The 124,894-nt window shown below is 36.5% G+C and overlaps 2 protein-coding genes across 2 annotated transcripts; both read left to right on the top strand.

Annotated features, from left to right (window-relative positions):
• The first annotated feature begins 27,547 nt into the window (after window positions 1-27,547).
• On the top strand, window positions 27,548-95,388 carry LOC131159442 (citrate synthase, mitochondrial). Its single transcript, XM_058114354.1, has 20 exons — window positions 27,548-28,033; window positions 32,697-32,763; window positions 32,932-32,994; window positions 35,416-35,457; window positions 39,580-39,645; window positions 39,806-39,871; window positions 39,984-40,097; window positions 51,198-51,261; window positions 51,661-51,743; window positions 66,003-66,052; window positions 66,134-66,211; window positions 66,618-66,746; window positions 66,900-66,942; window positions 67,118-67,204; window positions 68,216-68,317; window positions 94,104-94,211; window positions 94,309-94,359; window positions 94,768-94,841; window positions 94,924-94,975; window positions 95,062-95,388. The coding sequence occupies exons 2-20, from the start codon at window positions 32,713-32,715 to the stop codon at window positions 95,152-95,154; spliced, it is 1,416 nt and encodes a 471-aa protein (XP_057970337.1). The 5' UTR covers window positions 27,548-28,033; window positions 32,697-32,712; the 3' UTR covers window positions 95,155-95,388.
• Window positions 54,278-61,650, top strand: LOC131159441 (uncharacterized). The gene is made up of 5 exons (XM_058114353.1): window positions 54,278-59,068; window positions 59,167-59,846; window positions 59,949-60,085; window positions 60,204-60,279; window positions 60,398-61,650. Exons 1-5 carry the CDS (start codon window positions 58,053-58,055, stop codon window positions 60,958-60,960), a joined length of 2,472 nt encoding a protein of 823 aa, XP_057970336.1. The 5' UTR covers window positions 54,278-58,052; the 3' UTR covers window positions 60,961-61,650.
• Window positions 95,389-124,894: the final 29,506 nt, after the last annotated feature.

Raw genomic sequence — 124,894 nt, 5'->3', positions numbered from 1 at the left:
CTTCCCTTTAAAGGTTTCAACACTTCATCGTGTTTCCTTCCTTTTTTTTTTCTTTTTTTTTTTTGGGAGAATAATTGAGCAGCTTGTGCCGAACCGTTTATGTCGAGCTGTTTTGTCTAAGCTGTTTGTGCCGAGTTCTATGGGGAAAGACTCGTGCCGAGCTGTTTGTGCCAAGCTGTTTGAAGAAAGACTCGTGCCGAGCTGTTTGTGCCGAGCTCATTGTGCCGAGCTGTTTTGTCCAAGCTCTTCGAAGAAAGACTCGTACCGAGCTGTTTGTGCCAAGCTATTTCGTCCGAGCTCTACGAAGAAAGACTCATGCCGAGCTATTCGTGCCGATCTCTTTGTGCCGAGCTATTTGAAGAAAGACTCGTGCCGAACTGTTTGCGCCGAGCTGTTTCTTCCGAGTTTTTTGAAGACTCAGGCCGAATTGTTTGATTCCTTAGGGGAATTAGTCCGAACTGTCCCATGGAGGGAAATTGGCTAAGCTATCCGACCTATTCGGTTGTGTGGCACTGCAAATAATGCTCGTTATTTGGGCCTTTCGCCTGATGAGTCGTGCTCATCTGTTGGGTTGTTCTGACCTTACGAGTCGTACTCGTCAGTTTGGGCCATCCGCCTGATGAGTCGTGCTTATCTGTTGGGTTGTTCTGGCCTCGCGAGTCATGTTCGTCAGTTTGGGCCATCCGCCTGATAAGTCGTGCTCATCTATTGGGTTGTTCTAGCCTCGCGAGTCGTGCTCGTCAGTTTGTGCCACCCTCCTGATGAGTCGTGCTCATCTGTTGGGTTGATCTAGCCTCACGAGTCGTGCTCGTCAGTTAGGGTCATCCGCCTGATGAGTCGTGCTCATCTGTTGGGTTGATCTGGCCTCACGAGTCGTGCTCGTCAATTTGGCCTTCGCGTCTGTTTCACCTTCTCGAGGCGTCGTGGCACTCTTCTGTCCTGCGAGAGATACATAAAAGCAGGTTTTAAATGCGTTCTACCTTGGAAAGTGGGTTGGAGGAAAGCATTCGTCTAACGTTGTGTCCGAGGCGACTTGGTGTTTCCGAGGTGACGTTTGTCCTTGGGAAGCCGCGTCTGTGCATTTGTCAGAGACTTTCTGCATATTTTTCCTCCCTCGAGATGCAATCCTTCTCGTAAATGAAAATTCTTGAGATTCCCACCACAGGGATTCGCGCCCTCCTCTCTTTATAAAGGCTAGTGGGCTCTTTCATTCCACACTCGTCTTCATTCCAAGAGAACTGCTTCCTTCTCTACTCTTCTTCATTCCATAAGTCCCCCATTTGGTGCTAGGTATGCTTTCCCTCTCTATAGCATTTTTGTTCTGTTGTTCTTCATGTTCTTCGTTGTTCTTGCGTTAGTTTTGTATGTTTGATCTTTTCTTTTAAGATTGCCTAGCTGTTTGTGTGTGAAATTTTACTGTCTTGATCTGTCTTGGCACCTTTTCTTCTTTGTCTTTGCTGTTGCTTGCTCGTTTGATCCTTAGGTGTAGGTACTGCTTCCTTCAGGCTTTATATATATATGGAGACCTCCTCACAGCCTTTAAGGGTTCCTACTACAGTTCGGAGCGCTCGTTGTGAGCTTTCCTCCTCCGACCTGTAGAATGCTCGTTATTTTTTTGCCATACCATCGAATATCACTGTTAGGTTGCCCTCCGCTACCGAGTCAGCTCTTGACCAAAAATCCGAGGAGCTCTGCCTCTATACCGATTATCTAGATTTGGGTCTTAGGCTCCTTTTTCCCCCTTTTGTTTCTAACGTATTACGTTTTTACCGCATAGCACCATCTCAACTTGTTCCAAACTCTTATCTTTCGCTCACCTGTTTTGCCGTGCTTCTGCTCCACTTGGGTCATGGCCTACCATCCCACTTTTCAGAAGTTGCTTCCAAATGTGATCTCATTCTGCAGAGAAGGAACTATATTATTTCAACTCTCTACCAGGTTATAAACTCTTCTCACCAGGCAATTCTTCCATCCATAACTAGAAAACCCGTTACTTCTTTGCCTCAGGAGAGTTGAACTGCACGGGCTCCTTTGTCTGGTCTTCTCCTCTTGATGGTAACGTTGTTATCTTTGTCCACCCTCTTTTTCAGGGCTTACAAGTAGGTTATCCGTCTAACCCATCTTTTCTCCTTTCACCCCCTTTTTCCTTTGTAGTACTGGTGCGCCATCTCCTCCCCATACTTTCCCCCGAAGAGCAGGCCATCCTGAAGGAACTTCGTGTCCTCGGTGAACAGGGTATTATCCCTCATGAGGAGCTTCTCTAAGAGCATGTCCTCGTGCAATGGGGGATCAGCCCCGTTTCCTCAAGTCATTCTCTCCCCTCATTATGAATATGAGTATGTTCGAGTGTTATCTTTACTGTGGGTGTTCTTACTCCCTCTTTCTTTTATCCTTGCAGATATGGACTTCACCAGGTATGAATCTCTCATGGGAGAAGCTAGAAAGCAAAGGGTGAGTAGGAGTAGGAAGAAGAGAAGGGAGATCGAAGGAGAATCCTCTCACAGGGATGCACCGGTAGTAGGTGATTCCGGCCCCCTCACCGATGAGGCCCATGCTGCTGCTCCTCCTACGAACCCGCAGGCTCAAGTTGAAGCCATCTTTCACGAGCCGACCCATTCTACTTCTGCTCTCCGTCGAGCTGTGCATGCTGAGGATTTTGTGCAGGCCCAGTGCACCCTTCCTGACGCTCTCTCGACGAAAATCCGCCATACTTCGTACCAGGTGTCTACTTAACTGGTTTTATACTTCTGGACTTATGCCTGGTCTTGCTAACTATTCCATACTTTGTATTCTTCTGCAGCTAGCGACGATGGCTCTAGCCCAGGAGGAGAAGGTTGCGGAGATGTATCGCCAGACACTCGATGCCCGGGAAAAATATGTTCTTGCTCAGAACGAACTGCACGAAGCCGAGCTCCGCGAGCGGGCTCTGCAAGCAGAGATCGATCGCCTTCGTAGGGAGGAACTTCCTGTGAGAGAAGCTGCTACTGTTGCTTCTGCCTCCCAAACTGCAGTGAAGAATTATAAAGATTCCAACCAATTTGTTATCGACACTTCCAAAGCTTTTCGAGTTGGATTCAGGAGGTGCTGGGATCAAGTAAGGACTAAACATCCTGAGATTCCTCTTAATGGTGTAAGCTCTCGTGGTTATGGCGATGAGAGCCCCGAGTCTGCGGAGGACCTGGAGGAGGATGAAGAAGGGGACGAGGAGGAAGTTGGAGAGGGGAGCAAAGCGAACTAGTTTGTAGGAACTGAACATGTATTTTGAATTTTTCAACCTTTATTGATGTAGTGCCACTTTTGTAATAGACACTTTTATTACAGCGCTGCAAGAAGCGGTTCTTAAGAATAGTATTTCTTTAACATTTCAGAATTCCATGTGTTCTTAACTTCTTTCCCCCCTACATCTTCTAACTTGTATGTCCCGGGTTTTATCTCTACTGTGACCTTGTATGGCCCCTCCCAGTTAGGCTTTAACTTGTGCGACCTCGGCTCGGACGGGTTGTTTTGCCTCTTCCTCAGGACTAAGTCTCCTGGCTGGAAATTCCATACTTTGACGCGGTTGTTGTAGTACTTTGCTACCCTCTGCTGGTACACTGCAACTTTTAAACTCGCCTGATCCTGTCTCTCTTCCAGTAGGTCTATTTCTGACCTGAGCTCCTCACTGTTGGTCTGCTCGTTAAAGTACTGCCTTCGCCAAGAGGGTATCCCTACCTCTGCAGGGATGACTACTTCTGCGCCGAAGACAAGCATGAATGGGGTTTCCCCTGTTGCTGCTCTCTTGGTGGTGTGGTACGCCCATATAAGGGAAGGGAGTTCCTCTGTCCATCTACCTTGCATGGATTCGAGTCGCGTCCTCAGTCCGTGCAAAATCGTCCGATTCATGTTTTCTACTTGTCCATTGCTCTGGGGGTGCGCCACTGACGCGAAGAGAAGCTTAATACATAGGTCCGAACAGAACTTTTTGAAGCGCTCGTTGTCGAACTGCTTCACGTGGTCTGTAACTATAGCCCAAGGGATGCCATAACAGCAAACCAGTGAGGTCCACACGAAGCGTGTAATGTTCCGCTCTGTTATGGTGGCTAGAGGTTTGGCCTCTACCCATTTAGTGAAATAATCTATTGCTACCAACAATAATTTTTTCTGGCCAGTCGTCTATGGGAGAGGTCCGAGGATGTCTATCCCCCACTGAGCGAAAGGGCAGGGACTCGTTAGAGGAGAGAGTAGACTAGAGGGTGCGTGTGGTACCACTGCGCACCTTTGGCATCTGTCACATCTTTTGACGAGCTCGACCGCGTCCTTCTTCATTGTGGGCCAGTAAAATCCCTATCACATAGCTTTGTGAGCTAGAGCCCTACTGGCAAGGTGGTTTCCGCATACTCCTTCGTGGATTTCCCATAGTATGTATTCCCCTTTGTCGTAGCTTAAACATCGAAGGTAGGGCAATGTCAGGGATCGCCTGTAGAGCTCCCGGCCTATCAATGTATATCTTGCAGCTTTCCTCCTCACCTTTTGGGCCTCCTTATTATCTTCTGGTAAGGATCCGTCCTGGAGGTATAGGAATAAGGACGCTCTCCAATCGTCCTTGCTGAACTTAGACGCCACTGAGTTAATTCTGGCTTCCTCGTACGATGGTTTCCCTATGCGTTCGAGATAGATAGTGTTTTTCCATTCCGAACTGGTTGTCGAAGCTAACTTCGCGAGTGCGTCCGCCTTTTTGTTCTCTGCTCTTGGTACGTGTTCTATGTCGAACTGGACGAATGCCTCTATGTATTCTCTTGCCTTGGAGAGATATTTCTTCATTCTTGGATCCCTAGCCTCGAATTCTCCTTTAAGCTGCTCTACCACCAGCTGGGAATCACTCAATACTTTGATTTGTGCCACCCCTAATGCTTCTATCAGGCGCAGGCCAGATAACAGAGCTTCGTACTCCGCCTCGTTGTTGGTTGCTACGAACTTCAGCTTTATTGCGAAGAGAGTTTCATTGCCCTCTAGGTCAGAAAGGATGAATTCGGCTCCCCCTCCAACAGCATTAGAGGATCCATCAACGTGTAACGTCCACTCCTCCAACTTGGTGGATGACTCGGGGAACCTTTCTACTATAAAATCCGTGAGTACCTGAGCTTTGACTGTGGGTCTCGGTTGATACTGTATGTCGAATTCACTTAATTCTATCGACCACCTCGTCATCCTTCCCAAACTCTCCGGTCGTTGTAGAATTTGTCTCATTGGCAGGTTTGTTAACACGACAACCTTATGGGCTTGAAAATAGGGCCTTAATTTTCGCGCTGCACAGATGATGGAGAAGGCAGCTTTTTCCACCATACAATAGTTCTTTTCGGCGCCACTTAACAACTTACTTGTGTAATATATAGGTTGATGCTTCCTACTTTCTTCCCGGACCAGGACCGAGCTGACTGCATTTTCCGTGGAAGCTATATATAGATAGAGGTCTTCCCCATTCTTTGCTTTTGTCAAGAGAGGAGGGGATTCGAGGTATTGCTTAAACTGCTCGAAGGCTTCATCCTATTCCTCCCCCCATTTGAATCCTCCCTTCTTCCGTAGTGCTCTAAAGAAGGGTAAGCCTTTGTCCCCTGAGCAGGAGATAAACCTGCTGAGGGAGGCTATCCTCCCCGTCAGAACTTGGATCTCCTTTTTAGTCCTTGGAGCTTCCATCTCCAGCAGCGCTCGTATTTTATCCGGATTTGCTTCTATACCTCTATGAGTCACCATAAAACCCAGGAATTTTCCTGCAGAAACGCCGAACACGCACTTCGAGGGGTTCAACCTCATGTGGTACCGGCAAAGGAGCTCGAACGTTTCCCTCAAATCTTTACAATGTTGCCCTGCTTCCATGCTTTTCACCAACATATCGTCCACGTACGCTTCCATTGTATTTCCGAGCTGTTCTTTAAAAATCTTGTTCACTAACCTCTGATATGTGGCCCTCGCATTTTTTAAGCCGAAAGGCATCACCTGGTAACAATATAAACCCCTTCGGTAACAAAAGAAGTTTTTTCCTCGTCAGCTCGACTCATAGGGATTTGGTTGTACACTAAGTAAGCATCCATGAAGCTGAGGAGCTCGTGCCCTGAGGTCGAATCCACTAGCTGATCAATTTGAGGGAGAGGGAAGCTATCCTTCGGGCATGCTTTATTCAAGTCCGTGAAGTCTATGCAGGTGCGCCATTTTTCGTTGGGCTTCCTTACCAGGACCACATTGCTCAGCCATTCGGGGTAGTCTAATTCTCGGATGAAGTTGGCCTGCAACAGTTTCGTCACCTCCTCGTCGATTATTTTGATCCGCTCCATCGCGAAGCTCCTTTTTTCTGTTTCACAGGTCGGTGGTTGGGGTTGACCTACAATCTGTGCTCTATCACAGCAGGGTTGATCTCGGGCATGTCTGCGGCCGACCATGTGAACAAATTAGAGAATTCGTCCAAGAGTTCAGTCAACTCCGCTTTCAAGGTGTCGGGCAAGTGATTCCCGATCTGTATACTTCTCTCCTGGTGGCCTCGCAGTGGTATGTGTTTGATATCTTCGTGTAACGTACTGATCTGGGGATACTCTCCTCTGACTTCTAGATCTTCGACCGTTAGAGCTTCTTTAGCCTCCACCTTCCCTTTCAAGGCCATTACATAGCAACTCCGAGCATCGGCCTGATCTCCCTTGGCAGATCCTATCCCTTGTGGTGTAGGGAATTTAACTCTGAGGTGGTATGTTGACGTTACCGCCCGAACTGCGTTAAGGAAAGGGCGACCCAAGATGACATTGTGTACCGAAGGTCGGTCAACCACTAGGAATTCTGTCAACGTCGTTACCTGCTGCGGGGTCGTCCCTATTGTTACCGGTAACATGATTGTTCCCAAGGGGTGAACGGTGTCTCCTCCAAATCCTTCCAAGGGGGTCGAGACGGGCTTCAGTCGCTCCTTGCCGATTTTCATCCCGACCAAGACCGACCAGAACATGATGTTGGCCGAGCTCCCGTTGTCTATCAGTATGCGTCTGACCATGTAGTTGGCCATGAGCAGGGAGAGCACTAGTGCATCATCATGCGGTTGCTGCACTCCTTGTTCGTCTCCGCTGTCAAAGGTTATGACATCATCTCCCCTATTTCGTTTGCTACTGGTTTCCCCCTTTTCCATCGTCAGCACTTGTTTAGCATATCTTTTGCGTGCACTCCCGCTGTCTCTTCCACTGGCGGATTCTATGAAGATCACCGCAATCTCCCCAATGACCTGCTCTTCCTTCTCTTTTGCGCCATGCCTTCTTTGCTCGAGTGGTTCCCTTTCTGGATTTTCTTTCTTGATAAACTTTGACAGATGCCCCCTCCTTATTAGGACCTCGATTTCTTTCTTCAGCTGAATGCATTCTTCTGTGTCGTGGCCGTGATCCCTATGGAATGCGCAAAACTTGGACATGTTCCGCTTATATAGAGGCGTTCGCATAGGTTCAGGCCACGAGACATAGTCCTTCTTTTTTATCTGCATCAGTAACTCTGAGCGCGGTACATTTAGGGGTGTGTAGGTGGAGAACTTGTCGTGCTGTCCTCTCATCTTTGACCCTTTTGCAGCGCACTAGTTTCATGCCTTTTTACAGATCTATAGGTGTCTCCAGATTCTCTGTTATTGTTTCCCCTTTTCTACTCTATGCGATTTCCTCTCGTATCCATCATCTCCTCTAGGTTTATGTATTTCTCTGCTTGGATCATTAACTCCCCTATGTCCACCGGTGGTTTTTTCCCTAGGGAGTATAAGAAGCTTCCGGGTTGGAGAGCCATTGTCAAGACGGCCAAAGCTACCCCCATATCCAAGTTGCAGATTTCTAGGGTTGCTGTGTTGAACCGGTGCATGAAGTTCTTTAGAGTTTCCCGATCCCCTTGCACCATACTCATTAAATGGCCTATTGTTTTAGCCACTCTCCGGCTACTAAGGAAGTGACCGGTGAACATTTGCTCCATCTCTTGGAAGGAACCAACAGATCCTGGTTAAAGAGTTCGATACCAGTCTCTGGCGGTACCCTTAAGGGTGGTAGCAAACGCTCGGCACATGATGGCGTCAGGAGCCCCTTGCAACTGCATTAACATTTTGAAATTATCTAGGTGATCAATGGGGTCAGATAAACCTTCGTATCTCTCAAAGGTAGGCATCTTGAATCTACTGGGCAATGGAGCTTCCATGATCTCTTTGCTGAATGGAGGCTCCGAAGACTTTAGGGATGTTTCCCCATAGTAGGGCCTAGTTCTGCCCTCCTTTATCATCTTCTCTATGTAATCAATCTTCTTTATTATTTCCTCGAGCTCGGTGGATCTTTGTTGGTTGACATCCACGCTATTTGCATCTTCTACCTTCTTATTGAGGTGAGTTTTCTCTTCTTTCTCCATTGGTTCATTAGCTTGCTTGTCTGCACTGGGATTCCCTTGCGGTTGGGGTAGGACGTGCCCTTCTTGACTCTTCTGTTGTAAGAGTTGGTTGAGCATGTCCTTCATTTCCTTCTGGAAAGCAAGGAACTCCTCCCTACTGACACCAGATGAGTCGGCAGAGGTCCATTGGATGGATTGAGATGTTTCTTTTGTATCAGGGAAGGAGGTAGAATTGCGTGAGGTCGGCATTGCTGGAATGTTGAAAGTCGAGAGCAAGATAATATCGCCTCCTAAAAGTAACTTCCCACAGACGGCGCCAACTGTTGCGGGGTAAAAAGTAGTCGGGATGCTCCTTCGACTCTCGTTGACCTGAAAAAGGAAGAGAAGAAAGGCTTGGAGGACCCGGGGTGTACTCCGGGGGATCTCTCCGATGCCTAAGTAAGAGGAAGGCTTTTAGGGAGGCTAAATACAACAGTAGAGTAGTGTTGTATCACTTACATTTGCCTGTAATCCAAATCCCTTCTTATAGGGGCTTGAGTTGACCGCCGGTTGAATTGGATTTATTGCACGGGGGCGTGAATCGCTCTCTTGCCATAAGTACGTGCACCTATTACTGGTTATTATGGGTGTTGGCGTGGATCTCTCCTCCTCTTTATTAGATCGGAGCTAATCACTCGTCAGAAAGTCAGACCTGGAGAAAGTGAGAGACAGGCGTTGACCTGCCCTTATTAGTGTGATTTGTTATGGGCATATCAGGTTATCAAGAAAAATGAGAAATAAAAAAAAAAAAAAGTACGTCTGATTTTATACATTATTAATATTTAATTTTTTAAAATTATAGTAAATAAAATTTTATTTTTCATAGTATTTAATAGAGGAGAAAAATATAAGAAAAAAAGGAAAATGAAAAAATTTCCTCCTTATTTTCCTTTACTTTTCTTTTTTCACCTAAAATCCTTGATGGGAACAGACCCAGAGAACTCACAAATTTAGTAGGTAGGGCAGGCATGGAACTTCTTGCAGTAGCTCCTTGTGGTGCAAGAAATCCGTACAATAGAAGTCCCTACTCCACAAAGGCATTGAATGACAAGCATTGGCGAATATCTAGTGGTCTTTCTCTTCGCAATAGAAGCATGGCTGTCTTGGAGTTGGGGTGATGTTTGGTTGTGGGGAAAGGGACTATAGGAGCTCACACTATCCTGGTAGTTCTTCTTGGCTATAGCTAGAGATTGAAGATAGGAGTATAAAACCCCACTTGCCAATGCCTATACATATTCATTGTGAAGCAAAGGACTGTCAACCTCCTTGTGTGGAAGAACTTCCTTGCATTTTCCTTATTGCGCTGAGACGACATCGCCGATGCCCCCTCATTACTAAACCCCTGCCCCTGTGGTGGCATCAACTGTGGCACAGTTAAATCAATTGCATATCTGAGGCTACCAATAATGCTATTATATTCCTCTTGATTAACCACTTCATTTCCATTCTTAACAGGAAATAAGTGATTACTTGGATCAAAAGGAGCAGTAACATGCATGCAATTATTATAGTCATATTTATTCAAAATTTTGTCAATATAATGTGACTGATAAAAAAATATACCATCGTATGATCTTGTAATTTTGATGCCTAAAATAATATTAGCTTCACTTAAATCTTTCATTTGAAAATATTATTTTTTAGCATAGTTTTTGGTTCCTCACAAAGGAGTGCACACGTTGAACCAAGATTTATGATAACAGACATGCCCATTAGCACCTAAGTCTGCCCACCACCCCTCAATATTGTGGACCATATTTATATCAATAAACATTGCCACAAATTGTTCCTCAATAATATTAGATTGAGGAATAGGTCCACGTTTTCAAAATTTCCAAATTCAAGCAATATGCCCACTTTTGCCACAAACATTACAAACATTGTTGTTTTGCTTATAAGGGCGTCCTTGGTTTAAATTCTTTTGATTAGGGTTGCCCCTATTCATTTTGTGAGGTCTATTGTTATTTTTCATATTTCTCCTCTTAGGCTTTAATTGAGGGTTTTTAGGAAAAAGACCTTTGGGCAAAGTATTATGTTTGGAAGCAATAAAATTTATCTTCATGGTATTACCGTTATTAGGATTACTATTTTCTTGCAGAATTACATCTTACTTTTTTCCTTCTTGGTGTCATACTTATTATGTAAAACCTTTTTGTCTTTCCTTCTTTTGAAGTGGGCTCCTCTAAGCCGAAAAGGCTTGTTGCGATCTCTAACATTTTCACTCGGTTTTTCAAGGACTGTAGGCTTCATACTTTGAATCTTCTTAAAATTGTTAGAAATATTAATAATATAAAATGATAAATTTACAAATAAAAAAAATAAATAAATAAATCATGATTCACAAATAGGCTGAGGCACGGATATCTCGCTCTCTTTAAGGAGATTCAAGCCTTGTGCGGTTATTTGGTTTATCCCACGAACCGATGCAATAGAACTTCTCAAGACTTGTCACCCCCAAGATACAACAGCCCGATTTGAATCGTACGACTCACTCTAATTCTGCACAAACTGAGGAGTCCAAAGCTCCACTAAAAACATCTTTCTTTGCTTGCCAAACTCTCTAAACTCAGGATAAGAATTATATGATGAGAATGAAGAGAAGGAATTGGCGTATTGTGCTAATACTTCAAGTGTCTATTTATAGGCACAAAACAACATTTCATTTTCCACGTACTTAATAAATAAGTTATGTATATATTAAGTAGACACAACCCTAAATTCAAGGTATAGTCATCTAATTAACCTTGTGCATTTAAGAAATATATGATTAAATGACCATAACCCAATCCAAGATACATCTTCATTTTTCCAAGATAAAATAATAATATACATCTTCTTTTCCAAGATAAAATAATATTATTATTATAATATTAAAATACACTAACAAATAATATTCAATTAATTTATGAATTTTATTTATATTAATCGAATATGTTCAATACCCATACTATATACGTTCAACAAACATATTGTATTAGATGCTTTACTACTAACTTCCATCATTTTTTCAAACTAAAATTAAAATTGACATCCAAATCCAAATTTCTATAGAAATTTTTATACTTCCAAAGATCCAAAATTTTAGTTGATGGTAACAAATTGAGGTTGAAAAGATGGCAAGGAGGTGGTGACAAAAATTCTGCATTTCATGATTATTTTTTTATTGACTTCTATATTAGTCAATTTTGTTTGAAGTATCTACAATTTTTCAACCAACCGTTTGATTAAAAAAAAAATCAAACATCTTTTAAGAAATGGTGATGATTAAATTGATATGGGTGAAATGGATTCGTTATGCTAGTCTTTGTAAGTGTAAGGATTGTTTCCTATTGCATAATAGCTTGTGGAATAAAGGGTTTCGATAGAATCGTAGAATTAATAGAAATTGTAGGAGGGGGAGAAGAAACGACTTAAATTAGAAGAGGGAGGAAATAAGAGATAAGAAGGGATAGATCAAAGATAGAAATAGAAAAAGAGATAAAGAGAAAAGAGGATAAAAGGCACTACGACTTGTTTTAGCACTTGACTATTGCATTATGTGTTTTGAATTGATTTTAAGATATCTTACAAGATAGTTTGTACTCCTATTTATACTCATTTGAGGTCAAACCAACATCGATTCTAAGGTTACAAATCATAAAAATAACAAAAGAATAAAAAAGTAAACAAACAAAACTGCAACTTCAAAAATCAAACTAATGGGCTATGCCAATCCTGTTGAACATAAAAAAAGTCCACTCCTTTGACATACTCAAAATCGACACTCCACAAACAAGGCCAAGTATTTTTATTTTTATTTTTTTTCCCCTAAACCATCAAGAAAATCAACTTCTTCTCTAAGAAGATACATGCATTACATTCCAAACATAACCCCACAAAATTGTGAAAGAACCATAGTTCCATAATGCAACTTTGTCCTTTCCAATGATTTAAAAGGTGAAGACGTAACATGAGACTTTTTAACCCTTAAGAGGCAGGGATAAGTCTTAAGGTATTGGTTGTAAGCCTTTTGAGAATTTTATTTTTGGATAAAAATGTGTAAATAAATTAGAAATATTTTATAAACGGAGAAAAATTAAGAAAATCACAAAATGTAATGTAAAAAACATCAAATATAATTTGCAAACTACTTGTTAGCCATTCAAAAATTGCTAACTTGAATTCATTACATAATTCATTACAAAGTTCAAAATTTCTTTTCAAGATATACAACTCTCAATCATTTTGGAAACGTTTAGGTTCAAGGATTTTAGAACTCAACTCATAGTATAACAACCATTTTACATATACATGTGTGCCTTCATAAAAATGCATAAGCCTTGGTGTATAATGTATTAGATTTTTTGGGATTTGAGCCTTAGGTGTTTTATACATGCCTTGCCTTGAGGTGAGTGCAATGGCGAGCCTCAATTGAGTCTTTTAAAACACTAATCCTTTCTTCTTCCAAAACGTATGAATAGAGTAGCCAAAAATTCCTACACAAATTTTGGACAAACCCAACTAAACTAACCCCCTAAAACCCAGACAATTTATTTGTTACTCTCTAAGAAAAATCACAATATCGAAATAGATTATCACAAATGATTTACAAGAAAATGACCCCAAATGATCAAATGACCAACAACGAACATCCATTTAAAAAAAAAAAATGACAATTATTCAACAAACTCAATAAAACTTAATCAAAAAAAGAAACTATTTTTGTAATTGTCAACAAAAATCTTACCCATTTGAATAAGCAACACAAAATTGTTGTATTCATTTCATATAGTTGAATACAACGTCAAACCTTTCTCAAATTGTTGTAGTAGGAATTGAAGAACCATAGGAGTATGCAAGAGAAGCTTCTTCATCATATGAAAATGCGACAGGCTGTTGTTCTTCCTATGGTTCAAGAGGTAAGATAAATCTTACAACTCTAAATGGGTACCCGATAGATGTAAGGTGGAACAATATTTAAAGAAAAATAACCTAATCCATTAAAGAATCAAAGACCATTCTTGATTAATGGTTGAATATCTTGAATTTATTATGGCACGATTCAAAGGTTTAGGTGTGTAGGAGGTACTAGTACGCTCCCCTCACATAACTAAACTTTCAAACATGACTATAAAATGAAGACCATATAAAATTGGTTTTGGACTTTAGCGTTAGCTAATGACCAGTTAATTAATAGTAATTAGGTGGGCTTAACCACACCTAGGCAAAAAAGTTAGTGGCAATTCCATTGACATATAAAGTGCAAGATAAGGAGATTTTAGATGGCAACTCCTATCGAGGCATTGGTTCTCAGTCCGCATGTGTTGACACGTGCTTTGAGGTTTTATAAACTAGATGGAATTTCCTTTAGCATTATGCATAGTTATTCACTTCTTGTTTTAACAAATTATAAGGGAAACCTCGGTCTTTCTATAACACCTCTAGGGTGGTCCATTGAATTTTATAAACCTTGAAAGGGGTTTGCGTGTTTTTTTTCAAACTTTAATCAAGGTTGGTCAAATCTTTTAAACCTCACAAGAATTCATGACATTCATGTTGTTAAAAGTCGTAACCCGGGAGTATATACATGTGCCTCACAGCGGATATACAATGTAGAGTCAGAGGGGGGTGAATGGTTATTTTCGCTTATTAAAAATTTCTCTCTACAAAAAAATAGTCTTGACAAGATGGCAAGCAATTATATCACAATGTACAAAATAAATCATGCACGGGTCAAATAATAAAGAGTGTAGGGAGAGAAAAGCTTAACACCGGGTTTTAACGTGGTTTGGCACCAAACTTACGTCCACGCCTTAGCACCAAGCCAAGGATTCCACAATCCACTATAAACGCTCCTTCCTCAGTAAAGCAAGCCTTACAACTTTGGGAACAAATCCCTACACTCGAGAACAAATCCCTGCACACTCACAAAATGCCTTCACCAAGTGGTTCACAAAGAACCTTCCAACAAACCTGTTCACAAAGAACCTCACAACCAAGAAGATGATATACAACAAAATTCTCCTCAAATGAGCTAATATGAAATACAATCAAATCCTCACTATTATCTCTCAAGGAATGACTCACACAAGATCAATGAGTAAAAGAGAATGAGCACTTTTGAATGATTGACTAAGATGCAAAGTGCAAAGTGTTAGGTTTTTGGATTCAAGGATATTTTTCACAAATAAGATCAACAACAATCAAAAACCATGCTAAACAAGTTTAGGAACTTGTATAAATAGCCCAAAAACCCAACTAGTCATTAACAAGCCGTTGGGATCAATCCCCAAACATAAATGGTCGTTTCTGCCCGTTGGGACGCTGGGCTCGAGGCCTCTGGTCGACCATTCACTTTCTATGGTCAACCATTGCCCTGCACTGGTCGACCATTCCCCCAGTGGTTGACCATTGCCCTGCACTAGTTAACCATTCACTTGGTCTGTGAGGAAAAATGGCTACTAGAATTACTAGTCGACCATTCCCCTATAGTGGTCGACCATTCCCCCAGTTTTGGTCGACTGTAACCCCAAATCATAAAAAGTCATCAACATACAAGTTGTGGAATTTTTCTTAACTTTCCATAGACATCAAGATTGTTCTATTTGGACTCTTCTAGCAAAAGTTATGCCCCAAATATCGAAAGGTGTTTAGGACTCGAGGTCGCACTACATTAAACAACAATTGCTAGGTTTTCCCTTGTCAAAAAGCCTTTTGATGACTTAAAACATTCTTAGACAAAAGTATGTGAAATATATTAAGTCTAATAAAGTTTAATACTTGTCCAAATGAGTTTTTTATTGAATATAAGATATCTTGATAATAAAAACACATTTGAAAACTTGTTTTGGTATCTTATATGCTTAATATGTCCTTTATAAAATATTCTTGACTTTCTTAACACTTTACTCATTTTGACACAAATGGGACCAAGTATGAAAATGTTTATAAAATCGAGATGTTTGAAAATTTTCTCCCTTTGAAAACGTATTTGAGTTTAGAATTCATTTGACAAACTCTTAAGTTTAACTTTGAAAACCATGAAAGTTGAGTCTGTGATTTTAGTGCAATCTTATAAACTCATGTATCTTACTATACATGCATTTGCTCAACTCTTGCTCATAAATCATACGAGAAACACACCCGCAAGAGTTACAACATTGACTACCTCAAACACTCCCCAAAAACATATAAGACTACATTAAGCTTCCTTTGGTCATGTTTGGGTCCTTCCGAGTACGTGTTCTTTTGATCTTTCCTATTTGATGTCCACTCGGTCCGATCTTTTCTTTTCATTTGGTACCTCTATGCTAGATAAGATCTGCAAAGATGATAAATACTAGGAATAACAAATAGGTTAATATCATCAAAACATATAAACCAAGATAGTGTAGCTATTAGGGCTAACACATGTATATAACCTTTTGTCAAATCTCTAGAAAGGCTAGTGCTTTTCAACTTTTTTTTAATTTAATATATTTATCTTATGAAAATATAATTTGAACACATGATGAGTTTAGCCATCATGACATCATCTCATATTTGTGTTGGGTTATTTTGCTCCCTTCAATCAAATTTTTAAAGAGATTAAAAAGTGAAAAGATAAAGGGACTAAGGTTTTAAGGAGCAAAAATAGTATAAAAAAAAAGCTGATACAAAGAAAATGTCCTATCATATTCATTGTTCCTTCAGGCTATTTTGAACTTAAAATAAAGGCCAAAATTACTTCAAAGCATTTGATTCGCAACATAAAGAAAATTTGCATGAAATGTTATTTTCAAAAATCTAATTCCTACAAATGGAGTATTTACCTTATAAGAATATTTTTGTCTCGTTGTGCTGTAAGATTCCCAAAAATGTACATAAGATATCCATGTCAATGTTTGGTTTAACATAGATTCCTCTTAGGCATTTCTAGAATATGACTATTTTACCTAGAAGGCAATGCTACTCACATCTCAACAGACAAGTCTTCTAAGAAAGGAAATGTCCATTAGGCATATTTTTTGTTCCCCTTAAAGCTTTTGTGCACATAAAGTAAAACAAAAAACAAAAAAACAAAAAACTTACTTTATTGCGTTTGATTTGTGATATAAAGAATATTTGCATAAAATATTATTTTTGAAAATCTAATTCCTAATAGTAGAATATTTCCCTCATAGGATTTTTTTATTTTCGCTCGTGCTATAAGATTCCAAAGAATGTGCTTAAGATATCCTTGTCAATGTTTGGTTAACCATGGTTTGCGGCGATTATAGTTCCCAAAATCTAAATGGTCCCATTCAAGTTGCTCTGGCTATCACAAAGGTTTGCGGCAATTAGAGTTCCCAAATCCAAGTAGTCACATTCAAGTTGCTATGACTACTTCAGATGTTTGCGATGTTTATAGTTCCCAAAATCTGAGTAGTTTCATTCAAGTTGTTTTGGTCATCTCAGATGTTTGCGGCGATTATAGTTCCCAAAGTCTGAATGGTCCCATTCAAGTTGTTCTAGCTATCTCGGAATTTTGTGGCGATTAGAGTTCCAAAAATTTGAGTAGTCACATTCAAGTTGTTCTGACTGTCTTAGATGTTTGCAGTATTTATAGTTCTCAAAATCTAAGTAGTCACATTCAAGTTGTTCTGGTCATCTCAGATGTTTGCAGCAATTATAGTTCTCAAAGTCTAAATGGTCTCATTCAAGTTACTTTAGCTATCTCAGAGGTTTGCGGCGATTAGAGTTTCCAAATCTGAGTAGTCACATTCAAGTCATAATAACTACTAACACTTCAAGTTGCCCTGACTATTTTTCCAAATAGTCACATTTAAGTTGTACTAACCACTAACATGTTCAAGTTGCTATGAATATCTCATATGTTTGCTCGTTTATAGTTCCCAAAGTCTGAGTAGTCACGCTCAAGTTGCTCTAACTATCTCAGAGGGTTTTGGTGTTTATAGTTCCCAAATCTAAGGGGACCCATCCAAGCTGTTTTGATTGTTTCAGAGGCATGTGACATTAGTTCCCAAATTTGAGCAGTCATTTTTGTCCAAATTTGTGACCTACTCTCGTGGTTCATGGCATGGTTTCCAAACCTATGGTAGTAATCTTTTCCATCGCCTAGGACATTTTACACCTTACTTCGTAAGTCCTACTCTCGTGGTTCATGGCATGGTTTCCAAACCTATGGTAGTAATCTTTTCCATCGCCTAGGACATTTTACACCTTACTTCGTAAGTCTGTGATTTGACCTGGAATTTCATACATCTTTGTAAATCCACATATTTTTCTTTTGTATGAGTTTTGTTATATAAGACCCGATCCAAATTTTGTGTCTTTTATTTTATAGATTTGTTACTAAAATGTGACAAGAGATTGATCTTTTGTCATCTTAAGTAGTCAAGCTACAAAGAGGGGCAATTGTAGACACCCAAAATGGTCTAGACCCTTATATAACAAAAATAAAAAATATATATATTTAATTTATTTCATGAAAAATAAAAATACAAAAAAAATATAGGAAAAATAGAAATACAATGAAATAAATTGTACATAAAATAAAATAAAATAAAACAGAGAAAAAGGAAAGTGGGCCAGCAATCTTGAGTCTTCAATTTGAACTTGAAATAAATAAATAAATAAGACATGTGCAAAATCAGAAATAAAATTGATTGGCATGACTGGTCAAATTATCAAATTGTATTAAGTTTGATTGATTAATTAGAAATTGATTGATCAAATCAAATTTAATCTAGATTGATTTTTCAAGCCTATAAATAGTGGGCTGGGATGAGGGACGAAAGACATAGAAGGCAATTGTGAGGAAAGTTAGAGAGTTCTGGTTTCGATAATTCTAAGTTTGGGTTGAGAGTTTTAATTTGTTGAAGAATTGAGGAATTGAGGATCTACGAGGGGAATTTAGGAAGACTTGAAAGAGTTTCAGGGTTGAGAATCACACGTTCAGAAGCCAACACAGAAAGGGAAACATTGTATCCTGCACTCAATGCGTTATGATTTGATATGGAATGTTTTTGGGTCATGAACATTGTTGCATGTCTTAATATATACTCTCTAATGCGTCTATGGTCTATAGGGACAACTATACTAATCAAGTGACAAATGTAATTGACAAATATTCAGTATAGTTGATTTTAAAGAATTGGATTGATGGCTTATACTACTAGGCATAATGAAATAATTCTCTATCTAGTATAAGCAGCTTATTGTATCTGAGAATGAATTCAAATCGATAGGGGGAGCATCCAAAATTAAATCCTATTCTGTTATGTTCTCCAATATGTTTAGCTTAAATCTTGAATGAATTCATTGTGGCATGTGCTAAAATGTATTGACTTCATTGAAAATCTCAAGATTGAAATCTGTTATTTTGTCACTTTCATTTGTCGTGTCATATGATCTTTCATGTGATTGATAAATTTTTAGGATCTATATAATTGTCATATTCTGGTTATCTTATGAAATTATGCCTAAATGCTAAACCAGAACATTAATGCTTGCTTGTGCCTTATTTTAAAAGATCTTTTTTCAGCAAGGAACCCCCAGTACCGTTTTGCAAATATCATAAAGGAGATATATATTTACTTATATATTTTCCTTTTTGGCAAGAAATTCCTTCAAATAAAAAACTCTTTATCTCTTGCCTTATTATTATTATACATATATATTTTTTTAAATTGCATAACTGGTTCGATAACTTTACATGTAAATGCATGCGAACTTGTTAGATTGTGTTTGTGTTCAAACCAACTATTTGTTATCATATGTCGTGTGCTTTTAACTCAAATTTTCCATGGGTCGTATGACATATTTCAATTACAATGATTTGTGTATATTTGTAGTCTAGCCTTATTTTCATGTCATTTATATCATTTAAATGACCAATTTTATTGTTTGAGTGCTTGATTACTGAGGTTATCTTTGTCATTCATTTTGCATTGTATGACTATATTATCTCTTGAATGATTGAAAGTTATACTTCCATTTTATGTCTTGATTATACAGGACTGTTTGAGTTAGTTATTTTGGATATTTGTAAATTTGAACTCAATCAAGTCATTTCTATACAAACATGTTTTTGGGAAATGCTCTAGTTTCAAACGGCATGCTGCCGAATTTTTTTTAAATTTTTCCAAACCATATCTTGTATATGAATGATATTTTCCTCTTATTTGCCTATATATATTTAAATGTTTATCTAGGCCCTTTTTGCTGTTGCCAAAAGGGGGAGAAGTAGGCAAATATTTGTCATCATAAAAAAGGAAGAGATTGTTGACCCTACGGGTTATACCCTGTTTTGATTATGACAAATGCTCAGGTATTTAATGTCTGCCAAGTTGATGTGTAAGTTTACATTGACTATATCATATGCTGATACTCGGAGACCTGAAGGAAAATGAAGACCATTTATGCTTTGAAGTGTTGTAATTTTTATTCATTTAGGTCTGTAATAAGCATTTATTCAAAGGTCTGTAACAATCATTGCATAGCATGCATGTAGGGATAAGTAAGCTCAAAAAGACCTTAGGTCCCTACACTTTAAATAGCACATGAAATCAAGACCTTTGCCTAAAAACCATGAGGTTTCGGGTGGCTGAACCTGGCAAAGCTTATTTGCCTCGGTTGACCGAACCATGGAAATTCAACATTTTGACTTGACTTCGAGCGACCGAACTGGAATGAGCATATCTTACTTGGTCGACTAAACTCGTTTCTGACTTTTCCCAACGGTTCGGGCACCCTAACCTTCACGTATAAAATACCCTCGGGTGACAGAAGGTTGTTGTTCGGGCTACCGAAAATATGTACAAGCGACCGAACCTCAAGCAATTAGAAAATCGCCTGGTTCAGCCAACTGAACCTTGACTCAAGCACCTGAATTTCGAAAAACAACTTTTCTCATTGAGTTTGTTCGGGTGACCGAACCTCAGGTCAACCACCCGAAACTCTCGGGTTGTTTTATTTTTAACTGAGGTAATTAGGGGTAAAAAGGGGGTTATTTCTTTAAACTCGTTTGAAACAAATTTAAAAATTCCCTTTGAGTCCCCAACAGTCATAATTTGCCCCTTCTTTATATATATGCTTTTATTTGTCAAAATTAGTGGGGATTAGCATTGTGATTAGGGCAAAAACTCTCTAAAATTTTCCAATCCTATTTTGCTCATTCTACTCCCAAATACTCTCCTACTTCATATTCCTTGATTATTCAAGCCTAGAGAGAGTGTTTAAATTATTTGTGCTCCATTTTAAATAGCCCTAAACTCTCATTGTATTATTTGTTAGTTGATTTTGATATTAAGAGTTAAGCATAAGTTTTCCCACTAATATAATCTAATAAATCTTGTGTGGGGAAAATTTAGTGGTTTGTGGGTCTTTGCATTGATATTGCAAGATACCTTAGCCCATATTTTTGTGTGTAAAAATATTCTTACAAGCTTGATTTCAAACAACTCTTGTGCTTACTACATTGAGAGAATATTGTTGAGTTTGTTTGAACATTATTGCTAGCATCTTTGAAACACTAATATGACATTGAGATCTAGTATACGTGGTTTTCAAAGAATAACTTGTTTGAACACTCTTGAGCATATGTGAGATTACATATTATACTGAGTGTTGCTTGCACATATACATCCTTGAGTTTATAGTTCTTACATGATTGGTGTGCACTAATTATTACTCGTGCATATTGTAGTACATATCTGCTTGTGTAGAAGCATATTTTCGTGTATGCAAAATTGTAATTATTTGTTGTATTCTAGTGGTGGCCTAAAGAGGGAGAGTAGCACTGTTGAATAGTCCCGGATTGACTTAGACCCGATTAGGAAAGCTAGGTGCACCATCCTGATAAGGTGCGGTTGTTGGTTAAGGTCAAACCCGTTAATTAACCTAACTGTAACCAGTGGCGCTTCACCCGTTAAGTGAGCATTAGTGAAATCCTAGGGCTTGCGAGCTAGAGGCGAGGACGTAGGCAGTATTGGCCGAACCCCGATAACATATCGTGTGTGCATTTTATTTTTACGTAATTTATTTACCGCACGTGTATGTTATATCATGAATGTTGCTCATGATTTAATTTCCGCACGTTCTATTTATCTGCGCATTTGGAACTGTATAGACAAACCCTAGGTTGTGGATATACTGCTGCTATTTAGGTTAACCTAGAAAGAAAGTTTAAAATTCCAATTCATCCCTTGTTGGGAATACACCAAAGTCAACATATAGAGTTAAAGGGGGGGTGAATGGACTCTTTTTGCATATATAAAATTTTCTCTACAAATTAAAACTCTTGACAAAATACAAGCAATTAAGTCACAATAAATGAAATGTAAATCATGCACATGACATAAATGCACGTGACATAAATAAAAAGAGTGAAGGGAGAGAAAGCTTAACACCAGAGATTTAACGTGGTTCGGCAGCAAGCCTACATCCACGCCTGAGCACTAAGCCAAGGAGTTCACAATCCACTATGAATACTCCTTCATTGGCGAAGCAAGCCTTACAACTCGGGTACCAAACCCTACACTCAGGAACAAATCCCTACCCGTTCACAAAAAGCCTTAAGTTCACTAAGAACCTTCACGAAACGGTTCACAAAGAACCTTTACAACCAAGAAGATAATTACAATGGAATGCTCCTTAAATAAGCTGAAATCAATTACAAACAAATCTTTACACTACTCTCTCAAGAAATGATTATGAGCATGAGAGGATTGAGCACTTGTGATGAATGACTAAAATGCAAAGTGCAAAGTGTTTAGGTTTTGGATAAAATGATATTTTTCACAAATAGGATCAACAATGCTCAAAAGCATTACTAAACAAGTCTAAGAACTTGTATTTATAGCCAAAATCCATTTCTAGTCGTTAACTAGTCGTTAGGAGCAATTCCCAAATGAAACTAGCCGTTTTCTACTCGTTATTACGCTGTTCATGATGTCGCTCGTCCACTAGTGCCCCCACTCGTCCACTAGTCACACTCTGCCGGCAATCGTTAACATTCTACCTGTGACTCGTCAACTAAAGCCTATGACTCGTTGAGTCGTGCCCTGCACTCGTTGACGAGCTCCTTGAATCAGAAAAATCTATCAACATGAAAGTTGTGGCATTTTTTTTTAGCTTTCTAAGTACACCAAGATCGTTCTTTTTGGATTTTTATAGCAAAAGTTATGCCTCAAGTACTGAAAGGTGTTTAGAACTTAAGGCTGCACTACATTAGTTGACAATTGCTTTATTTTTACTTGTCAAAAAGCATTTTAATCACTTAAAACATTATTGGATAGAATTATATGAAATATATTAAGTATAATAAAGATTAAAACTTGTCCAAGTGAGTTTTCCTTTGAATATAAGATATATTGATTAATGAAAACATACTTGAAAGCTCATTTTGTTATTTTACAAGCTAGTATGTTTTTTAATAAAAATATACTTGATTTTCTTGAGATTTTAGGACATAAAACATGTTTTGACATAATTGGGACTAAGTATGAAAATGTTTATAAAACCAAGATGTTTGAAAACTTGTCTCTTTGAAAGCGTATTTTGAGTTTAGGATTCTTTGAGAAACTCTTAAATTTATCTTTGAAATCATGTGAAAGTTGAGTTTGTGAGTTTGGTGAAATCCTATGAACTCATGTGTCATAGTATGCATGTAACGACCCAAAGGATAATGGTATTTAAATAATAAAAGAAAGGGAAATGGAAACCGAAAACAGAAGGAGGTAGTCGACTTCGTCGACGAACGTGCATTTTGGAAAGGATAAATCCCGAGAATTTTTCAACTCCTCGTCGACGAATACAGGAGACTCATCGACGAGGGTACAACAAGAGCTTGTCGACAAGGCTAGGATTCGTCGACCAGAATATACCGAGAGAGGTTTTGAGATGTTTGAATTTCATCGACGAGGAGTGGATTTCGTCGACGAAATTATTAAAGGACTCGTTGACGAGGTGACGTGGCTCGTCAACGAATCTCGCAGTATAAATAGGGTTAAATGTGATTTTTAGTCATTTTTCCTACGCCGAATCCCTCTCTCTCTCACCATACGGTCCCTCCTCCTTCTCTCTTCGATTTCGGGCCGAATTTCCGCTGGTTTGACGATCTAAAACCACCACGACGCTCTTGGGAAAGTTCTCTAAAAGTCTGCCGAAGCGGATTGTCGGTGGGGCTGAAGTGGAAACCATCACAAATCCAAGGTAAAACTTTATACTCAATATTTGGATTTTTGGCAGTTGTAGAAAGTGTTATACGCTTAGAAATACTAAACTTTAGTTCTGAAGAATGTTATTTTCAGGGTGTTGAGTAGGGAATCCTGTGGGTGCGAGACAGATTTTCTTAGGGCCTTTTCAGGAATTAGGTAAAGGGATAAACTAAACCAGTATTTTATGAGAAAATGTATGTATATATAGCATTTGGTTTCAGGAAAGTAAATATGTTCATATATATAATTTATATTTGAGAAAATATTGTTGAAAATGATAGTATGTTGAATATATGAAAAACCTGTTCAATGTGGCATGAGTAGGAATTGTTTTGAAATACTGTTTTCTAGAAATGTGATTATGATACGGATTTTTATAATGGAAAACCGGCGTACGGGCTGAGATTTTTATATGTTTTGCTGGCGTATGGGTCGTGTTATATGTATGATTTGCCAGCGTATGGGCTGAGCTATGGATATATTTTACCGACGTACGGGCTGTGCTATGATATGATTTGTTGGCGTACGGGTCGAGCTATGGATGTGATTTGCTAGTGTACGGGCTGTGCTATGATTTGCCGGCGTACGAGTCGAGCTATGGTAAAATGTGAAATACCAGCCTACGGGCCAATGATTTTCATGATATACATATATATATGCAAAATGATATGATTGATTTGATAATTAATGATATGAAATATCCATGTATTACAGTTTCAGTATATTTTATAAGATATTAGAACCTGGTTGGCTTGGTCTAAGTTAGCACTTGCACGGTACCGTTGCTATGTGTCCATGGTCTTCATGATCATGATATTTGTGTTAATGCCGTTGTACGGAGTGGTGTGAGATTGGATGGTCGATGTGGTTTTTAAGAAGTATGTGAGTGCCCCTGGTGTACGGACCAGGTCTGGCAGACCCATCAGACTTACAGACTGTACTTATGACTTGGCAGTGGTTGGCCAACCATCGTCAGGTCCTGCCTTCGGGCCACACAACCCAATCATGTAGGGGTAATACATGACAACAGCCAACTAACCTACCAGGAATGTTTTTTTGTTATTATTATTATATGAGATGAAATATGTTTATAAAAATACAATATGTTCTGCCATGTTTTGATGATATATATGTTTTCTCAACTTGACAAAACAGTTACTGAATATGTTTTGTATGATATATGTATAATGCAGAATACTCATGTTGTCACATACTAATATTAGTTTATTTCCTTTACTAAGAGGTGTCTCACCCCAAAATTTTATAAATATTTTAGGAGCACCTGATAGGAGAGCGGGTAAAGCCCCACTGATCTAGTACGATAGATCTGCCCTTCTAGAAGGGTAAGTATTTTGATAGGGTCGGTTGTATTTTGTGGAAATGACCCTAAGATATCTTTTTGGGTTGAGTGTTGTGTATTTATATACAGTGATTGTAGTAACTCTGGTATTGTGATGTATGGTATAATGAGGTGTTTATGATTTATGTTTCCTGCTGCATAGGCTTCTGTGATGTGTTTCTAATGTATCCCTAACACCCACGGGTCCATGTGGATTATGAACTGTTGAGATTTGTGATATTGATTTTATTATATTTTGAAAAAAAAATGTGAAAATTAAGTAGGTTGTCACAGTGCATGTGCATTTGCTCAACTCTTGTTCATAAATCGTGCAAGAACCAAACTCGCAAGAGTTACAAAATAGACTACCTCAAATACTTCCTAAATACATATAAGACTATATTTAAACTTCCTTTGGTTGTGCTTGGGTTCTTTCGAGCACGTGTCCATTTGATCTTCCTATTCAAATGTCAACTCGGTCCGATCTTTGCCTAATGACCAATACTTCATGTATTCATCCCGTGAACCTGTACTAAACATAATCTGAAAAAATATGAAATACTAGGAACAATATATAGGTTAATATCATCAAAACATATAAACCATGATTATGTAACCCCCCAAGCTAACAGACCATGTTTAGACCGGCTGAATCGATATGTTTTCCTGAACCATTTTTTTTTTTTTTTTACATTTATATATTTTTATTTTATTTTATTTTTAATTGTTTTTTTTTAATTTTTAGAATTTGGAGAAAAAATCATTAAAAAATTAGAAAAAATAAGAAAAAATATTTTTGAAGTTAGAAATAATATTTGAGTTATTTTGGCTCAAATTTTAAAAAAATGGAAACATAAAAATACCAAAAAAATGAGAAAAAGTCTTTTAAAATCTCATAAAACTTTAAAAGAATGTTGAAAAAATTCAAAAATTTTTTACAAAAATTTTGAAAAATCTGGGGAGGTTTTTAAAGATATGCTTTTATTTAAAATTTGATGATTTTATTTGATTTTTGTGTGTGTGTGTCCCAATGGTTTTAAAAAGGGTAAGGAAGTATTTCAAACCTCACCCCGACGACCCCGTATTAGCTCGGAGTGGAGTTTATCTAACAAGATCTTCTCGTTTGGATGTCTTATTAGATATTCCTATTCGCACTTAGATTTTCATTTTTCTTTTAAAATTTATTTATTTATTTATTTTAAATGGGTTAATTAAAGACCATTAGATTCAATTTAGGGAGTGCTGATACTTTCTTTTCGCATAACTGAACTTCCGATCCCAATTATGGTAAAAGCAGAGTGAGATTAGTGGTTCATTGGCGTAGGATTAGTCTAAAAATCAATCAATAAATATTGATTATATGATCTAACTGCACCTAGGTAAATAATAGGTTAGTGTCGATTCCATCGAATTTCAATATTATTATTCCTTACCATTCCAAACCCTTCTTTGGACGTTGTGACATTTATCACACAATATTTATATGAGAATATGTAAAATCTTAAAATGTAGGACATGCCATAACAAACATATAATGATTAAAATAATAAAGTATTATTCTAAATTTTATATTACACACTATATGATGAGATGTAGATGGACACCTATATATTTGCATCTTCATCTTTTCTTTTTTATTTTGTGAAAAGTCTCAATACTTGACTTCTTTTGTTGTAAATATAAACAATTTGATTGTAGCTTATTTTCTAGAAAACTTAAAGTTGCAGCGTATATTATTTTAATATTTATGAATTAAGCAAAATAAATAAATACATATTACAATGAAGTTTTTTTATTCCTAAAGTATAATAAGAAAAGAGTTGAAATAGTCATATCTATGGTATTTTTTTTTTCACTCTCTCTCTCTTTTTAATTCATTTACTGAACATTTAACATATTTATTAATGTGTACTATACTATTCATGCAATGTAGATATAATTTAGTTTTCTTTTATAGTATTAATTATTAATTCCTCAAAACTTTATCTTTTTATTATTTCCCCACAATTTAATTATTTTTTCCTACGTTCTAACATGTTAATTCATCTATTTTTTTCATCATTTGAGCAAAAAATAATTCATTAGCTTTTTTACCCCTTCATAAACATTTTTGTCACACACTGAGTCAAGTTTATTAATGATAATATTTCTTAAACTTAGAAGGATAATTTTGTCAAAAAAAATTATAATTATTTATGAGACTGTTAAATTTAATATTGTTTATTAATAGAAGGAAATCTTTACTATTTATCTTTAAAAATTTGAGAAGATATTAATAATAAAAAAATATATTATAGAATATATCTTTTTTAAAAAATTTATCCTTTTAACAAATTGAGTTTGGATGGTAGATAGTTAGCGCTCCGTTAAACAAAAAGTCCAAATTCATGCCCTGGGCATATGACCGGGTGGCAAGGACGCATCTGGGGGCCGTTTGTCGGTACCCCGGTTCAATTCCAGTTGATGCCTCATGGAGCCGGCTGTGGATGGTAATACAATTAGTGTGGAGTTAGCTGTGCATGGTAATATGACACGTGTCCTGAGGTTGGGTCGGGAAGGGCCACCTGCGGGTATAATCCTGAATTCGATTTCTGCCACTTAAGTTGCACATCCGTGATTTACATCCTATGTAAGTGGAAGGCATCGTTGGCGTAAGCAGAGTTTGGTGTCACACCGGGGGTCCAAAGGGCTCATTGGTGGCCGAGTGTTTCCTTATATAAAAAATACAAAGTCCAAATTCATAACCCATGACCATTATCCCAGGCGGCAGCTGCCCAGTCAGCACAGTGCCGAGGCTCATTCCTAGTCGTCGCCAAATCAAGTTCAAATTAAAATTATGACTATTCTTTGAGAGAAAAAGCCCACTCTAACCCAGATTTGGAAGAAGAAACCCTAGGGAGAGCTTCACATTTCCGTACGCCGCACGGTTGAGAGGAGGGGTGAGGAGAGCTTCGCTTTGACTATTCGCTGATTGCTGGTAGCTGAGTGCAACCTCGTATCTTCGTCGATCTTCGTCTACGGCACGGCAGGCCCCCATCTACCACCACACGACAGAGCCGGCAGACCGCCAGTCGCCAGTTCGCACGTCCGCAACGGCAGCGGTTATTCCGGTGAAGAGGTGTGTCCTCTCGGCCTATAACATTTGATCTCAACTCATATATTTCGAATTTTTGAATTTCTTTTGAAAATTAATTATTGTTTGTGTCTTTCTGATTTGATTTCTGACAGCAATAATAATACTAATTACAACACTGATCTTTGAAGAATTGAAATGGTGATTTTTACCAATCAAAATACTGATTATGAAACATTAATCAATGAGTTTTGATTTGTAAAAAAATAAACTTGGAATTTTACATGCTAAAAACACTAATTAACGTGCTGATTTTTGAAAATAGTTAAAACACACTAAAAACACTAATTGAAACACTAATTTTTAAAACATTAAAGACTCTACCTGACTAATTTTTAAGCATTAAAATTCTGATTTTCAAACACCTAGGCACCTTAAAACACTGTTGTTGTTACTAATTAAGAAATAAAAAAACTGGTTTCTAAGCACTAAAGTATTAATTTAAACACTATTGTTATATAAAGGCTCTCTCTCCACATATATGCATGCTTTGTTTTAACTGTTCAGATTCTTCAGAATTTGTTTCACATATTTTCTTGCACTGCTTTTTTGCATGGAAGGTTAGGAACAATCTACTCAATTATATTGGAGAAAGCGGCATTTGTCCATGGACAGTGGAGGAATTTTTGGCAATATATTTTTGTTAGGTTTGGTAGGAAGAAGGAAGGAATTGCATTATGGAATTGTGCTTTATTTGTAGTGCCTTTGGATTTGTGGAAGGAATGTAACTTGCATATATTTTCAAGGAAGAAGTTATCATATTTGCTGGTATGGGAAAAGGTTCATTTTATGGCTTGTTTATGGTGTGTGTCAATGGAAACTTCAAGGGGATGTGTTTTTCAGATGTTCAATGTGATTGGCATTCCCTTCTTAGGGCGAGCTGATTTTCTTTTGCCGCCTTTTACATTTTGTGTGTGTGCGAGTGTTTTTTTTTTTTTTTTCCCCGGGGATTCTCAGATTTCGTCAAGGAGATGTCTTCTGTCCTATTGTGCATTCTTTCTCTATCTAATGAATTTCTTTTTCTATGAAAAAACACTGTTTTTTTTTAGAGTTAAAACATTGGCCGTCTTTTAGCACTACAAAACATAGGTTTTAGCACATGATTACAATAACGCTAGAAGCATTCATTATTGACGTTCCAAAATTACCATTCACTAAGAAGTGAGTATTATTTTAAAAATTAGTTCAGGCAATGAAGCTGTCAACCAAATGAATGTAGAACAGTTGGTGAATCTTTGTGTGTGTATATTCATGATGTTCTGTTAAATTTAAGTGTTGTGTTCAGTCTATGACTTCTGTTGAAAATTCTGAACTTCCCTTGGTCTTCTAATTTCTATGATGTTTGCCGTTGGCTAATTTTGGTGATTGTACAATTATACTATTATACACTTGGTTTTTGCTTGATTTCTTTGAGAGTGACATTAAGAACAAGGCTTGTTGTAGTCTTATACAGTTCTTGAGCCCAGATGTATGCATGTTGTGCTGCAAGTCCACTCAGACTAATGCACACTTTTTTTCTCATCGCCGAGTAGCAATGGATCTTTGTTTTTGTTTTTGTTTTTGGGGGTTTTGGAGAAATGTGGGTGGCTCAACAATATTTGTACGATTTCTTATGTGGCTCAACAATATTTGTACGATTTCTTAGTTCTGAAGTATTGGGGTTTTGGGAAGAGTAGAAATGGGAGGATTCAATGCTTTTGTGCAGTGCATGCAATCTAATGGATGCTGTGGCTTGAGAGCAAAGCTAGGATATTAAAAGCTAGTTGATTTCTCCTTCACAACTGTGTCATAGGGTTAATTTTGGAAGATGCTTTGAACCAAATGCCCTTGAAGGTACTCCCTTCTATTTTATTTTCTTGCATAGTTCAATTTGTTGACTTTCTACACACGAGATTAAATTAGGGCAAATATTATTATCTAACCTTTTTTTTATGATAGCAAAAGAAAATCTATTAAGAAAGAATGTACAATCATATTGAGGATACTAAATCCTCAAAAAAGGAGAAAAAGCAAAATAAAACTCGGAAAAAGAAAAAATAAAAGCAAAATAAAAAAAAAGCTAATATCAGCCCATAAATTCCCACTTCAATCCCTTCCCATCATAGTTCATTGAACACGTCAAATTAGCTAGTTCCCTTTGACCTGACCCCTCTTCACCTTTGATTTTCCCTTGTCAAGCCTGACTTCATTACCCCCTTGATCAGACAACTTATGGCCCAATTCATCCATTAAACACTGAGTTTCATTGTCTTTCCTAGAGATTTCTTGGACTAGAGTAGGTAGAATTCTATCATTAACCTTTTGAAATGTGGTTTAAGCTATTTTTCATGATTCTAGGGTCTCGTTGTGAGATTATATTACAATTGATGTGACATATTTTGTTGGTAGTCTTAACATTTAAATGTACTTCGGAAAGTCCATGAATGCTATCTCTTAGATTTATCCTCTTTTCATTCCCCATATTAAATTCCTGGTGGGAAGGAGTAGTAATATTTGCTTTTGGAAAGATCCTTGGTTGGGAAATGTAGTTTTATCTACCACTTTTCTTTGCCTCTTTCGCTTGAGCTAAAGGCAATATGGTTGCGTTTCCTACTTTGTTGTTGATCCAAGTGGTCCTTTATATTCTTAGGATTTTCATTTTCGTAGACCATTGAATGATAGGGAGCTGGTATATCAATCCTCTTTGTTAGCTTTGGTGAATATATTTCATTTTTATTTGAAGGAGGATAGTCGGTCTTGGTCTTTGGATAATTTGGAGGTTTATCCTTGAAAATCTTTTTGTGATTTACTAGTTAGATCTAATTCCTCTTTTCCTCTTTGTAAATCCATTTGGAAGGCCAAAGTCTCCTCTAAAATTAAGGCTTTTGTCAAGTTGGTTGCGTTTTATTGAATTGATACCAATAACTTGCTACAAGTTAGGAGACCTTCGAAGGCTTTCTCTAGATGCCTATGTTCTTTGTTTTAATTGTTTGGAATGTGCATCACATCTGTTTATGCATTGTAATTATGCTTGGAGGGCATGAAATAAGTTATTTGGTTATCTAGGCAAATGTTGGATGAGTTTAGAAGCAATGGAGACTTTTTGGGAAGTTTCTTTTGTTGGTTTTGGCAGTAAAAAAGAAAGTGCCACGCTTTGGAAATGTGCTTTCTTTGCTGTATTTTTGGGGTTGTGGATGGAGCATAATGCGCGTATCTTTCAGGGAATTAGTTGTCACATTTGCTGGTTTGGGAAAAGATCCATTATTTGATTTCTTTTTGGTGTGTGGGGCAGGGGAATTTTAAGGGAGTGAGCTTTTTTGATATTCAGGGTGATTGACATTATGTATCGGATTGTTAGTTTGTGCTGGATGTTTTGGTCTATTTAATTTTTTGGTTTTTTCTTTGTTGTTTCTTTGTTTTTTGTCTGGTTTTTGCAGACTTTGTTAAGGAGATGTCTTATTCTCCTGGTTATCTATTGATGATATTCTTCTTTTGCTGCAGAAAAAGAGATCCAACCAATCACTTGAAGTCATGTTTTAACATTATCTCATAGATTGAGTTTTGGTTTGGGAAAACAATCACTAAAAAGTTAAACACACACGCACAACCCGCCTACATACTAAACATGGGGCATGGGTGCAACATGCATGGTCCTAAGGCTTCAAATTCTTATTTTAGAAGCAGTTATAGAGATAATTTAGAAGGGGATAGAAAAACGATGTAAGTATTGCAAAATGTCTACCTATATGTTCATATTTTGAATGTTTTTTTTATTAAATAATACGTGTGAATTTAGAGAGATTTTTTTTTGAATATGATGAAGGAAAAATGTCAATTGAAAACTGTTTCTTGCGCGCGCGCGTGTGTGTGCATAAACATATAATTTGTCCAACTCATGAAGGGATTAGGGGCGGAGCTATTGTAATTAGCTATTTCATGGAGGATGAATTATCCTCCATCTTCTATTTGTTTGTTTATTTATTAATGGACTTTTGTTGTCTTAAAACGATGATAATCAGTGATGTGGTAATTTGATTGTCGTAAGCAAATTTTGACAATGCAGCTGTGGTGAAGAATAAATAGGAAAAAGGAGAAGCAAAAGACGATGATAATGATGACAACTAGACTAGTAATGGTGACAAATGATGGGAGTCAGCTTTATGGAAGAGGATGAAGATGTTTATGCCGTTATATTTTGAAAATCACAAGGCTTTAGTTTCTGTTTTTGGATTACTGGTTTTGTTTCTTGTAATTACCTATCTCATGGAGATGAATTACCCTCCAACTTCTGTTCTTTTGTTTAGTTATTAATGGATTTTTGTTGTCTTATAAAAAAGATGTTAATCAGCAATGTAGTAATGTGATTGTTGTAAGCAAATTTGACAATGCAACAGTGGAGAGGAATAGAATGAAAAAGGAGGAGAAGAAGAAGGTGATGATGATGACAGTTAGAGTAGGGATATTGACAAATAAGAAACAACTTTGGGGGGGGGGGGGGGGAGGGCGATAGTTAAGGCATTAGATGTTGACAATCTCAAAGATTTAGTTTCTATTTCTGGTTTTGGATTTAAGAATTTTTGACAATGATACAAAACAGCTCCTTAACTTTATATTTATTTATTTTTGAAGCTAGAAGTTTAATTTAAATTACTAAGATGAAATGGTGCAGGGAATAATTGTGATCGATGGTGTTCTTCCGAAGTGTTTCTGTGCTTTCAAAGCTCCGCTCTCATCTTGTAAGTTTAGAATTTGTTGGAAAAAAACCTGCCCTATATTATTGATTGAATAGAGGTTTTTACTTTTTAACACTTTTGTTAAATTGTGTAACTTGTTCATTTGGAATTGGCTGTATGGTATTATTATTATTATTATTATTGGTTTCTAACTCAAAAGGAATATTGCAGGGCCAGAAGCCTAGTCTTTGCACATCTGTTCGATGGCTTCAAATGCAAAGTTCTTCTGATCTTGTAAGTTCTGAATTTGAAAATTGGCCATGTAAGGCTCAAAGAATGGATAACTGCAATTGTCAAATTATTAATTAGAGGAGGCTCTCTCCATGAAGTTCTATAATTTGCCAAAAACAGTTGGTGTTGGGCCAAGTTTATTGGACCTACGGTTTGATGGTTCTTTTTTAGGAGGTATATTTACCCAATTTATTGCCAGTGCTGTCATATTCTATGAAGCATAAATAAAGACATAATTTATTACAAGAGCTGTCAAACCAAAATGGAATGAGTTACTTGTTGCAGACAATAACTTTGTTAGCATACGGTAATCTAAGCACAATTGCATGTTGATATCATGTTTCTTTTGAAACAACACTGGTTCTTTGGTGCTTTTGAGGGTTGTAAATAGCCTGCTTCCAATTAATCATGAAGCTGCTTCTGTAATTTTGCTAACTTTTGAGGGGCCATTCAATATATTGCCCTTTAACAAGGGTTTCAGCTCATGCTCTGCACCTCATCGTGGAGACAAGCTGTACTGGCGAGCAGCATTTGCTACTTTTCACTACTTTTTTGATTATAAGTGAAGCTTAACCTAAGAAACTATAAAGATAAAGAAATATGAAATATGGAATGCTCATATATTAAACAAGAGCAAAAATGCATAGCGATAGAATGCATTTTTGTATCCAAATTAGGTGTAAGAGAAACTTAAAAATCAAGCGAAAAGAATGTACAATATGAAAATATGTAATTTTGTTGATAGAAAAACTAAGTTTTATTTGACTGCTAATTATTAAAGAAATACATACTAAATGTCAAAGAAAATAAATCCAAAAAAGATTTTTTATTTAGAAAATTATTAACTTAAATCAACATAAAAAAATTGAGTTATAAGCTTCAATTAAGGGAAAAAAACTAGTTTGATAATGTAGTGGCGTATAGTGGTCTGTTATGGTTTGTAAAATGATCCATAATGGACTGTATGGCCAATACGGTAATGAATTGGAGGACCTCTAAGGTATTGCCCTTTAACAATCTTGGAACCATTGACACTGTTTAGCAGTGGCTGTAACGGCCATTATGCACAAGACTTTCCATTGTTTCCATTCGGCGAGCCATTCTGCTTAGCTGTGGGAAAGTTTTATCAGGCATAGTTTGTCTAGCGTTGGTGGTTGCCAATGTGATAGGCAAGTTTTGAACTCCTTGTCTAAGAAGTTCAACCCTTGCTCATGGTTTCATACCTTCTAGGGCTCAACCAATTTGCACAGGCTGAATACTCCACATCCTATAATGGGCCATGCGACACTAGTTGTACCACACAAGCTTAACTAGTGACCCAAAAGTAAATTGTAAAACTCACCATATAAACACGTTCTCAATCATCGGATACAAAATAAGCGGTAAGCGGTAAACAAGCATGAAGTAAACATGAGAGTTTAGTGGTAAACAGTAAAGCAACACAATTCATTTTGTTACCCTTCTATAAATGATGTGCATTTAGCAAAGGAGGCAAGTAGACTAAACGCATTTATAATATCAAGTTATACAAAGATTAATGAACACAAACATTCCTCTAAAGAGCTTTCCATGCCATTTCTAGTCTAGTACAAGGAAACATCACGATGACAGAGGAGTCATACTCGCCCATTTTCTCTTAGACATTACTTAAAAAAGAATAAACTTTACACAAGTATTTACATGATGATTACCCACCCAATATGCTCAAGAAAATGGGTCATAGGCAAGCATGATGCCCTGAACAAGCTTAGCTTGTGACACTTGGGACTAAATTGCATAGGTATTGCTTCTTTGCATTAATTTTTTGCTTGAAGGTGTTTCCCAATAGCTAGTTTTATGAGTGTGCAATAGCATGAGGAATTAGTTGTGGTGAATAATATTCTCAACCTGCTACATAGAAATGAAAGACAAACATCATCTATGTGGTTGAATTGAAAATTGTTTGTATAAGGCTTGGGGATGATGATTATTAGCTAGATAAAATTGATCTTCGTTGTCCAACTCGCAGGAATATTATGGCTGATTTGTAATTTTTGGAATGGAAAAAAATTGTACGTATTGGTGCCATGTCAAAATAGGCCACTTTGGAAGTTGATGTTTTTGTGTCTAGAAAAGTAAATGATGGAATGTCATTAGCTTGGTAATTTAGAATGCTGATAGAACACTTTTTTTTTTTCTTTTGTTTGTAAAACTGTTCTATTGATTTTGTATATTTGCTACTTCATGAGCCACATTACATCTGCTGCTGTGCATCTCTGTTCTTTTTATGGTGTATTTAAAGGCTTCATTATAGTAGAGTATCAAATTGTTACATGTTTTGCATGTTTTATTTTTAAGCAGTTTTAGTGGGATTTATAACTTGATGTTAGAGTTGATTACAAATATTCCTTCTTATATGAATAATATATGATCTTTATTGTCTAGGACCTTCATTCACAGTTGAAGGAATTGATTCCAGAACAACAGGTTTGTTTTCCTAGATTTAATAGAGTTCCATTTGCATGAGATTAATTGTTTAGTGTGTTCATGTGCTTTATGCTGAATAGAGTGGATTTTATTATGAAAGCTACTGTTATGTTTGGTTCTTGTTTTTAATCTTATCTCAGTTAAGCATTGGGATGCAATATGCCTTGTGAATGTGTTTTCCTTCTTGTTGTACTCATGGATTGATGAGCTAACCTGGCATCTAGCTTTAATTGTTGGACTTAGGGCGTTCATTAACCTGTTGAGCATGCTAGTGAGTGGACATCTGACGTGGGCTGTGGTTTATTATGTTGTCTTTTGACTTTTTTGGGGTTTCCTTAGTGTGGGGTAATCCTAGAGCGGTGGATTTTTTGAATCCGTTAGTGGAAAGGGTGACGAAGTGATTTGATTGTTGGAAGGGGGCTCTTTTCTCTCTTGGGGGTAGAATCACTTTTATTCAGGTTTACCTGTCTAGTATTCTGTTGTATTTCATGTTTGTTTTTTAAAATTTGAGTGTGGATTGCTAACAAGCTTGAGAGAATTATAAGAGATTTCTTGTGGTCTGGTGCATGGGATTGTATGGGTCACGTAGTGAGTTGGAAAGAGGTTTGTAGGTCTGAAAAGGAGGAAAGGGGCTGGGTCTTGGTAAGTTGGTGTCTAAAATTACCGCTTTTTCAGCTAAATGGTTATGGCGCTTTCCCCTAGAAGATTCTTCCCTCTGGCATAGAGTAAAAGGTAGTGAGTTTGGGTTGAATGAGAATGGCTGTGACTCCTTCGTAGTTTAAGATGTTTTTTGGAGTCTGTGGAGGTCTATTGCTTAGATTTTTCGTTATTCACTCTTCACTAAATTCAAGGTTTGGAGGGGTTCTTGTATTTGTTTTGGAAACCCTTGGTTAGGTATGATGTACTTTTCACATCTTTCCCTCGCCTCTTTAGGTTGAGCTTAGGGTGGAATAGTGTCATCTCTCTTTGTTGGCTATTTGACTTGTCATTTTGTTTCTTGGAATCTCCATTTCAGGAGGCCTTTTAGTTATAGGGAATTGGCGGATTTGTTGTCGCTGTTGTTGATTAATTGTAATCTTTCTTCAGGGAGGGATGTTCCTTCTTGGGATTTGGATCATTTTTGGGTGTACTCTTGCAAATCATTCTTTGAATTCTTGACCCATTCAAATTCTTTATTTCCTTTCTATTCCATTATCTGGAAGGACAAAGCTCCTCCCAAAAATTAAAGCTTTTACTTGGTTGGTTGTGTTTAGTAAAATTAACGCCAATAATTTGTTGTAGATCAGGAGGTCTTTGAAGGCTCTCTCTGCTGATGTTTGTGTGCTCTGTTATAGGAACTCCGAGACAGATTCTCATCTTCTTTTGCTTGGAGGATTTGGGTAAGTTATTTGGTATTTTGGGTGAGAGTTGGGTTTGTCCTATTTAGGTGGGAGACTTGTTAGCTACTTCTTTCCCAGGTTTCGGAAGGAGGGAGGGTAAGGCAGCTTTGTGGAGATGTAGTATATTCTCAGTCTTGTGGGGACTTTGGTTGGAGCGTAACGTATGGATCTTTTCCAGGGAAAAGTTAAACTGGTTACTGGTGTGCGAAAAGATCGAGCATATGGCCTCTTTGTGGCGTGTGAGTTTGGGTTTTTAGGGGTGCTGGCTTTCTAGATTACAAAGAGATTGTTTGATCATGCTGGTTTGTCATTAAATTTTTCTTTGTTTTTAGTTTTTTTTTTTTTTTCCATTTAGTTTGTCCCAGAATTTTTGCAGGAGATGTCTTATTCTCACTCTTGTAAATTGTTGTCTTCTTTTGCTATAAAAAAAATCATTGGACTTAGGGTTGCAATTAAGCCGACCAAACTGAGCTGCAACATGTTTAGACTTGGCTCGTTTAGTGAACAAGCTTTGCAATTGAGCTCAACATGAGCCGAATTCTGTATTTTTCATGTTTGATTCGTTTATTAAATGATCTTAATATGAGCCTAATTGATCCTAAGCGTTCCTATTCTTAACTTGTTCATATCATCATTTATTAAACCTTAAATTGCTCACTAATGTAAATGAACAAACTATTTGGTTCTATTGCAACCTTCGGTCGATTATTTTGACTTATTGTCCAATATTATGAAAAAAAATTAAAAGATAAATAAGGATATATGACTAGTGATGACTTGAGAGACAATGCATTTTAAAATATATACATAGAACAACACATCACTTTAAAATGTGTTCTAAGCTGTGATCATAGATGAGCCTCTTAATGAGACAAATCAAAATTTGAGTTTGTGTGTGTACAAATAAGTTGCATGATGAGTTAAATCATGAGCCTACTAAACAAGTCTATTGCTGAGCTTATAAATGAGTTGACTTGTGAGCTAGTTAAATGAGCTAACTTGTAGCTCACAAATGGCTTGACTCTTTTGCAGCCCCTATGGTTGGTTAGGCCCACAAATACGATTTTTGAATATGATATGTGCTTTTTAAGTCATGGGCTAGAAGTCTATTTTCCCTCTTTAGGTGATGATTCTGTGTAAAGATGCAGCAATTGTGGAGGCACAGTGCGACCTTCGACTGATGCAGTGGTGGCGGCAGATGGTCTAGAAGACATTACTTCATCTCAGGTTTGAGGTATGGAGGGGGCTAAATGTTGGGAGCCCAAGATTAATGGATTGGGCTTAGAGTTGAGTGGGGCAGGGATAATACACATATTTCGAACTTGGTTCAACTGATGGGTGGTATTGGGCTTAAGTCAACTATATTTAAAGGGAAGCCCGTTCCAACTAACTTATCTCCTCTGGAGCAGGCCCAAGACACATCTCAAATTCTCAGGCTTTGCAAGTTTCTTCTGTTAGATATCAGGCCCAAAACCCATTGAAGAAATTAATGAGCAGCCCATGGTTTCAGGTAAACCTCCTCCAAAGCTTGGGTGAGGCTTGTGTGGGGGTGGGTGTTGAAATGGATGGGCACAACAGACTTGGTCTTGGGCAGCAAAGGTGGAAAGGGAAGGGATATTTTGAAGATAGATGAGTTTACTGATGGGGTTCCTATGGAGGTTGGTTGTCGAGAGGTACTTGTGGATATGACTGAATTGGGAATCAAGAATGTGCTAGTTCCAGTAACGACAAGGTGAGGATTGATGGGTAAAAAAGTCATAGATTGCTGAAAATGCAGCTACATCAAAGGTTTACACTTGTGGGAGGTGGTAGAGTAAGGAAATAAGGGGTTGCTCAATTGAGAAGCTTCTCAAGGCAGATGGGAGGCCAGTTAAGTTCATCAAAAAATGCAGTGTTGGTAATTTTTACATCGAGGATTTGAATGGGTTGAAGTCATATTGAAAAAGAAGGTTAAGTGGGGAAATTCTGTTGGAGAAGAAGAAGTGGTGTGATGTTTCAGATGAGGGTTGTTTTGTTAGTGATTTTGATTGTGACAAAGGGCTACTTACAGGTGAAGTTCGTGAACAAATTGGTTATGGATCAGATTATTTTGGTTTATGGGGGCTCACTCCTTGCAGTATTCATCTCAACAGAGGCTTTAGAGGGAGCTCTTGGTTTGAGGGATTTTTGAATTAAAAGAGATAGAAGACAAGATTGAGCAGAATGAGACTGCTACTGATTTTGTGTTTTTTCTTCGACATGTGCTAGGTAAAAAGGTGTGCTGTTAGCTTACTCAAAAGGAAAGGAAGTCCGTCTGCTTGAATGGTGGCAAAATTAAGGCTAGGAAGGGGCAGCTGGACCTGGATAATTTGCAGTATCCAATCAGTTACGATGGGAAAGGACAGAAAAAAAGAGCTTTTCTTAGGCAGTGTTTTGTTCATGCTTAGGTTGGGTTTGGGTGGTGGGTGATGGTGGTTCAAATTGTGGGCAGTGATGGTTTGGATGGTCTTTAGTATTTGTTTTTATATTTTTTGGGGATTCTTTGTCCACTCTTGCTTGCATCTTCTCTCCTTCTTAATATATCCTCTTTTGTCATCTGAAAAAGATGTATCCAATGTCTAAGGCTGTTCATGATTTATCTCAAATTGTTACTGACAAGTTATTCTATTGTTAATATCACAGACATTTAAAGCATCTAACATTTTGGTAATAAGTAATCAGTGGATTGTTAGAACTCTTTTTTCCCTTCTTGTCTTTCTTAAAGGAACGTCTGAAGAAACTGAAGACAGATTACGGAAAGGTTCAACTTGGGAACATTACTGTTGATATGGTAAAAAACTTCCATCAATTTCTTCCAGTGTGTGTTTTTAAACATAAAAAAAAAAATCGAATTGTTCTACTTTTTTTTATTTTTATTTTGCCACCTTGGCAGAATATTTAATTATATTATTTAAATTTTATCAAATTGTTTGCATGCTGCAATTTTGAAGGTACTTGGTGGGATGAGAGGAATGACTGGATTACTGTGGGAAACATCATTACTTGATGCTGATGAAGTACATATCCTTTTACTAAGTGTTCTTTATTTAAAAATGAATTAGGAAAAATTAGTGGATTTCAGGCAAGGTTATTAGTTTTATGTATGGAATGTTGACTATTGTCTTTCAGGGAATTCGTTTTAGGGGTTTGTCTATCCCTGAATGCCAGAAAGTGTTACCAGCTGCAAAGCCAGGGGGTGAGCCTCTGCCCGAGGGTCTTCTATGGCTTCTATTGACTGGAAAGGTATGTTCTCTATGTTTAAGACAATAAGCCCTTTATTTTTATTTTTATTTTTATTTTCAAAATTTAAAATGAAATAGAAGGGACAAGGAGTCGTTATCACTAGATGGATACTTTTTACCCCATGCAAGCCATAGGATATACATATTTAGTTTATTATTTATTAAATAATCAATTTAAATATTTGATTATAATACATTTATACATTCAAATTGCTATGAAGGGGTTGCATTTGGATAGAACAACTTTGCTAACCATCTAATTATACTTAGACATAAGGTTTTACCAACATATTGGGAAATTCCAATTCATTGAAACAACTTTCCAAGATTGTCATCTTTGTTGGTAGCATAGTAGTCAAATGCATGCCTAAGCGCGAAGCGCACTGAATTAATGAGGCTGATGCCTCAGAGGGGTTGAGGCTAGGCGACGTTTAAGAGGCACAATGAGGTGCAGCGAGGCGCGAGGCGTGGCTCACAAATATTCAGATTATACTTTATTTTTTCTTCTCTTCTAATCTCAGCCATCTGTTTGTGGGGAGCTAGGTGTGGCTCACAAATGTTCAGATTATACTTTATTTTTTTCTTCTCTTTTGATCTCAGCCATCTGTTTTCTTTCTTTATTCTTTATTTTTTGCTGTTCTTATGGAATTGCTACCACTTTTTTCCGGACATATATGCTCTGCTGCTCTCTTACTTCTTTCTTCTTTTCTTATTCTTCATCTGGCCCGCTGTGCTGCTCGCAGTCTGTGAACCCTCTTTTTTAATTTTTTTTTGTTTCAATGGCCTTTTTTTTTTTTTTTTCTTTTTTTGAAATTTCTGCTCAGCTGCTGCTCAGTCTTCTTATTCTTCTTCTTCACTGCTCTGCTGCTCTGTGCCACATCATTAATGCTCCTTTTTTTCCCCTTTTTATTTTGCAGTTTTATTTGGAACATAAGCTGTTTTTTTTTTTCCCTGGAAACATTTCTTTTTCCAGCATTTCTGCTTCTGTGGTCTGAAATTTCCGGCATCAGTCAGTGCGGCATTGCTGCTACTTTTGCTGTTTTAAATTTATTATTTATATTTTTTGACTTCCCTGGTGCTGATTGCTGCTTCTATTTTGTGGAAGTTATGGCACGAACATCACATATTATTGAAAATTTGTGTTATAGTTTTCATTTTATGTCCTAATATTGAGTATTTCAATATTTTAAAATTCAAATATTAGTCCTAGTGTGTTTACAATCAAGAATCCATTATCTAGTATTACAGGCAATTTTGTTATATGTGTGCCTCACCTCCATGAGGTGCGCGCACGTGCGCCTCGCACCTCTCACCTAGGCTCCAGGTACCTTTGCACCTCAGTGTGCCTTAGACCTTTGACTAGTATGATTGGTAGGGTAGTCCTCCAAATATTCCTACAAAGCAATGTCGTTTACCCTTTTGATCCCATATTTTCTAAAAAGTCCAAATTCATTTACTTGTTTTTTTATAGAAAAAGAAGATAATTTATTAAAACTGGAAAATGGAGTACATAATATGGAGGACAAGGAGTCCTCTACAACAAGCTAGAAAAGCTATAAAAAACAATACAAAACAAGAAAAACCATTACAAAAGTGCTGCCTTCCAGTCTGTAACGAGGTCAGACAGCAGAAAACTCCTGAAGAAACTCAAGGGGTGCACCCACAAAGAGGCAAGGAAGGCCACTCTATCCCACAAAATTTGTGAGGAAGTTGATCGAATTATGAAAATCCTGGCGTTTCTTTCTATCCGCAAGGTCAAGGATAGAAAAAATGGCCTCACGTCATAGAGCTCTGCAACTACTATTCTTTCTGAAGTCCCTGAAGTTAACTGAAGAAAGTCTCTCATTTTTTGTGGAGCCACCCACTCTTCCCTAGCCAAAGAGAAAAAAGTGATTCCAAAGCTGCGATTCCATCTTGCAATGCATAAAGAGATGTGCATTGGATTCACTATTTTCACACCACATGAAACACATATCAGGACTGAGAGTCATAAAGGGTCTTCTCCTTTGAAGCATATCATGTGTGTTAATCCTTTCAAGAATCACGATCCAAACAAAAGCCTGATTCTTTCCCAACACCTTAACTATCCAAAGACAGTTGTACCAAGGAAAAGGATTAGGGGTATGGGTTTCAGTAGATGCGGAAGAAAAGACTTAGAAGTAAATATATCTGAAGATCCCCCTCCCACACTCTCTCATCCTCACTAGAAGAGGAAATGTGTTGGTTCAACAAGCAAATAAGGGTAGTGCTCATCAATCTCTTTTTCATTGATATTCCTAAAGAAGTGGAAATCCCAAGAAGAATGACACCCCTTAGAAGAAATAAAGGAACTAATAGGAGCATTATGAAGCAAAGAGAGCTTAAAAAGACGAGGAACTTTGAATTCCAACGAAATCTCTCCCCTCCACCCTTGGACACACACACATCTTCCTAGAAGCAAACTTTACTGCTAATACCTAATTTGAATTGAATGAAAGGAAAGAACTAATTGGCTACCTGAGAGACAAGTTTCCAAGGGCATGCATGAGATATGAAGCCACTGCTCCTCGCCTCCTACCCATTCCGTTTGATCCATACTTTCTCTTTATCACCTTATACAAAGGGACTCAGTTTCCAAAGGGAATCTCCAAAGCCATTTACCTATAAGAAAGTTGTTCTTGGATACCACATTCCTAGTGCCCAAACCTCCTTCAGACTTAGGTTTCCTAATCAAGTCCCAGCTAACAAAATGGTCATGTCTACCCTCCCCATAACTTGACCCAAGGAAATCACACATCAAACTCTCTAAACCTTTCTTACTCATCACATTATCTACAAAGCCCTAGTTGATCCTATCGTAGGCTTTCCCAAAGTTCACTTTAAAAAGAATACCCTTTCTGGCTCTCCTTATTCACATCTTCTATCACCTCGATTGTCGCCAACGCTGCATTTGAGATGTCTATTGTGAATAAAGTGGATTGAGGCAAGGTGATAGTTTCCCCGAAGACAACTCTGAGTCTATTAGTGAGGGCTCTAGAGTAGATTTTATAAAGGCTTGTGACCAAGCTAATCGAGCTAAAGTCCCTAACTATTCTAGCTCCCTTTTTTTGAGGGATAAGGGTGATAAAAGTGGAAATAGCACTATTGTTAACAACACCCTTATGATGAAATTCTTCAAAAAATTTAAGGATATCCGCCTCCTACTCACCCTAATTTTCTTGAAAGAAAGCCATCGAAAATCCATCCGGACCTTAGATTTAGTCTCTGCTCATGTCAAAAGTCGTTTTTATAATTTCCTCAACCTCAAATAGTCTTTCCAATCATTAAGCAAAATTCTCCATAATGGGGCTTGATCTTCCACCATTGGCCTGTTTGGATTTTCCTAAGAAAAAAGAAATTTGTAGAAGTTGGTGATCTCGACTCCTATTTGGTCTTTACCTCTCAACACTTGACCTAAGCCGAAAATCAACTCCTTTAGGTAGTTTTTTCTGCTTCTCCCATTTGTAACTTTGTTGAAGTAATTGGAGTTACAATCGTGCTCCTTAACCCATTTAACTTAGATTTTTGAAACCAACTCATGTCTTCTCTCATAAGGAGGACGTCTAACTTATTGCTAGGCTTCACCCTTCTACACCTATCCTCTTCCTCAAGGAGTCCACTCTCTTCCAACTTGTCCAGGGCAGAAATCTTGGAGAGGATCTCATTTTTAGCAACTGCGACATTCCCAAAAGTCTCCATATTCCAAACTTTCATCTTGGATTTTAGGAATTTCAGCTTTTTAAGAATTTAAACCCTCCCTAAACTTTAACCTGACACTCACTCCACCAACTTTTATCATTCTCTTGGAAGGAAGGATGAATTGACCACATGTTCTCAAAATGGAAAGGAGTAGGCCCTTGCTTCATGGGTTTGGATTTTAAAAGGAGGGTAAAGTGATCAAAAGTGGGCCTAGGGAGGATTTGCTGAACAAGATGTGGGGAAGCATTCTCTCATTTAATAGTGAACAAAAATTTGTTAATACGTGAGCAAGCCCTACTATCCCTAGAAGACCCCCTTGGTGAAACAACCATTGTCAATAGGGATATCTCTAACCCCACACTCTCGAATAAAACAGTCAAACTTCCTTATGGTCGAGGAGGTCCTAGAACACCCTAGGATTTCTTTAGAAGTGCGAGCTAACCCCACTCCCATCCCCCCCCTCCAAAAAAAAAAAAAAAAAGAAATTTGAGGACTACACAAACTAAAAATGTCCCTCAACTCCTCAAAGAGCTGGGTCCCTAAAGGGAAAAAGACTCTTCAAGGACATCCTTAATGGACGCTACTCTAGAGTCCCACACAATAATTTGACCCCCCGGTGCCCTTGATGAAGGGAGAGACCCCCAATCTCCATTTCTACTGTCCCAAAGACTTCTAATTAGGAATGAACCCAAATTCATCTTAGTTTCTTGAAGGAATAAAATGTCAAGACTAGGATTAGAGATGAGATCCTTAACCACTCTTCTTTTACCACTACTACTTGGACCTCAAACATTCCAAGAAAGGAGCTTCATTTTGTATGCAAAAAGGCCCTAGCTAGAATCCCACACTTATCATACTTAACGAATGACACCAGCCCCGTTCGCTTATTCCTTAGTTTCTTGGCTTCCTCCTTATACTCCGAATCCCCCTTCCTAAGCCTAATTCTTACCCCCCTTAAATTGACCAAAGCTAGGTCTAATTTATCTAGGAGAACTTGTGAATCTAGATTATGCCTCTCATCATTTAAAAGGTTTGAAGAAAAAGGAAAATCCTCCTCCAACGGATCCCTATACAAAGAGGAGCATTCAAGTTATTTTGAGATACCAATGGAATGGGTGGATTACTCTCGGTTGTAGCAAGCCTATCTTACATGTCCTCTAGAAGATCGTTGCTTAGACCATAAGAGTTCAAATTGGGTTAGGTTTTTGTGAGAGGTTGCATCTTGGTTTGCTGATGGATTTTGGTTTTCAATTGGATGGAAAAGGGGATTTCGATGTTTTTTCAAAGGTATTACACAGTATTGCCTATCTATTAGGTGGACGAAGGTGGGAAAGTTTTGGAGTTAGGTTTGGGGTGGAAGGTAAGAAATTTTTAGTGTATATACCTGGTGGTGGAAAAGGCATGAGGTAATGACACTTTGCGAGCAATTTTTTGAGTTGGCTAAGGAATTTTGAAAATATTTTGGAGGTGTAGCTGCTGATGGTTCTTCTCATTATAGATAGAGTTAGGTGTTGAGGAAAGGTAAAAAACAAGGGTGAGGGGGAGTGGTGAAGGTTGTAAAAGTCTAAGATCTATTTGGAAATTGGGGTAGGGAGGTTGGAAGAGAAGAGTAGTGTTGTAGATGTGGAGGTTCGATACAGAAGAAGAAGTATGGGTTCATGAAGGCATGTTCCAATGCTAACCAATCAAAATTGATTGACTAGAATGTGAAGGAAACTTGGATTCTGATTGGTGCTACTATTTTCTTTAAGGCAGCTAGGGTTGTTTTTGGGAAGGGGATCGTGAAGGGGAGTAGGCCCGGTGGTTTTTTTCTTTTCTTGGACCTGGCTCAAATAGTTGAAAAAGGAGGTGTGTCTCTCTTTTCTAAACTAGGCCAAATATTTGAGCAGGCTCAATGTTTAGATAAGTCTGATGTGGGCAGTAATATGGGGTTTAAGGGAGGACTAAATATTTTGGGCTCCATACTGAAGGAACAAGGTGATTTAGATACTTCCTTGTTGGGACCCAATAATGGGCAGGATCAAAATTCCATTCCTAGTATTTAGGAGTCTATTAGTGGGCAGGAGGACTCTGCCTTTTGATGATAAGCTTCTTACACAGGCTTCAGCTAGACCTAGAAAAACGGATTGGGTTGGATAATCCGTGGCGGATGACAAATAATACATCATTCCCATCCCAAGTATATTTTTTTTACCACCCCATGAACAAGTTATTTCGTAACATAATAACTAAAGTTATTTTAAAAATTGTAATTTGGTTATTAAACATTTAATGACCAATCTTAAAATTATATATATTTTTATTTTTTAAGATCATGAATTTAAGGCTTTTGTTTTGATCACAAGAAATGGGTATTTGGGCTTGAATTTAAGTGAGGATGTGGGATAGACATAGAGGCACATACAGTATTTCTAGTGCGAGAGTTGGGAGTGTAGGGTTGGGTCTTGGCCAATTGGGCGTATACTAATTAGTTGATGCCTAATAAGCATCGACATGTGAAATTATTTACAGATTTGGGCATTAGTTGTTAACGAATTGGTAGATATCCATCGGATAAAACCTGAAATATGCCCACCGACTCAGTTAAGGGCTGATAAACAATTTTAAAACCATATCTTACTCATTTAATGTGTGGATCAGTTATGAGTTGATTCAAGTGGGTTGGATTTGGTTTGGATAAACGGATTTTTATCCATTTCTCGAGGTCTAGCTCCAGCTCTCCAAGATACAAATTGAATTGATCAAGCTTAGGAACATAACTAGAATATAAGCAGGTTTGTTTCGAAACAAGATTGTGTTGTTAAAGGTGAGGCTACTACCAAAGAGGGATTAAAAAGTGGGATGGAAAGGGGTAAAAAATTTGAAGCTGCATGGCTGTGAATTCTGATTTTTTTTTTTTGTCCAAATGGTAATAGATTTGAGGGCAACATGGTTTATGGTTGTTGTAAGGAACAGATCATACGGGTGCGGAGATGAGGAAGGTTTTTGATGATAAGAGACAAAAATATGGTGAGTTAGTGCCAAAGATATAAGTAGAGATTCTAAAAGAGAATCTAGCATAGTGAAAGACTTTATGCCAAGAAGGAGATTGGGGGCAGCAATGGGGTAAGTAGAGGAAAGGAGGTGAAAAAATCGGGGGATTTTTCAGATTCAGGGAGTCACGATATTAGTCAGTTTGACTGTGTTGGGAGGTTGTTGTTGGATAAGATTCGAGAACAATATGGTTATGTTTCTGATTCTTGTGACGATCTAGGGGATCTATCTTATGTTCATCTTCACTTGCTAGAAGATTCGGAGTGAGTGTATTTTTGAAAATCATGGGCTGGTTAATAATTTTCAGCGTAGAGATGGAATTTTGCTTGCCCTGGTTGAGGAGATTCCTAGGGAGGAGGTAGAAACTCAAGTTCTTTTGGATAAAATGGATTTAAAGTTGACTGATTTTAGAGGAAATGAAGTGCGATTGGATGGTGGCTAAAGTCAAAAGATGAGGGGTCAGAGAGAATTGGTGAATTTGAAGAGCTCGATAAATTATGATGGAAAGGGTTTGAAAAGAGGTTTCCTTGGTTAATTTTGCCTAGTTTTATTTTGTGAGCTTAGTTTTCGCTTTTTTTTTTCTTTGATGATTTTTGTTGTTATTTGGTGGACTCCTTTTCCGTGCACGTTGTACCTTCTCTTCTTTCTATCTAATGTAGTTTCTTTTGTTATCTTAAAAAAATCGTGGATGGTATTTGTTTCAGCTGAGGTCTCCAAATTATCAACAAAGAGAATGTTGATTGAGGGAACTCTTGTGCTAAGGTTCTCATGGCTGAGGACCCTGTCTGAACTTGCCCCTTCTCAAAATGGTAACTTGCCAACTTTTTCAGAAGATGGGATCCCTGAATAGTGACTCTCCATTCCTTTGCACCTATCATTATCTCTGATGTCACTGCTCCTGCAGAGACAGTCAATAAGAAGCCGTTCATTGTCTGAAGAAAAAGGCCTGATACCACCTTCTTATTCCTTTGATGCTTCACCCTGTGATGTGGCAATTTGTTTACCCTTATTCTGATCTGAAACCCCCCTCCAAGCTGAGCCCTGACTCTCCTACAGGCAGTCGAAAGTCTTTGTAACACCTCCTTTTTTGATCTTGTACTGGTCAATTGAATGGGAGATTTCCTCCCTTGCTTTTCGGTAATGGAGCAATCTACCTCGAACCAGGGCTTCCTTATAGGAGTAAACATGCGCAGTTTTTTGTGGCTTGAAATCTGTTAATACTTGATTGGAAACTTCCTTTTGTTTGCTCAACATGCCTGTCCCTTGAATATTAACTAAGTTCAGATTTGAGCTTTTCCTTGCAAGCCCTGAACATTTCCCTTGAAAAACTAGCTTTCCCACTTTATGATATCTCTTCATTTGTTTCCTTGGATGCCAACCATATGGTGCTAGTTTAATAAACAAACGAATTTTCTTTCATGGATTCTGGTATGCAGATTGTGCTCAAAATTTCTGTGTGGATTTTCAGCAGCGAAATAAATCTCCTGAAGATGTTCACCCTTAGCCAGAGCAATAGAGTGTACTTGGGGCTATGTGGATTCTCGCCTAAGGGTTTAGTGTTTTGGTAAATAGGAAACGAAAGTGTTCAAGTTCCATCCAGCTGCAATCATATTCAGAAATGGATAAAATGTGTCTTTGTTGTCTAATTTTCTCAACAATGTGCAAGGCTCTACCATTCACCTGTTCTTATGGATGAAGAAGGTGGATTCCATTCGGACCAAAGGAACAAAGTTGAGATGCAGGAATAATGTTCTGAGGAAGACGAAGTGGCGAACAGAAGAATAAAAATAGGGTTTTAGAAGAATATTTTCTGTGTGGGGACGTGATGATGATTTTTTGATGGAGATTGCTGAATTTTGTGGAGATAATGGTTTTAGAAGGAAATACTGAAATTTGGAGAAAAATGCAGGATACAGAAGCATTTGAGACACTGTAGCTTTCCGCGTGAAGACGAGGGAGTGAAAAGAAGTGAATGGGATGAGATGGGAACAATCGTGACACAGAGCCTTATTGTGAGGAAATGAGGGAGAGAAAAGAAGGAACGAGTTTAGATGGAGACTGAGAGAGAGAGAGAGAGAGAGAGAGAGAGTGCGGAGATCAAGGTAGAAGCCATCATAATCGCTCACTAGCTGGGGGGAGAGATGGTGGAAAGAGGTGCCGGACCCTTGTGAGAAAGAGAACGCCATCGCAACCTTGAGAGAGACTACAATCCTCATCAGAAATAAATTCATTTAGTTGTTACAAAGAAGCAAAATATTTTCAATCTAGAAATTATATGAAACGTCCAAACAGATCTTATAATTTCTTGTGAAAGATAAAAAATTCAAGTCAAAAGAGACAGCGGATTGCCTTTATCATTTAGGCTGCCTATTCATTATACTTGTTTTCATTATGGATTTAAGGCAATATGCATGAATTAGACCTTGTGTTTTATAATTTATTTTTTTTAAAAAATGATTAGAGAGGGCAGAATATACAAGAAGAATAAATAAAAATGGGAAACTGGGAGAATAAAATCCTCCTTTTACATCAAAAGTAAATAATTACAAATTTCCCATTCTAGGCCCAAAAACCAAAATCAGTGCTAGAGAGTCAATCAGTCCCACTGCATGCCCTTGTGTTGCATATTTTCTATTATGTAGGATATCCAGAGTTTCTTAAATTCTTCAAAATTGTCTCTAATAGACCCATATCATATTCGGAAACATGTATAAATATTGTATGTCTGCAACTGGAAGTTCCTTCCATTTTTTTATTGCAGGAGTTCCTTCCATTTTTATTGATTTAAAAAAAAATAGACTGCAAGTCTCTACGTGATTTAAAAAAATTGCCATAAACACAATTATAACCTTGATATCCAATAGGATATATCTTTGAAGTGGAAACAGAATGTGGAATACAGGTTACCAGTTATAAGTCCCTTAATAAGGGGGGTATTGTAATCTGGGAATAATGTATCATGTATGATGTATCTCAAGGCACACTAGAATACTAGATGTTTTGTAGGGTTTTTATGCCAATTAAAATATGTTGTGTTGTGTGATACGTCAATTTCTTAATAGAACTATTATATTGCAAGCCGTGTTGTGTTTCATATGTTTTCAATAAGTGCACTAATTATGCTTGCAACTTCTCTTCCGCTTAATTCGCTAAAAATGGAGAATATTCATTCTAAGCATTGTTTCAATTAAGACTTGGTAAGCCAACTGTCAGCCCTTAATCCTTATCTTCTTTTGATGTGCTAAAGAAAACATTATCATTATGTGTAAGGGTGATGTGCCTATATACAAAATCACTTAAAAGACCAGTAGTCCCTAAAAAGTAAACAATATGAGCATCCAAAATATACAAAGTCATCAATTCAACTAGTAAGGAAACTAAGCCATCTCTCTTTAAAGAGTGAGAATCATCTCTCTTTTAAAACAGTGGGAGATGTATCTTTACCTTTGAATGCTCTTCTGTTTCTCTCTCTTCACACAATCCAAAAAAATAGTGAGGGATCATGGATGGGCCTTTTTTCTGTATGCACCTGTATGGATGCCACTCCTGGCCGAGATTACCTTTTCCACAGTTTTGGCTATAGTCCTGTTTAGTCCACAGAAAAATGGATGAAATTGAAAAAATCCTCCTTGCATTTCCTAATCATTTTCATAACCCCTCACTGTATGATTCCCTATTCTCTTTAGGATTTAGGGACCCGCCTCTTTGCTAGTATCATATTTAGCAACAATGCTTGCTTTCAATCATGAAATCTCCAAAACCATTTCCCAAAGAGTGCTTCTTGACGTTCTAGGCTTTTCTCTTGTGGATCATAACTTGTACATATTGGCGGTGACATACATGGTTTAGTTGATCCTTGTAAGCTTGGAGAGAATATACAATTACAGCATATTAATAATTAGACATACTGCAATTAAATAATAATTAAAAGATTATTTCTTTCTTGGATTGTTAATTTAAGTTTGTTTATTTTTTATTTTTTAAAACTGGGCTTAATATTGAGATAGTGGTTTTATTCTATTCTTAGTCAAAATTTTATTGACTTTTGAATATATATTATATTATTAATTCTATAGATAGATGTTTGTTTTGTTGGCAAAATTGTAGTCAGATATAGGATTGGCAGCGCTGTTTTTGTAAACAATTATTTTTGTGTCATGAAGGTTAGGAATCAGGTTGATTTTCTCTAATCATGCTTTGTTTATGTTGTGAGATTATTTAGTGGCTGACAAAAGAAAATCTAGTTATGCTTTAATTTCTCTTTTATTATTATTTTTATGGGGTGGAGTGCTGGGTTTCTTGATTTTGAATTTTCCTGGATTAAGCCTCATTTTCTTCATGAATATTTTAGGTTCCGAGTAAAGAGCAAGTAGATACATTATCTAAGGAACTGCAATGCCGCGCAACTGTTCCAGGTTTTAAATGCCATCTTAAATTGCTTATTGCTCCATTACTATAGGATAATTAAAATAATATATTTTACTCTTCTCATTTGATGAACATGCCCCTAGTGAATTATGTTGTCTTGTTAATATCTTTTGTCAATCTCAATTAAATTTCTTCCATCTCATATTGTTCAACTACTTGTTTCCTTTTTGATTCTTTCCATGATTAAATGACAGCTTGATTTAATTCCATGATCAGTTGGATGCTAGTTTTTTCCTTTCGTTTGAACCTCGCTTCTATAGATTTCTAATGTTCATGTGCATTGACCATTGATTTTGTGTGCTAGAAATAATCTTACTCTTTCATCCATGCTCGTTATTAGCATTGCAACTGTGTTTACCTGTGAAGCTTATTTTTTGTCCTTTCAGATTATGTTTATAAAGCCATTGATACCCTGCCCGTTACTGCTCATCCAATGACTCAGTTTGCAAGTGGTGTTATGGCTCTTCAGGTTGATAAAAGAACTTCTAGAATTATTTTTTCTTTGTAACTTACAGGCAATTATTTTGTTTCTCCATGTGGTTTTTGATGGTTGTCATCAATCTGAGTGAGTGCTGGATGCTACACTCATGGTTTTTGTTATTTTGTGTGCCTATGAATGTGTCTTTCATTGTGCCTAAGTGAGTTGTGTATGATATAGTTGCTAATGATTATTGATTATGTTGTATGGTTGTCCATGGGGTGAAAAGGGTAAAATGGACAAAGCATTGGCCTAACGAATCTCTTAGAACAATCTGTTTTCTGCATAATGATGATGAAAATTTGTTTTTACATGGAGCATGCTTGAAGTATGATTTTGGTATGGTGCTAGTTGCCATCTGAGAACAGTTGAAAGTCATCCAACTTGGGTAAGGGCTGGGGATTATGAGAAAGTTGAGTCAAATGGTGCCTAAATTTGGTCTGGTGGGGTGGGGGGGGGGGGGGGGATCGATACTCAGTGTTATGTTCCCGTGCTTTAGTGTTTATTGTATTTTTCTAGAAACAGGAATGCTATTGTGGGCCTTGACCCTTGAACTTAGAGGTATCTAGTTCTAAATTCTTATATCTACTCTGGATAATTAAGCTAGTAAGGATCCTTTGTCATCTCTTTGGCATAGCGTTTAAAATATTATTCCAAATCAAAGGCTAGGCCTTGAGAATCTTACCTCCAATTGACATACGATCTGGTTATTACCTATTATGTGTGGGGTGAGTTTTGTGTTCATTTTGTGTCTTCATAGGTATGCCTACCCCATCAATCCCCGTTTTTTCTTTCCACATTCCTGGGTTTTGGATGTTTTGAGGAGGATTAATCACAGCACCAAAGTATGCTAACCCCCTAGCAAACCATGAATTGGTACTGCATTCCAAAATGCAGTACATTTATTGTTTTGGAACTTTAAATCTAACGTTCCTAACTCCAAAGTTTTTAATTCAATATTATTTACATAACATATTTTTAATTACTTAAAGTGGAAAATTAATGTGTTATAATTTTATTTTTATTCGCTATAAATCTAGTATACAAATAATTTTTTTTTTTATAGCAATAGAATTTCATTAATAGTGGAAGAAGTTTCAAGGAGGGAGAATAAGAAATCCCTTGGAAAAAGTCTGGTTCAAACTATAAAAAAACTACAACAAAAATCACGCTGACCGGTTCCTCCACTCTATTTAAATCCTGAAAACTAGCCTCCCTGAAAATCCCAAACCTGACATACCATAAAGAAGCTAATACTGAATCTTTTCCCATTCCAATGATGAATTTAACTTCTTCCCATGGACCCCATAAGACTTTAAAATCCCTATCCTTCTTCCAAAGCTAGTGAATGAGACGACTAACAGGCATTCTGCTAAATAGGGGCAAACTCAACTCTCTTCCATAGTACCAAACAGTTTGTTCCATATCCACCATTCAAAATCACAATGCAAAAAATGTGAGAAGTTGTTTCGGAATCCCTATAATAAGGCACACAAATATCTTGAGAGAGAGCTTTTGAATGCCTCCCAATTTTTAGCAAGATATTGGTATTAATTTTGTTAAGCACAGACAACCAAGCAAGCACTTCTTTTTTTGGGGGGAACTTTAACCTTCCAACTAGTAGGATGAAGAGGAAAAGGAGAGTTTGAATAGGTAAAGAATTCTTATTATGATTTACAAGTAGATACACCCAATTGATCCAAATACCAAGGGCGAACATCCCTTCCCAAATATAGGTTAGGTTGCAATTGTTCAATATAGACAACAAGGAAGACAACTCCACCATCTCCCATTCATTTATATGTCTCCTAGGATGGATATTCCAAGAGGCTAGAGAGTTACATTGTCAATGAAAAAAGAAATACTTAGGTCAAAACATAGTCTAAAAAGACGAGGAAAAGAAGTGGAAAAAGAAACATTCTTGAGTCATGGTCTTTGCAGTAATGAATTTGGGAACCCCTCCCCTTCTCAAATTTAGTGCGAGGAGAGGGAAGAGAGTATATATGGGAAATTGACCTCCACAGACTTCCCAAAGAACATCTCAAACTGGCATTAGTATCCCACCCATTCTCATCCAACCCAAACTTCGTATAATTCTATGCCACAGGGTATTATCAAAGGGGGAGCGCCACACCCATTTAGCTAAAATAGTGGTGTTTTTATACATCAAATTACCAAGACCCAACCACCCCCCTCCCCCTCCTCCTTTTTGACCTACAAACCTTTGCTGAGCTCACTAAATGGTCCCTACGACTCCTCACACCAGACCACAAAAAATCTCCCATGATTCTGTCAAGCTTATTAGCCATCCCACTGGAATTTTAAAAACAGCAGAATGCTAGAAAGACAAGCCTGAATAAGCGTAATTTTATCTCCAAGAGAGAAAAGGGCTCCCTTCCAACCATCTAATCTCTTCACTACCCTTTTCACTATTGGATTCTGGAAATCTACTTACCTAGGATTCCTTCCCAATGGAACCCCTGAGTAAGTCAGTGGCCAATCCGATAAGCTACACCTAGGTCTGCAACTTAATCTAGTTCTCTGAATGTGCATTTAAGTATGTTAATCCACTCTTCTCCATATTAATTTTGAGTCTAGAAATCCTCTCAAACACTTGAAGAATACCTAAAATTCTCCTCAATGAAAGGCTGTGGTCATCATGGAAAAATATGGTATAGTTAGCGATGAAAACCCACCACCCCCTCATCCTCCACCCCTAACCTTTTAACCAACCCTCTTTCAACCCCCCTATCCACCATTCTACTTTAGACATCAGCTGCAAGGACGAACATAATGGGAGATAACGGGTCTCCTTGTCTAATGCCCTTTTGAAGCAGTAAACCTAGATTGGTGTTCACCATTTACAATGAAACGAGAAACCATACATTAGAGAAGCAACCCCTAATCCACTTGATTCAACGTTCCCTAAAACCCTTTTTCTTGAAGATCTTACCTAGGAAGCTCCATCTCACTCTATCATAAGCTTTCTCATAATCTTCTTTGAAGATGAATCCCCTCTTCTTGCTCCTACAAATGTCCTCCACCACCTCATTGGCCACCAAAACAGCATTCACTATTTATCTCCCCCCCCCCCCCCCCCAAAAAAAAAAAGCACGTTGGGCGCTTGAAATAGTATCATTGAGCATCACACTCAAACTATTGAAAGAAATCAATGTTAAAGTCGTCCAAACCTGGTTCCTTAGCTCTATCCATCCTAAAAAGCACTCCCCTCACTTCCTCCTCATTAAATGGTCTCTTTAACCAGTTCATCTGATCCTTGGAGATAGTATCCCACCTTAATCACCGGTCTATTATGGATCTCCTCTAAATACAAATTACGAAAGAAATCAGTAATAATGGATGCAACCAGATGCTAATCTTTTGTGAACCTCCTATCCCCCATATTCAGCTCTCTAGCTAATTTTTTACTCTTGTTTCCATTGGCTAACCTGTGGGAAAAAAAGAGGAATTTCAGTCACCATCCTTCACCTATTTGAATTTGGTCGTTTGCCTCCAACCCTCATTTCCTGAAAGAAATCTAGCCTCTGTACTTTTTGACAGAATAACCTCCTCCTTTCTATCAAAATCTGCCAACTCACCTAAAAGATCAGATTTTCTAATTCTATTGTCTCCAAACTCCCCCTTATTCCATGATTTTAATTTCCACTTTAGCCGTTTTAATTTCCTTGTGAATCTAAAGCCTTCCCAGCCTCTCTCCACTTACTCTCACCAAGGATCCCTAACCAAAAGATTAAACGTCGCATGGTTCAACTACATGTTCTCAAACTTGAAAAGATAGGACCCCACGACACCTTACTAGACTCCAACAAAATTGGGTAGTGATTGGAAGTAGTCCTAGGAAGTGCATTTTGGGAAACTCATCCTCCCACTCACCACATAACAAAAGTCTATCCAATCTACTAGCCACCAACAACACCCCCCCCCCCCCCAAAAAAAAAAAAAAAAAAAAAAAAAGACCAAATGAACGAAGCATTGCCCAAAGGGAGATCTCTCAACCTGCAGCCTAGTAAATGAATTAAAGTCATTGCATTAAAATGATCTCCAATGATCCACATAGGGGGAAAAAACCAAAGCTAGAGTATAGCTTTTCCCAAAAAAGAGTTCCTTAAAGTAGGTCTAGATCTAGAAGGTCTATAAACTGAAGAGACCTGTCATTGCCATGGTTTTAAATAACGGCCGTTACGTAACGGAAATCAGAGGGCCCGAAACCGATACGGGCCGATATCGCGGTTCGGAAAAAATTCACGGCCGTAACGGCCGTTACGGAGGCGTAACGGCACGTAACGGCCGATACTCCAACGTTACATGTCGTAACGTCCGTTACGGACCGTTACATGGCCGACAGGTAGCATATTCGCTGACGGGCAGCAGGCAGCAACGCTGCTTTCCCCCTCTCCCCAGTCCCCACACCCATCTGCCATTCAAAGGCTAAAAAGGAAAGTTACAAACTGACCTTGAAAATTTGTTGGCCTTCGGCAATAAGAAGGCTTCGAGGCTACCGAGCAGATCTACTCAGAATTGCAGACTTGCAGTTCCAGGCTTCCAGTTCCAGCAACTTGGCGAGTCACCGGCGACGGAAAAAGGTCTGCAGCAGCTCCGCCAGTCATCGCAGTCGGCACCTTCCTCCGCCAGTCGTCGTAGTCGCACCAGCCAGCCTCTCGATTTCAGCTTCGGAGACTCGGAGCTTGGAGTCATCTCTGGCTCGCTGCTTTTGCTTCGCTCCTTCGATTGTTCGAGGCTCCTCTGAGTTCCCTCGAATCCCTCCTCTCTCTCGGTCTGACTCGACTACAGGCCTCAGCGTATGAGACACTCTAACACCCACAGCACTTTTCATTATGTTTTTTTTGTTTTTTAAATTATATTTTGTTGCACCACAGGCCACAGCCCTTTTCATTCCTTTCATTCTGTTTATTTTTTAAAATTATATTTTGTTGTAAAATAGGTTTGTTAAATTGAATTAAAAAAAAAGTAATTTAATAGAGTAAAAAATTAGAAATCATTAATAATTATGTAAAATAAAATTTTCTTAATTTATAAATATTTTAATTGTATTATATTTTTTAAAAGATAATTATGAAAATTAATTCCATGACATAGCAAGCAATTATTAATATTATATAATTAATATTTTTTAAGGTTAGTAAATAATTAATATTTACCAATAATAATTGAAGCCTTTTTTATAATAATATTTGAATATCAATAATCCACTACTGCATTCACCATCTAAACAAAGCATTAAAATAATGTATGTACACAAGACATCCATGTGATGGCATTTTATATTATCTAGGCTTAATTGAGCTCTATTTTTCACCATTCTTAAAGAATTCCAAGGAATACTCTGCACAATTATTATAATATTTAGTCTTAGGATTTGCCAAACTTATAGAAATAAAATTAATTCATGGCACCAATTGGCTAACATACTATTTATGTCAGCTGGATAAAGTGGTCATTTTGATAAAGAAGATATCATATTCACTCCCATCTATTGAAAAAATATTAAATAATATTCATATTATAAAAGAAAAAAAAATTAAATAACATCTGTCACCCATTTTATGTTACATGTGTATCTACTTGCCATTTCTTGAGTAGGTTGACCCTGTTTATTAATATTTTTTAAGTTTTAAAACATTATTTTGACCTTAAATTTAAAATTAGGTAAAATAAATGTTTACATCTATTTTTTGTTTTTAGTTATCAAATAAAGTAAAAATTAATAACTTAATAAAAAAAAATTAATCTAATAGTTAATACATTAATAAATTTGATTTTTACTAATTACTACTAGAATTTGTAGAAAATTTTAATTTTAATCCATATACTGAGAAAATGTTTAAAAAATTAAATAGTCAATTTGTAATGTATGGATCTCTATTTGTGATGCTATGATGTATATGAAAATAGAGTAAAAATCTTTTTCACCTGTTAATTTCTTATAGTTATAAATGAAAATAAAATCAAGCTATAAAAAATAATGAAAATATCTTTTTAAAGATAAAGGAATATATTTTTTTTGTAATAAAATATCTAATATTTTATAATTTTGTTTATTTAAATATAAAAATAATAAACATTACTTATTATTTTTAATCAAATATTATACTTATTTTTACGTAATAAGTATTTAAAATTAGGACTATTTAGTACTTATTATTTAATATTTACTAAATTACTAATTATATTATTCCTGTCATTGTAGGAAGGTTGTAAGTTGTAACTTTGTATTTTCTTTATATTTTGTGTAGAGATCATCAAATTAAGTCTATCAATATGTCACGTGATAGAGGAAATGAAAACTTACCTAGTGAAGATATTGGATGGCATTTTGGTACTGCGGTAGACGGTAATAGACATGTTATTATGTGTAAATTATGTGGGAAGATAATCAAAGGGGGCATTACACGCTTGAAACAACACTTGGCACATAAAAAGAGTCAAGTAGCTGGATGCTCAAATGTGACCACACAAGTAAGAGAACAAATGATGAAACATCTACAACAGTATGCTGAGAAGAAAAGAGATAAACAAAAAAGGCAAGAAGAAGCAGAAGCCCAAATTAGAGGAGATTTTGAGAATTTGAGCGATGAAGAAGACTTGGAAGAAGAAAGTATGAGATTTGCTCGACAAGAAAGCATGCGATCACAACAACAATGGGAAGATAGACAAAGATTTCGAGCAAGAACAACTGGAAGGGGTAATATTTATGAAGAGGGAGGTGGCTCTGGCAGTGGTGCTACCAGTGGTTTCAATAGAGCAGGAGCTCGATCTTATAGTAGTCGAGAAGTTGGAGGTAGTGGACGACAATGGATCAATCCTGATGCCCCTGAAGCTAGACTAAAGGCAATGGATCCTATTTTAGAAAGAAGCAAGAGTGCGAAACAACCAAAACTCAACACAAAGTTACTGAAAGGTTTAAGAAGTAAATTAGGAAAAGCGGTTGGAAAATTCCTAATTTATAATCGGATTCCAGCGAATGTAGCTGACTCTCCATTTATGCAGCCTATGCTTGATATTGCTGCAGAGGTTGGAAAGGGGGTGAAGGGTCCATCACCCTATGAGATATCTGAAATTTATTTGGAGCAAGAGTATCAAGAAATGAAAAATTATATAGCTTCTTTTGCTGGAATTTGGAAGGAAAGAGGTGTAACACTTATGTGTGATGGTTGGTCAGGACCAACTAGAAAACACATTATAAACTTTTTAGTTTATTGTGATAGAGGCACCGTGTTTCATAAATCAGTTGATGCCTCTGATGTGCCAAGCAGAACAGCTGAATATTATTTCAGGTAATTTTCTAATTTTAATTGTATATACAAATAGTATTATGGACTTGCATGTTTTTAATTAAATAGTAGTAATTATTGAATATATAATTTCATTTCAGATTAATGGATGAGGTGGTTGAAGAAATTGGAGAGGAGAATGTTGTCCAAGTAGTGACTGATAATGAAGCTGCAATGAAGGCAGGAGGAAAATTATTAATGCAGAAGAGGCCCAATCTCTATTGGACAGCATGTGCAGCTCATTGCATAGACCTTATTCTTGAAGATATTGGTAAGAAAAGTAACGTGAAGAAGGTCTTAGAAGATGCAAGAACAATAACCTCATTTATTTACAACCACACATGGACAGTGAATTTCATGAAGAAATTCACAAATAATAGAGAGTTACTTCGCCCTGCCATCACTCGATTTGCCACAAATTTCATTGCTTTGGAGACTATTGTCAGGCATAAACAAGCACTAAGGGAAATGTTTACATCTGATGCTTGGAAAAACTCAAGGTTTGGAATGGCAAAATCAGGCCCAGCATATGATTCAAAGAAAATTATCTTAGGCAAAGAGTTTTGGCAAAAGGCCTCTGATATAATTAAAGTGCAAGAACCCTTGGTGAAAGTTCTTAAATTGGTTGATGGTGATGAAAAACCAACCATGGGCTTCATATACGAGGCAATTGATAGGGCGAAGTTGGCCATTCAAAAAGATTGCCGGTTTTACAAAGACTATTGGAAAATTATTGACAACCGGTGGAGTTTTCAGTTGCACCAAGATTTGCACGCTGCTGGTAAGTGTAAATCAAATACAATTTCTTATTATTTTAACTTTTAAATTATGCATAGTTGCATTAGAAAACTATTGATTAATATGTTTCTAAATTTAATTGTAGGGTATTTTTTGAACCCACAATTTCTTTATGGTGCCCCACCCTCTCCTGAAGTTGCTAGAGAAGTCATGGATGGAGTTAAAAAAGTGATAACCAAGTTGGTACCCGATATAGATACTCAAATTCGGGCTATTAATCAAGTAAGTATTTGTTCCATTAAATTGAATAATGAATTGTTCTAGTATTCTGTAATACTTTCAAGAATAATTATTAATACATCTAATTAATTAATTATATTTCACAATCATCATTTTTTAGTTGTTGCTATATCGAGATAGGCAGGAGACTTTTGGAACCCCGTTGGCTCAAAGGGCAGTGAAACAAACAAATCCTGGTAAATATGGCTATATAGCTAAATAATGGAAAATTACTCTATTTTCTCTCTTTGTGTTCAAATTTGACTTTTGAAATACGCTATACTAACATAAAACTCTTTTTAATTATTCATGCAGCTGAATGGTGGATTCATTATGGCTTGTGTGCTCCTGAGCTCCAAAGAATAGCAATTAGAGTTCTTAGCCAGACCACATCAGCTTCGAACTGTGAGCGTAATTGGAGCACCTTTAGCCTCATCCATACGAAAACAAGAAATAGATTAAAGTATATGAGACTACAAAAACTTGTTTTCGTACATTACAACATGAGGTTAAAGTTAAGACGTACAATGAGAAGAAGCCAACGAGAAATTGAAGAGGGTTTCAATCCTATCAATTTGGACTACATTTTCGAAGAAGATGATCCTTTAAGTCAATGGTTAGAGGAGAGAGAGACACCACTACTCGATGGTCAGGACAATTCAAATTGGTTAAATGAAGAGGTTGGTGGTACTACAGAAGGAGGTGATCAACCACCAATAAACGCGCATGATGATTCAGGTTCAAGCCCTGAACGTACACAAAGTGATGACAATCTTGGTTTGAGCCCACCAAGTGATGATGATGGTAATAGTGGTGCTGGAGCTGGGGTTGGGGGGGGGTGGCAGTGGTGGTGGTGGAGGCGGCGGTGTAGAATATAATTATGGATATGATACAGGGACATCATTTGGAAGGGATATATATCCTTCTGATCCTTATGGATTACATGACATACCTGAAAATTATGACTTGGGTATTCCTCCAGGGAACCAATCTTCACAACCCAGGAGAAGGAGGAGTGCTCGTGGTGACCCTAGCGATTCTACTGAAGATTCATATGGTGTGGTTCGTAGTTTTGGCGACTTTGGTTTAGATGGTTCATCATCACAATCATTTGGATCTCATCCAGCATATCCACATTATGCATCTCGTGACTCACATTTTTATCCCAGTGGATTAGGAATCTCAGGATCTAGTGAGTCTTCTTCTACACACTACCCAGAGCCAGCCCCTGCCCCAACTTATAGACATTATTCAGGAGAATTTTCATCACCAGTACATTTTCAAGAGCAACAACAAAATGATGCAAACTTGGGTTCATTCAACTATGTATTTCCACAAGGATGGGGAGATAATTTCCCATCCCAATCTCAAGATACAGATGCAAATTATGAAGACCCTCCACGTCATTCTTTTTGGTGGTGACATGTGTTATATTATAAATTTGTAATATTGTATTCATGTATTTTCAATTATTTATTGATATTTGATATTAATCACTTTTTAAATTCATGTATGTGTAATGTGTATATTGAGTATTAAGTCTATTGAGTATTGATTCATTTTTAGTAACTTTATGACTTAAATTAATTGATTCTTACATTTCTACATCTTTTTACTCATTAAAGTAATGTAAACTATAAAAAAATATGCTTTTTTTTGTAAACAGCGCACTAAAATTAATATAAAAATCATAATGCCTATTAAAAAGCATTTGTAGGTTGAATGAAAGCCTTCAAAATTCATTAAAAATCATGTATTAATGGATTTCATGCTTATTTTTTAATTTTCGCATGGTTGTGCATGCGTGAAAAAAATTCACGACCGTTACGCCCGCTTCCCGTTACGTAACACCCGCGTCTCCCGCGACCCGCGACACCCGCGACCGTTTCGCGACGTTACCCGCGACCGCGATTTCGAACCATGGTCATTGCCCCCTCCCTCACTTCAAATAAAACTAACAAAGGAAAAAGAACTTGTCAGGAGTATCAACTTTAGAAATAGAGCGTGAATCTTGTAAGACAAGAATACCCCTTGAAGTGCCATGCGAAGGCAAAAATTCCCAATCGCGCAATGCCCACCCCAAATTGTCTTCTCTTCATTCCCATCTATCGATTCCAATTTAGTTTATTGGATAAAAATGATATGAGGGGAATTCTTGTCCAAAAACACCTTTATCAAACTCCTCTACCTCAAGCTACCTAGACCACCTTGATTCCATTTGACTTTCATAATCTAATGCATTTACCACCCTTATCGAAACCTTTTCCATCCCCATAATGAATTGTCGATACCTAATTGTTTTGATCCTCCTAAACTTTCTTTAACCCACCTTACCATGTTCTCAACAGGGTTGAATAATTCCAAACCTATGTCTTCAAAGAGTTCTTGCGGGTCTTGGCAATCTCTCTTATCTCCCTTAGAACTAGAATCACAACGCTCCCCCTAGAAAAGTCATCTCTATGGCAAAAAATTACCAGAAAAGGCACAAGTTGGGTAGGAATGGAAACTGCCTTTACTACTTTTAATTGTGGAAGGTCCCTTATAAGAAAATCAATTTTACTAGAATGATCTGCCTTGATACTACAAAGGAACAACTGACTCAGATACAAGGTAGGCACTAAACCCATGGCCTGGGTCATAAGACAAATATCCCGCATTATTTAAAGCTTTCATCTAGTCATAGTTATGCTTAAAAGAATTTATACTTGCTTGTGCAAGATCTGAGTCCAAGTGAAGGCTTACATTCTCCATTTGTTTCTAAGCTCGATTACGTAATTTCCACCTGTTTTGCCACATACTCTTCTAGATCTCCTTCGAGAACTTTAGGCAACTGATTCAATCCTTCCTTTTCAAAGTCAACTCTCATTTGATCAACTAGAAGCTCCTTCTTTGACCCGCGCATACTACCCATCTCTTCATTTGAATCATATAGTGGATCTTCTTCCATATCCCCTTTTGAAATCAAGTTCATCATCTCTATAGGAGCTGCTGTTGAAGGGCCAGCTTGTTTGTTGTTAACATCAAGGTTTTGCTGATCATGTCTCTTTAACAGTGCATTCTGACACAGGTTCTCCTGGTGTCAGATTGTCTTGTGATCTCAATCCAACCAACACTACCAGTTTCTCTTGTTGTGATTAATAGTCCTCCATCCCAAATGCGGGCCTTGGTCGTTGTAGTTTTGAGTTTGAGTTCTTTAACATTTGAGCCCTTATTTTTAATCACCCATAACTTTTGTCTTGTTTTGTCGAAGTGGCTTGGGCCAAGTTTCTTGCATTGAGTTGGGATGCCCGGTAGGAAGAAATTCTTGTGATTGCGAATTGTTGCCGTTCTTGAATCTGTCCTTGACATTGAACCTTTTCTGATAACATCGACATAAGAGATATTCGACGAAATTCTGTGGAACAAACTTCTCCTCTTGGTTTTTTCCTTTAGCCTAATGTTTAATGATCCATAGTCCGAGCACCTCCATCTACCATTCTTAGATTTAGAAGTCTCAACTATGGTTGACGAGATTTCCAACGAGGTAGCATGAATGGCCCTCCACCCCTTCTTCTGATTACACTAAAGGATATGAACATCAGGAAGAAACTTGTTGTCTTTCTCTAGGCATATAGATCTGCCCCTTCCATTTCTATGAAACTTCAAACATGCATTGTTCCCTGCCTTTCTGAATTTGGCTCCATGGTGACTTGCTACAATCCCTTCATTGGCGTCACACATCACTCCTAGTATCTTTAGGATCCAAATGAGTTCCTCCTCCAAAAGGATGTATGAGATGTGTTTGCTTGCATATTTCATATGCGGTGTGCTGCTGATAGGGGTGGCAAGACGGGTTAACGGGCCAGGTTTGGGTGAGTCATAAATGGGTCGAGATTAAATGGGTCCGAGCCCGGGTTCGGGTTGACCTGTTTATTAACATGTGACTAAGAGGTAAACCCAAACTCGCCCTTTAATAAACGGGTCATAAATGGGTCACCCGTTTAAAAATATAATTTATTTATTTTAAAAATTTTAAACATTTTATTTTAAATGACAATTTTTTTAAAGCACTCCTTTATTTTATTTATTAATATGTAAATAAAAAAACATAAAATGTAGAACAATTGAACAAGAAGGTTGTGGCTGGCCGACTGGGTGCCCTGCCACAGGAGAGCTGGGGGATCTGAGATCCCAAGAAAAAAAATCATCTATCTCAACCCAGTATAAGCAAATTGCTCCAGTGAAGAAGACGAAGCAGCATCACAATTCACAAGTAGGAAAAAATATCGAGAGCCATTCTCAGTCAAAAAAAAAAAGTTCGGCGCAATTTCACTGTCGGAGGCACCATCGATTATCACCACTTCATCTGCTTGGCCATTGCGGCATAGCCATCGCTGTTAGGACTGAATGACCCCAATCTCAACCTCTGCTCAATCTTATTTCAGAATTCAGACAAGGAGATTGGCTCAATCTCTCCCATTTGTAGAGAAAGAGATAGAATTGGGGATTCGGCCTTCAGAACTTGGGAGAATGGAGATTGGCTGACTGGGAAGATGGAGATGGCAGCGGCAGGCAGTGAGGCTGAGGCAGATGGGGATTAGTGATTTAGGGTTTATTTCATTGTATCATGTATATGTAGTAAGTTAAACGGGTTACTCGGCGGGTACCCGACTTGAACTCGCCTAACCCGTTTAATAAACGGGTTGGGTCTGGGTTGACCCATTTATAAACGGGTCAGCTTGTATCAAATCCGAACCCGGTTTAAATAGGCGGGTCACGGGCCACCCGTCGTGTTTCGACCCATTTTGCCTCCATAGTTGCCGAATCCAATTGAACTACAAAAAATCACTTTTTTTTTCAATTTTGAAGGTCTCGCACTCTTCCATCCCTATATTGAGTACTTGTGAGGGGCTATGGCTAGCCAAAAGTCTAGGGGAGAAGGTACTTAGAAATAGTGTCTGAGGGTGATACAGTAAAATAGAACGTGACCTCTCTGGCTATACGAGATGAGTGTTCGAGTTGGGAAATTGATGTAATTGAGATTTCGTGAAGTAGAGAAGTGCTTGCAACTTGTTTGAATGTTGAGGGTGGAGCTCCAAGTGTGGCAAGGGCCTCTCTAATCATTTTCTAGTATCGAGTTTTTCTTGTAGACCGTGAACGAAAATTGAAGGGTTGATAGGTAGGGCTTGGTACTGTGCCAGGGATCATCAATAAGGAGAAGTATCTTTTTGGAAAAGAGGATGATTAGAGGGGGGGGGGGCTGGGATATGAGTTGGGAGAAAGGTTCATGTTGTTCTTCCCTATTGACCACCCTAGTAAGAGAAGAGATTTTGCTATGCTATTTCTCCACTTCTAGAAACATTTCAACATCTTCTAAAAAATATTGAAGTGCAATTACATATTTTTCATTGATATATCTACATTATCTATACTCCTTGTGTTGTGGATTTTAGAGCATGTGCTGTACCGTGATCTTGTTTCCATCCCATGCACTGGAATGTCCAGGGTCTAGGTAGCATTGGATCAACTATATTGGCTCTTAGCTTCCCTCTCTTTTGACTTTGTGGGTGAGGTGTTTAAAGGCTAGACATTTGCTTCTTGATGTTCTTGTAGACCGATTCTAATATGCTTTTCTTTAGTTTTGAAATGCAAATGTCATCCAAGATTGAGTTTTCTGGTTCCACAATCTAGTTGGGTTTTGACTTCGGAAATAGCACTATTGGTAGCATGAACCTGCTAGATTGGTGCTGAATCCAGTTGATCTTGCATTTGATGCTTGATCCTGGGCTGTTTGTTGTAGTTCATTTGATCTGGATAGCAATCAGGCAGTATTATTGGTTTTTCTATGGGAAGTTGTTCCTCTACTTGTGGTGGGTTTTGTAGAGTTTCTTTAGGTTGATTTGAATTTAACAATATTCACTCACTTGTCATGGTCCATCAGGTTCAAAGCAAATTTCAAAAGGCATATGAAAAGGGGATTCCAAAATCGAAGTATGTACTTCAAGCGGTGATGTTGCCACAAATTTTCAATTGGTTGTAAAATAACAGTACTTAATATTTTCTTATTTTCAGGTTTTGGGAGCCAACTTATGAAGACTCTTTAAGTTTGATTGCTCAAGTACCTCTTATTGCTTCTTATGTTTATCGAAGGTATGTGTAGTACAGCTAGTTCATTTGTAATTGAATAATTAGCTGTAGCATATTAATAGTTTTGACCATGATCTGGATTTGAGGGCTATTGAATTAATTTGAGGGTGTTAGGTGAAAGGCTAGGGAAATTTAGTTTATTGTTTCCAAAAGTTTTTAAAGAATCTCTCAAACCAATGAATTTAAGCTGAGATTTTTATTATTTATTTATATATATATATATATTAGTACTCTAGTCACCATTGTTGACTGCTCCATCCCCCCCTCTCCTTGCCTGGTTTATATTTCTCAATCTTTTCATGGTTATACAAGTCCTAGTCTCGGTTATTTGCTTTCACTGCTTCAATATGAGAGGTTGGTGAAAAAAATTGAATTATACACTGAATGATGTTTTCCATATCTTTTGAAGGACATACAAGGGCAGAAATTTTATACCCATGGATGACTCTTTGGACTATGGTGCTAATTTTTCGCATATGTTGGGATTTGATAGCCATGATATGCAAGAGCTTATGAGGCTTTACATCACTATCCATAGGCGAGTTTATGTCACTAATCATCCTACAGATTATTATGCATAGTTTATTGAGGCTGATTTAGATTCTTTGATATTAATTCTTGTCAAAATATTTTCTTCCATGTGTTCATCAATGAGAACATGATTTCACATTATACTTAAAATGTGTTGCAGTGATCATGAAGGTGGGAATGTTAGTGCTCACACGGGCCATTTGGTAAGTGGCTCTAGTTTTGTTTGTTTATAGTCTATCTGAATGTTTTGTTTTATTGCATTTTTTTGGGCGCTAACAATTTAAGGAACAAAACTAGAATGGTACAAGTGTGTATTCTAGTTTGAACATTTTGTGACTCATTCTGTTTGATCTTCATTAACTGATAAGCTCATTTCAGGTTGCTAGTGCTCTTTCAGATCCCTTCCTTTCATTTGCAGCTGCATTGAATGGTCTGGCTGGGCCACTCCATGGTTTGGCTAATCAGGTAGATCTTGCAACATTTTTTCCTGTTTCTTTGGGATGAAAGAGCTGCAGATACTTATAATAATCAGTATAATCATTCTGCATATGCGTTAAGGGCATGGTTGGGTTGTATATGTACATTATATTTTGCTAAAATTCTATAAACTGTTATAAGACTCCTTGGTAATAAACTATGCTTCAAGAACTTTGCCAATTATATATTCTGAATGGTTGAATTAGCCACATCATAGCCATAGATGTTTTGAATTTTAGCAACATATGGGATTCTATGGAGGTGGTTTGGATTTTATCTTTCCCTAGCTGCTTTATTTATTATATGTAAATGACATCGTTCTTTCTGCATAATTAACTTATTGTTTACTCCAGGAGTCAAGTAGTTTTTTTTTTCAGATAAAAAATAAGACATTTTAAGATAGGAGGAATCCAATATTTATGGGTTTTAACATCTTATACTCGGCTTAATTTTTTGGGTTTTGGGTTTTGGCTTTCTAATGCAACATGGATATTTTCTGGAGACAACTTTGGCATTTGTTTATTGTCGGCTTTAATTAGTATTTCTGTTTTGTTTTTAAAATACTTTCCAATTCCTTTTACAATCTTAAGGCAGATATGGAACTAATTGAGCTCATAGATGTGCAGTATTCAGGCTATAGTGTAATGATATGGTACCACGATTAATTTAGTCACCTGTCTGTATCTTCTCATCATTATTTTTTAACGCTTATTCCAATAAGTATGGAAATAAGAGAGTTTTTCTATTTCCTTTGCTCATGTGAGGTGTGGGGGTTGAAGCTTGTGCTGAGCTATTAGATTTAATGTTCTTTTAGGATTTCCACAGTATAAATAATAACCACTTCAGTATTTTTGCCTGGCTTTCAAATTTTTTGTTGCAGGATGAATTTCCTGAATTTTTTTTGCTTTGTTTTGAACCTTCTGATGTGCATTTGATTATAATATTCCTTGCACAATGATTATCATTGCTTTCCTTATTTAAGCAATAATGTGGTTGCAGGAAGTTTTGCTCTGGATCAAATCTGTGGTAGAAGAGTGTGGAGAAAATGCTACTACGGAACAATTGAAAGACTACGTCTGGAAAACGCTGAACAGTGGGAAGGTAATGTGATAAGTTTTGTGTGTTTGGATCAATGCTATGGTTAATCTGGCTAAGTGTGAGAGGATGATCAAAATACATAGACTACTGAAATTTAAAGTTGAGATTTGGGAAATATGTTGATGAATTTCTTAACTTGCATCGTGCCTGTTTCAGCCACATGCTGAGCTGAATACCTATTATCAAGATTAGCTTGTTAAAAAAGGGGGTCTGAGTTTAAGCTTGACAGACTTTTTTGAACTCAGTTCAATTGAAAGATTGAGAAGTTTAAGTCAATAAGATTTTAAAAGTTGTGATCTTGAACTTGAATGGGCTCTGACTAAATAATTCACTATTGATGTATAAAAGGAAAAAAAGATACAAATGAGTGAATAAGCAGCAATATGTCAATGGCAAATATATTATTATTTTTCGAATACGTATTATGCTCCTTTTAGGGGCACTAGCCCGCCTATTTAAAAACTATGGCAATAAGCTAGTAGCAACAGCTGTAACAACAGTAATAATGATGACAACATCGGCAACAGTGGTGAGGCTTGATGACCAAAAAAATCTTGAGCTCTAGATGAGTTTCAATTACTGCAATTCTATTCCTAACTTGTTTATTTGTCTCCAAGTAGGAACTCATTTAGTGCCCTGTATGTTGTATTTCTGTTGGGCATTAGTGTGTAAAGTGGCTTTCTGAGGCTGAAATGGCATCAAAATGTCAGGATGTGACAATCCATTTCTGACTGCCACAAAATGTCCGTTACTGATTGCATGGAAGCTGCAATCTTGGGAAAAGAAATATAAGCCTGCATTAATGCTGTGTTAAACAATCATGCACAGACAGCTTCACCTTTGGCACCTCCCCATGAGCCAGATTAATCTATCCACAATCTCGACACGTAAGCAGGACAGTCTTCTCCTCAACTTCTTTTATTGTTTTTGATAAACCATCCCAAGAAAACCTACCTTCATCCCAAGACGTTGAATTGTTGGACCAAATCCCTTCAACTCCCTCAAAAACTGCAACCAACCTCAAACTTCATTTTTGTTTGGGTAATAAAACTGGAACCTCTTTGCCGTCTGGAAAGATTCAACATTTATACTGCACACTGATATGGTATTCTTTCTAACGACAAGAAATGACCATTGCCATTATGTTTCTTCTTCAAGTATCACCTTTGCCGTGGCTCTATTCTTCCCATTAATTAGTGCCATTCATCCCATCCTTCATCCATTCTAAGCTAATTGATCAAGGGATCTTCATTAATCTTGTAGGATGAGTATATTCATCTTCTTAATATTTGTAATTTGATTCGGGCCCTTATGGTAGGTTGGGAGGTGGTTGTTGTGTCCCATCTTCAGTTTGCTGATGACACTGTTCTTTTTACAAGATATTTTGTGAATTTTTTTTTTTAAAATTTAACCTTAAATTTTTTTTTTATAGATTTTGGGATTGAAGACGAACATTTCTAGGAGTGGGGTGTGGGTATTAATTCTGGAGGGCTATGTTTGAGGTTTTTGCTTTTTATGCTGGTTGTATCTTTTTCCTCTTGATGACAATCTGAACTCTTATACCTTTTGGGGTCCAGGGGTGGAGAGAGTGGGGAGTAGGTTGGAGGGTTGGAAGAGGGCTTCCCTATCCTTAGGAGGACATGTTACTCTCATTCATGTTGCTCCTGTATATTTTGTCTTTGGTTTCCTGTGAGTGTGGCCTCTGCTCTAGAGAAGCTTACCAGATATTTTTTGTGGTCAACTATTTTTTTTTTTTGTTTTTGGGGGGGGGGGAGGGCATCAGGAATGTGATTTCTAAAAATATTTCTTTATTTGGGAGATGGTTATGGATATTTTACCTTGTTGGTTGACTCTTTAGTGGTAGTACATCTCATACAAGCTCTTGGAAATTTATTTTTCTACCGTCTTACCCAGTCTCAAGTTTGAAATTAGAATCTTATTCATTTTTAGGAGGATAATTGGGCGGGTGAGGTTTTGTTGGATCCTTGTTTCCTTGTCTTTTTCAGGTTGTCTACCATTCTTCATGGCTTTATTCAATGCTTTTTATTCTCTGGAGAGGAGGGGAGGCTCTTTCATGGGATTTTCACTTAGAAATTTTAATGTAAGAGAGGTCAATGACCTTATTGTCTTGATGAGTGTTGGATTCTTTTGTTCTTCAAGTGAGGAATGATTCAAGGATTTGGAGTGGGGATGATTTCAATTATTTTTACATGAAATATATTTTTTTTCTTTACTGAAATTCTAGTCATTGGGATGATTAGATGGAGATTATTTTGAAAAGACTACTTGGAGGCAGAAATCTAGAGCCTTCTGGCTCAAGGAGGGAGATCGAAATACCAGACTTTTCTATTGGACCCTGAATGCTCACTGCAGGCTGAACATCTTTTCTGGCATTGAAATTGGGAAGAACACCTTGATAGAAGAGGAGGAAATCAAAAGGGGCATCCGTGACTTCTATAAAGCCCTTTACTTTGAATTCGAAAGTTGGAGGTCTTTAGTGTATGGTACCAATTTTAAATCTCTTAGCCCCTCCACTGCAGAGTGGCTATAGAGATCTTTTGAGAAAGTAGAAACCCTCCAAGTAGACATGGTAATTGGGTGAGTATGGGTCAAGATGAATTGAGTCAAAGTGGGTGGGGTCATTAGTGGCCCATTTACCCATTTATGACCCATTTTTATATAAATATCTTTAACTCATTTATGACCCTATCCATTTACACATGGGTCAACACATTTACCCGTTTAATTTTGTAACATGTAAAACCAATTGAGTTGTAAATAAAAAGAGGAATACAAAAAAGAATTAGGAGCTATAGAAATTCAACAGTCTAGTTCTTTAGGAACTAGATGTTGCTAATCATCTTAGTCTCTCATTTTGTTGTAAAGCATGTCCTTATATAGGCAAATACATTGGCATCCCAAAGGTTAACCACATAATGAATCATTATGTGGGCATACCAAAGGTTGTAACTTATTATCTAGATAGTCATCCACATAAATATACATGTTTTACAATACTTCCCCTTGGATGACTATACACTATAAATATGTCTCGTTAAAACCTTCGCTAAGAAAAACCTTGTGAGACAAAACCTTAACGAAGGAAAAAGAGTACAATATTCATACTTCCCCTAAAAAAATACAATCAATGAAGAAATGTCCTTAAGTTGCCGCATTCCAATGTTATCTACATGCTTCTTGAAATTGAAGTTGACAATGCTTTTGTGAATAGATCTGCTGAGTTGTTACTTGAACGAATTTTGCAAATGTCAACATCTCCTTTCTTCAGAAGTTCACGAGTGTAAAAGAACTTTAGTGAAATATGTTTAGTTCTATCACCTTTTATGTACCCACCTTTGATTTGTGCAATACATGTTGCATTGCCCTCGTACAATATTGTTGGCGTGTCATTCTCCAGTGATAATCCACTTGGCCCTTTAATGTGTTGGATTATAGTTCTTAACCATACACACTCATGACTTGTTTCATGAATTGCCAATATTTCTGAATGATTTGAAGAGGTAGCGGTGATCGTTTGCTTTACAGATCACCATGAGATAACAATATCACCACATGTAAAGATATATCCTGTTTGTGATCGAGCTTTATGAGGATCAGAAAAATATCCAGTATCAGCATATCCTTTCAATTCTGACTTTACTCCCTTTGGGTAAAACAAACCTATATCAAATGTGTCGCAGAGATAACAAAGGGCATGTTTTACTCCATTTCAATGTCTCTGAGTTGGTGTAGAATTAAACCTTGCTAGCAAATTTACGGCAAAAGCTATATCTGGTTTGGTGCAATTTGCAAGATACAAGAGTGCTCCTATTGCACTGAGATAGGGTACTTCAGGACCAAGGATTTTTTCATCTTCTTGAGGAAGAAAAAGATCCTTTTTCACATCAAGTGAACGAACAACCATCGGGGAGCTTAATGGATAAGATTTATCCATATAAAATTGTTTCAAGATATTTTCTATATAAGATGATTGATGAATAAGAATTCCACTTGTTAAATGTTCAACTTGAAAACCAAGGCAAAATTTTGCCTTTCCAAGATCCTTCATCTCAAATTCTTTCATTAAGTAGTTTGCAGTCGTTGAGATCTCTTCTGGAGTTCCTACTATGTTTATGTCATCAACATAAACTGTGACTGTAGCAAATCCACAATTTATCTTCTTAATGAAAACACAAGGACATATAAGATTATTTTCATATCCAATTTTCAACAAATATTCACTTAGACGATTGTACCATATTTGTCCAGATTGCTTCAATCCATACAAGGATCTTTGTAATTTAACAGAATACATTTGCCGTTGTTTTGGATTATATGCTTCAGACATTTTAAATCCTTTAGGGATTTTCATATATATGTCATTATCCAATGAGCCATACAAGTAAGCTCTTACTACGTCCATGAGGCGAATGTCAAGTCCTTCAGAAACCGTTAAAACTAATCAGAAATCTGAAAGTAACTGCATCCATAACAGGGGAATAGGTCTCATTATAATCTATACCAGGCCTTTGGGAGAAACCTTGTGCTACAAGATGTGCCTTGTATCTTACAATTTCCCATTTATACCCAACAGGTTTGACATTCTCAAGTGTTTGGACTACTGGTCCAAATACCTTACGCTTGGCTAATAAGTCTAGCTTAGCCTGTATTGCTTCTTTCCATTTTGGCCAATCATTTCGATATCGATGCTCTTCTACAGTTTGAGGTTCAAGCCCATTATCATTAATAGTTTCTGAAGCAATCGCATATGCAAACACATTGTCAATAACAACTTCATTTCTTTTCTGCATATTTCCAAATTTTAATGAGATCTCATAATTTTTCGATACCGAAACGACTTTTGGTGTTGCTTTTGTGGAAAAATGGGATTGTTGATCTATATTTCTTTTAACATCTTCTTGAGTGTTAATGATCTCTTTTGGAGTGTCACTTTTGTTCATTTCCTTTTCTTTCGAGGAACAATATCTTTTGCACCAATTGGTCTACCATGCTTCTTGCGCACTTTAGATTCATTAGCTGCTATTTCCATTGGGTGTTCTTTAGGAACAATCAATCTGACAGGAATATTTGCAGCTGAAACATGTGATTGAGTGACCCTTTTGGTGTCTGTAAAAACATCTGGCAATTGATTTGCAGCATTCTGCAAATGAATTATTCTTTGAATTTCAAGTTCACATTGATTTGTGCGTGTATCAAGATTAGACAAAGTTGGTGTGTTCCAACAAATTTCTTGTGTTTTTAATCCTTTACCTTTTCCTTCTCGTAATGACGGGAAAACTGATTCATCAAATTGACAATCTAGAAACCTTGCTCTAAAAAGATCACCTGTTAGTGGTTCAAAATATCTAATGATAGAAGGAGAATCAAAGTCAACATAAATACCAAGACGACATTGTGGTCCCATCTTACTTCGTTGTGCAGGTGCAATAGGAACATATACAGCGCAACCAAAAATTTTAAGATGAGATATATTAGGTTGGTGGTTAAACACGAGCTGTGAAGGTGAAAACTTGTGATATGCATTGTGTCTAATTCTAATCAAAGACGCAGGATGCACTATAGTATGACCCCAAGCAGATGCAGGAAGCTTTGATTGCATAAGCATAGGTCTAGCAATAAATTGTAAACGCTTAATGAAGGATTCTGCTAAACCATTTTGTGTATGAACATGTGCAATAAAATGTTCAACACTTATTTCTATTGACATGCAATAGTCATAAAATGCTTTTGAAGAAAATTCACTTGCATTATCTAAACGGATAATCTGAATGGGATGATTAGGAAAACTTGATCTTAACTTTTTTATTTGAGTAAGAAATTTAGCTAAACCAACATTACGAGTTGAAAGTAGAAAACATGTGACCATCGAGTGGAAGCATCAATTAAAACCATGAAATATCGAAATGGTCCGCAAGATGGATGGATTGGGCCACAAATATCTCCTTTGTATTCTTTGTAGAAAAGATGGAGATTCTAGATAATTTAGATGGAGAAGGTCTAACAAGTAGTTTTCCTTGAGCACGAGAAGTATAAAAATAATCACCAGGTAAAAGAATTTTCTAATCCTTTAATAGATGTCCATGTGTATTTTCAATGATTCGTCGCATCATAGTTGAACTAGGATGGTCAAGACGATCATGCCAAAGTATAAAACTTCTAGGCTCGGAGAACTTCCAGTGCATAAAATTTGATTCAACCATCCTTATTTTTGTGAAATATAGGTCAGATGAAAAACTTGAAAATTTTTCTAATATGATCTTCTGGTTTGAAACTGTAGATGTAATAAAAAGATATTCTATATCTCCTTCATTTTTGGTTTTAACATGATATCCATTGCGACGTATATCTTTAAAATTTTGTAGATTTCTTGGGGATCTACTAGAATACAACGCATCATCAATATACAATTTTTTCCCATTTGGAAACATAATATAAACTCGTCCAGATCCCTCTATTACATTTGCAGAGCCACATATTGTATTAATATTAATTTTAGCTAATGTTAATTGTAAGAAATATTTTTTAACACGAAGACTTGTGTGAGTCGAGCCACCGTCCACCAAACACATATTATCCTCCATTTTATCAAGTTTATTTTGTATGATCTAGTAAATGAAAAGTAAAATTTAAGAATTAGGAAAGATAACAAAATATTACCAAGTATATTATATGTAAAACTTTTAAAAAAAAAATTACATAAGTTATTTTTTTTTTTCAAAATAACATAAAGATGAAGATAATTTAATAGTAGACATTTTCTATCCCTAATAAAATGATCAATTTTGCCACTAGGATCCTCAAAAAAATTAGAAACATCAAAATTAACATCCAAAGGAGACTCATACTTAGTATCAATGGGTTCAGACAACTTCACTTCAGCATTTTTTCCTTTTCCTTTTAACGATGCCTTGTAAAGGTCAACAAGGTGTTTAGGAGTGCGACATATTCGAGACCAATGACCTTTTGTTCCGCATTTATAGCAAATATTGTCATTATTTTGCACTTTGTTATTTTGTTTAGAGCTTTCTTTATTCTTTGCCCATTTCCTTTGAGTCTTTTCAACACCTTTGCTTTCAAACTTTGAATGATGATCATCAAGAGTCCAACAATTTTTCCTACCACGACCCCTTTTACCACCACGATCTTGAGAAAAAGCCACATTCAATTCAGGGAATGGTGTTGAGCCAGTTGGACGAGATTAATGATTTTTCAACAAAAGCTCATTATTTTGTTCAGTCGCAAGTAAACAAGAAATTAGCTCAAAATATTTTGTAAATCTACGCTCTCGATATTGCTGCTACAGGAGCACATTCGAGGCATGGAAAGTCGAATGTGTTTTTTCTAACATATCATCATCGGTAATTTTTTCTCCACATAACTTCAATTGAGAGCTAATTTTAAACAAGGCTGAATTATATTCACTTACATTTTTAAAATCTTGCTGTCGCAAGTGTATCCAATCATATTGAGCTTTTGGAAGAATTACCGTTTTTGGGTATTCATATCTCTCCTTCAAGTTGTTCCAAAGGACTAATGAGTCCTTAATACTAAGGTACTCAATTTTCAATTCTTCGTGTAAATGGTGTTGAAGGAAAATCATTGCCTTTGTGCGATCCTGTAGGGATGCTTGATTTCCTTCCTCAATTGTACTTCCAAGATTCATAGCATTAAGGTGAATCTTAGCATCAAGTCCTCATGGCAGATAATTTCTTCCAGAAATATCAAGGGCAACGAATTCAAGCTTTGTGAGGTTTGACATCATAAAGTCACTTTGAAAACAAATAAAAATTCAAAGTTAGGTAAATATTAAATGGAAATGTTATTCTCACATATATCCCAACATAAAAATATTTAAGGACACTTACTCAAGATAAGAAATATAGTTAACATATAAATATAGTTTGACGAAAACTAAAGTTATATAGATAACAAATGTTAAAGGAAACAATATTCTTACTTTAGAATAATACCAACGAAACTTGCTATACCATTATAGACTTGATTGTGCTGATAACGCGTTGTAAATAAAAAGAGGAATACAAAAAAAAAATTGGAGCTATAGAAATTCAACAGTCTAGTTCTACAGGAACTAGATGTTGCTAATCATCTTATTCTCTCATTTTGTTGTAAAACATGTCCTTATATAGGCAAATACATTGGCATTTCAAAGGTTAACCACATAATGAACCATTATGTGGGCATACCAAAGGTTGTAACCTATTATCTAGATAGTCATCCACATAAATATACATATTTTACAACATTGAGTGTTATTTTGTTATTCAGTTGAAAAATATCTAAATTATAGTAATAATTATGGAGCTATGTAACTCTGTAGTTTATTTTTAAATGATAGGTCTAGTAAATATTATAACTAATGTAGCTATATATTTACCTGTGCATTTGTGTGTGTATATCTCAAACCAATTACAATGACGTAAATACTTACATCTTCAAATCAAACTATCAATAATTACAAAATTATGTACATATATATTTGAATTATATAATTCATTACGCAATTATGAATTTTAATTTCAAATGATATGTGTAACCAATACTGTAATTACATATCTATGTACTTACGGACATATCTACATTGAACCAATTACGTATTTACATACGTGCATGCATATTAATCGGTATGGAAAACCAAATCAAATCAATTATGTACATGCATAATTTTGTAATTACATATGTATTTGAATTGAATTGTCCATAATTATAAAATTATGTCCATATATTTTAGAATTATAGTCTTAATTATGTTTTATGTTGTTTAATTTCAAATGATAGATGTAACCAATAGTATATTTACGTATCTACATAATTTTGGACATATCTAAACTGAACTGATTACGTAATTATGTACATGCATACATGTTAATAGAAATAGGTGGTGATAAAATTGTGTCTAGTTCCGAAAATGTATTAGAAGGTGGTGTGGAGAAGAGTAGAAAAAAAGCAGCGTTGGGGGAATAATGTGATGGTTTTTGTCTTTAAATGGATAAATTTGAAGGTAATAAGGTTTTTGCTCATTGAAAGGCAGCCTGTTTGGGTGCTGCAATGAAGAGGGTATTTGAAGATAAGAGAGAAAATTCTGATGAGTCAACGACTACAGTACTAAGTAGAGGTTTTAAAGGGGAGTTTAGTATTGTGAAAGTTCCTAAGTTGAGATGATTGCAGGAGGTTCAAATGAGATCAGAAAAGCTAAAAGGAGGTTTCAGATTTAGAAAGTGATGACAATAGTGATTTTGATTGTGCTGGGGGGTTATTGTTGGATAGATTACCGAAAAAATATGGGTAGGTTTCTGGCTCCTGTGATGAAATAGGGGATTTATCTTATGCTGATCCATGCCTGTTGGAAGGTCTAGACGGAGCTTCAATTTTTGATAATGATGGGTTGTTGAATAAGTCTCAGCATAGGGATGGAATTTTCTCATTCTAGTGGAGGAGATTTCTGAGGAGGATTTAGAAGCTCAAATTCTTGAGGATAAAATGGATTTAAAGTTGAGTGATATTGGAGGAAATAAAGTGTGTCTGATGGTGGTAAAAGTTGAAAGGTGAAAGGTCAAAGAGGGTTAGCAAATTTGAAGAGCTCGGTAAATTCTGATGGTAAGGTTTTGAAAAGGGGGTTTCTCAGTTGATTTTGTTTAGTTCTTTTTTGGGATCTTGTGTTTTTTTGTTTTCTTTTTTCTTTTTTTCCTTTTTTTTTTTTTTTTCTCTTTTTATAGTGGACTTCTTGTCCCTGCACATTGTAGCTTCTCTTCTTTCTAAACATGAATTCTTTTTTTATGAAAAAAATAGTTTGGAAAACTGAATCAAACCAATTCGTACATATATATATATATATATATATATATATATATATATATTTATATAGTTGTGTAGTTACGTACATATTGAGACCACATTGTTCATATTACAAAATTGTGTACATAGATTTCTAAATAATAGTGTTAAATATGTAGTTATGTATGTCGTTAGATTTCTAAATAATAATGTTAATTATGTAGTTATGTACGTAATTTAATTTCTAATGATATGTACCTACTACTATAATTACATACCTACATATTTTTTGACGTATCTAAATCGAACCAATTATATAATTACGTACATGCATGCATGTTAGATGGTTTGGATAATTGAACCAAACTATTAATTATGCTTATCTGAATCAAACCAATTAGATAATTACGTACATATTCAGATTGAATTGTTCAGAATTAAAAAATTAGGTACATATATTTTCAAATTATAATGTTAATTACGTGATTATGTAGTTTAATTTCAAATGATAGCTTGGTGTAGCCAATATTATAATTATATACCTACATAATTATGGACATATCTAAACCATACCAATTATGTAATTACATACATGCATGCTGCATGCATATGAACCAAACCAATTGTGTACATTTATAATTGCGTAATTATGAATATGGTTGTACTGAATTGTCCATAATTATAAAATTATGTACAGAGATTTCCGAATAACGGTATTAATTACGTAATTATAGTTTAATTTCAATTGATAGGTGCAGTTAAAAATATAATTACATATCTACATGATTTTAAGCATATCTAAGCTGAACCAAATATGTAATGTATGTTCATGCATGCTTATTAGTTTTTTTTTTTTTGGAAAATCGAACCAAATAAAATTACATGCATACACATAATTGTGTAATTATGCCTATATTATATTTTAATGGTCCATAATTATAAAATCATGCATGTAGATTTTAATATTATAATGTTAATTATTTAATTATGTAATTTAATTACAAATAATAGGTATAACCAATACTAGAATTAAATACCAACATAATTACGAACATATCTAAACTGAACGAATCATGCAATTATGAATATGCATGCATATTAATTAGTTTGAAAATCGAACCAAGTCAAACTACGTTCATAATTGTTTATGTAATTATATAAATGTTCGAATTGAACAATCCATAATTATGTTATGCACGTAGAGATTTTAATTATTATACTAGTTACTTGCTCGTAGTATAGTTTTAAATGTGATACATTAAATAAATTACTATTATAAATGATTAGGTTGAAAATTTAAATGGGCTGATGGTTTAAGTGGGTAGACCCGTTTTATCCATTTAATTTTTGGGTCTAAATGGGTCACCCATTTATGACCCATATAATTACCTGAGTGTACCCTAACCCTTCTATTTATGATGGCTATGCATGGGTTATGGGTTGTAATTGCCATTCCTACCTCTAAGCCATTAGAGAATGCAATGGAGAACAATCACCAAGGCCAGATGGGTTCTCCATGTCTTTCTTTTAGATTTTCAATAAAATTGGGGCTCACTCAAGCGTAACTTTTATCAACACCTTTGAGGAATTCTTTAGATCAGGAAGATTTGTGAGCAACGTCAATTCCACTTTCCTTTTGATTTTGAAGAAATCTAGGGTCATTTAACTAAAAGAATTTTGTCCAATCAGCTTGGTGGGAAGTAGTTATAAGATCCTTGCTAGTCCTTATTAGGGTCAAAAGAGTCATAGTGGAAGTCATTGGGCAACATCAACATGCCTTTGTGGCCGGAAGGCAGATTATGGATGCAGACCTTATAGCTAACAAAGTGGTAGATACTTATTGGTGGGAAAAGGTGCGGTGTGCAAATTCGACATTAAGAAAGCCTTTGATCACTCCAACTGGAACTGCCTCCTCTATCTTCTAGGAAAAATGGGTTTTGGGGAGCACTGGTGCAGGTGAATCACTCATTGCATTAATACATCAAGCTTCTCAGTGCTAATCAATGGGTGCCCTATTGATTTCTTTCACTTCGCCAGAGGATTGAGACAAGGGGATCCTTTATCCCCCTTCTTGTTCATTGTGGTGATGGAGGTGTTGAGCCTTATGTTGAAAAAACTTGTTGAAGAAGGGCTGCTTAAAAGCCTAAGAGTTGACATAATGGAAGGTCCTTGAAGGCCACACATCTTATGTTACTGGATGATATCATCATTTTTTGTGAGGATGACCCTCTCAACATTCTGAATCTAAGATGTATTTTAGCAGGGTTTGAGGCAGTCTTTGGTTTGGAATTAAGTGTGGAAAAAGTGTATTATTAATATTGACGGAAATGCAGATGGGCTTTTTCTTGCTGGCCTTTTGGGTTGCCGGATGGGAACTTTTTTATCAATTACTTTGAGCTACCTCTTGGCACCAAATTTTAAAAAAGGGACTGGGATCCCATTATTGATTAATTTGAAAAAAGGCTGATAGGATGGAAAAGAATTTTTTTTGTTGAAAGGTGGCGGACTCCATTTTACTAAAAGCACCTTGACTAATCTTCCCATTTATTTTTCATGACCTTGCTACCTTTTCTGGCTTCTGTTGCCAAGAGACTTGAAGGAATTCAAAGGAGGTTTTATTGGGGGAGCTTGGGGACAAAATTCAAGATCCAACTTTGCAAATTGGGGTGGTGAAGTAACCTATTTGTCAAGAGGTTTGGGCTAGAGTATAATGATTGGATCTCCTAGGTTGGTAGAGGACCACACGATGTAGGGGTGTGGAAATTCGTCATGAAAGGTTGGAATGAATTTTTTTTTCGTATAAGATTCCATGTGAGGGAATGGGGACGACATATATTTTTGGCATGATGTGTAGTGTAACCAAGAAGAGTGTCTTATTTCCAGCCATTTACAATTTAGGAACATTGTTATTACAAGAATAGTCAAACCTTACGGACACCCTAATAATCTTGTAGAACGTATAACCGGCCAATTGAAGAATAGAGTTTCATTTCGAAAGGCAATGAAAAAGCTATTGAATTAACTGAACAAGCAGATACAAAAGGAATTCAAGTACAAATTGCAGGACGTATCGATGGAAAAGAAATTGCATGTGTTGAATGGATAAGAATGTTTTGATATACGAGATGGATCTATTATTTCGATTTGTTGCTTGTTTTGTTACTCAATTGAGTTGGTTGGATTTCTATATGTATAAAAGTCCATTTTTGTGGACAAAAATAGTTTCTTATTTTCATATTATGTTTGTTCCGTATAGCTTTGGCTCAAATGAGCACATCCCCTATATGAATAATACACATTCCAGTTGACCGAGCCTAATTCTAATTGTTTTGTTCTGAAGAAGATATCCACGGGGGCGGTTCGTCCTATTCAGATATTCATGACCAAGAAGTACTGGATTCTCTTTTGGATACTATGAGTGAAAGGGAAAATGTAAAGACTACCATTAAAGTAGCCCAAGCGAGACTTACTATATCCATGTGAATTATGTCTCCTATTTCTATTTCTATGCATCTCCAAATCTCAAATCAAAGGCTTTTTTGGAACATACGCCTTAGAAATGTGGAAGATTGGGAACTCCAACAGCTTATAGGCGTTCTACAAAATTTCCAGCACCAAAGCGATACAAATCATCTGGGTTTGGACCTTAGATAAGAAGGGGATCTTCACCATTAGATTATTTTGCAGGCAACTTTTTCCTTTCGATTCAAACAATGATAGTTCCTCTTGGACTAGATTTGGAAGACATCTGCCCCTACAAAAGTTGCCCTTTTTGCCTAGGAGGCAACACTTGGTAAGATCTCGACCTTAGATAACTTGCAGAGAAGGGTGCTGCTCTATGTTGCCAACAGATGCTCCCTTTGCATGGCTGATGCAGAATCAGTTAAGCATATACTCCTTTATTGCCCATCGACTAGGATTCTTTGAAATATGGCTTTATCTTCTATCGGACAGTGGTGAGTTAACACTAGCTCTGTGGCAGGGGAGCTCTGGGCGTGGAGAGGGATTTGGGGTACAAAGGAGAAGAGAAAGGCTTTGTCTCTCATTTCTCTCTCAATTTTAAGCTTTGGAAAAGGAGGAATAGGAGAGTGTATAAAATCTCAACCTTTGCACTCCAAATTGTTGGGTTTTAGTGGAGCCTAGTTGCGTTCGATCTGGATGATGACCTGACTTTTCTTTAATGAAAGATTTCTATCCTAAGGCTTAGTCCATGGAGTGAAGGATTGGTCACACTTCGCGAGAGTGAGAGAGAGAGTATTGTACCGCCGCACTCTCTGTATTTTTTTTCTTCTTGATAATAGTGAAATCCTGCAACTTTGTGGACATAGGCAAAATTGCCGAATCACATAAATACTGTCTTGTGCGTGGATTGATTTTTTTTTCTTTGGCGTGTATTCTTTCTCTATTTTGTTTCTCACAGGTTTCGGGAATTTTTTGTTAATTCCCAACACAAATCAACAAAGAGCAGTGGTTTACTGCGCTTACCAGTTGGCATAGTGGGATTTGTGAATTATTATAATGTAATTCTTGGTTCTTGTGACACTGTTCAGGGTGGTTGAATTTCTTTACTCTGGGCTGGCATCGCCTTGATGCCCTTTAAATAAATATTGGAAAGAAAAAAATTGAAGTCCTTAAAACTCTCATTTTCCTCTGAATAATATTGGTCGGTAGCTTAGGTTCCTCTCTAGATCAGAGCGATGCAATGTTAGGGGTGCGCTTTACCATTGAGCTAATAGCCTATCTTGTGGGCCCTCACAGAGGCTCACTATGCCAATAGCGAGAGAAACCACATCCATTTGTTGTTAGTGTATATATTTGGGATTACGTGCAGCTATGTGCAAAAAGAAAACTATATGTACAGCTGTGTATTTTGTATTAATAGAGTCTATTGGCCTCTAACTAACGTATACTAAATTTGGGAAATCTTGTTTAGCTAACATGGTGTCAGGGCCATTCATTTTCTGGTTAGATTGCTGATATATCCACCAGAAACCCCGCTTCCACACTCCTAACATGAAGGAGCCCTAGGGGCTTCTCTGTGTGCCACCGCAATGCACTGCCGCGCTCCTGCCATTGCCATCGTGGGTCCTCCTCTGTGCTCTCTCTCTCTCTCATGCGGGTTGAAGCAACAATCCTCTGCCGCTGCTCCTTTGCATGCTGATAAAGAAATGCAAAGTGCATAATAGATAAACTCATGTTATGAACTATTGAAAAAAGTTAGCATGAATTGCAATTCTTTGATATGGAACTTGTACCTTCTCCGAAGTCTCAAAGCCTACTGATTCTGTCTTTCTTATTGAAGATGATTGGATTGACAAGTTGCAACAATTCAATGAGTTATTTTGAAATGATTGATGACTTTGCTGAGAAGCTTAGTGTAAAGCAACAATCGCTGTAGTTGTTGAGAGAAGTGTAATTTCACAAAAGAAAGGCAAGAAAAAAGAGGAAAAAATTTGTTAAGTGACTGGAGCCTCTGTTTTTTTTTTTTTTTTTAAATTCTTTTTGCTCCCTTTTGCTGTTTTTTTTTTCCATTTAATTTTTTTTCCTTTGAGACTGAACTGGATTGAATGGCATAGGGTTTGTTGGTTCTGCCTTAGGTGCAGCTTGAGTAGGGCTAGAGGTTGGGTTTGGTTTGGCAATAATGTATTGGGTTATAATAGAAGCTAGTTTGGTTTGTGCGGTTATGAGCTGGGCTTTGTTATTCTTTGCAGGGAGTAAAGTAGAGAAGTAGGAGTATAAGGCCCTGCATAGGTTTGGTATTTGGGAAGTTCTCAAGTTCTATAGCACGCATAGATGGGCAACAGCAGAGCCACAGGTCCACAATGGTGTAGATCCACAGCGGGCAGCTTGCTGTGTTGCAACTATTGCTGATGAAGCTTCAAAAAGGCTGGTGCTTTGTTAGTGTCTGTGATTGAAGGGAAAGGAGATTCCGGTGGATGATTAAGGATTCAGCCAGGAGCTTGCTGGACTTCTCAATTGAGGACGAAAATGGAGGCAACACAGGAGCATTAGTTTTTTTCCTATACTCTATTACCTTACTCAGTTTGGGCAGTGGCCAACAACGAAGAATGTTTTTTCTTTTTTTTAAAACTGCTTCTCTACTTCTTTTATGTTCACTTACATTGCTGCAAATAAAGTGGGTTCTTGTATGTGAGTTGTGGATTGTTTGGTGATTGGTGTCTCAATCTATTGAAGAAGAGGAATCAGGGTTTGAATGTTTTAATTGGTGAAGCTTGGGGGCTTTCAGTGTTTTGGAAGATGTATTGATTTATGAATGATGGATGGGAATGCTTTAATGTTGTTGGTGATGAAGTAGTAGCCATATATGTGTAACGACCCGACCCTTTAAACAAACCCAAGTTGCCAACCTACATACATAATAACCTGTACCTAATAGACATATATGAACAACCCGCCCTAAACAGGGACATACAGGTGTAAATTATACAAAAATGGGATATAAAAGTTGCGAAAAAACATAAATATCCATCGGGATTTATACTAGGTATATACCAGAGTCTATCAACTATATTCTTAAATTCTCAAACATCCAACTTAATATATAAATCAGTGTTTACAACCTCCAAAAAGATGTTTCTAACTAAGTTTATTACATAACCGAATATTTACACAACTAAGCCAAAAACCACCCTCCCAGTCGCTCTAGCAACTAGGACCGACGTCTTGAATGACCTGAAAATAGAGGTTGTAAAACGGGGTGGGACACTTCTTAGTAAGGAAGAAAGTATTACAATTAGTGTGTGATGACATGTGAGTATTTCAATTTAAAACATATATCCATATATATAAAACAAAGGTTTTCAATACTGAAACACAACACATATATCAATATAAATAATACCGTTTTTCCATATCAGCTTTTAAATCATGTATATGAATATAGAACGACCAACAGCTTGGTATCACAAATAGTGCCTATTTTACTCCGTGGCACGGGTTGTGCATTGATATCTCTAACAATGCCCTGTTAGTGTAGGCACTGTCATGTATCTCATATATAGTCCGATTGCCTCCCCTGATCCATTATTCACCAGTGATTACAAACTCCTGCAAGCTGACCATCTCTGTACCCACATCGCTTAGCGTGTGTGGTTGCACTGTACTCACTGGCAATGGAATCCGAGCATTTTGGTATCGAGACTATAAACCCCTTTACCCTGAAGTATTTCAACTCCAGTTCGGTAGTATCTTTCAACTCCTTAGTCGGTAGTATTTTTCAATCCCTTAGGTGGTAGTATCTTTCAACTCTAATAGTCGCAAGCTGTGGTTCCACTTATCATATATACAATTTATAATAAAATATGATAACCTGTGTAGTTCCAGTATTTTCACAAACTCATATATCCATATCTGGTATAAATCGGCACATACCCTCTCGGTTTACCCTTTTTGCATAATTAGCATGGTATATAACCGACACCTGTTTTTCAAGTATAACAATTTGGAACTCCGTTCCCATAATTCATATCAATAATATCAAATGTTCACAAGTTCATTTTCATCCACATGCCACACTAATTTAAACAAAAATTCGCTATATAGTATATAATACAATAAACACCATTTAAATAAAAATAAGGGATTCAGGCATCTCCTACATACATAATAATACAAATAAAAAAGTTTTGAAACATTTGGAGACTATATGCCAAAACTCGTATTTTTACCAAAACCGTAAAATCACGAAACCCGACATTTCAATTCGGTGAAATTTAGTAAAATAGCAGTCAAATCAATGATATGAATGTAAACTATCTTTTTAGCGGTTTAGTTTTATGAAATAACTGTTGTAATCAATTTCCCCTTACCTTAAACCTGAAACCGAAACACGAGCGAATTGATCGAAAAAGACGACTCGGGGTCCCCAAAACCTAAAAATTGAAGAACAATACTTCAATATAATTTCCTATACTACCGATCTATCGAACCGAAATCGAATTCAGACCCTTACCTTGATTTTAGGAAAAATCTCGAAATTCCACAAACGAAGATCCGTTTCACAATAAACGTAGAGATTCTCCTCCTGACCCACGTGGTAATGACGGATTGTGGATTCCGGCAACGGATGGCGCGAAATCCTAGAGAGAGAGAGAGAGAGAGAATGAGAGAGTTTATAAAATAAAACCTAACTTAGCCTTTAAGTAATCTAAATAAATATTTCCTCCAAAATATTAATATATAAATATCTCAAAATATTTCCTTTCAAAATATCTTCTCCAAAATATCTCCTCCAAAATATCTCTTTATTTATTTATTTATTTATGTATTTATTTATTTATTTGGTTACTACAATCTCCTCCCCTTATAAGAATTTTGTCCCCAAAATTCACCAACCAATACCAAACATACTCTACTTTACGTCGGAGACCTACAGAAGAGTCAGCAGCCACCCACAAAGCAATTCGGGCCCGAATTTATTATCTACCCTTGCTTATGGTGGAGAAATACCATGGTTACAATGCGATGTTTCGGAAGATTACACACGCACAAAACTCTCCCGAAGACCATACCACCTATACTACTATACATAACTACGTACCATCAGAAAATAACTGCGGGTACTTCTGGCGTATCTCTGATCCTAACTCCCATGAAGCTTCCTCTATTGCATGGTTACGCCATAATACATTCTCTAGCGGTATTTCCCTAGTCCGTAACTGTTGGACTTTCCGATCTAATATCAATACTGGTACCTCCTCATATGATAAAACATCACTGATTTCTAGAGGTTCGTAATTCAGCACGTGCGAAGGATTTGACATGTACTTTCTCAACATCGAGGCGTGAAACATGTCATGGACTCTAGATAGTGTTGGAGGTAAAGCCACTCGATAAGCAACCGAACCTATCCTTTCCAGGATTTCAAAAGGCATGATATATCGAGGACTTAGCTTCCCTTTCTTTCCGAACCTCATCACCCCTTTCATCGGAGCGATCCTTAGAAACACCATATCTCCTACCTCAAATTCCAGATTCCGTCGACGAGTATCAGCATAACTCTTCTACCGACTCTGAGCTGCCTTAATTTCTCCCTGATCAACTCGACCTTTGCAGAGGCCTGCTGAACCAGTTCTGGACCCAGTATTTGCCGCTCACCGACCTGATCCCAGAATAATAGAGATCGACACCGGCGACCATACAATGCCTTATAAGGTGCCATCTCAATGCTAGCCTGGTAACTGTTGTTATATGCAAACTCGACAAGCAGTAGATACCGTATCCAATTATCACCAAAGTACAGTACACAAGCCCGCAACATATCCTCTAATGTCTGCGGATGGAAAGACGTACTGAACGTCAGTTGTGATCCCAAGGCATCCTGTAGACTCTTCCAAAATCGAGACGTAAAATGTGGATCTCGATCTGAAACTATAGAAACAGGAACACCGTGGAGTCGTACAATCTCCTGCACATATAACTCTGCTAACCTATTTAGAGAATGACTGACTCTGATTGGAATGAAATGTGCAGTCTTCATCAGCTGATCTACCACAACCCATCTAGCATTCTGCCCATGCACCGCTGCAGGTAATCCCGTAACAAAATCCATCGAAATGTGCTCCCACTTCCACTTGGGGATGGCAAGTGGCTGAAGTGGTCTTTTTGGCCTCTGGTGCTCTGCTTTGACCCGCTGACAAGATAGACATTGCTCTACAAAACGGGTGATCTCTCTTTTCATGTTGGACCACCAGAAGGACTCCCTCAAATTCCGGTACATCTTCGTACTACCAGGATGTACGGTGTAGAGCGAATGGTGTGACTCTTCCAGAATGACCTGTATAATTACGGAATTATTCGATGCACAAACCCTGTTGCGAAATCTCAATATCCCATCACTAGAGATACTGAAATCCGGCTTCAACCCACCCTAAACTCCTTCCATAAGCTCAACTAATTCCGGATCCTCCTACGCCGTACGGATCCTCTCCTGTAAGGTCGGCTGCACCACCAAGCTGACAAGAATAGCCTGATGATTCCTTTCCACCACCTCCAAGCACAACCTTTTTAGGTCCATACAGATCTGATGTTGAACCCCCACTGCTAAGACCGATGCATCAATAGACTTCCGACTCAGAGCATCAGCTACCACGTTAGCCTTTCATGGGTGATAGCTAATAGTGCAGTCGTAGTCTTTTATCAACTCAAGCCACCTGCGTTGTCTCATGTTCAGTTCTTTCTGGGTGAAAAAGTACTTCAAACTTTTATGATCGGTAAAAATCTCGCACCTTTCACCATACAAGTAATGTCTCTAGATTTTTAATGCAAATATCACTGCTACTAATTCCATATCATGTGTCGGGTAGTTCTTCTCGTACTTTTTAAGTTAACGAGAAGCGTAAGCAATTACTCTACCCTGCTGCATTAGAACACAGTCAAGACCCTTTTTAGAGGCGTCACTGTAGATAACAAATCTGCCATCCCTAGATGAAATGGTCAGAACAGGAGCAGTAACCAGTCGCTGTTTCAGCTCCTAGAAACTCAGCTCGCACTCGTCATTCCAATCGTACCTCACGTTCTTCCTCGTGAGTCGCGTCAAAGGACCTGCTAAACTAAAGAACCCTTCTACAAAACGTCAGTAGTAACTTGCAAGACCCATAAAACTTCTAACCTCCTGAACATTCTTCGGTCTTGCCTAGTCCACTACATCCTCAATCTTACTTGGGTCCACTGATACACCTTCTTTGGACACGACGTGCCCTAGAAATGCAATCTATTCCAGCCAGAACTCGCACTTCTTTAGTTTTGCATATAACCTCTTATCCCTAAGCATTTGCAATGCCAACCTCAAATGAACTTCATGCTCTGCAGTGCTCCTAGATTACACTAGGATGTCATCAATAAATACCATGACGAACTGGTCTAAATATTCGTGAAAACTCTGCTCATCAGATCCAGAAATGCTGTAGGTGCATTAGTCAAACCAAAAGGCATAACCATAAATTCGTAATGGCCATACCGGGTTCGAAATGCTGTCTTTGGCTTGTCCTCCGCTTTCACCTTCAGTTGGTGATACTCAGATCGTAGATCAATTTTAGAGAAGATCTGCATGCCTTGAAGTTAGCCAAACAGATCATCAATCCTGGGTAGTGGATATTTATTCTTTACCGTTACTTTTTTAGTTCTCTGTAATCTATGCACATTCTCATCAACCCATCATTCTTCTTCACAAATAACACCGGTGCTCCACTGGGAGAAACACTAGGTCGAATGTATCTCTTGTCTAGTGGCTCCTGCAATTGTTCTTTCAACTCTTTTAATTCAGCTGGAGCCATGCGATACGAAGCTTTCGAAATTAGCATCGTATCTGTAGCTAATTCTATAGCGAATTCCACTTCATGGTTCGGAGGTAATCCTGGCAAGTCCTTTGGAAACACGTCAGGGAACTCGCGCACTACTGCAATCGTCTCTAGCTTACGTTCTTCAGTCGGCGTGTCTTTCACAAATGCCAGATACCCTTGGCAACCCTCCAGGAGTAACCTCCTAGCTTGCAAAGCTGAAAGGATCCGTGGTGCAGAACGCACACATGATCCTTGGAACTTAAATTCCAGTTACCTTGCCTCGCCCCAAACGAAGAACTAGGAGGCGCTGGCCTCTTCTTCGGGACCCGAACCTCCACGTCCTCCAACAGATTCTCCTCTGCCACAGTGGCTTTGTCGACCAGTGTAGTAAAGTCTTGCAACTACAAGATCGCTATTTATCTACGGTTCTCCTTCCTCGGACCCCTCTGAAACTTCCAGGTCTTACTCGCTTCATCCGGTATCATGAATGGAGCAAAACCGGATAGCTCCTGGAATTTGGCAGCATACTGCTGCACCGACAACGACTCCTGAGACAGGTTCATAAATTCCTCCATCTTTGCGTTTCTGACCGTGGCCGGAAAGTACCATTCAAAGAATAGATCTCTGAAACGGGAGCACGTCATCGCTACTGGTATCGGTCGGTGTTCCTCCATCTTCTTAACCGACACCCACCATCTCTCGGCCTCCCCTGACAACTTGAACGTTGCAAAGGTTACTTTCTGCTTCTTCGTGCAGTTCAAAACATCCAGGTTTTTCTCGATCTCTTGGATCCAATTTTCAGCATAAACTGGATCTGCACTTCCTACGAACACCGAAGACTTCAACCTGGTGAACTGATCAATGGAGCATCCCATCTCAGATGTGAGACGGTCCTGCCCCCTATTCGTTCGCACCACCTCAGCCATAAGCTGCTGTGCGAAATCCCGTAATACACTCGTAAAGTCACTGCTAGCCTCATGGCCAGCACCCTCACAACTACTGCTTCCTATGTTGGCAGTAATGTCCCTGGATTCCTTCCTGAAAGGCAAAAATGAAAATCCATTAGAAGGGTAAAAGCCTAAATATCGGCTAATACTATTTTACTATAGACTCAGTCCCCTAAAATCATATTTTTAATATTGATGTATTCCATTAATTTAACATCATCATTCTAACTCAAATCTTGCCCTTCTGCTTGGAAACAACACCATCAATAGATTGCCGTGATTTTATGAACCCTTTGAATTATCCAGAAAAACATAGAAGTCTGTCAATTGAATTCCGTCTCTAGGCGTACAAAACAAAACCCGAGGTCTTATCCATGTCGTATACTTTGGTATATTCTAGACTACAGAACTAGAAAATTCTTAATTCTGAACATATCCCTAACCAGGCAGCATGATTTAAATCACACTTCCGACTGGTTAAGGGCTTTGATACCAACTGTAACGACTCGGCCCTTTAAACGGACCTAAGTTACCAACCTACACATATAATAACCTGTACCTGATAGACAAACATGAACAACCCGCCCTAAACAGGGACATACAGGTGTAAATCATACAAAACTGGGATATAAATGTCATGGAAAAACTTAAATATCCATCGGGATTTGTACTAGGTATATACCAGAGTCTACCAACTGTATTCTTAAATTCTCAAACATCCAACTTAATACATAAATTAGTGTTTACAACCTCTAAAAAGATGCTTCTAACTAAGTTTATTACATAGCTGAATACTTACATAACTAAACCAAAAACCACCCTCCCGGTCGCTCTAGCAACTAGGGCCAACGTCTTGAACGACCTGAAAATAGAGGTTGTATAACGGGGCAAGACACTTTTCAATTAAGGAAGAAAGTATTACAATCAATGTGTGACCACATGTGAGTATTTCAATTTAAAACTTATATCCATATATATAAAACAAAGGTTTTCAATACTAAAGATAAACACATATATCAATATAAAAAATGCTGTTTTTCCATATCAGCTTTTAAATCATGTATATGAATATAGAACGACCAACAACTTGGTATCACAAATAATGCCTATTTTATCCCGTGGCACGGGTTGTGCACTGATATCTCTAACAATGCCCTGTTAGTGCAGGCACTGTCATGTATCTCATATATAGTCCGACTGTCTCCCTTGATCCATTATTCACCAGTGATTACAAACTCCTGCAAGCCGACCATCTCTATACCCACATCGCTTAGCATGTGTGGTTGCATTGTACTCACTGGCAATGGAATCCGAGCCTTTTGGTATCGGGACTATAAACCCCTTTACCCTAAAGTATTTCAACTCCAGTTCGGTAGTATCTTTCAACTCCTTAGTCGGCAGTATCTTTCAACCCCTTAGGTGGTAGTATCTTTCAACTCTAATGGTTGCAAACTGTGGTTCCACTTATCATATATACAATTTATATGATAACCTGTGCAATTTCAGTATTTTCACAAACTCATATATCCATATCTGGTATAAACCGGTACACAACCTTGTTGGTTTACCCTTTTTGCAAAATTTGCAGGGTATATAACCGGCACCTGTTTTTCAACATTTTCCAATATAACAATTTGGAACTCCGTTCCCATAATCCATATCAATAATATCAAATGTTCACAAGTTCATTTTCATCCACATGTCACTAATTTAAACAAAAATCTACTATATAGTATATAATACAATAAACACCATTTAAATAAAAATAAGGGATTCAGACATCTCCTATATACATAATAATAGAAATAAAGAAGTTTTGAAACATTTGGAGACCATACGCCAAAACCTGTATTTTTACCAAAACCGTAAAATCACGAAACCCGGCATTTCAATCCAGTGAAATTTAGTGAAATAGCAGTCAAATCAATCATATGAATGTAAACTATCATTTTAACGGTTTAGTTTTACGAAATAACTGTTGTAATCAATTTCCCCTTACTTTAAACCTGAAACCGAAACACGAATGAATCGATCGAAAACGACTCGGGTTCCCCAAAACCTAAAACCGAAGAACAATACTTCAATATAATTACCCATACTACTGATCTACCGAACCGAAACCGACTCTTACCTCAATTTTAGGAAAAATCCTGAAATTCCACAAATGAAGATTTGTTCCACAATAAACGTTGAGATTCTCCTCCTGACTGACGTGGTAACGACGAATTGTGGATTCTGGCAACAGATGGCATGAAATCCTAGAGAGAGAGAGAGAGAGAATGAGAGAGTTTATAGAATACAACCTAACTTAGCCTTTAAGTAATTTGAATAAATATCTCCTTCAAGATATTTATATATAAATATCTCAAAATATCTCCTTTCAAAATATCTCCTCCAAAATATATCTTTATTTATTTATTTATTTATTATTTGGGTAGGGTTACTACAATATGAATGTATTCGTCTGTGGTTGAGGAGAACAATAGCAGGGCTGGGATGTAGGAAGGCAGAGGGTGGCTGGTGACTGAATAATGGTTGTGGTGAAGCTGTGATGGGGGATTGAGATGCGGTTCTGATACCAAATTGATGCAGGACTGATTGGCACAGGAGAATGATGCCAGCAAAATAGGAGAAAAGAATAGAATAGTTAATAGGAAATTCAAAACAGAGAATGATGCAGCAAAATAGCAGAAAACAATAAGAAATTTAAGAGAGAGAGAGAGAGAGAGACCAATATTATGTGTGGACCTATGGTAGACATGAAGTCCTTGCCAAGTGCGATCTCCTTCAGGTGGTGTATTTAGAAAACTCTGGAAATGCTTCTTGCATGCGGGCCAACATGTTGTGTGAGCGAGTGGGATCAGGCCATTATGGTGCTCAAGATTCTACCCACTCAAGGGGCTTCTGATTTTGATGGTGGTTGTGGTATATGACAAACAGTTGGATGGGCACTGTAAAGGATACAGTGTGGGTTTTGATATATGGCTGCATACTGATCTCAATGAAAGTTTTGCCCTGCTTGATTCAAACGGGACTTGAGGGAAAGATAAACTGACCGAAGAGTGGCAATGAAGGGTGATGTAGATGCAGAGAATGGAGATGGGGTGCTGTTTTGGTGGAAGAAAAAGAGAACCAGTGCACAATTAAAAGTGGTACAAATCATAGGATGGTAGAGAAGGAAGGGGAAATGCTAGGGGGTTGGAAAGGATTATACTTGTTTGATACAAATGATTTTGAATGGAGAAGGGAGGGGGAAAGTAGAGGAAGAGAAGAAGATTGTGAGGGGACACTTTCAACTCCACTTCAATTCAAAATAAGCCTTGCAACAACAAAATAGCTAAAATTAAGCAGATGACTAGCAAACCCCTTGAATAAAATCTTTTTGGCGCACAAATATTACAGTTACTGATAGCTAAATCCAATTCTAGTGTAACTCCTTTAATCATTTGCTTGTCACCAAGGGCTATTTTTTTTTTAGGGGAAAAAAATCTCTTATGGGTTTTGATAAATCACTTATTGGCTTTTTGTTATCTTGATGGTCAATTTTCTTGACTACCCCATCCAATTTCCTTCCCTTTATTGTTTTATTTACAATTTGCATTTTGTGTCTTATTTCTATATTTCTTTTGCTTCTCTGATATTCTCTTAAGCAATATTGGATTTTCACCTATGATCACAACAAATGATTTTATATTTGAATTTTTGTCTCGTTTTTTCTTGAATTTGCAGGTTGTTCCTGGCTTTGGACATGGAGTTTTGCGCAAAACAGATCCAAGATACACCTGTCAGAGGGAGTTTGCATTGAAGCATTTACCTGAGGATCCATTGTTCCTGCTGGTTGTCTCCTCTCTATTGCTTGAACCCTGATTACAGGCACCATGCAATTGTTGTACTCTAATTCATATTGTGCTAATCTGTCTTTCACGTTAAACAGGTCTCAAAACTTTATGAAGTGGTGCCTCCTATACTTACTGAGCTTGGCAAGGTAACTAATTCCTTGAGCATTGAGGGGAAGAATGTCTAAATTCTACTCTAGGAGATATGGGCTGGCAAGTTATTTACGTAATTTTTTAAAGATGAAAAATGGGTTTTAAATAAAATGGTTTATTTATTTATAGTAAATGGATGTCGAACCATTTGTTTTGAAAATTTTAATGTTTTTTCAGTAGTTATACATAATGGTAAATTTAGACAGTCCAATGTCATTTAATTTTTCGAATCTTATGTCAAAACCAAGTTTTAGTGTAGAGTAAAAGCCATTTTTTTTGGATAAGACCTTTGACTTCCAACAAGTGCCCATTTCTAATTTTTTTTAGTTCTACTCTAAATTCAACCGCAGGATGGTGCAATATGAAGCTAACCCATTGTGTTTGGCATTTTGGTATGCGTATAGGTTAAAAATCCATGGCCTAACGTTGATGCTCACAGTGGTGTCTTGCTGAACCATTATGGTTTAACTGAAGCAAGGTATTTTGTTTTTTTTTGTCCCTAACTTGACATTTGACATAGTTTTTGATAATATAGACGTGTTTTTTCCCTCTTTGGACAGATATTATACAGTTCTTTTTGGTGTATCAAGGAGTATAGGGATTTGCTCTCAGGTTCTGCCTGCCCCATGTTTCTCTCTATCCAGTTGATCCCATTTCCCTTGTCTTCAGTTTAACTAAAATATATTTTCTTTGCTCAGTTGATATGGGACCGAGCTCTTGGATTGACGCTTGAGAGGCCAAAAAGCGTTACAATGGAATGGCTGGAAAATTTTTGCAAGAAAGCAGCGTGATCCTATAATTTGACGAATATAATTTATTAGTTTTGTTTAATAAGGATTTGCTGAGAAAGCTTGCGATTTTGATTGATGGATGGTGGGTTCAACTTTTACACAGCATTTCCCCAGATTTGGAGGGAGTGAGCAGCAGTATTTTCTCTTGGTAGTCCCTGGAATAAACATATTCTAGGCTGTAATTTGTTTTCTTAGTGCATTCTTGCTGAATAAAATAAATTAGTTTTTATTGAATCATTTCTCAATTAAGAGCCACTCGATCAAAATGGACTTCTGCTGTCAGCACATCTGGTTAATGTTTTCAGAAAAGCTGGAAATGACATGGGGTGCAACACTGGTTACATGGTGGGAATCTCCAAAAAATCAATGTAACATCTTTTATGGGCATTTAGATTTGAAAGTTGATTTTACAGATTCAGTTGATTCCTTTCTAAGTTGTGCTGCAAATGGAGTTATTTCAGTAGCTTGGGCACTGAATTGATGCCTCCAAATGAGTGACTAATTCCAAAGATTTATTCTCTACCGTTGGACAAGTGATAATTTGGCTACATTTTCCTTTCAGGATGAATTTGAGTGTGAAGCTCCAGAAGGATGTGCATTCTTTTGATACTTTTTAACTACGAATCCTTGCTTTCACCTGAGGATTAAGTTTAATCCTTATTTTTACCATTTCTCCATTTAAGTTATTCTGTCTACCTCTCTACAATGTCAGTTAACTTCAATTGGGAAAAAAGAAAAAAAATAATGTGAGGTTCTGATGAGCTGATGTTCTGGGTGAATGTGGACTCAACCCATTGAAGCTTATCCTGTATATGACCTGACCTGGCGCAGGTCTGACTCATTTTACCATCCCTACATTCGTATGAGTAATTAATTCTAATGCTTTTTCTTATAGACCACAGGAAAGGCAGCGCCTCTCTCTCTCTCTCTCTCTCTCAATTACACGAAGACATAATCCCCTCTCTATTTTGGCCCCATGTTCTTGCTGAGAAACGGAAGGAGAAAAGAGGAAAGCAAATCTTGAATCTTATGCTCTTCGCTATTTAATTGTCTGGTAATGAGATATAAATTAAAATATTTGGTAATTCATAGTTCCCCTCTTCTCTTAGAAATCAAGTACTGTCTAGTTTTATACTCTCTCTCTCTCTCTCTCTCTCTCTAACGCATGCACACTCACAGGAGATTGTATGCTTCTTTCAAGGCTTATGGTACATGCTAGTTGAAGCTATAAATGAGAAAGGAACATGGTACACCTTAATCTAACTGATCATGATGTTAGAGCAAGATCAGGGTAGAAGTGGAGATGTGTGGTCGTGATTAATTGGAGCACCTACACTTGATATCAATTATGTGCAATTATTTGGGTAGCATATATTAGTCGGTGGTGTTGAACTAGTTTTGAAATAATCCTCGCTCTTAAAAAATAACACTTGCACCCCAGGCCCCTTAGCTACTTTTGTCTTTATTTCTTTTTCTTTTAATTTTTTTTTATGATGGCATATATATATATATATATATATATATATCATTTATCTCAAGTTGTGCAGAAGACTTCTATAGCAATGCTTTTGAAAATTGTGAGACAACCTTGATTATAAAATTGAGTGATTTTAAGTTATAATCGTTTGTCTTAAAATATTGCTTTGAATTCTCCCTGATATAAATGCTTTGTTTCTACCTGACTTTGACCTACTAGCAACGTAAATGAAAGCATAATCTCGTTTCTATAATTTCCTCCATGGTGTACATTGAATCATTTTAATTTTCTCCACTGAAGCTATGGATAAGATCTAGGGCAGATCTCTCATTCTTTCTCCCTATTCTTTTCTTTTATGTTGCAATTAATTGATAACTCTATGATTCTCCTTCACACTACAAAGGCAAGTGATGAAGAGATAATTTATGTTTGATTGGTGTGAGAGGGCAATGCTAACAATTAATGATATTTTGAGCCATATTTGAAGCGGAATTTGTCTTTAGTAAGAAAAAGCAATGCTTCATTGGCGTTTGCGAAGGACCAGTCTTGTAAAAACTTCTTGTTAGTGTTGCGGGATTGGTTAAGGAATCAAACAATCGCTTGCACTCACTGGCGGACAAGGAAGGTTGACAGTTAGTGTCAGAAATCATGATCTTTATGTTATGAGTTTGTAAGTACTTGTCCCAACAAGAATAATTTTGAGTTAGAGGATTGGAGGATTCGAACCCATGAAGGTTTAAAGAATGGATATTTAGTCTTTTCTCCTACCATTTTTGTTGAGAAACCAAAGGAGAATTTGTTAAGAGGATAGTGCAAGATGTTGATCCAAAGACATGAAATTTGAGACCGAGTAGGGTTATGTCTATGTGTGAAAGCAAGTAGATAAATGGAGAGTCAGATTAGCCCAGGAGATATCAAGAATAAGTTGATGTTCTTGGTAGACATGAAGTCGACTAGAAACTCCGAGGTGTCATAATAACTTAGAAGCGAGAGTTGTGGTGTAGAAAAAGAAAGCGAGGAAGGTTATGGTCCCAGTTTTGAGAGAGGAAATTGAAGAGGATATCTTCATGTTGACTTGATCAAAGACATCAAGGGCACTAAAGAAGCACTCAAAGATTATACATAAACACCGATACATAATCTTCTCCCCTTCTCTCCCCTCCAATCCCCATGTATCTCTGTCTTTGTATGTTAATGTATGTTATTATATGTAGTAACAAACATTTGTGATATGGTTATAGTCTTTTTTCCTAGGGTTGTGGTTGGGTACAACTACAACTAATTCATATGAAGTTTCTGAAACTCCTACAAAAGTGTGATTTTCTTTGTCCAATTGGCCATGTATATATATTTTAACTATCAAATTTAGAGCTATGTTTTGTTAGTTAACTATTAAATTGTGTTGGTGTTAAAATCAAACAAATAAGTAAAAACTCACTTTGGGCTTATGTTCCGGGAGTTGACTAGGAGTAAAATATTCAGTAATTCATAGTTCTTGTCATTTCTCTGCAAAAATTCTTCTACTCCTTTCTTCTTTAACCTAACGGCCAATGTTTTGCTATTTTTGTTTAGTGCCCATTTATAACTTGGAAAATCTTTGAGAAAGGAAAGGAAAATATGAAGGAATCCACTTTTTCATGTTTGGTTGTCAAGGAAAGTAAGAAAGAAAACAAAAAATATATCAAATTAATAAATAAAAATATGATTTTACAGACAAAAACTCTCTGTCCGTCTCTCTCTCTCTCTCTCTCTCTCTCTCTCTCTCTCTCTCTCTCTCTCTCTCTCTCTCTCTCTCTAGTTATTCTCCTATAGTCTTAGTAGCCATGATTGCTTCCTTGGGTGAGTCAACTAATTTAACCCTCCAACTTTTTTTATACACTCTCTAAACCTATTCTTTCCCTATAACTCCCTTTCTCCCTCCCTCCCTCTCTCTCTCTCTAGAAGTGGCTATGGCTGCAATGATTCTACTATAGTGGTTGCTATTACACTTAACCCATCACTTTCCTAGAACCTTGCCATGAAGAGACTTCCATGTGATTAAAATACTTATTATCCTCTATCCATGTATCATCAAATATATATATATATATATATATATATATATATATATATATATATATATATATATATATATGCAAGTTCCACGTCTAAACAAACACAAGAATGGATTAAAGAAAAACATCCAAAATATATATGCAAGTTCCATGTCTAAACAAACACAAGAATGGATCAAAGAAAAACACCTTTTGGATAAGCCAACTCAAGAAACCAAATCTCGTATGAAATCACAACAAACCAAAAAACAAAAAATATAAATCATAACAAACCAAAAAACAAAAAATATACTCATCTCATTGAAAAAATCCTCCAAAAATAGTGAACATGATTAATCAAACGAAATTTTCATAGATGGGTGTGAAGAATACCCTATCTTTTGCATGTTGGCTAGAATTCTTTTTGAGAGAATCTCTTTCTCTCCTAAAACTAATGCAAGTTTCTGCTAGGATTGGAGGAGCCCATGGGTGAGCTTGATACACATGGGTGAACACCAACTTGACCCAAAAGCTTAAGCTTATTGGGTTTTGGGCCCAACCATGTATATAAACACTCATCATCCACTCAAATTTTTCAATGTGGGACAAACTCATAAGTGAAATTCTCAACAATCTCACCCTCACTTGTGAGTTCCAACTACTCCCCTTGAATAGAATCCGTCTCCCTTATGGGAGCAAGCCCAATTCCCAACAATTGTGAAAGTGAAGTAGTTATCCCAAGAGCGGGAGGGGGGGGAGGGGGGTGAATTGGATTATTAAAGATTTTAGTTCTTTTTATGGATTCTTGACTTACGTGTTCACTACATAGCAAAGTTTTTAATAATTCAATCAATTCACAACCAACACTAAACACACCAAAAGTTAAAAAAAACTTGACCAAACAATCAATCAATCAATAACTCAAAATAACCAATCACAAATACCCAATCAACCACAATTTGCAGTACTTTGTGGAATTTTAGCTTCTGAATATTTTTTTCTTTGATAGCAGTCCTGTGAGTAATTGCAAGCCCTGTGTTTGGATGAAATTATTTGCTTTCTTTTAATTAAGATTTCCGTAAATAATTAACCAACGTACTCCCTTGTGGGTTTCCGAAAAAGGTTAATTAAAACGTATTTTATTTTTATTAAGAGTCTTCTTTTTAATTTAGTTTTGATCCCTGTAGCCAGCACTTAGCATACACACAATAATATATAACGTGCTGAATTTAAAAGAGTAGGGAAGGAAGAACATCAAGATTTTTACGAGGTTCGGCTTATCCCCAGCCCACGTCCTCACCTTTGGCCAATACCACCAAAGGATTCCACTATTTGCACTCCTTTCTGGGCGTAGTAAACCTTTTACAAATCCCTCTTTTTCAGGTAGAGATACCTCTCCAAGCGATTCCCTACACTTGGTCCAATGATCCAAATCAACCTTGAATCGTCAAAGAACTACAAAATAGGAACAAGAATGGGTGTACAAAGACACTCTCACAACAGAGCAAGTTAGTACAAATTAGAGCAGTAATATACTTCAAATCAAATACTAAATAGACAATATGAAGCTCAAGATTAGATATCACTGGAGGTTCTTTCTTAGGATTTGAGAAATCTCAGTAGCAAACTTAAAACCGTAGGCTTTCGATCAGCAGGAAATCAGTGACATTCTTCTAGCAAGAATTTGAGCAAGAGTGAGCTTTAGAAGAGTTTGAAAGTAGAGTGCTTGAACGTGATTGTTTTGCTTGGTCCTCTAATTCATTGGGTTAAAGGAGTATTTATAGAGTTTTAGAGTGAGTTTCCTTGTTGCCCTAGTTGCTTGGAGTGTCCCCCAACATTTAAGTTTGAAAACCTAATTTTTAGGAATTTTTCCATTGAAGTTCGAATTTTAAAATCTCCATGGGTTAATCAGCTGACTCACTTGACTGTACCTATTTTTGTATAGGTTAGTCGGCTGGATAGTCGGTTGAGACCATTATGTGTGTCTAGGAATTTTAGGAATTAATTGTCAGTTGGTTGAGTGAACACAATTCAAATTGGTCAGTCGACTGGACAGTCTAATTTGTCAGTCGGCTGAGTGAACATAGTTCATTCAGGTCAGTCGGCTGGATAGCTTAATTGACAGTTTTAATTATCAATTAGCTGAGCAAGTACAGTTCATTTAGGTTAGTCGGCTGAACTGTTTCAACTTTTCAAAAACTTTCATTTTTAAAACTTTGATCCCTTGTTGTTTGAAAAACTCAAATGTGACTTTTTTAGAAAGCATTTTCGAGGATTTTCAAAAATTTGGTCTCTAAGCCTATATGGCATCATAAAGAGCTTCCTATGTCTAAATAATATTAAATTGAAGTACTTACATATGACTTTCTAATTATGAACACATTAAGCACTAAGTCTTCAAGCTTTTTCCAACTCTTGAGATCTGGCTTGACTTCAAGTCCCAATGATCTTAAGCTTTTTCTTGTCTTCTTCCATTCAATGCTTATATTCCGGTAAGCTTTCATTTGATTGACTTTAATTGTAAGCTTTCTCCCATGATAACCAAGTTAGCGTTTTGATCTTGAAATATTGTCACTTAACAACATATGTTAAGGTATCATTCATTTGTTATCATCAAAACAAGATTAAAAAGCCATGTTAAACCAACAATCTGCCCCTTTTTTATGATGAAAAAAGAGGAGCAAAGATGAGGGTTCCTTTGAAAAGGCACCCGCTAACAATAAGCATTCCTTTTAATATTTTAAGTTCATGAAATTAAACACATATATCAAGCTTATGAACATACACAATCCATTTTAATTCAATATAGCATGTAGAGTGCTTCATATGCTTTAACATGTTCAATATGCTCAAAATACTTTGACATGGTGAATATGCTCATGATATTCAAAATATTCAATATGTTCAGAATGTGCTCAAAATATGCAATATGCTCAAAATCAGTCATACAAGTCATTATATGTGCTACTCATATCATATACAAGTCATACTAGTCATCATATGTGCTACTCATATCTTCATCTTTGCTTTCCATAATCTCTCCCCTTTTGGACATCAATCAAAACAAGGGGTAAGAATAACAAGCCACTAGACAGGATAAGAAGTCATACAATTACAAGCAAGGCAAGGAAACAAACATACTAAGTGTTGCATTTCTTTTTAAAGATTTGTTTAGTCAGCCAGCTGAGCTTATGGTCAGTTGGCTGACCTTTGTTCTATCTTAAAATTTGTATTCTTACACAATTTATCTGTTATGTAGCAAACCAAGCTCTCTTCTAATGGCTATAAATCTGTCTTCTGAGAGAGATTTTGTAAAAATATCAGCCCATTGATCATTTGTATTAATAAATTTAAGTGTTATATCTTCTTTTTGAACGTGATCTCTCAAGAAATGATGCCTAATATCAATATGTTTAGTTCTTGAATGAGATATTGGATTTTTGGATATATTTATTGCACCTTTATTATCAAATTTGATTGGAATGATTGAATATTCTAAATTGTAGTCTTTGAGTTGTTGTTTCATGTATAGAGTTTGTAGAGACCCAAAAAATTATAGTAATTAAATAATAAAAGAAAAGAGAAAAAAAGACAAATTTTAGAAGGGGACTAACAAGGTCTCATCGACAAACGCAAGGTTCGTCGGCGAGTATCCTTCTTAGGCTTGTTGACGTGGACACATGTCTCGTCGACGAGAACTTACCGACAGGGCTGATTTCGGGGTTTGAAACTCATTAACGAAGGTTAGATGTTCATCTATGAACTCCCTTATAGACTCGTCATTGAGGTGGCGTTGCTTGTCAACGAGGCCACATGGCCAGTCATGTATAAATATGCAAAACGACAATTTTTGACGAAAATTTCAGTCTCCCTTTCCTTTATTTCTCAAGATTTCGGATTCTCTACCTTCTCTCTACAATTTTGGCTCCGATTCTCCCTGGTTCAACGATCAGAAGTCACAACGGTGATCCTAGGGAGATTCTCTACAACCTAACCAGAGCAGAAATTCGATTTGGGAAGTTTGGGAACCATCCCAAAATCAGGACAAGTGGATTTTTTTTAGGTATTTCTAGTGTTACAAGTTTTATCTGAACTTGGATTTTGTGTTGTGAGGGTATATACTGGCGTTTTGTGGAATAAAATTAGGGTGTTATATTTTCAGGGTTAGGGTATTTTTAGGACCCTGCAGGCATGGGTTGAGAAGTCCAACAGATATTTTTTTTCCAAAAGCTAAAGTATATTAAAGTTTAAAAAATTGTGAATAGGCAGGTTCAAGAAATATGAGTGGATAATTTTTTGGGGAAATTCAATGATTCACCAAGGATATTGTATAAATTATTGCAGGATTTTGAGATTGGTACACCGAGGGTGTGAGGGTAGAGTTGGAGGCAAGCCTCTCAGCTAGATAGGTAAGGGAAATATGTTATGCTAAAATTCAGGAATTTTATCAGTAAAATATGGTATTTGTTTAACAAGGTGTAGAATATTGATTATATAGTTTTATGGATTTCAAAGCATGTGTTTTATTAGTTGTGTGGTCTGAGTAGATATTTGTTTAGTATAGAGTTTATAAAGTTTTTCAGAATACCATAACTTATCATAATTTATGCACAGAAATATGTATTATTAGATTTTACAGAATTATAAATTATAGTGTATATATATATGGACAGATAATTTATAGATAGATATTTTACAGATATTTTATAGACAGATATTTTGCAGCATTTACAGAATTTCATGATTTCTAAAACCATAACACTCAGACATTACAAATTATTCACTTAGATTTTACAGATTATTTAATCAGATATTTCAATTCGATATTACAGATTATTCAGTTAGATATTTCAGTTAGATATTACAGATTATTCAGTCATATATTTCAGTTAGATATTACAGATTATTCAGTCAGATATTTCAGTTAGATATTAAAGATTATTCAGTCAGATATTTCAGTTAGATATTACAATTATTTCAGTCAGATATTTCAGTATTTCAGATTAGATTTATAGTGTTATGGTTATTTTGAAATCATGATGAAATAGCAAGATAATACATATTTACAATATTAGACCCTGATGAATTAGATCAGTTATCAGTAGAGCACGGTACCATTGCAATTTTAGATCAGTTTTTCAGCTACCGTGCCACGAAGTTTGTGTCAAGGTCGGGTTGAGGATTGGTGGTGTGCAGTTTACCAGCTACCGTGCCACAGAGTTTGTGTCAGGGCTAGGCTAAGGAGGGGTAAAGGTTAAATCATGATATACAGTTTTCCAGGGTATTATCACAGTTACTTATATGTACATAGATTTACAAAACAATAGCAGATATTTTATAGTACTAGAATTATGAATAAATAGTACTCAAAGATGTCAGTGGTATTTTAAACTATATGAAATGTTTTGTCAGCTAAATTTAGTTTCAGTTATTTGTCAGTATAATATCTTTGTAAGCTCTGTTGCCACACACTAGTAATAACATATTTCCTCTTACTGAACATTGTTTCATCCCAATGATTTAATATTTTTCAGGTGATCCAGTTAGGCAAGCAGATCAGGTTCGTAGATAGAGAGGGCGAGTACACTACCCTATTTGTTAGGTAATTTTTAATAGATGGTTGTATTTTTTGGGTAGTAACTAGGCGTTTTGGGTAGTAACCAGGCGTTTTGGGATATAGTCTTGGGATGATATGTAACTATGTAACTTTGTTTTTGGGAAAAATTAGATTCTAGTACTGTAAATATGGATGTATGTTTTTATGTTTTCCACTGCTTAGGTATGTAATATGAGTAGAGTTTCCTCAGTGCTCACTTGGGGTCTGGGAGGTTGTAGCAAATAATTTAGGGGTATTAGAGTAATTAGGTAAAAAAATGGTATAATTTTTGGCTCATTACAGAGTTTGTGCACAACAACTCCCAGCTGCTAAGTATTCGGCTTCAGCTGTGGATAAGGCTACATAGTTTTGTTTTTTAGAAAACCAAGAGACTAGTGAGCGTCCTAGAAAGTGACAAGTGCCACTAATGCTCTTTCTATCTGTTTTACATCCTGCATAGTCCGCATCCAAATAACTAATCATTTCAAATTCGGTGTTCTTAGGATATACTAAAGTCTTAAGTCCATGGTGCTTATTAAGTATCTTAAAATTCTCTTAACAACTATTTGGTGTGATTCTTTGGGTGCTGATTGAAAACGTGCACACATACACACACTAAATATAATGTCAGGCATACTAGCTATTAGCTATAGTAAACTTCCAATCACACCTCTATAATACTTCATACTACCGATATTCCTTTCTCATCTTTATCTAGGCTAATGGAAGTGCTAATGGGGGTTCCTATGGGTTTACTATTTTCTATATTGATTTTTTTAATCATATCTTTTATGTATTTTGATTGACTTATGAAAGTCTCATTCTTTGCTTATTTGATTTGTAGTCCAAGAAAATAGTTTAATTCCCCCCATCATGCTCATTTCAAATTCTTCTTACATGTTTTTTGTAAATTCCTTACATAGATTATCATTTGTAGCACCAAATACTATCTCATCTATATAGATTTGAATTAAAAGCATGTCATCCTTCTTAGTTTTGATGAACAAGGTACTATCAATTTTTCCTCTTGAAAACCTCTTCTCTATTAAAAATCTACTAAGTCTTTCATACCAAATCCTAGGGGCTTGTTTCAACCCATATAAAGCTTTAGTTAGTGTAAACACATAATCAGGATTTTTTATATCTTCGGATCCGGGGGGTTGTTCAACATATACTTTTTCATTAATATAACCATTTAGGAAAGCACTTTTCACATCCATTTGGTATAATTTAAATTCTTTATGGGAAGCATAAGCTAAAAACATTCTTATAGCTTCCATTCTAGCAACGGGGGCAAAAGTCTCATCATAATCTATCCCTTCTTCTTGGTTGTACCCTTTAGCTACAAGTCTAGATTTGTTTCTAACCACAATACCATTTTCATCCTTTTTGTTTCTAAATAAATACCCATTTTGTTCCAATAATTGAATGATTTTCAGGTTTGGGTACTAATTGCCATACTTTACTTCTTTCAAATTGATTTAACTCCTCTTGCATAGTATTTATCCAACAGTCATCATTAAGGGCTTCTTCAATATTTTTAGGTTCATCTTGAGATAGGAAAACATAGTGATTACATAGATTCTTTAATGAAGATCTAGTGGTTACACCTCTAGATGGTTCTCCTATAATATGATATTGAGAGTGATTTCTTATATATTTCCATTCTCTTGGTAATTCAAGATTTTCTATAGGATTATCTTTTGAGGTTTTTTAATTATTTTCTTCTTTTTCTTCCTTGATTTCTAGATCATCCTCTTTTTGTAAAATATCCTCCTTTTCTTCATTCTTGACTTCTTTTGTAAAAGGATTTGATTTATCAAAGTTTACATGTATTGATTCAATGATGGTTAGTGTTCTTTTGTTATAGATCCTATAGGCCTTACTATTTGTAGAATATCCAAGGAAAATTCCTTCATCTGATTTAGCATCAAGTTTTCCTAAGTTTTCTTTGTTTTTGAGTACAAAACACTTACACCCAAAAACATGGAAGTAAGCTATGTTAGGCCTTCTTCCTTTCCATAATTCATAAGGTGTCTTGTTTAGGCTTGTTCTAATAGAAACTCTATTAATTACATAACAAACTGTATTTGCAGCTTTGGCCCAAAAATACTTAGGCAAATTATTTTCATTTAGCATAGTTCTTGCCATTTCTTGAAGAGTTATATTTTTCCTCTCAACAACTCCATTTTGTTGTGGAGTCCTAAGTGCTGAGAAATTATGGCTTATTCCATGATCATTACAAAATTTTTCAACATCTTTATTTTTAAATTCTCTTCCTTGGTCACTTCTTAGGTTTGAAACATTGTAACCTTTCTCATTTTGAAGTTTCTTGCATAGATTTATTAACATATCACAAGCTCCATCTTTATCAGCTAAAAACAATACCCATGTGTATCTAGAGTAGTCATCAACAGTTACGAAGACATATTGTTTTCCTCCTAAGTTTTGTGTTCTAGTAGATCCAAATAAGTCTAAATGTATGAGTTCTAAGGGTCTACTAGTTGATATGCGTTTCTTCTTTTTAAAACTTGTCTTGATTTGTTTTCCTAGTTGGCAAGCATCATAAATTTTATCTTTGATAAACTTAGTATTAAGCAAGCCCTTTACTAAATTCTTTTTAGAAAGTTTAGATAGAAGGTCCATGCTAGCATGTTCTAATCTTCTATGCCAAAGCCAACTATTTTCACTCAAGGTAGCCAAGCAAGTTACATCTTGAGAAATTAGACTATCAAGATTTATGCAATACACATTATTCATTCTATGTGTTGTGAATAATATTTCATGATTATTAGGATTTTGTATTATGCATTTTTCTTTCTTAAAGATTATGTCAAACCCTTTGTCACTAAGTTGACTGATACTTAATAGATTGTGCTTTAGACCATCAACTAGCAAAACATCATCAATGGTGAGTGAAGAATCTTTACTTATCTTACCAATTCCAACAATTTTGCCTTTTGTGTTGTCACCAAAAGTTACATATCCTCCATCCTTTTGAGTAAAGGTGGTGAACTTTGATCTATCTCCCGTAATATGTCTTGAACATCCGCTATCCAAGTACCATTTTTCTTTAGATGGAGTGGACCTAAAGCACACCTGCAAGAAAGGATTCATGTTGTTACTTTTGGGACCCAAACTTTCTTAACTCTCTTTAAGTCTTGTCTAGTTTTAGTGTTTATCTTCCATTCATTTTTACTTTGATATATTTTTTCTTAAGTGGACAATTAAAAATTATATGTCCTTTATTTTTACACATGTAGCAAGTAGTATGTTCATGTATGTTTGTGGATGAAGTACTTGCATAGTGTTTAGCTTGTTTTACAAAGTATCCCATGAATAAATTTTTCTTTCTTTTGTTTGGTATTCCATTGTAACCAATTCCTTCTCTATTGTTAGCCTTTCTTTGTTGTCCTGCCACTTTTTCAAAGTTTTCTTTACCTCTAGTAAAGTTGTAAATAATCTTTTCTTTATCTTGAATTGAGTTTTTAAGTTCATTTATTTCTAAGTCTTTCTTGCCATCTTCATTTACTTGAGGCTTTACTAATTCTTGAGACATGTCATTTACTTTCTTCTTAAGCTCATCAATTTGTAAGTCTTTTTCTTTTTCCACATTTTTTGAAGATTCAAGCTGATTTTTAAGTGATTTATTTTGTTGTTTCAAGGTTATGTTCCTTTTTGAGACTTTGATAAACTTATTATGAAGAGAGAAAAATTCAGCTTGAAGTTCCTTATAGGAGGGCATACTCCCACATGAATCATTACATGATTCATTACTAGAACCTTCTGAGGAGGAGTAGTAAGAGTTTACCTCTTCGTTGTGCGTCATGAAGCATATGTTGGCCATCTCTTTTTCGCTAGATTCACTTTCCGATTCACTTGAACTTGTGTCATCCCATGTAACTTTCATTACTGGCTTTTTCTTCTTCTTTTCCTTCTTGAGCTGAGGGCAGTCCGACTTGATGTGTTCGGCCTTTTTGCAATGGTAGCAAATAGGTGGATCATTTTTGTTCTTGCTTTCCTTTTTACTATTTTCACCTTTTTCAGTTTTTGACCCTCTGAATTTTCTAGTGAATTTCTTATTTCTTTGAAGAATTTTCCAAGTCTTTTAGTTATGAAAGCTAATTCTTCATCATCTAATTCATTGCAGTCATTTTCTTCTTCACTTCAACATTCTTTTGAGGCTTTAAGAGCTATGGATTTTTTTATTTTTATTTTTAGTGTTTCTTTCTTTCATAACCATTTTATAGGTTAGAAGTGATCCTATGAGTTCATCTAGTGAGGTTGTTTTGAGATTTCTACCTTTTGTTATGGCTGTGACTTTTGGTTCCCAAATAGGTGGGAGTCCTCTAAGGATTTTGTGAATCATCTCATATGTGGAATATGTTTTCCCTAAAGCATTTAGTGAGTTTATAATATGTGTGAATCTAGTGTACATGCTTGTGATGGTTTCATTAGAATTCATCCTAAAGGTTTTGTATTCACTAGTCAACATATAAATCCTATTTTCTCTAACATCTAAGGTACCTTCGTAGGTTACTTCTAGTTTATCCCAAATTTCCTTTGTTGTTTTACATGCCATAACTCTATTGAATTCATTAATATCAAGCGCACAATATAGGGCGTTTATTGCATTAGAGTTAACTTGCAGCATTTTATAATCTGGATCATTCATAGCTTTTTCATCTTTAGGGACTTCTTTTCCAACCACAAGTTTGGTAGGGATTAGGTTACCATGTGTAACAACCTTCCAAGCCTTATAATCCATTGTTTGAAGATAGATTCTCATGCGTTGTTTCCAAAAGATATAATTGAGTCCACAAAATATGGGTGGTCTAGTTAAGGATTGACCCTCACCAAAGGGAGCTACTCCTATTTGTACCATCTAGATCTTTATATAGCTTCTAATTAAGATTTACTATAACCTGGCTCTAATACCAATTGAAAGTGAAGTAGTTATCCTAAGAGGGAGGGGGTGAATTGGATTATTAAAGATTTTAGTTCTTTTTATGGATTCTTGACTTAAGTGTTCAATACACAGTAAAGTTTTTAATAATTCAATCAATTCACAACAAACACTAAACACACCACAAGTTAAAAAAAAAACTTGACCAAATAATAAATCAATCAATAACTCAAAATAACCAATCACAAATACCCAATCAACCACAATTTGTAGTACTTTGTGGAATTTCAGTTTTCGAATAATTTTTGCTTTGATAGTAGCCTGGTGAGTAATTGCAAGCCCTGTCTTTGGATGAAATTATTTTCTTTTTCTTAATTAAGATTTCACAAACAATTAACCAACGTACTCCCTCGTGGGTTCCCGCAAAAGGTTAATTAAAATGTACTTTCTTTTTATTAAGAGTCTTCTTTTCAATTTAGTTTTGATCCTTGCAGCCAGCACTTAGCATACACACAATAATATATAACGTGTTGAAATTTAAAAGAGTTGGGAATGAAGAACACCAAGATTTTTACAAGGTTCATCTTATCCCCAGTCTACGTCCTCGCCTTTGGCCAATACCACCAAAGGATTCCACTAATTGCACTCCTTTTCGGGCAGAGTAAACCTCTTACAAATCTCTCTTTTTCAGGTAGAGATACCTCTCCAAGTGATTCCTCATGCTTAGTCCAATGATCCAAATCAACCTTGAACCATCAAAGAACTACAAAATAGGAACAAGAATGGATGTACAAAGACACTCTCAATAGCAAACTTAGAACCGTAGGCTTTTGATCAGCAGGATATTAGTGGTATTCTTCTAGCAAGAATTTGAGCAAGAGTGAGCTTCAAAAGAGTTTGAAAGTAGAGTTCTTGAATGCTAATTTTTTTGCTTGGTCCTCTAATTCATTGGGTTAAAGGAGTATTTATAGAGTTTTAAGAGTGAGTTTCCTTGTTGCCCTAGTTTCTTGGAGTGTCCCCCAACATTTAAATTTGAAAACCTAATTTTTCAGAATTTTCCCGTTGAAGTTCGAATTTTAAACTCTCCGTGAGTCAGTTGGCTGAGTCAATTGACCGAACCTGTTTTTGTATAGGTCAGTCAGCTAGACAGTTGGCTGAGACCATTCTGTCTGTCCAATAATTTTAGGAATTAATTATCAGTTGGTTGAGTGAACACAGTTCAAATAGGCCAGTCGGTTAGATAGTCCAATTTGTCAGTCGGCTGAGTGAACAAAGTTCATTCATGTCAGTCGGCTAGATAGTCTAATTGACAATTTTAATTGTCAATTAGCTGAGCAAGTACGATTCATTTAGGTCAGTTGGCTGAATTGTTTCAACTTTTCAAAAACTTTCATTTTTAAGACTTTGATCCCTTGTTGTTTGAAAAACTCAAATGTGACTTTTTAAAAAGCATTTTCTAGGGTTTTCAAAAATTTGGTCTCTAAGTCTATATGGCATCCTAAAGAGCTTCATATGTCTAAATAATATTAAATTGAAGTACTTACATATGAATTTCTAATCATGAACACGTTAAGCAATAAGTCTTCAAGCTTTTTCCAACTCTTGAGGTCCAGCTTGACTTCAAGTCCTAATGAGCTTTAAGCTTTTGCTTGTCTTCTTCCATTCAATGCTTATATTCCGGTAAGCTTTCAATTGATTGGCTTTAATTGTAAGCTTTCTCCCATGATAACCAAGTTAGCATTTTGATCTTGAAACATTGTCAATTAACAACACATGTTAAGGCATCCTTCATTAGTTATCATCAAAGCAAGATTGAAAAGCCATGTTAGGCCAACAAGTTGCTCAAGTGGGTCTTACCACTAGCGCCTTACGTGCATCAGATTACATTCCATGTGCCTTCAAACTAATCCTACCTCTCATGTCTTGACCCTATTTGGATCCATCCCCAGCCTAGATGATCCTTATTGGCCTCGGCTACACACTTGGTCTTCTAATTATTAGCACGTCTAGAGAATTAGCTTCCCGTCTTGACTTTTAAAATGTCGCTCACCCAGAGTTACGAATTGTCAGCTTTAATACCACTTGTTAGGTCTGGAGGATCCCATGTGTAACACTCCGAACTCGAAACCAGGGTCCGGAGTGTTATTTGAAATATAACTCTGATACCACCTTGTGATACCCCGAACCCACCAAGTGAAGCCCGGGTGCCATGTGTTTTATTACTTGTACCTGGCTCTATATCAGTTACGCAACGGAAATAATAACAATTCCTCAATAATATACCAGAGTTTCTACATCTATATAATCTTAAAAGCATACAACAACATCCAGTATTCACAACATTTACAACCCTAAAAATATAAATATATTACAATCCCAAAAATGATAACTAAAGTTTATACTCTCTCTCTCTCTCTCTCTCTCTCTCTCTCTCTCTCTCTCTCTCTCTATCAAAATGCTATATCAGCCTCGACCTCACTAAGCTTGATCACGCAAAGTTCCTGAAAAATTAGAATTTATATCCGGTGAGACGCATCTCAGTAAGGATAGAATACATTAAATCAGTGTGTAGCTATCATGAGGCTTATGTACAACATATAAATATATATATATATTCATTATTTTTCAAATGAAACCACAATTAAGAAATCATTTTCTATTCCTACTCAAACACATGCAGGGTATTTTACCAACAAGAGTTCCCAAGGATAGGGGTGATTATTCGCCTATATAAGTAGCACCCCTCTGCTCCGATACCTTAAGCAACCTACAGTCACAACTGAAGCATATCAGGGCACTTACCTTATTCAGTAAGCCCTCAGGTGGTTTATTTATATCGTACTCACACATTCACACAAAGGTTTACTGTCAGAAGTTTCGAAGAATAGGGAAGATTACTCGTCCATACAAGTAGCTTCCCTCTGCCCTAACATGTTATACAACCTACAGCTACATCTGATACCTATCAAGGCACTCGCCTTTCTCAGTAAGCCCTCAGGCAGAGTGTATACTTTGCCTCAAATACATACTATAATACAATATATAATACATTTCATTCTTTACTTTATATCTGTTATCTCTGTATTATTCACCTCACATTTCACTTTTCACATTCACATTCATATTCTACATTTCTCATTCATATATTCATGTCTTCTTTCCCATATTATGTTTTCATATCATTTTCGTATGCTGGTTATATATCCGTTGTTCTCATAGCTGCTATTTCCATTTCTGTTGTTTCCATATCTGCTGTTCTCATATTCTCAATGGTTAAAATAAAAATTATGCTTTTAGAACTCTCTATATCGGTGAAAAATCATAGTCATGCTTCTGCCCCATGACAGGTTGTGTGACCCAAAGGCTGGACTTAACGTTGGTCGGCCCACCAGAGCTAAATCAACCACATTCTACAGTTTGTAGGTATGATTGGCTATTTCCATACTATTCTAGACTCCAGGGGGACACTACCCTTCCCAACACAATTGACCATCCCATCTCTACACTCTATCTAAGATGCATGGGTGCACTAGTGCTTCCATACATTTCCATAACAATACTGTGCCCTTTTCTGGTCCACTGGAGTTCTCAAACCATACATTGTAATTTAACATTACAAAACACATCCAGAATAAACCACATCACATTTTAATTCTCAATACATTTCCAATATTTCCCGCATCTCATACATATTTCATAGTTTAAACACAAAAACTTCATTCTATTCATGCCACACAATTTAACAATATATTTCATACGTTCATTGAAAATAAGCCAACCCATAATCATCGTTCATATACTGAAAATATACATTTAATTTCTTATACAATCAACTAGAAAATATGCCATTTTAACTTTCCATTTTCACAAATAATATTTAGTAGCACATCCCTAGGCTCAGAAATTTACAATTCAAACGGTTGCCTTTTCAAAACCCACGTGAAAATCATATACATATATACATAATATTTCCATTTTTCACCAATTAATTCCTAAAAAATCCTAATTTAATATATTCCCCTTACCTAGTTTCCTGAACTACACCGGCAAGAACCCCAAAATGATGCTTGCGGCACTCATCCGAACCCTGATTCAAAAATCCTAGTTTAATCAGATAAATCCCAAATAACCTATTATTTCAACATTTTCTCAACTCATAAACCTTGAAAAAACATTTAAAACCCCAAAAACAAGGAATCAACCCTTACCTTAATTTCGGAGCGATTCCTAAAAAGCCCAGTTTAGAAATTTGCTCCGCTAGATGTGTAGAGAATCTTTCCCAGAACACCTAGCGGTTCCCGTTTGTTGATTCGGGTTGAATTCGGGCTGCAATCTTAGAGAGAAGGTAGAGAGAGGTATTTTAGAGAGAGAAAAACGAAGAAAAATGATTTCTTCACGGAGAAGCTTCCTTAAATCTATTTATACACGATGTTGCCACGTGGCTTCGTCGACGAACCACAGAAGGAAATTTGTCAATGAGAAGATGCATTCGTTGACAAAACCTAAAATCTAAAATTCACTCACTCGGGACCTTTTCGTCAATAGGGAACTGAACTTCGTCGATGATCTCTAGAAGATCACTTGTCGACGAAGACACGAGATTCGTCAACGAGGTCTACTGTCTTTTCCTTTAAAATTTTTCCTTTTCCCTTATTATTTATTTATCTATTCTATTTATTATCTTTTCTAATTATTTTAATATTTTTAATTTTCCTGGTCTCTACACCATGGGTGGGCTTGATACACATGAGTGAACACCAATTTGACCCAAAAGTTTAAGCCTATTGGGTCTTGGGCCCAACCATGTATATAAGCACCCATCATCCACTCAAATTTTCGAATGTGGGACAAACTCATAAGTGGAATTCTCAACAATTTCCTCCCAAAACTCCCTAGTATCTTCTCTCCTCCTAAGCCTCATTTTATAGGGTCATGGAAGCTAGGGCCTCACCCTAACTTCTCTTCTAAAAATATCCCTTAAGACACAAGGAGCTTCTTCCTTATTCAAAGGGGTATGGTCCCTATTCTCAAAAGGAAAAATAATAATCAAGATAAGGATATATCTTATTTAAACAAAGAATGACTTAAAAGCGAAATGGAGACACAAACCTGACTTGAACATGAAATATGCTCTTGAAAATTTTAAAGGGATAGAAAACCCTCAATTAATTGCATTTGATTCACCTTTTTTGACTAATTATTTGCTTAATTAATTGAGAATTGTATAAATTTCAACAAATTGACCCCACACTCCCACAAAAGAGGCCAAAAAACCCCTAAGGATTAGGGAATTTTTTTAATTTTATGTCATAAATATAGGAAGGCCCAGGACTTCAAAAATATGTAAATGAAGCCTATGATTAACTACAAAAAGTATTGTGCCAACAATTTTTACTAGTGGTATCAAATACTTGCTCATATAGAGAGTATTTTGACAGCAGTTCTTATTAGTCGATAAAACCACAGTAGGAACCTTACTTTTACAAATGGATAAGATTTTCATTTCAGCAACTGCAAGTAGACCCCACTTGTATATCAAGATGGATTTTGTTTCAACAAATGAAGCCTATGATTAACTACAAAAAGTATTTTTTTGTGCCAACAATTTTTACTTGTGGTATTAAATACTTGCTCATATAGAGAGTATTTTGATTGTGGCTTATCAGTGGATAAAACCACAGATGGAACCTTACTTTTACAAATGGATAAGATTTTCATTTTGGCAACCGCAAGTAGACCCCACTTGTATATCAAGATGGATTTTGTTTCAACAACTACTAGTATAACAATTGATTAGGTTCCATAAAATGTAACACCCCAGAAAATATCTGCTGATATAATAATAATATTCATAATAATACACCATCGTGACATCTCTGATACCATACTTTTACATTTCCATTTTTTTCTTTCATTTTATTCACACACACACACACACACACACACACACACATATATGATAACATAAATATTACATCTGCCCATTCACTGCCTGCGGAAGCAAAAACAGACCTATCCATAACTGTATATATTAGAGTACTACCTCTCAACCATTACTATACCATCTCCTCTGACAGAACTATAATCCAAAACTCTAAACATTTATATACATAGATCCAGACTAACACTTACCCTATCTGTAATATTTACACCTCGTCCCTAAGCTCTTAGGTCTGGGAACCTGGTGATCCTGAAATGTTGAAATATTAACGGAGTGAGATATCTCTCAGTAAGATGGAATAAATTAGTGCTGGTGTGTGGAAATGAGTTTATATATATACACATATGATTGATCTCTTAATTAACTTAAATGAAATAGCAATTTAAACAATACTCATACCTATACAATTTCATAGCACATATTATTTTTTTTTTTTTTTTTTTTTTTTCAGTTCATAACTTGGCTCAAAAGCCCTATACAAATAAAGTACAAGTTACATGATCTGTATACATATAAATCATTTGTTGAGATTGAGGTGTTTCGTACCGCAGTTCCCAATCCAGCCATTCATAATCAGTTCACAATTTGGCTTAACAACCTTATACATATAATACCACAAGTTATATGAAATGCACACATATAATTCATTCGCTGAGATTGGGGCGTTTCGTACCGTCATCCCCCAATCCATCCATTCATAATCAGTTCAAAATTTGGCTCAAAAGCCCTATGCATAAATCAACAAGTTACATAATCTACACATATATTAACATTTACTACATGATTGAGGCGTTTCAAGTTGTCGTCCCTCAACCAACTATTTATATATCCATTTACCATGATTGAGGTGTTTCGTACCGCCGTCCCTCAATTTTCTATTCATACTATACCCTCGCTGAGTTTGAGGCATTTTATACCGCCGTCCCCCAAACCAGCCATTCATACCATCACTCTAACAAACACCATTATGTTTCGGTGAACGTTTTCTTTGTGTGGTTTTATTCACAAGTTTCGGTTATCCTAAGCGTAATTTGTGTGCTATCTTTATTATTAAATATATGTTTCGTAGTTTAAGATTATATGTTTCATGTTTTATAATTTGTATGATTTATGTTATACAATTTGCGTATAAGGTGAGAGTTTCTAAATATATTCGTAGGTGGTAATGGTACAATGTCCAATCATTCACATGAATACAACATACTATCATACTCTAGCTCTAAATAAACTACTGCCATTCCATAGTTTTGTATAAAATAATATCATGACGTAATTCAGTCATACAACTACTCTGTGTTAAACACTATCAAATCATTATTCTACATCCAACACTATCATATCATATCAAGCTACCATATCTACCATACTCCCTACATTCCCTGAGTTCAATATAAAACATACTTTGCCCTATATTATCATAAAATGACCTAACATGCTTACTTATGTAGTAACACAGTTATTTCTCATGCCACACAAAATAGATGATTATTCATATTATAATTTATGAACTGCCATATTTATATTTTGTGTTAATCCCATTGCCACACAATATGGATATTACTTCACAATATAATATTCTATGTGGGAAAAACATATTTTATTCACCTATTAATTAAATTCCATTATATCTCAAAAATTCTGATATAATCAATTCCCTGCAATTTAACTTAATTCCAAAATATTCCCAAAAGTCTAATTTAATCAAATCACTGTAGTTTAACTTAATTCCAAAATATTTCCAAAAAAAATCTAATTTAATCAAATACCTACAGTTTAACTTAATTACAAAATATTCCCAAAAATATAGTTTAATCAAATCCACAAATTAATAATCAAATACTACAATTTAATCGGTTAATTTTTTCTGAAAATAACTGACATAATCTATTCCTCTTACCCTATCTCAGGAGTGGTGCCTATGAGCCCAAATGACGAATCCACTCCGGTTAAAATGTTGGTGGTCGAATTTAGAACCCAAGGGTATTTTCTGTTCTTCAGTCAACGCACGATTCACTGAAGAAATTGAGGAGAGAGAGAGAGAGAGAGAGAGAGAGAGAGAGAGAGAGAGAGAGAGAGAGAGGAGAGAGCATGGAGAGAGAGAGAGAGTTCTTGAAGGGGGGGGGGGGAATGTTTCTATAATTTGGAACTAATATATATATATATAATATTATAATATATTATATTATATATAAAATATAAAATATATTATAATATTATATTAATATATTATATTATTTAATTAATAACAATTATTTATTTATTTAATTTAGTTTAATTTTTAATTAATTAATTAATTATTTATTTATTTATTTTAGGATCGCAACCCTAACCAAGTATAACTATTTTTGGGATCGTTACATTCTCTCCTCTTTATAAAAATTTCATTCTCGAAATTTGTTGATTAATACTTATATCAACAGAATTTTCCTTAGTACACAATTATCAGGAACATCTTATCCCAATACAGTGGAAATCGATTCCTTCGACCATACAATGCTTCATATGGCGTCATGCCAATACTGGTCTGGTAACTATTGTTATAGGCTGTTGGCCTAACAAGACTTATGAATCTTATTTTGATGATAACAAATCAAGAGAATTTAACATGTTTTGGTTAAAGTGATGGTGCTTCAAGAATTAAGCATTAGAGTTCAAGATCAAGAGTGCATTGATAGCCTACATTCAAAACAAGTAGTCAAAAGGAAGTTCAATAGATCAAACTTTGACAAATCTTATGAAAACTTAAAGAATGTTGAAGCTCAAAGTCAAGGTGGACTCAAAGGAAGACATACATGAAGACTTCACATCTCGAATGTTTAAGTCTTAAGAAAATTCTTATGTAAGTATTTCAATTTAAAATCAATATATCCACTTTGAAGCTCTTAGGAATGATTTTTGACTTAGAGACCCATTCTTAAAATACTTGGAAAATATTTGTTAAGGTCAAAAGTTATTTCAAAAAGGTTAAAATTATTTTTGAAATGAAAAACACCTTACATCTGTATTGATGAGAAATTTTCTCTATCAAAAACTAGTTATCTTAAAAAGTGTCCAACATAAAAGTGGTGGTATTTTCTCTTAGCTTTCTGTTGATACCAAGAACATTCAAATCGGAGTTATATAGTGAAAGTTACACCTAAAATATTGAAGGGTAATTGAAGCTAACAACATCTCTTTTTCAAAGGCAAGTGACTTTCCAAATTTAAGATAAAGTAGCATGAGAAACTTTCAAAATTGTTTGCTTGGGCTCCAAACTTTGTATAAACTTGGAAAATACTTCAAGTAAACTTGGGTAACAAAATATTACTTTTAGAACTCTATAAATATGTGGAAAACCAAAGGATTTTTACATACAACTACTCACAATCTAGCAATCAAAGTTTTTTTTTCTCAAAGCTCTCTTGCTCACACATCCTTGCTGAAGTTCTACTAAATTCCTACTGATACAACCACTCAGTTCTTGTGCTCTTACTAAGTTTTATTCAATCTAAAGAAGAACCTGGTGATTAATTTTTTGAGTTTCAAATTCATTCTTTATTGATATTTAATTTGAGGTATAATAGTGCTCTATCCTGTACTAATCAACTTTATTGTGAGAGTGTCTTTGTACACAAGAATTTGTTCTTGTTTCTTGTTATTTTTTATGATTCAGGTTGTTGAATTGTTGGTTTACCAAACGTGGGGTATCTCTTGGAGAAGAGGGCTCTATCCTATTTGAAGGAGAGCGTAAAAGGTTTGCTTCACCTGGTTAAGGGAGCGGTATAGTGAATCCTTAGGTGGTGTACCTAAGGCGAGGACGTAGGCGAGTATAGCCAAACCTCGTAAAAATATTGGTGTCACTCTCTTCTTTATTCTCTTTAAATTACAGCACATATAAACTGTGTGGATGCTTATTTGAATTGTTGGATATTAATTTACTTTTAAAAATTGCGAAAACCGTAAGGGAGTACGTTGATTAATCAATATTATTGCGGAAACCACAAGGGAGTACGTTGATTGATTAATACCAAAGCTCATTAATATATTGGTTGGTTAAATACTTAAAATCAAGATACTTATTTGATATCGATATTTGAATTTTAGAAGCTTGGTTGAATTTTCTATTTTTGTGATATCAAGCTAACTTCATTAATTGGATTGAATATCAATTGTACTTGTGAAGTTGTTGTGTTTGAAGAGTGTGAATGAAAATTAATTCAAATTGAAAAAGGGGTTAACTCTTATCCAAAGGAACTTGTAAAACAAAGGGATTTCAAAGAAAATTTTAAAAACCCAATTCACCCCCCTCGTGGGAGTACACCTAATTTTTCAATTGGGGCGAACTCTACTAATGGAAGGTACTGAATCTAGTTTCGCTGAAATCCAACACTCAAGCCTACAACATATTTTCTAGTATTTGGATTATTCTCTCTGTCTATCCATCAGTTTGAGGGTGAAATACTGGCGGTAACTCCATTACAAAATTCATGATGCTGTGCACCCATCACGCTTCCACTGCACCACTCTGATGTTTAGCTTTCCCCTACTAACATATTAAACAATGCTCTTATGTATCAGGAAATTTCTTTCTTTATATTATTCCACCAAAAAAATTTATGCAAATCCCAATACATTTTGGTGCTTCCTAGATACACTAAATAAAGAGAACACTATGCCTCATCCAAAATGGTTCTTTTAATCTTAGCGGTATTAGGTACACATAGTCTTTTATTAATTCAAGTTATTTCCTTTATCTCATATTCAACTCCTTCTATGCGAACAAGCACTTAAGACTTTTGTGGTCCATAAAAATCTCGCACTTACCATCATACAATTAATGCCTCTAAATTTGAGTGCATATACCACTACCGCCAATTACAAAACATGTATGGAATAACTCTTCCCGTACTCCTTGAGTAGCTAAGAAGCTTATGCTACAACTTTCTCCTGTCGCAACAAAACGCATCCAAGCCCATTTCCGAACCGCAACACTTAAATCACAAAATTGTTTTACCCTGAAAGAATTGTTAGTATTGGTGCAATGATGAATCGTTGCTTTAACTCCTAGAAATTTTGTTCACATTCATCTATCTATTCATACTTCACATTCTTCCTTGTTAACTTATCAGAGAACCTAATAACTTAGAAAACCCTTCCATGATTTCAAACCCAAGAATCTTTTGATCTCATGAATGTTCTTCAGTTTCGTTCAATCCATTACCGCCTCTATCTACTTCGGTTAACTGAATATTCTCTTGTTTTGACCTTCACCTGATGATACCCTGTTCGAAGTTTGATTTTTGGAGGAGACTTGTGTTCCCGAAGTTGGTTAAACAAGTCATCTGCACAGAGTAGTGAGTACTTGTTCTTAATTGTCACCTTACTTATTTCTTGATAATTGATATACATCCTCAACAACCCGTCTTTATTTTAACAAAAAAAACTAGTGGTCCCCATGGTGACACACTGAGTCAGATGAATTCTTTATGCATTGACTCCTATATTTGGTCCTTTAAATCTTTCCAATTTTATTGGAGTCTTAGAGATTGGCGCTGAGATATCTTCCAACTTTAATTCCTCCTCCTAGCACTTCCTTCACACAGGTCAGGTACCTCTGGAATCTCTCCAAAGGTAGCTTCCTCGCCTGATTAGCTGACAACATATGTGGCGAGGTGCGCACGCACAACCCAACAAATCTATACTCCTACTCCCTTGGTGTTCTGAACACCACTTCCTTCTTATAATAGTCAATACTGGCATAACTAAAAGTTAGCTAGTTCCTCCCCAAAATCATATCAAATCCATGCATATCAAAAACCATTAGATTAGCGGGTAGCGCCCTCCATGGAATACTAATTGGATAATCCCTGAGAACCCTTATACAAACTACCACAGTCCTCGTCGGTGTGACCACAGATAAATTTGTATTTAACAGCTAAGCTTCTATCACACACAATTCGACATATTCCCGAGATATAGATGAGCATGTTACTCGGAAATCAAATAATATAACAACTTTATTCGATAGCAATAATAAAATATTACTTGTCACACGTCATTTGTATTTTCTGCTTCTCCTAGTGTAAGATAATAGGCCTGCATTGAGGCGGTGTTCCTCTAATGGCCATATTTAGATGCCTGACTATCTCCCTGAAATTTTCTAGTAGGGATTGCGTTGATCGGCTGCGTATGACAGTCTCGTGCAATGTGTCTGGGCCAACCGCACAGATAACATTCATTCATCCCAGCCCGACATTCACCCGTATGTCTCCTTTTACACCTGGGACAAAAAGGTCGTAACGGATTACTCTGCCTTGTTCGATTTCACATCTCAAATCTCTGGCCTATATTGTATCTCCTCCATTGCCCCGGACTGGTACTTTCTTGAAATCCAAGAGGCATGGGCCTCTTCCTCTGTCTCTGTACTCCTGTGCCCCTATGCCGACTTGCCTCTACTACAGTGGCTTTATCCACCAGCTATGAGAAATACCACACTTGTAAAACTACTACCTGCTAATATATTTCCTGTCTCAACGCCCTCTCAAACCTCTGCACCTTCCTAAATTCATCAGGAATCATATATGGAGCGAAACGAGATAGCTCCATGAACTTGGCGGCATACTACGGCATTGTCGTATAACCCTGAGTCAGATTTAGAAACTCCTCCATCTTAGCATCCTTGATAGAGGCAGGAAAGTATCGGCTAAAGAAAATCTCTTTAAATTGGCCCCAAGTCAATGCTACGGGTACTGGCCTTTGTTCCTCCAAGAGTTTCACCGCTAACCACCATCGCTCGGCCTCACCCGTCAATTTGAATGTAGCATAAAGAACTTTTTGTTCATCAGTGCAGTGTAGCATTTTCAGTATCTTCTCAATCTCTCGTACCCAATTCTCTGCAATAACTAGGTTGGCACTTCCTAAAATGGCTGGGGGATTCATCCGAGTAAACTGCTTTATGGTGCAGCCCTGATCAGCAGGTGGGAAACCTTGTCCCCTAAAGTTTTGTGCAATTTCCACCATGACCTACTACACAACACTACACAGTACTAAATCTGAATCACTGCCAAGATGCCCCCACGCTACCATTATTCCCAACATTTGCGTCTTTATTCGCACGGTCCATCCTGAAATTTGGATAGATAATAATCTTAAAATTCCAATACCTTAATGTAACTGACACAATTATCAAACTAAGAAAACAGTTTAACATTCACGTTTTCAAGGTAAGCCTTAACACACAACTCAATCAAAAAATTGTCAATGGTTTGTACCTATCACATAAAACCATCAACGGTTTGGCCTAAATACCCTCACTATCCTCTTTCTCATATACCCTTAGTCATTTTAAGGACCAAACCCTGAATCCACAGAAATTACAACCTATCCAACCAACTAACATCTCAAGTTCCAGTTCCTTTGCTCAGAGACAAAAACCGTCAATGGTTTGCCATAATTTTCCTGAAACCGTCATCTCCGGAATATCACAGAAGACCGTCAATGGATTTTTGCCTCCTAGATGTGAGACAAAACCTAAAATTTCAACTTACTTCGTATACTCCATTTCACTATACATCCTTGGCCAAATCCACCATACAACACATAACCTATTCCATATCTATTTTCATCACCACTCATTCCTATACTCTGGTAGTATTATTCATTAAAGTCTACAGAACCTAGCAACCTAGGCTCTGATACCACAACTGTAAAGTCCCCCTTTCGGGCGTTGTCACTAAAGCTAGTGGGCCTTGTGCCCGTGGCAACAATGGGTACCTATCATAGCACTCACTGAGATTGAAGCGTTACGTATCGCCGTCCTTCAATTTAGCAAGCCCTCGGGCAGAGAGTCTTACTTCGCCACAATAATTCATAAGCGATAGTTCCTAGGGATCGGGGTTAACTACCCCTTTGCTCTGATTCCTCAACTATAACGTCCCAAAAAATATTTGCTGATATAATAATAATATTCATAATAATACACCATTGTGAAATCTCTGATACCATACTTTAACATTTCCATTTTTTTTCTTTCATTTTAATCACAACACACACACACACACAAACATATATATATATATATATATATATATATATATATATATATATGATAACATAAATATTACATTTGCCCATTCATTGCGCATGCGGAAGCAAAAATAGACCTATCCATAACTGTACATACCTGAGTACTACCTCTCAACCATTACTATACCATCTCCTCAGACATAACTATAATTCAAAACTCTAAACATTTATATACACAGATCCAGACTAACACTTACCTTATCTGTAATATCTACACCTTGTCCTTGAGTTCCTAGGTCTAGGTACCTGGTGATCCTAAAATGTTAAAATATTAATGGGGTGAGATACATCTCAGTAAGACGGAATAAATTAGTGCCAGTGTGTGGCAATGAGTATATATATATACACACACATATATACATATGATTCATCTCTTAATTAACTTAAAAGAAATAGCAATTTAAACTATACTCGTACCTATAAAATTTCATAGAACATTTATATACTTTTTTCAATTCATAAATTGGCTCAAAAGCCCTATACATATAAATTACAAGTTACATGATCTATATAAATATAAATTATTTGTTGAGATTGAGGCGTTTTGTACCGCCGTACCCTAATCCAGCCATTCATAATCAGTTCACAATTCAGTTTAACAACCCTATACATATAAAACCACAAGTTATATGAAATGCACACATATAATTCATTTGCTGAGATTGAGGCATTTCGTTCAGCCGTCCCCCATCCATCCATCCATAATCAGTTCACAATTCGACTCAAAAGCCCTATGCATAAATCCACAAGTTACATAATCTACACACATATTAACATTTACTTCATGATTGAAGCGTTTCGTGCCCCCGTCCCTTAACCAGCTATTCATATATTCATTTACCTTGATTGAGGCATTTCGTACTGCCGTCCCTCAATAAGCTATTCATAATATACCCTCATTGAGTTTGAAGCGTTTCGTACTGCAGTCCCCCAAACCAGCCACAAACACCAGTATGTTTCGTTGAACGTTGTCGTCGTGTGGTTTTATTCGCAAGTTTAGGTTATCCTAAGCGTAATTTGTGTGTTATCGTTATTATTAAATATATGTTTCATGGTTTAAGATTATATGTTTCCTGTTTTATAATTTGTCTGATTTATGTTATACAATTTGTATATAAAGTGAGGGTTTCTAAATATTTTGTAATTGGTAATGGTACAGTGTCCAATCATTCACATGAATACAACATACTTTCATACTCTAACTCTGTATAAACTACTACCATTCCATAGTTTTGTATAGAATAATATCATGTCGTGACTCTGTCATACAACTACTCTGTGTTAAATACTATCAAACATTATTCTATATCCTACACTGTCATATCATATCAAGCTACCATATTTACCATACTCCCTACGTTTCCTGAGTTCGATATAAAACATACTTTGCCCTATATTATCATAAACTGACCTAACAAGCTTACTTATGTAGTAACATAGTTATTTCTCATGCCACACAAAATAGATGATTATTCATGTTATAATTTATATACAGTCAGATTTATATTCTGTGTTAATCTCATTGCCACACAATATGGGTTATCACAATATAATATTTTTCCTGGGAAAAACATATTTTATTTACCTATTAATTTAATTTCATTATATCTCAAAAATTTTGATATAATCAATTCCTTACAGTTTAACTTAATTCCAAAATATTCCCAAAAAAATCTAATTTAATCAATGCAGTTTAACTTAATTTCAAAATATTTTCAAAAAT

The sequence above is a fragment of the Malania oleifera genome, chromosome 7 (assembly GCF_029873635.1).
Source record: "Malania oleifera isolate guangnan ecotype guangnan chromosome 7, ASM2987363v1, whole genome shotgun sequence".
In the NCBI taxonomy this organism is placed as follows: domain Eukaryota; kingdom Viridiplantae; phylum Streptophyta; class Magnoliopsida; order Santalales; family Ximeniaceae; genus Malania; species Malania oleifera.
The sequence above is the reverse complement of the archived record's forward strand: the minus strand, read 5'-3'. Positions and strand labels throughout refer to the sequence as shown.

Excerpts from the sequence above, each read along its gene's own strand:
- LOC131159441 (XM_058114353.1), top strand. The coding sequence starts at position 58,053 with ATGTCACGTGATAGAGGAAATGAAAACTTACCTAGTGAAGATATTGGA. Across the intron at positions 59,069-59,166 it reads ACAGCTGAATATTATTTCAG|ATTAATGGATGAGGTGGTTG; the intron begins GTAATTTTCTAA and ends ATTTCATTTCAG. Across the intron at positions 60,086-60,203 it reads AAATTCGGGCTATTAATCAA|TTGTTGCTATATCGAGATAG; the intron begins GTAAGTATTTGT and ends ATCATTTTTTAG.
- LOC131159442 (XM_058114354.1), top strand. The coding sequence starts at position 32,713 with ATGGTGTTCTTCCGAAGTGTTTCTGTGCTTTCAAAGCTCCGCTCTCAT. Across the intron at positions 66,212-66,617 it reads GCTTCTTATGTTTATCGAAG|GACATACAAGGGCAGAAATT; the intron begins GTATGTGTAGTA and ends TATCTTTTGAAG. Across the intron at positions 67,205-68,215 it reads TCCATGGTTTGGCTAATCAG|GAAGTTTTGCTCTGGATCAA; the intron begins GTAGATCTTGCA and ends ATGTGGTTGCAG.